Here is a 114,210-nt window from a genome sequence, read left to right as displayed (position 1 = left end):
TTTTCCTTGTTGCTCCCAGAAATCCAGAATAATTTGTGTAAATTTCGTACATAAATTTCAAGTAAAAAAAATTAATTGAATAAAAGCGGAAATTTTGAAACATTGCAAGGGAATACTTGCTTTTCAAACACCATCCAGTAGATGCCGTTATTTGAAATCTTGTTTTCGTGTACTTCATCATGCAGATATTAGTTGCATGGTTATATGCGCCTTCAGAATTGTGTGAAGCCACAAACGTTACGCTAGTGGTTGGTTCTGAGTGCCCAGGAGGCAGAAAGACTCGAGAGCACTGAACCCTCTTGCATGGAAAACCTCCTGCACTGGATGAAGTTGCCTCTTCCAGTTAAACAAACAATAGTTGATGAATGGTGATTTGAAATCTGAATGACAAGTCTGTTCTAAGTGAGATTTTGTTATTGTTTTATTTAGAATTTCAAAAATAAAAGAAAAAATGACAGGTTGATGAAATGCTAGGATAAAAGAACAATTCACTGGTATGATATCAACTAAAAGGAAGGAAACTATCATTTGAGCCCATACCTATTTTTCGAAAAGAAACTTGATCATACCTGCAAAGGAGGAGACCCAAGATATGTTGGGATTCACATACTGCAGGCCTTTTCGAAATCTTCAAATTTTCTTTTGAAAAAAAAAATGGGCCCCTCTGAGCGATTGGTTTATTTGCCACAATACAATTCAAATAATTAAAACATAATGACGGAATTGATGTATCTGCTGGGGTAAGTAAACTTACAACCACGGTGTGCGTCTCGCGTGTGTGTTCGTGTCTTGCCCAAAAAGTTCTTAAAACAAAAAATAAAATACTAATTTTTTTTTTTTTGTGAAACAAATTGAAACATTGCTTTTAAGAAGTTTCACACCGGGCTGGACGCTTGATAAGAGGACACTGTGGCTGAAATATTGGCTAACCCACTGCATAGATCCTTGAGATATTGCACAAAAGTTAAAGGGGGAAAATAAAGTAAAAAACACACATTCATTTTCTACGTCAGAGACGAAAATCGCATATTTACAAAAATAATTTTCTATTTGACTTTTCGAGGGAAAATCGAAAATTTCAATATCAAGATCAAGGTTAAAACTAGTACTTTCATTAGATTACCTTAACCTACATTACTGTGTTAGTTTGGCACATTAGGTTTATCAAATTTAAGAATGATTATCAAATATTTTAAAATATTGCTGTGAGCGTATCTTACAACTAGGGAACGGCGCGGCAGTTCCGATGGCAACAGATTTCTCTTTTTGAATTGCTGACAAACTTGCCTGGGTATTGATGAGAATTGAACCATGGATAAGTAACAGTGCAATCGATATCACCAGTTAGGTGCGACGTGAGATTAAGAAACGGCAGTACTTCGAAAGAAAGCTTATATCTACGTGATATCGTTCTCAAGCATCATGGAAATACAGTTAACGTAAGCAAATCCAATGATTTCGGCAGTAGGTATGCTACGAGGAGATCAAACAATAAATCACTATTTTTGAGACATTTAACCATAAGCTTGCATCATTCTCTTCGTTTTAGCGGACGGACTTTGTGGCGTTGAAATCGAGTAGGAAAAACGGTTGCTAAAAAATATGTTGTTCCCAAGGATGAGTGCTCTAAAATTGTTGATGAGACAATAGACATGCAATGACTTTCGATACGTGATAAGCACTAGCACTGTTATAATTAGTCCTTTCTCTATTGTTGCAACTATTGAAGGGACTCATCTGAGTGTACCTTTTCGATTCCTAATATTTCAAACAATTCATGGATTAAACATAAATAATTCAGTCTCGATCAAAACTGCTATTTCCTACTTAATGGTAAAAAATGATCACCGGCAATTTCTTAAATTAGAACATGGAACAGTGTCAATTCTATTTCTCTATCTATTTTTCTATCTTTCGCCATCGGGAGCAGCAAAGTGAAAACAATCTTAAAATACCATTTAGAATGACTGCATATAAGTGAAAAATTGAGAGAGGCGATTTTGAGGGGAAAACCTCTAATTTTTTTGAACCGACACTTAGTTATGCTTGCTTACACTAAAAAAACAATCTTGAGGGTTGATATTCAAATAATTTTCCACATAGTAGCACCGAGAAAAATTTAACCTGCAAATTTAACCTAACTGGTCCGTAAAATAGTGAGCCTTGTACAACCACTTCACTTCTTATGTAAGTCGTACCAAGAGATTATGACCACATGGGATGGGTTTTTTTTCATTCTTCACTGTGTTATTTTAGGTATGCACAATCCTCTGAATTACACCCTAGTTCAAAACATGTTTAAAAATAAGATCATTTAAAATGTTTTAAATTTTAAACCATGTCGCACAAGAGCGAGATACTCTAGAGAAAGCTCTGTATCATGCACTGCGGGCTGATTATTGAAATTAATAGACAACGTGATAGACATAGGAGACAGTGGAAAAATGAAGCTAACCTATTGGTTAAAATGGGTGGTTGGATTAGACAAAGGAGGTAAGTAATAGACCAAGTAACGGCTACCGACGAGGGACCCGACAGTTAGTCCGTCATTTCCCCCCTAAGTCTATGAGAAGCACCCGTCTCAACCAATAGGATCACTCCATGATCTCTATGTCTTCTTTGTCTATCGTTTTGTCGATCAATTTCAATAACCAGCCTCCTGTTTACAAATTCATTTGTAAAGTTAAAATTAGAAAAAGCACGCTCGTCGTACTGAGGTAGCTGAAAATCATCGACAAGGTGCAGACTGCAAGTTTACAGAGGTCCTCCTTTAAAAGTATTTCCTCACTTCTAGAAAGTCCTAAAAATGATAAATCACTCTATCACAAAATCAGAAATGTTAATCTGCAAACTCTTATAATCGATGTTCATCTGCTGTTCTCAACTTCGCGCTGCCTTACATACTCAATTAAGTAAACTTGTACGATGCTGTTTTATTTCAAGGATAATCTTTCTTCTGATCCTTTAAAATTAAAAAGAGGAAAGAAAAACAAAAAATATATTTTGATTTGAGCATATGGACCCATACCTTGGATTTCCCTCTCAAGGCTGGATATTTATCTATCCTTATTTTCGCTGAATCAAAAATCCTTCGAGATTGATCAGATATGCTCCAAAAGCGTCTAATACAATTCGCAGGTGGATTCAGCGTCACTGTTCATGGATGATTTTGAAAATTCACCAACGATAGACTTATCATTCAAGGAATATGGTTTTGACTCTAAGTCTATGAGAAAGTCCCTTACCCTTTATTAATCTTTCGAAACCTATTTACAATCAGACCTACCCTTAGTGCCTGTTGCTTTTTAATTCATTTTCTTTTTCCAGAAACTCGCACAAGAAGATAAGGGAAAATTAATTTTTTGATCCCCCTTCATGATGAATTTTGAACTAAAGAGGTATCTTAGAGGATATTAACAGATACATTATCACGTTATTAGCACAGGGCATTTCTTTCAGCAACAGACTTGGAAAAACATGATAAAAGGTGATAGTCCTTAAAGTTTTAAGAACGGGCACATCTTCGATACGTGTCATTTTGTGCGAGGAAAGAGTCGCTTTCAAAAAATTTATCCTGGAAGAAACATTTGAATTTTTCAGAGATTCCCTTTGATTTTTGAAATAATATGCTATCGCCTGATTTTGGATGGAATACTGCTTAGAGAAGTTGTCGTAATTAAGATTTACATACTTAAAACATAACTCTGTTAGTACCCGCCAAAAGGGAAATTTTTATTTAAAATTTTCTGCTCATGTAATTTTCACCGAAACTCATTAAGCGCGGACATTCGAAAAATTTTCCCCACCTCGTCCATAATATCAGTAGTTAAAATATTGTAAAGTGCGAATTAAAAAATGCATGGCTCGGGGCACTGTTTTGAGGGCGACTCTATCGCGATAATCTATCGTGGTGAAGTTTAAAATCATGACGCGAATCTACCAGACTTGATCGCGGGGGCGGTCTCACTTGTACCTGGGCTCGGGCACACTGTCGAACCATCCCCTCTGCTGTTGGTGTTGGTAGGAGGACTCGACGCGGGTGTGTCGATCCCTGGAGGACCTCGTCGACGACCGGGGCGAGTGTCCGGGGCTATCGACGTCCCAGCTCCGGCGGAGGCCCCAGTGCTCGGTGAACTCGGAGGCAGAGCGCGCCAGGGAGGGCTGACTAGCAGATCGCACGAGGCTTCCTTCCTCGTCGTCGCCGACGGCGTCGTCGTAGAACCGCCGCGGCCGGTAATAGGAGCTCCCATCGCTCATCGAGTCGATGTGCTCCGGCTTGGCGAAGTCCACCGTCATCTCGCTCATGGAGCGCACGTCGATGACGTCCGACCGGAGGCTAGACCTGGAGGTTCTTCGGGATCGACCCGAGGGATCTCCATGCCGGAGATCGGCCATCAGGGTCCGTATGGAGGAGCCACCGTCGGAGTCGTATTCGTACAACGTCGGCAGGGAGCTCCGCCTGCTGCGCGTGTCCCAGTCCTGCTTCCGGCGGTACCGGTTCGAGGCCCCGTTGCCCTTCTGGTCGTACGACGGCTTCTCCGGCGCCAAGACCCGGATGATGATGTCCCACTTCTCCGGCTCGAATAGCCTCTCGTATTTCTGGTCTTTGCGGATCCGCTCGTAGTCCTCCCTCACCGTGGCCTCGGTCAGGAGGGTCCGGAGCGTGGATTCGGTCGTGATGATCTCGCGCCACTTCTTCCTGTCCTCCAGCGTGAGGTTCTGCTCGACCCTGTAGGTGCGCTCCTCGCTGGTGGACGGTTCCATGGTCGGCGGCGGTTCAAGAACTCGGACCAAGACGTCCCAGTTGGTGGGCGGCGGTTGCGGCATGGGGATGTCGAGGGTGCTCAAGTAGTGGCGGTCGATCTCGATCTCGGAGCGGTGGTGCTTGGAGGTGTAGGGCGCGAGATGGCGCTCGGTTTTCGGGGTGGTCGGGAACCCGGCGGCGGAGGAGGTTTCGGAGTAGGAGTCCCAGTCGGTGGTGGTGTCGTCGACGGAGGGCGGGCGGGCGTTCGGGTCGGGGTAGTTGCGGATGGTGACGTCCCAGTTGATGGGAGGCGGGGCGGGGCGCGTGTGGTACTCGGTCACCTGCCGGCGATGACGCTCGATGTCCTCGATCGTCTTCTTCTCGGTGATGGTCCGCAGGAAGACGTCGTCCACGACGTGCGACGTTATCTCCGGTTTCCGCGTCGGGATGACCGGGGCTTCGATCAGCTCGGTGGACTGGATGTCGAGCTCGCTGCGGTACGTCTCGCTGGTCACCGGCGGAGGCGGCGGAGATCGCTTCTTCTGGATCCTCTCCATGATCTCCGACGTGTACCTCGAGTCGGTGATCTCTGTCACTGGGCGCGCGTCGCTCGATGTCGATGTGCTCCTCCGTCCGGTAGTGGGAGGTCGTTTCCGGGAGCGGCACTACTTTCTGACCGGGCGGCCGGCGTAGTATTTTCGAGTAGATGGGCTGCGGCTCGGGGGTGGCGATACGCGGAGGCGGATGGAGCTCTGGGACGAAGGTGAAAGTCGTCTTCATGTCTTGGGCGGCTTCCGAACGGAAGCTCTCCTCGCGCTCCAAGATGGTGGTGAGGTTCCTCTCGAGGCGGACGCTTGCCTCCGAGTCTGAGGGTGGCGGGGTAGGGGTGGGCGGTGGAGGCGGCGCCCGCTTGACGCGGAGCTGGACGTCGAACTTGGGCTCGGCGGGCGGGATCATGGCCACCTCCGTCTCGCTGAACTGACCGTAGTTCTCCGAGTAGAAGCTCGAGACCTCCTGGACGTAGCCTTTGTTATCGTAGGAGCCTCCGGAGCTGACCGAGCGGCGGAAGCTTCTGGTGTCGACGTCTTCGACCTCCGAGTGGGCGGAGCTGGGGGACTCGGAGGGGTAGTCCGAGGGGATGGTGTCCGGGCCGGAGATGAGGGCTGCCTCCGAGCCGGAGGTGCTTCCGGCGGTGGCTGCGGCGTGGGCCCTGGGGATCTTGAGTCCCTCGAACATGGAGATGTTGCCGATGCTGGAGCCGGAGAGTTTGGTGATATCCGAGCCGGTGCCCATGGAGAGCGGGTGACGGCGCACGACTCGCACGCGCTGGTTCTTCAGGCAGTAGTAAGACATGCCTAGTCCTAGCAGCACCAGCGAGAGGAACAAGATCCCGCAGATTATGAGTAGAATTTGGAAGCCCTTCAGAGGCGGCCCCAGAGGGATTGACGGTGGTGTCTCGATACTGCAACAGAGGAAAACCGAAGGGGAGGAAAATTAGTACATTATCGAAAAATTATAAGATCTATGATTTCGCGCAAAATTGGCAAGAGAGGACACTGCTATCTTTTAAAGAAACATCATTACTTGGACGTGTTTCTGTTAAACGGAACTAAGCGCTTAGCAACACCCGCCAATCTAAGCCCCCCCTCTCCCTTCCTCTCCATATGGCGCTTACAATTAGTTCCGTTTGATAGAGATACGCCCAATTAAGATCCAATTTGACTACAAAATGGACGTATTTCTGCCAAACGGAACTATAGACGAGTGGAAAAGATGGGGTGTGCTCTAGGAGAATGTATAAGAAACAATGTTAACGTGGGCGCAATTTCTTTTGGAGCAATGAAAAAGCGGGATTTTACATTCTGTCAAACAGAACCATACTGGAATGCGGCCAACTGAATGCGGCACTTATGAGTCATAGGCATGTGACAAGAGCGTCGTGGACAGGGCTCATGAGTTAAGAATTCTAAATCTCGGCCAGTATTTTTACCTTTTCAGAGTTCAATTATATCCATCAAAATCAAGAGTTATTTTGACTTACATTGGAGCTGGAACTCCTGCAGGAGGGGGCGCTATCGGAGGAGGGTAGCGACAGACGATCGTGATTACTTCATCTCCATCCATTTCCAAGCCTGGATGGAATCGAACCACGATGTTGTTCGTGAAAACTCTTTGCGGATCCTGAAAAAATATCATTATTGAATGTTACTGAACGTGGTTACTCTTCAAAAAGCGGTTTCAAACTGGCTGTTTTGCATTTTAATAACAATTTAGATTGATTTGATGCCAATTATGATTTCTAGTCAAGTATCCTGGTCGATTATAAAAGAGATGAAGGATTTTGAACTATTTTATCCTATTGCGACTGATTATTTGTGAACTTTTTTGTTTGTTTCCTATATAGAACAGTGAAGGTAATTAGACGGAGATACTTGAATGTGAATGATCGCGAGAGCTTAAAAGGTTTTAATGAAATATTGGCCAAAAATAAGAAGAATTACCTGTTTTGTACCACATCCTTTGAGCGGGAGTTCGATCCGCGTTGAGTTTGTTCCTCTACCAGCGGTTTTGCACGCGCTGGCTCGATCGAAATCGGCGTATACGATACCATAAAATGGTTCGTCGAACCTCAACTCGACCTGAAATAATTAATTTATTTAAATTACATGATTTATTAAATATCATTAAATAAAAATAATTTAAAATTTCGAGTGCGATAACAGCAACTGATAAATTAGACCAAGTCTTTTTGCGAGAAGGGGTGCCTTGATTATTGTTATTATTATTATTATTATTATTTTTTTTTTTTTTTTTTTTTTTTTTTTTTTTTTTTTTTTTTTTTTTTTTTTTTGAAGTTTCAAATTAAAAAAATAAAAAAAACACTCGTTTGCTCTCTTGTCCCTTAATGAGAAATGAAGGATCGAGAATGAATAATGAATCCTTCCGGCTGCAAAGATATTCTGAACATGAAACGCCTTCAATTATTGTGGTAAGCAACACAGCATACGTAGCGATGCTGTCGTACAAACAGGCGTTTTAAAACGAACGCCGATACAACCGGTGTTCGTTTCAATGGGTATTCAAAGAGCTTACTTTCTGAATTCATTTTTGACATTTTAATAAATGAATAAATTGACTATTTGACTATTTAATAAATTAGCATACATAGGTTTAATATTAAGATTAATAAAATAAGAAAAAGAGCTATTCCAGTAAACACTGATTTGAAAATGAGCTATAAAATGATTTTACCTGCATGAATCCTGCGGCGCAGTTGAGGGCAGCTTTGGTCCTGTTGAGGGCGATGATTGGCGAGAGGTCATCGAGTCGGGTGACCCTGCCATCGAGAACAGTCGAATCGGGGAGTCCATCGGCCGGCGAGGGAAATTCAATGCTGTTGCCCAGGTCCGCGTAGTTGCTCTGTCCTCCGCTTCCGGCTATCCCGCAGCACAGCACTCCAAGCCAAATCCATTTCCCCATCCCCCGGTTCAACATCTGAAACCAGAGAATAAACATGAGAATAATATTAATCCATTCATTCACAACGCATCTTGGTCACAGTCAATGCTGCCTTGCTAAAGCCCAATTCACACCATCAAAATTTTCATCCAACTGTTAGATGCATCTTGCCGAATGAAAAGTTGGATAGTGTGATACTGACGAGAGAAAACGACAATTTGATGAAAAATTGGACGAAAACTTGAATGTGACGTCGCAAATCGTATGGAAAGTTGATCGAAAAGTTGGAACGAAATATTTTGACCGTCATGAGCCGAGGCTGTATCTTCGCGAACCGCAGGCTAATGACGATATCACACTGCAACGGTAACTGCATAAATTTTTTTTGCGACCAACTTTTCATCCAACTTTTCGTTCAATGATGTCGGATGAAAAGTTTGATAGTGTGAATTGGGCTTAAGGAACAGAAACAGAGAGAGACCCTCAGACCCTCGCAGACGATATAGAGCCTGCAGAATGGACCACTACACAAGGTGCGAATTTAAACATGCTGATACTTGTTTCATAACCATAATTTCACGTTGGACACGATTCTTGCATAAAAAATTACCGAAATCAACTCCTAACTAAGATATTGACGTTTTATTTGAACATTGGTTACGGGAAATATGAGTTGCCCGGTCACACAGAAACACAATACGATCTAAGTGAGTCAAATCGAGCACTAAAACAGTGTTGGCAGGCTTCTCAATCAAACATTGGTCATTTTCCACCCTTTATTGTTCAAAGTGTAGACCGCAATTTGCTATAGCTGAGCCAAAGCGTCAAGATTGAGATTGCCATATTTTTGTATCGCAGATACTGCCACGGTAACGGGACATTGTGGATATAAAGCGCCAAGTAGCATGGCTCCATGCAACAACACCATTAAAATATGATACTATTTAATGAGGATTCCACAGTCAAAGAGATTTCGTGGACAAGATTTATTCATATAAAATGGATGATGCATCATTGATCACTTTATTCAACCTTACGATTGACCGACGGCCGACAAGCTAGCATAATTGCGTCGTGGCTTTTTGAAGGCGTTTTTCTTGTCACTCATTTTCGCTGCCGCCTTGGCCTTACCACCTAACTTGAAGAGTGCTATACCATAAATCCAGTCCATTAGTGCGTTAGCGCGCAATACGAAATCAGCATAAAATTTAAATTGCGAAGACCCAATTTCTTAGCTTTACCATGTATTGAATGACACTTTAAAAGGCAACTGACCTCTAAAAATTCAATTGAAATAGTGCTTGTAGCCTATAAATTTACGTTTTATGAAGTTTTGTTTTCTTTTGCCGACAAGGCAAAAACAATTCAGGATTAGGAAATATTTAGAGCAGCTTATAGCAATATTTTAGGCGAATTAACATGACCGTGGTTTGTTCCCTTCATGCACCGTTTTCCTGGAAAATTGAACTATCCGAAAACTTCGAGTTTCCGGATAAAATACCTGAGTGATGGAAGGAAACGGATGTCAAATTCTAATTTAGAGCTAAATCCTAATGTTCATCAGAAATAACAATTTTAAATCCTTACTTCTTAACTTTTTGCCTATCTGTGGAATTTAATGCAAATTTTACAATCAATCGACACGCATTTTCTTATATACAAAGTTGCGAAAAAAATACCTAAAGAAACATTCAAAACTTCTGCAGCATTAAATAATGTAAAATAGGAGTGTTTTTTTTTAAAATTCATAATAACACGAAAGAGATCCTGAATCACTCTTGTTATGCGTCTTATGAGATCGCATTCGATACATCAAACAGGTGAGATTGTATCGATATCGATTGGCTCAACATGTAAACATAGCCTGGAAAGTCAATTTAGAAATCTAAAGGAACTGGTTTTTTGTGATAGATTTTTGATTCTTGTGAGTACAATATGGCTATGAAAAGTTAAACTATTAGGCATTTTCTCATTTTCAGCTTTCCCTACTTAAATCCTAACATTGTTGTGCGAGGTTATGTTCTATTGTTTTGAACCAAACGATAACTCGAACCACTATCGAATACGATCTTTTAATGTATACGCCCACGCAATCTAACTGCATTCTTTAGCGGTCTCGCGCTTGAATTCAAACGTATTCGACCTCAAATTACACTCCGTGAACTTACATTCAAGGTTTCGAAAACCGGTTCGAGATTGTGAGGAAAACTCAAACTCTAGTTGAACCTACTTGTGCAAAGTACTTACACTCACAATCGGAATCATGCTGACATTCTGAGATTAAATTCTGCAACAATGGTAACGTGTTCTTATTTTACTGTTTTCTTTCCTCTTTTTTTTTGAAAAAAAAAAGAATGTAAAGGAGGGGGAAAACTCGTTGTATGGATCTGTTAATCCCCCACGCATGACTCATATGTCTAAATGAGCAGGCGATTGGAGGCATTGTTTTCTCATGAAAATGTTGCGTTCAAGGTTTAGCCCGAATCTTTAACCGTTGTACGAGTCGAAGAAAGAAAAGAAGGTATAAATAAAACAGAACGAAGGCTTGCATCAAATATTTGCAAGGTATCTGTTCATTTAGCCACGCTTGCGATGCTTTTTTTTTTATGAAAAAGCCAAATGCAATCTTTGGGGTTTACCCTTAATTTATCACAGGTGTAAAACTGTTTCTTTTTTAGAAGACTGTAGATCAGTCATAATTAGTTTTTTCGTCATGGATCATCGAAGAGAAGAAATTCTCAGCGGCTCGAGTACAAAATGGGGGTCTTCGAGTGCTTTCAAATATGTAGAAAAGTGTTTGTATCCATCAAGACGTTTTTTCCTTTTCGACCTGGCAAATATGTTTACTCAGACTCCACAAACAAGAGAAGTAAAATTGCCGTCAGTTTTCCAAGCCTAAGTAAATTCAATGCAATAAATGAAATGCGCCGGCAGAAAGAAGGCGTTGTCTATTGCGTTAGAATGTAGCATTGTGACAGGACAGAATTTGCACTACGACTACATGAACATGAGTGGAATTCCCAGAAATAGAAAAACCGGGATACCTACCTCGCAGAACTGTGGCGGCATTTTCAACTTTTCACTTTGACATACTCGATGTTTTTGTTTTTTAAACTTGTGCTTAATTTATTCCCTATTTTAAGTCATCTATACTATAAGCTCTCAGGCCACCTAAATATTTCTCTGTCCTCATGCACGTAACGGTGGAAAACGTTTGAGCAAGGTCTCACGGTATAGGCACCATGAGAGATCACGAGATTTGTGATTGAAAATTTTGAAGTACAATATTCAAAATCGCCAATGTACCTGGGAAAATTTGATGAGAAACATCATGGAATATTTTGACTCCTCCCAATTGCATTCATGATCCTTTTACTAATCATTTTTGATTAGTTTTCTCCCGAGAATGTAAAATAATATAGGACATAGTTTTAATTATCGCATTTGAGATACGCTTTTCTTTAATTTAGTCATCGATATAATTAGTCCTATAAACATTTGAACTTTTCAGGATAAAATATTCATACAACTTTCCGTAAAAATAAAATTATCTCTACCAAATTTTTCGCAATGTTCAAGTGTTCTTACGAGTTTTTTTTCTCTCTCTCTCAGCATGGTATGGTCTAGGCATGTTTGCCTTGCTAAGCAAAAACCACGTAAGTCTATTAAAATGTGTGAGCAAATCCGAACTTTTTGCGCTACACGTAAGTACCGTCAAGATGTTTTGCTCTACTATAAAATGGAAAAATTTGCAGAGATTTGGAGTTATTTGAGCAGTCCTCTTACCGCACCGAACTCACGAATCTGCAATAAAACCATAGCAATTATATACTGCCGTGCTATAGAAAAACGCCGTATGAGCAAACCAGACGTTGCCAAATTGCCCGCAGTACGGTATTTTTGCCTCCGCTGTGGTTGCAACATGCGCATTTCGGTGCGGCCAATAAAGCCGGCGCCTTCAATTTGTGTTTATGCAACACGCGCATCCATCGAACACGAATAGTTGCATCCAGGCGCTTTGATAGACTTTGTCTCTTTCCTCGGATCCATTGGCTGTAAAACGAGGGGTTGCCACGTTTCTCGATTTGCGACGTTGCAATTATCCAAGAATATAAATGTCCTGGAGGACATTGACGATTTTCTTCAAATTTTTCGGACAAAATTTGCAATATGGTGTAGGGTATCGGAAATGTTCGAAGAGGGAATGCTTAAAATGTTTCTCATAAATTAAAGAACATTTTATCAGAGGAGCCTTGGCAACATCCAAATACTCAAATGACGTTATTCCTTGTAATGCAGAGAAGCAGGTCTATGTTCCAATACGCAAGCCTTCTGTTCGTGCCACTCCCCGACATAAAACCTGCGGTGATAAGGTATATTGGTAAGCATAATGATACTCTTTAAGGTTCGCGGCGTTGCAAATTTTCAACGCTGGAAAAGAGTATAAATAATCATTAGTCCGTAAATTTTCATTCGATTCCTCTCTGCTCTATCATTTTCTTTGATAATCTATCCTAGCGGGGTGTTCAAATAAATTGATCCTCAGTGACCTCAGCGCCGGGGCGCGCTGTAGAAGCGACTTGAATGTATGTACGTACATTTTTTTTTTTTTAAATGCAAGAAGGGCCATTTTCCATTGTAGAGAGGGGTGGGGTGATGGGGGAATCTCACGGCTCAAGAAACAACGAATGTTTACCATCATCAGTTTCTCAAAAAAGACAGGTGTCTTTGTGGGCTGTCAGGGACATGAAAAAAACGCAAAACAATGCTAAAAATACAACACTGAAACCCAGGACGTTCCGACTCAAAAGTGAGTAATTTTCAGACGGAGAATCAATTGAAAATTAAAAAATATTGAAGAAAAACCTGAGACGTACATGTTGAACATGAACGTGTGGGTCTCAGGTTTTTTTTTTGATATTTTTTAATTTGTAATATATTTTTCGATGGAAAACTACTCATTCATTCTCAGTTTTGAGTTAAAACGTCTCGGGTTTTTAATGTTGTATTTTTAGCCTAGTTTCCCGTTTTCTTGTTTTTTCATGTTACCATTGTCTCGAGCTGCTTCGTAAAAATTTGGATCTATCTTGGTCAGAAATAGTAATTTCATATTTGCAAGATATGGCCCATACTGCCGTGATAAGGAAAAACGCCGTATGACCCTTTAAGCGTTGCCAAATGTCTTTTCACAAAGCGCAAATTTCTTGGTGAGCTTATGAATATTTGTCTTCTAATTTTATAGTAAATTTTGTTCGCAATATCACATAAATTTCCTGAAAATTCCAAGGAAAATTATTAATATCATGCCTCAAAAATAAACATTTTATCAAAGGAAATTTGGCAACTCCCGAACGCTCATACGGCGTTTCTCCTTAGCATGGCAGCACATGAATTCTCCGACACTATTTGACAACCTCGTCGAGAGATGAGCACAGCGATCGCGTTGGGAGAAAAGCGAACTGGCTCTAAGTTCAATAACCGTTGCGTTGTTTCCGCGTGTCCCAGGTCTACGCGGTCTCCGTGCAGGGAGAGGGGGGGGGGGGTGAATTTCGGGTCATTCAGGAGCCGAGGAGAGAGGAGAGCGGAGGCCCCCCCTCGGAATGCGAAAAAGTAATTGTACCGAGCCCATGCGCGGATGCGCTCGCTCAGAAGATGAAACGGCGCCGTTGGTGGCGGAAAATCGAGGCTTTCATTCTGATATTCCACGATGCCGGGCCGACCCCGGAAGTCCTCTAATTTTTGGAAGCTATACACAGCGGGCCGCTTATTGAAACTGATAGACAAAGCTATAGACAAAGACGACCAAAGGGATTTAGAGGGATCCTATTGGTGGAAGCGGGTGGTGGCAATGGACATAGGAGGTAGGTAATGGACTAACTAACGGCAACTCACGAGAAACCTGACAGCTAGTCCATCATTTTCTTCCTTAGTCTATAAGAACCAATCATGTCAACCAATAGGATCGCTCTATACTCCCTATGTCTTTTTTGTCTATCGCTTTTTCTATCAGTTTCAATAATCGGCCCGCAGACCGGATTTGAGACCATATATTTTAGAAACCTCGCGGGGCTATTTTTCCTAAAGAGAATGTACATAGGCATAGCTGAGTCATTTTGCTAGGGAGGGGGCGGCTGGCCCCCCTACCACATGGGGGTTATAGAATACCCCCGGTATAGAGGGCTTGCGGGGCCTCCCCCGGATAATTTTTGAAATTTTAAATCGATTTGGACGCACTTTAAGGCTTCCATGGCGCAGATTTCCCACCAATTACTGCAGAATAATTGCGGTTTTTTCCCCTTTTAGCACAACATACTATCGAATTGATGCATTTAATAGGTACATCCGGACATTTTTTGGAATTTTAACTCTATTTGGTGGGCGTTTGGAGGCTTCCATGATCGATTCTTTGGAGAATCTTCATGAAAGAATCCATCGATTCTTTACCATAGCTTCAAATGGGGAAATATCGATAGTCTACCTTTCACGCCTCGTCATTGCTGAAAACTTTGTTAGGGGAGAAGAGAAGACCTAGAGGCCTAGAAGGAGGATATAGAGTCCTCTTCTGTGACCCAATCTGGCGGTGATCTGCAGAGGATGCGCAGCACGGGCTCAACGATGGGCCACGGTGGGTCCGATGGAGACGATGAGTGGTGATGACGGGCGATGAAGATTATTAGATGGGTGTTGCACTGTTTTGTTCCCCGTTCCTTGGTCCCGATTTCATTGTTCCCGCGACAAACAACGTGGCGAGCAGTCGATTAGCGGCCCGTTCTTCCACTTGACGTTGCCACTTGTGCGTGGAAAATCGTCATAATGTCATTGAAAAATCCGGCGCAGCCCTACAAATTTCGATTCATAAGGAACATCAAAGATGAGGTTAGAGGTCTCTTTAGGAAAACTCTGGGCAACCGGAGTTTTCAATCGCAGGTTTTCCCAGGATTCTCTAGGTATAAATGCAATCAGCGCGGGAAAATTTGGCAACGTTGCAATGTAGTTACGTTCTTTCGTGAAAAACGACTAATTTCATAAAAAAAATCAATGTTAAAAAAGTTAAAAGAATCATATCTGCGGGCAGAGAAAGCTTTCAAAAGACGACCGATCAACAGCGCGATCAAAAGACGTAACTTCAGTTCGGACGATGTCTGAGGCTGTGTTCAGCCAATCAGGAAACGCCGTTTCCCACGTCTTGTTACATCTAAGCCCGCCAAAAATATCTTTGAAAACCGGTCCCATTTTTGGCATTTTCAAAACGGGGATAAATTTGCCGTTTAGGATGAAATAAATCTGAAAAAAATCTTAGAAGCTCGGCTCGCTCTGAAATTTCAGAATATGAGCTAAAAAAGCGGTCTACTGATCCATTGCATAGGCACAGGTCTTAAGTCAAAACTTTTTTCAACAGCTAAGACAATAGTAAGCGAACGATGATATTGCCCCAGGTGCAGAGAGGTTTTCCGATAGCATTTCATCGACTTTACTGCTATAATTCCCGAACTTTTTTGCTATACTTTTCATTTTAGTTAACGATTCAGACTACAAATGGACCGATTTTTCATTCAGGAACTTTGTTTTAGGCTCATATTAGAATCGTATAGTGGATACCTTTAGTTTCCCTATGCAGAAATGTGATTTTGCGAGTGAGCCAAAAAAATAATTCTTCATTGCAAAATGTAGTTTCATTCGATCAGTAAGTAAGCTGTTTTAACTCTTCTTTACGTTATTATTTGTAGCTTGTGCGTACTTATAAGAGTATGATCAATTCGGAAATTGAGTTGGTAAGTAGTATCGGATTCTTCGAACTTATCGATACCCGACATCCCTGATCGCCATGAACCGTCCGATTATCGCAGGACAACGGTGCTCTTATCCGAGTCCATCCGTGAAATGTCATACTCGAAGGGGGTCTGACAACACCATTGAATCTAGTCCAAGAGGGCGTTGTCGTCCTTGCCATTGGCGGATCCAGCAAGTTGGCACCATTGCTTCCTCTCCATTTAAACCTGTAGAAATGAATCGATTCTCGGCGGGGTCAGGTGTTCCGGCATGAATCGATTATTCTCCACAGGTTAAATGGAGAAAAGCCATTGTTGCCAACCTGCTGGATCCGCCTCTGCCAGAGAATCGTGAATCCCCAGAGATGAGTGTCCCGCTCCGACACGTTTGACGCAGACGTTGAGTCACACCGAAATCCGCCATTTTTAAATGAACGGCAAAGAAGCTCACCGGCATGGGCGTCCTACGCACCGAGGTACCGAGGTTATTTGGCGAACAGCAAGGTATTAGAGTATTAGTCACGGTGTGCGTCCAGGAATGTTGCGGCGAGGCGCCCTGAATGGAAGTGATCACGCTCACGGTGTGGTGGAGGCTTGAAGAGGAGGCACTGCCCGCTGTGGAAAAACATCGTATGCGCCCTCCACTCCAATGCTGCTTTTCTTTGAGAAAATGCCAATTCCCGGGAGAACTTGAAAATATTTTCCATCTACTTTTTCAGCAATTTTTGTTCGCGAAAAAATTTGAGGGGCTTGGAGGATAAAGCTTCCTTAATTTTCCCTACTTTTTCATTCATACACCCTGGTTCATCTCGGTCCTAGACACCACGGACTTCTTTTTTAAAACATTATAAATGGACCACATTCTGTATTAAGCAACCAATATCCCTGGCTCATCCATGAGAGCACGTATCTGCATTGGGAAACCGAACGGTACGTACGTTGCTTTTAAAATGAGCCAGGAATTGTAGTTCTTCATGGCAAAATGTAGCCCAAATGAGGGGCTTGGACAAGGCGCATAGGTCTGTGCAGTTTTTGAAAAAATTGAGATTTTAATCATTTCAAGTAAAACTATTGCAAACTATGCATTTCATGCATATTTTGTGAATAATTCGCACCGAAATTCCAATTTTAAGCATCAAAATGTCAGTTTGAAACTTTCTTTCCGCCTTAAGAATCCATAAAATTTCGGAACGTCAAACACGGATTTCCCGAAATAGCAAAAACTGCACTTATGCGCATTGTCCTCCGAGCTCCTCATTTAAAGTATTTGAAAATTTAAAAGGAAAGCTACCTAAAACTGTTGTCAAAACTAAATATTTTGTCTCGGGCAATTTGGCAACATTCAAATGCTCAAATGGCGTTCTTCCGTACTGTGGCAGAGAAGTGAAGATCTCTGATGCTGATGCAGAACACGAATTCTGCGTGAGTAGCGTTTGACACGAGTAAGCGAATTTTAAATCGAAGTTCGGCATTTCTTTGGATCCTCTATCCAATTCTATCACATTTATAATCGATTCCGATTTTGCCGTAAAATGAATTTTCGATGATCATCCGCAGTATCCTGCAAAATGAATCCAGAATAATCCATCGGGAACTTGAGAAGCATCGGCGGATCCAGCAAATTGGCAACATTATTTTTCTCCATTTAAACCTATGGAATAGTATCGATTCTTAGAGGGACTAGGTGCTCCGACAAGAATCGATTGTTTAGTATAGGTTTAAATGGAGGGAATCCGGTGTTGCCAAATTGCCGGATCCGCCTCTGTTGAGAAGGTGCTATCGAACGTCACCGAAGGTGTAGGCTGTATCGGACCTTCTGCAGTTTCATCGTCGATATGTCGCAATTGCCGAGTGATATTTTAAAAGCTGTGCAGAAAAATTGGATGGTGGTATTCTGCACTCTAAAAAATACGTGACTGTGAAGTTCAGCTACACAGGGCCGGATTTACCTACTTGCCGCCCATGGGCCACCTGTATTTTGCCGCTCCCTTCTCTCATTCGTTTTGAAACATCAATTAAAACCATCAAGTGAAGTACTGGATGGGGAGGGCAGGGATGCATAAGACGCGTTCACTCGTGTTGGACACGTTTTTTTGCGAAAACCCAGTCAACACTATTAGCAAAAGTTCACGGAACTTTGCGCGAAAGTTAAGTTCCGTAAACCTATCTCTGTGTGAACAAGGCCTTTCATTTGTAAGAGATGAACGTAAAAATTATGCAAGAACAAACATAAATGTGGTTTAATAATTTTAACCTCCGCCGCCGCGCCGCGCTGACTACACTGTTTTTGACGCAATGCGTGAAGTATTCCTTCAGTCTTGAAGGCGCTATGCGTTTCACGCCGACCGCTGCTGAGCGCATTGTGTTCGACGCAATGCGTGAAGTATTCATAAAGTCTAGTAGGCGCTATGCGTTTCACGCTGACCGCGCTGTTTTTGACGCAATGCGTGAAGTATTCATGCAGTCTTGCAGGTGCTTATATGTGTTACATGCCGACCGCAGCGCGGCGTGCCGCGCTGAGGGCTTCTCCTTTTCATTTCAAGTTCTATTTCATCATCAAGTCCTATTCATCATCAATGCTCTCTGCGCCGCGTCGCGCCATACCAAATTGTATGTTTGGTTTCTCTCTTCACTCGACTAATTAAAGGTCGACTTTTGTGTCACCGAAAGACGCTTTTCTCGTTTGTAATTTTTTTTTCTGAATCCGATTTTTTTTACACCTATATTTAAAAAAATTGCAAAATATGCCGCCCCCTAAATTTGCCGCCATGGGCCGCGCCCCATGTGGCCACCCCCTTAAGGTGATTCAATGGACGCCATATTTTGTGTTAGAACGACATGCGATATATCGCATCAGTTGGTTCTATTTTTTCAGCTGCTCGTCATTTTTCTCCAATTTTGAGATCGCAATTCTGTTGTCAGGAGACTAAAGCACTCACTTACCAATTTTAACAAAGCAATTCAACGTAATAAAGGCGTGGTTTTTTGAGAGAGAAAATATCGCACTCGAGTTATCGAATACGATAATAACATACTAAACGTAACCTTGATACCTTTTATTTACAATGAATTACACAAGCATGACATACGCAAGCTTAGCACTAGAATGTACCTAATTCAATGTAAATAAAAGGCTATATACGTTTACTATTTTATTATATTACTGTTTTAGAGGGTTAAAGATCCCAGCTTAATTAGTGTCATCTTACCGATGGACTTCCGTCATTACGATCGGATGGTGTCGATTATCACATGTTATGTGAATCTTCTGAGGAACGTTATGTCATAATTCCATACCGCTCTTTCTCGGTCGTGCGCTGAGAGGCTGCGCGGTGGTGTTGTAGTTGCAGATGGCCGGCGCGGCGCGGCACACAGTGGATCGAGTCAATTAGAGAGGCTGGACATGAAATTTTTGACTAAAACTGCGAATTTAGGTGTTCATTTTGTCACATTTTATATTTCAAGAGGTGTTTCAAGTAGAAAATTTCACGAGGAAACCAATGAAACCACTTTTGGAACCTCAAAATTTTGTATGAACAGAGTTAGAAGCGTTTAAAGTTTTTAAATTCTGTCCGACTTCTCCTATTGACTCGATCCACTGTGCGGCACAGAGCGGCAGGTTCAGCCGGAGCGTAGCAGGTTATGCAATCCGCGGGGATCTTGGCCGAACGTTCACATCGTGTTGGAGCATCGCTCCCGCGCCGCAGCACTCGCTCATCACGAGCGGTAAGTGCACGCTCGGATGAGCCTCAAGACACATGAAAGCATGTGATAACCATGGCTCATACAGCGATCCTCTTACTCTGCTCTCTCCGCTATCACGGCAGTGTGGAACTTGCAGTGGGATGCTCCGGATTTGAGTCAGTTTGACGCTTTGACCCTTAACCGCAGAGACAAAATAGAGACCCTAACTGCCGTGCTATAGAAAAACGCCGTATGAGCCTTCAGGCGATGCCATATTTCCTTTAAGGTGATTCGATGGACGCCATATTTTGTGTCAGAACGGCATGCGATATATCGCATCAATTGGTTCCATTTTTTTAGCTACTCGTCATTTTTCTTGAATTTTGAGATCGCAATTCTGTTGTCAGGAGACTAAAGCACTCAGTTACCAATTTTAAAAAAGAAATTCAACGTAATAAAGGCGTGGTTTTTTCAGAGAGAAAATATAGCATTCGAGTGCAGTTTCGATATCAGTATCGAATCAATTGATGCGGTAAATCGCATGTCGTTCTGACACAAAATATGGCGTCCATTGAATCACCTTAATAACCAACAAATTTACTGGGAAAATTCCGAATATTTTTCTTCCAATTTTTCAGACAATTTTGTTCTCAATTTAATCTAAAATATTGGAAAATTTCGAGGAAAAATACGCGTAACTTTCTTCAAAAATGCATGTTTTACACGGGGAAATTTGGCAACTCTCGAATGTTCATACGGCGTTCTTCCTTAGTATGACAGTTTCGCTCTACTGCCGTTTTAAGGAAGAACGCCGTATGGACATTCGAGAGTTGCCAAGTTGCCCTTGATAAATCATGTATTTTTGACATCATTCATGCATATTGTCCCTTGAAATTTTCAGATACTTTGGATTAAATTGCTTACAAAATTGTTTGAAAATTTCGGAAAATAATAATCACAATGTTCCAAGTAAATTCGGTTTTTATCGGAGGGAACTTGGTGACGTCTGAAGGCTCATACGGCGTTATTCCTTAGCACGGCAGTCTACCACTGTGGATTCTCGTGTCAAATATAGACTTATTCGTTGGAAACGCCATACTCGCTAGGAATTTGTATTTTCGATAAAAATATTAGTGCCTCCGCAGGACAAGTGAACGTATTTTTGCCAAGCGGAACTATGTGTATTATGACGTGAGCCCTGTTATGCATTTATTCTTATGAATCTCAAGGCTCATGTCTTAATGCACGTAGTTCGGTTCGGCAGAGATGCGTTCAAGTGTGATTTTTGGCTACACGGATAATCAAACTTCGTGCATGCAGGGCCGAATTTAGGGGGTGGCCACATGGGCCGCGGCCCACGGCGGCAAATTTTGCAATTTTTTCAAATGTAGGTATTAAAAAAACCGGATTAAGAAAAAAATTACAAACGAAAAAAGGCGACAAAATCCCTCTTTCCTGAGGATATAGTAATTTCTAATTTTGTCGTCTTTCGGTGATGAAAGAAACAGCACCTTTAATTAGTCGAGTTAAGAGAGAAATCAAACATGCAATTTGGCCTGGCATGGCGCGGCGCAGCGCGAAGAGCGATGATGACGAGGACTTGAGTTGGAAAGGAGAAGCCCTCGGCGCGGCGGTCGGCATGTGACACATAATAGCGCCTACAAGACTGCATGAATACTTCACGCATTGCGTCAAACGCAGTGCGGCGCAGTGGCGGAAGTTAAAATTATTTAGTCTCATTTACGTTTGTTCTTTCATAATTTTTTCGTTCATTCCTACAAATGGAAGGATGTCCTTACAGAGATAGGTTTACCGAACTTAACTTTCGCGCAAAGTTCCGTGAACTTTTGATTGAATTTGTAAAACCGTTCATCATTTCTGGAATTAGAGTTGTTTATATTGTATCGTAAAGGTTTCATGAAAGTAGCAGAAACCTCATTTTATTAGTCGACCTTTTGAATTTCTTGCTGGAAGAAAGAAGAGCAGGAGGGGTATGTGCACTTATCAGATTATCTCACTTTTTTGAACTGTACGTTGGGAATTTATCTAGATAACTTAAAGAACCGTCCCATCATTAAAATTGATGGAGGAAAAAATAATTTCCATCGTTTTTTCTATGAATCGATTAACCACAATTATACGCAGTTGGTGGATCTTATAGAAATGCAAAAAAAGAGAGAATCTCTTAGTTTCAAAATGGGAGTTTTTTTGTTTCTTTTATCGCAAACACTAACCCGATGTATCAATAATCACCAATCAAAGCATTCTTGGTAGAGAAACTTGGAAAATATCGAATAGTCAATTACAGACCACTTGTTGACTCAACGTTTGCATATCCTGGCTACTTTTCAAGGTGCTCAAGGTAATTAGATCGATGAAGATAGTGGCTGTTGGGTTCTGAGAAAAGGCTGTACTGGACATTCAAAAAGGGAATCTCCGCATCTTTGCCATGCAGCGTTGCTAAGATCGTGCAAATATTATAGTAATTAGCGGTGAATAAAATACCTACATTGGAGGAAGTCTTATCAATTCATATTCTGTAAATTGTTGCAAGTTTTGGGGGAGGAAAACATTTTGGGAGTGAACTGTGGCGTTTAAATCATTCGCGAGGCAAAATTGGACGGATCTAGATGGGACTGCCTGGTGACACTACTTCGGTTGATGTCTAGGATTTAAATGCTAGTTCAGATTTTATATGCAAGTCTCGATGACTGATAGTATATGCAATCTTAAAATAATAATATTCATTACTCAGTGCCTTTGATAAAGCGGTGCTCTCTTACAACTTAATGCAGAAAATGACATAGATGTGCGTCTTAGTCTAATGAATATATATGCAAATTGGTTTAAGCTTGTCAACGCTGTGTGACAGGAAAGCCAGTTTTGGATAAAGTATTTTAATTCTGGCAAACTTGAGAAAAACACAGCTTGATCTTCGAGCGTTGCTAAATTTCCTCCGATGAAATAAAAATTATTCAGAAAACTTACGAGGGTGCTCTTCCGACTTTGCTTAAGGGACTCGCAGTTCATCTGGTGAATCTGAGAATTTCGAGGGAATGATTTCTTAAGAAAAATATTTACATCGTGGAAATTTGACGACATTCAAACGCCTAGACTGAGTTTTTCCGTAGAATTTGTAGGACCGCGCGTCATATACATCGAAAAAGGAAACTTCCAATGCATCTGTCACATCCTTCTCGTTGTTAATTCGCATGAATCCTGATATATTTACGATTTATTTAAAGAATCTTTTGACACGATGCCAACGGGATTTTAAAGAGATCATAGGGAAACTGTCGACCTATAACAGTGATGATTTCTGACACATATGTAAAGAGAACTGCCCCCACCCTTTACAACTGGAATGTGGATAAGTCGAATATTTATTATTTGTCCGATGGCGGTATGTATTGCCTGCAATAAGAATTACGACCGTGAGTATGATTGGTGCATGTGGCTAGGTGATGTCGAGGTTTATTTTTATAATGCTCTTTTCCTTCCATCTGGGACTGGAAGCCATAGGCCTTTTTGAAGGAAGTCCGATAAAATCCATCGGTATAATATGCTGATACGTTCGGACCGAGGCTCCAGCGTTTTTTCCTTTTTTTTTCTTTCTTTCGGAATATGCGGTCCTACGGAGCACTGGAGAAAATGTTTGATCATTCGACCCTTAGCACGATTTTCCATATCTTTTCTGGTATAGTATTTGATTCAAGTAACTGACACCCTGGATAAATGTTACTTTTTTCATAGTTCGCCATTTGTGCAACCGGATTCTTCCTGTGGCTCGATGTAGTTCGCAAGTTTGCTCACATTAATCAATTATACGGGAGCTGATACATGAACCATTGTTCCAAAGATCATTATGAGCTAACTTTTTCTCTCAGAGCAGACTGTTGAAAAACTGCTGCTTTAATCGACTGAGTTGATTGAGTGACTCATTTTTATTGAGATAGGAAATCGAGCGAAGCAATGAGGCTGGCGTGGAAAGGGACTAAAAATGAAGAACTTACCACTGGTCAAAATTGGGAAGCTGCATGAGAAATCCTACTGATTAATATGCTGATAAGCTCTTCACCCACCTGAAAAAAAGGAAACAATTTATTAACCGATCTTAGAGAAATGGATAAAATACCAACCACCATGTTTGTGAAGAAAAAATGGTGCGATAAACTACATTTCATGGTTAAAAACTCGATGTGATGGATATATTTCAAAGCTGAAAGTCTCAAACCATGTATCTCATTTGCGATGTTTTAAAATCTCCGCTTTTATTTTATTTTTTTGAAGGAGAAAAAGCAATATCATTTCTTGAATATTCACAGAAATTTCTTCGCACCGAGAAGAAAGTTCACGGTAGTTCTACAGAATTGACGTTAGGTGGTTTTCCGAAAAAAATAAAATAAAATAAGACAGTAAGTCGGCAACGTTGCAAAGCGAGATAAGGGGCTTGGGAGTTTCACAATCGATTAAATCGCATCATGTTAAATTAAACAAACCAGGCTTCACAAAACCAAGGATATTTCCATTATTTGGTTTCATTTCATTAGGATCGGTGAATAATGAAGGGAGGTTTATTAATAATTAATATCATAATTCTGTTAGTATAAAGGAAAGTAAATTTTATAATTATAATAACTAGACCACTATCGCACGGGCATCATGTCGGTTATACCATCGAAAACGATTAGATCATTCACTGAGATCGTTCGACAAATCTTTCCATATTTTGTGTTTCGCTAACGTACTATGTGAGAAATAAATATAGTTTAAGGAGGGGAAAGAACATAATAAAAACTTCAACATCCACACTTACAGAACTGAAATAAATTGAATATTAACCTGACTAGATATGGGGCAGTTGCTACAAATGAAAAAAAGAACACTATGAATTATATTGGCAATGATCGAAAGAAGTTAAATGCGAATGGAACTAAATATATTTTTGTCAGTCCGATTCAAAGCTGGAATATTTCCAGTTAAGAAGAGGACATGATCACCGTTTGCAGAGAGGTCTTTGTAGCTTTTAGTTGTCTCTTCCCATTCCCCTCCAACTCCTGAAGCGCTCCGCCTATGTCAGCTTTGCGGTCTACCTCTACCCACACTTGATGAGTACAACGGACCTGCGGCCAGCACGGCGCGTCAAATACTTGGATATCGATTAATATCGAATCGGTGCTGGAACGACATTTCCATTGGGTAATGAAGAGAGATATGACGTATCAACTGTAGTTGATCATATCCGGCACTATAAAGGGTGATCCAACTTTAAGACCCTATCTTCAGACTGAACGAGAGCTGTGATTCGACGGTGAGACTGCAAAAATGCTTAAATCGGTTCTTTCGTGCTAAGGAAAAAACGCGTATGAACATTCAAGAGTTGCCAAATTTCCTTCGATAAAATGTTTCATTTCAGAGGATAGATACAATGTCACTGAGGAAGCTCCAAGGAGCCTGAGAGATCCTTAGTTGCTCTCAAAACGTGATGACTCCTTTGTTCCACCGCTACCTTTCTAACGCAGCGTTTAAGTCTTTCGAGTTACGAGAGATCACAGCTGCGCTGCATATTCTGCCGCCCAAAGCAAAAAGGCCGTAACTCAAATCAAGATTTTGTATTTTTCCCCCGACACATACTGTTCTATTACGAGATATCCTGATCACCAATATGCTCCATTTTGACTGTTTGAATTCTTATAGTGGTAAGCCGCAATTATTCTAAAATTATGAGGTTTGAACGTTATATCTCTTTCCGTAATCACAATTTATAAGAATAAAAATTTGAAAAATCTAATATGGAGTTACAGTGCTCTTGCTTTGGACGTTAGTGTCAAGGTATTTTCTTATTGCAAAATGCAATGCAACTATTTTTGATCCTAAGATTATTGCCTTTCATATAACCCGTTGAGCCATGGTCACGGATTAAAAGAAAAATACTTAATCTAGTTTTCTGGGACTTAGCAATTTCTGAGTGGGGGAATGAGGAGGGATTTGATTTAATGAGGGGAAAATGTCATTTCTAATTTTTCTAAACATAATACGTAAGAGAGGGGGGGGGGGGGGTTCTGTACCACTTGACATGTAACTGACATGAGGAGGAGGTCAGAAAATCTAAAAAAAAAGGCCTGCATTGAAAAAATAGTTCTGTTCTTTTCAGAGGGTTCCTGAACTTCTTTCGTAACAGTCACAGAAACTTCCATTATGAGGACAGATTACTCTGTTCCCACGACCGAAGTTCTGTTCTCACAACAAAAAAAGAATGCTGTAAGTGTAACAAAGAAACTGCAGGAGCCCTGTGAACAGAAGGCTCTGTCGTCAGCACCATCTATTTTTTTCTGTGTGACGTCATTCATACGGACGGCTCCTGATGCGATCTCGCTAATACCTTAGGACATGTGGGGCCCCAAAACTGAGGGGCCTATGACGTGGGTCCAGCATCACGCCCCCCCCCCCCCCCCCCCCCCCCGCGTGGTGGCCGTCTGGTCGTGGTAGGTGTATGAGTCCCGAGCAATTGAACTGATCGCCGGCTGGACGTGTTCATGGAAATCCTACGAGATTTGACTGAAAACACAGGGGCGGGGCTAGATGGGGGTAGGGGAGGGGGGGGGGGGAGAAATTTGGCTTCGCGCTGGTGAACTTGCGTTGGCTCACGCTCACGGACTTGCGATCGGCCCGACTGGCAGCTGCTTTGCCTTTTTAAGTCAAGCGACCACGACGCGACGCGACGTCCGACGCGATCGTCGGAACGGGGGGGGGGGGGCTCTGGGGGGGCTTGGGGGTCCGAGGGGGGAGGCCGTGGCCTTCGCGAAGTTGGTTCGTTGAGCGACGCAAGCGACAAGGTCCGACCGTGTCACACCCAGAGCTTGATTCATTTTCTCCCAGCACGGGGCCGTAAACGCTGTTAGTGGTAGGAACGTCACAGGAAAGCGATTTATATCGATCAGAGACAATTGGGCGCATTTATGCTTAAAGGAACTATGTCTCACGCAAACCCTATGCATATAGTTCTTTTTAGCACAACTCGTCCGATTGTAATTTTGAGACCCCGCACTGCTGCCTCCTCTGTGTAAAAGTCGTTTTCGGAAGTCAACGCTCAGATTCGGCTAATGATGACTGATGGCCAAACAGCTGAACAATCCCCACTTAAGTTGCAAAAACATCCGCCTTATAACGTGCACACCCCGACGTTCATCAGGCATCATTTGGCGAGTTTTGTTTCGATGCGAAAAGGAGGGTTGACTTCTGACTTTGACTTTTGCCTGATCCGCTCTTATGCTTAGATTGTTAGCGCGGAAAATGCACTGTCGCCATAGGTTTGCATGAAGACAATGGGAAAACCCTTTATCGGCTCCATGCCGAGTCGACATTTCGCCACTTGCACAGAAAAAAAAACTCCGGCCGTGGAAGCCGTACTTACGGGCTAGTATCCGCGTTCCGGGCTCAGATGCCGAAAATTCCGGGTGTAGCACCAGGAGTAATCGAAACTCCGGCTCCAGCACCCGGAACTTTTGGCCTCTTAGCCCGGAACGAACAGTATGTCTATATAGCCAGTAACTTTTTTTCAGTGTAATCGTCTATTCACCGCGCTTAAGCGTCAAATTCTGCCCCGACCAACCACCGCGCTTTACTTCTGAGGTCTGGTCCATCACCCGAGTGAATAAATTCTTTATTTCATTTTTCCATGCAGTTAGACTCCGTCCAAATGATCTAGTCAATTTCATCTTTAATTTGATCTTGAATGTGATATATGTGAGCGAAAATAGATGCCAACGTTAAGAGTGAGTGTAAAATTTTGCTCATAATCTTCGAGCCAACGCTGACAGGGATTTTATTCACCCGGAAAGATTTGAGAGCCTTGGTAACTCGGAAATGTCACGAGTGACGACCTTTGAAATGCAAATGGAATAACAGCTTTTCGAATGAGTATCGTAGTTCAGTGATGACTCATTGGCGACAGTTTTTGAAGACGCAAGCATTGAAGTAATATCGATAGGCTTCTTACACGAAGATGTGAAAAACGTCATGGGAGAGGCATTGGCCTGGAAGAATAATCACTCATCGGTCTTTAGAGGATTATCCTCGTATCTACCGTGCTTTTCCATCCACCCTATCCAGAGAGCCGTTCATGAAATACGTTACGCTGAAAATCATATTATTTACTTCCCCTCCTTCTGCGCGCAACGCATCCATAACACAGTCTACATCCCCTAAAAAAATTACGTAGCGTTTTGCTCAATCCTCCACTCCGCGAATTAGCAGTTTGTGTTAATTTATGGATAAAAATTCCCAACTTGCTTCGAATTGCACGTTGGACTTTGAAAAATCGGCGCTCCTTTCCAATTCCAGCATTACTTTACGCATGGAGATCCAAACGTCCCCTCCCCACCGTAAAGCAGGCTCAGAAACTCCCTCCCTCCTCAGAGCGCTTCGTATTTTATGAATGACCCCAAGAGGTAGGGGAATCGGAACTATTCACCATCGCGACGACACAAGTACAATGAGTACATGATTCTCGGTATCTAGGGGCCGTCCATAAATTACGTCACCCGATTAGGAGGGGGGGGGGGGGTCCGGCGGTGGATGACGGTTGTTGACGAAGACGAAGGGGGTATCAAGCCAAGGATGTCGTAAGCTTTTCTGAAAGCGAAAATATTTAAAATGCTTGCTTGAAATTTAACTGTGTCTACTGATTTTTATCGATTTGCTGCGTTTTTCCCCAAGAAGGGGGGTGGGAGAAGAACATATGTTTAATACTCAATTACAGACATTAATCATGTTTTTAACACTGCAGACTATACCTACTAATTTTTATTGATTTTTTGCGTCCCCCCCCCCCCAAGGGGGGGTTGCGATAAGGATGACGCGATTTTTACCGTGGGGGGGGGGGATCTAGCAGTGGATGGCGGTTGAATACGGCAAGGGAGGCCAAGGTAAAAAAATTTGAAAAAAAAAATGGTTGCCGTAATTTATTGACAGCCCCCTATCTGACCTGTTACGGTTCAAAAGGAGTAAAAATGAGCCTTGAATCTCTACGTTCAAATGGTTGTTTTACCTCTCACCGTGCTTTTCTTATTGCGAGTGTAAAGTAGTTGTATCCAATGGATAGGATTTCTGCAAAGAAGAGTAAGTTGTCGGCCTGCCATTGGACGACAGGTGACATTGAGCGAGTCACAGCACAGCCCCATGCGCCATGCCATGCCGCCGAGTTCCGAGTAAGCGGTTAGTCACTCGCATTACATCTCGTCCGCTGTCTTCATGCGTCACGGCACCGAGACGGAAGTGGTGAACGCATTCGACAAAAAAGGCTCGTCTGCGATCGGTAGCAAACTCACTTTTTCTTACCATCCACTTTGGGATCACTCTCAAAATCACGACCTTTTCTCCATTGGTGGATTCAGACATCTCGAACGGGGGGAGGGGGCGTATGGGGGGTCCGGGAGCCTCTTCCGGAAAATTATAAATTTTAAAAGCATCTAATATGCAGTTTGAGTCAATTTAGCATGATTAATTACCAAATGTAAAAGTCTTTCATTCTTCTTTCCTCCGTTCCTTCCATCTCTCCACCTTCTCTTTTTCTTTCTCCTTTTTTCGGGCAAACGGGGGGGGGGGGGGGCGGCGCTCTCCCGGATCCGCCTATGCTTTTCTCCGCGGTCTTTTTCTTCGTCCATATTTAAATGGGGATGTTGCAGAGATTTTTTTGAAAATTCATTTTCGGAAAATACGTAAAACATATAATACCTGCATTTTTCCGTGCTTTTTGGCTAAAATTTTAGCCAAAAAAAATTTCTTTCAAGGCTGTCAAATATCCGACCTCCCTCCAAGAGGACGAAATTGCGCCAATAGATTTCATGACGTCACAAGAATAATTGAACGTCATGGATCCAGTTACCCGTGCTTGTCTATCTACTTTCTGGTCACAATGTTATTGCGACTAGAGGTTGGTTATGTATTTTGATCGTGCGCGTGACATCGTCGCTGTTTTAAGTGAAAATTTTGCCGTATTTTCTAAACTAAATCGTTTGATCGTGATTTGAATCGTTTGGCAGCCGTGTTACATACATAGTGTTCATGAAAGTTGAGATCGTGGGCCGTCGTCTTGCATGACGTCATCAGCCTTAGGCCAATAAGAGCCGTCCTGTTCGTTAATAGAATTAAACTTCGGTTTTCTGGTCAAAAAAGTTGTGTCAAAATTTACTTTACCTATTTTTTGAGCCAGTTCCTGGATTTTGCAACAGTCCTACTGCTTGTTTGGAAAAGAGCTATTACTCCTCCTCCCTCCCTCCCCCCAAAAATATCCAGATAACTCAAAAAAACTGATTCAAGAAAGTGAAGAAATTAAGAAAGTAAAAGGATTGACATCAAAAGCAGTGATCGTAATCCTGGGCTCTATGATCTCCTATAGTTTACCGACATATCCGATACTCTGGGGCAGTCAAGTTCGGATATCATGAAGACACTAGCAACTTTTACATTATTGGAATATGACACTCGGACAATACCTGCCGCACCTTCGTTTCCTTCTCTTCAAACTATTACTTTCTCACTGACAGAGATGCATACTCATTTCATTCTTCCTCCAACAGACTGAATTTTGATGGTTTTATTGCGGATGTTTCTGATCACTTGTGACTCATGACTGATTTAATATAATAGGTCTCATCGTACTTTTTAGAGTAGGTATGAGCTTATTTAACAGAAGTATCGGTATTAGTATTGGTGCTATATCTTGAGCAACCTAAATTAATTCCTGAGCAAGACTTAAAACAGATAAAGACATTTTGAAACCATTTTATTAACACGGGATGCTTCATTTTGAGGAATCTCCGTACTTAATATGCAACATTGCAGGTAAAGCTAATCCTCCTATGAAATAATTAAAAAATTAAAAGAGACAAATGTCTAAAATTGTGGAAGGTTGACTTTTGAGTAAGGGCGGAGCTCTTACACACACGGCTCTTTGAAGCACAATACCCAAGTAACGAAATATCGATTGCTATCAAAAGCAACATAACTTTAAAACGTGTTTTAACTATTTCATCGATGATTAATGAGAGCTCAATATCCTGGTTTGTGCATTATCCCAATCGATCATTACGTTCAGGATATACATGATTTGAAATTTTCCGTATTATGCTTGAAAGAAATTAAAAATTATAATTTCTCCCTTTCAAATAAATTCAGAAAATACAAGGACTCAGAAAACCAGACGAAGACTTTTCTTTAAATCGGAGAGCATTCCTCGACGGATTATGAATGTCATAATCCCAAGATTGAAAAAACTTGCATTGCATCTATGAAATATTCTATCGTCCGAAGCAAAAACGCTGGATCTCCATTCCAGACTCTTTCTATTTTCGTTTTAAAAATTGTTGTATTACAGAAAAACCAAAGTGGCATTCATCCCTCATAATTTTAGAAAGATTGTGGCAAACCAATAAGAACTCAAACAGTCAAATTGAAGCATTAAGATGATCGTGATATCTCGTAATAGAGCAGTATGTGAGGGAAAAAATGTAAAATCTTGATTGGAGTATCGGCCTTTTTGATGTGGACGACAGAATATGCAGCGCTCCGGTGATCTCTTGAGAGACTTAAACGCTGCGTTAGAAAGGTAGCGATGGAACAAAGCGTCCTTACGTTTCGAGAGCAACTAAGGATCTCTCAGAATCCTTGGAGCCTTCTCAGTGGCACTGTCACTGTCTTCTGAAATGCAACTGTCTGCTTGCGTCATTGTCTTTTATAGAGCTATTTTCGACTGTCCAGCTGAGAGCTTTCTTAAATCAATGAAGAGCATTGATGTCGCGTTTCTATTACGTAACAGCAGGGTGTCTACGAACACAGATTGAGCAGAAATCAGCACTTCTTCAGTACTTTTTCAGTACATTACCAAGAAATCCAGTACCTCCTCAACAGAAAAATTCAGTAAGTTTTCAGTATCTCCCACAAACAAAATTCGAAAAATTTCAATTTCTCGCTCAAATTGCGACAAAAATGATAAAAAATGAAACAAATTCCGGAATTTCCGCACTTTTTCAGTGCTTCCGGATCACCCTTAAAAACTGTACTATTTCCGGACTTTCCGGAAATTCCGGACTTGTAGACACCCTGAACAGAACGAAAATCTAGGGGAAAATTGTAAAAAAAATTCAAGGAATCATGGTATTTAATACATACATTCTTATAAGTCGCTTTACAGCACTCCCTCACGCTCGACGACTCCTAACCTCCACTGCTCTCTTTCAAACCACAAATCTTGGGGCATCGAGCGCGTTAACATTTCCGCTTCAATCCCCTCCATCCAACCTTTCATTGGGCGCCCTCTGCGTCTTCTCCCAGGAGGAACCCAATCAAGGACCTTCTTCGGCAAACTGTCTCCTGCCATTCTCTGGACATGACCATACCAAATGAGTTGTTTTGTCATAATGTCATGCACGATGGTATGCTTGGCATCCATGATCTCCCGTACCGTTTCATTCCTGCCGCGATCCTTTCTGGAAATACCAGCGGATCTATGCCAGAAGACGCCATGTTATTTAATTATTTGTTTAAAAAATAGAGCACAGGAGTAAATTATTCAATGAGAAATGTAGTTCGGTTGATTTTAATTAAACTCGTCTGAATCTCACCATTTCCAATCCTCTCTTTCTATTCCAATCCTCTCTTTCTAGTTTGGCAATGCAGCTGGCGCGGCGCGCGTGGTGGACGAACTCCGGTTATAAATCACCGACGGAGAGTTACTATCAGCTCCAAAAAAACGCGGAGGAAGCTCCGAGCTGGATCAGCGTTCAGCCGCGCTAAGTAAAATCCGCACATCTGCAAGGAATTCCCGCAGGAGTTACGTCGTTCTCGCCCAGCAGGGCAGCATCCTCCTGCTGGGTTCGCGTCTTCGTCTTGCCCATAGCTCAGAGCGTGAGCGTACGGTGTTCCGTTAGCCTGATCTAGGCTAAAACCGCATATTCCGCTCAATTTCTGTTGGGTTTGCGCGGTTTTAGCTCGGCAGCGATGCCAATTGCTCTGCCATGACGATTGCCGATGCCATACTATGCCGCGCGCCGCGCTCCCGACGATGCCAGATCGTGTAATGAAATTTGCATACTTTACGTGGCGTTGTATAGGAAAAATTGCTGATTTTTTAGGTGTAATCTGGCAAGCGTGTGCATGCCGCATGCCATGCGGCCGCCAGCCACCGTCATAGTCGTCCTCCGCGTAATTACCCGCCCGCGCTATATTCCAACGTTGCCGCTTTGCTTTAAAATCCTCCGATTTACCTGTAAGGCAGTAGTGTAAATTGGGTTCATTTTTTCGGAGATTTGGCACCGATGATACGGCGTCGAGCGGCCGGGCAATGATGTATCGCTTAAATTCGCGTATAAATTGCACTCTCTGAAAAGTTTTTGCCCTTTAAATTGAAGTCATTTTTTTAAACTTTGAATTTTTCTTCGACATTCTTTTTGCACGGAAAACTATTCTAAATCCATTATACATAGATGCAAATAACTCGAGTTGAGCATTTTAGCACTAAAATTATTTTTAATCATCTAAATCATTCATTTAAATCATTAATTTTTTATAATTATCACATATCATGAGTCCAAAGCTGTCTCAAACATCGTTCCCCAGACGAGGGAACCTGCTTCTTTTGCAAGATTGCAAAAAAACGATTCAATCTATTATTTTATCGTGCGATTCCTGTTCAAAAATATACCAATTTTTGTCTAGATTCGGCAGAAATATTAGTGAAATTCTCCGCCAAAAGCAGTTTTCCAGCGAAAGTACCATTGGCAAGTGCAAATTCTGTCATTTAGAAATATAATTAAAAGCTCTATCGTCTAAGGAAAGATGTTGAGCGATTGTTAAGCAGACCAGATTATAAGTAGGTATCAATATGTATTCCATTTTCGTCTTAACGGTCTATTTTGCTTGAGTGACCATCAGGGCCGGATTTACCTACTTGCCGCCCATGGACCGCTAGTATTTTACCGCCCCCTTCTCATTCGTTTTGAAACATCAATAAAAACCATCAAATGAACGTGCCAGCGGGGGAGGGGTGCATAAGACGCGTTTACTCGTGTTGAACACATTTTTTGGGAAAGCCCTGTCAACTTTACTAGCAAAAGATCACGGAACTTTGCGCGAAAGTTAAGTTTCGTAAACCTATCTCTGTGTAGACAAGGCCTTCCATTCATAAGAAATGAAAAAAAATCATGAAAGAACAAACATAAATATGGATTAATGATTTTAAGTTCCGCTGCTGAGCCTCGCAGACCGCACTGTGTTTGACGCAATGCGTGAAGTATTCACGTAGTCTTGTAGGCGCTATGCGTCTTACGCTGATCGCACTGTGTTTGCTGCAATGATATTCATGCATTCTTGTAGGCGCTATCCGTTTCACGCTGTCCGCAATGACCGCACTGTGTTTGATGCAATGCGTGAAGTATTCGTGCAGTCTTGTAGGCGCTATTATGTGTTACATGCCGATCGCCGCACTGAGGGCTTCTCCTTTTCATCTCAAGTCCTCGTCATCATTTCTCTCCAGGCCACATTGCGTGTTTGGTTTCTCTCTTAACTCGACTAATTATAGGTGCTGTCTCTTGTATCACTGAAAGACGACAAAAGTAGAAATTACTATACTCTCAGAAAATCAGAGATTTTGTCGCCTTTTCTCGTTTGTCATTTTTTTTTCTAAAACCGAATTTTTTTTATACCTACATTTAAAAAAATTGCAAAATTTGCCGCCATCTATAGATTTTCCGCCATGGGCACCGGCCCATATGGTCATCCCCTTAATCCGGCCCTGGTGACCATACTCCTTTTTCTGTCGACGAGTGCGTGACAAAAGGAGAAATAAAACTGTGATACAGAGTGGAGAGTATAGAAAATATTTAAGTAGCTAGCATACTCACGTGAGCATACCGCAGACTCATTTATTGGGTGAGTTTGGGTCGGATAGGCAACTAAACTAACTGCTTAGGAATGCATAGAGTATCACATGTAAATGAAGGCGATCCGAGCCGAGATAACAAAAGTGTCATCTAAAAATTTGTAACCGATGTAAGAATTTCTAGAATTTGCGAAGACAATTTCCATCATCCCAATGGCAATTAATACGAATTGCCGAGACTTAAGTACACTGAACTATTCATAATTATGATCAAGATCGCAACAGAAAAATTGAGATGATTCTAAAATTCCGAGTTCCAGCTAGACTGAATGAATACTTTTAATGGAAAAAGACCCAACCACGATAAGTGATTTGACCAAGCGCGTAATATTGCAAAATTGCTTTGATGTGGAGGTATTACATTCATCAAGTTTCTGAATATGGATAGATTACTTCAGCTGAGTGATGCCCGAACGGCAACCATCACCTTTGATGAGTGACAACGTAAAACCGGTGAAAAGAAAACACAGGCTCAGTAATTTCCCAGACTTATCTTACAAAATGAACGATTCGCGTGATTCACAGCGTGTGAGGTACGACGGATGCGGCCACTTTTCTAGTCGTTCGCACTTTACAGACAGGAAAAAAGGAGGAAAAGAAGGGAGAGAGGGCGAGTCCCAAGAAAATTAAATCCTTTCCCCCAGACAAACCGAGATTACTTACGTTCATCCGTTTTTTCTTGCAAGTACACAGTGACAAAAAAAACCATAATAATTACGCTGTGCCCACCGAAGCCTGGAATCCTGGAGGATGAGTAGTTTAACAACTGTTTAGGTAGTGGCTCATCTGGTGGCGTCCGGAACTAATTGGCAGCAAGGAGAATTGGTTTCGGGGGAAAAAATGGATATTAAATCCGTGCACAGGAGGTTCCGACCTCGCATCCCGACTGGGGTGGCAAAGTTTAATGATCTCGAATTGTTATTATCTCGGTTTCCACACAGATGCCCACCTCGGCAGATGGTGGCTCCGGTGTTCATCATTTGCCATTTTAATTTCGCGATCAGTTTACCTTGCCGGAAAAGCAATATGTCCTTGACTCCTGAGTTACCTACCAATTTCAGGATGATGTTGAGCATTCTTTGAGACGTTCTCCACGTTTTGAGTTGTGCGGGGAATAGACACGGCCGTCGACTGTGCCGAAACCTTATTCTTGCAGAAGTATCAATAGTACTGCGAAGAGGAGCTTTCAGTAAATGCTTCAGGCAGAAAACAAACTACACATGTTGGACCACACTGGAAAAAAAATCACATTGGATCTAGAGTCCAGACTATTAAAAACATCGACAAGAAAAAGTACAAGTAAAAGTAAAAGTATACAAAAGTAAAGATTGAATCAAGAGTATTTTTTCTTGTCAATGTTTTCAAGAGGCTGGAATCTAGATCCAATGTGGTTCTTTTTCCAGTGCATTGGAGTGCATACTAACAATAAAGGAGGTAGTTTTGATAAAAAGACCTTTGGAAAGCTGTGCACTCCCTCGATTCTCCGATAAAATCCTCCGTCATCACCCTTTCACGCGTTCCCCTTCATCCTCACCCTGCGGGCTGATTGTTGAAATTGGTAGACAAAGCGATAGACAAAGCGATAGCCAAAGCGATAGACAAAGGAGATAAAAGGGATATGGAGGGATCCTATAGGTGGAAGCGGGTGATTGTAACGAACAAAAGAGGTAGGTAACAGACTAACTAAGCCATGTCGAGAGATCCTATAGTTAGTTCATCATTTTCTCCTTAGTCCACAGGAACCACCCATTTCGACAAATAGAATCGCTCCATACTCCCCTATGCCGTCTTTGTCTATCGCTTTGTCTATCAATTCAACAATCAGCACGCAGGAAGAACGCAATCAACCATCTTTCTTACAGCACCCTCTCTCTTAGTTGGTATTTCTAGAAAGATCGAGTCCGTATTGATAGAGTGCGCCGATCATATAAGATAAAAATGACATTATATTCACGTCTCTGTCGCCATGACCGAGCAGTAATACCGGTATGGACATGCTAACCGTATGAATCCCATGCGAATATACCTTTCAAAATAACTATGCTTTTGACATTAAACGTCCGGCAAAATCAAAGGCCCACCAATCGGATCTCTCCATAGAGTACATAGAGTCGTAATGTAAATGGGAGGGCTAGCGCCATGTTCTGCTCGACGAGTTCCGAGCCCGGTGTGCGGGACACTTTTTCGATACTTATTCGATCCAAAATGGCGGTGTAGAATACGCAGTAATTCCATGGCCGGGTCCCCGCGTATCGCAAACAATCGATTATGTATCGAAAAACTGACCCGGTGCCGCACAGGAGTCTCGAAATTCGGGACCTGGAAATTGCTTAAAAGTGGCGCCAGCTCTCCCACTTACATTACGACTCTATGTACTCTATGATCTCTATCTATATTCGCAGAACAAGGCTACAGTTCTTTCGAACTTCAACATACTTCGCCTGTATATTTAACATGCGGATTCTCGTCATCCCATAAACACAGCTTCTTCCAATAGTAAACACAGAGTACATATGCATGGGTTGCGAACTTGTAGAGCAAAGCACATTCGAGGAGGAGGATACGAGTGGATGGTCAGGTGGCCTTGGGGCTCGAAGTGAAATAGATAATAAGAGTGAACAATAGGTGAGTTAAAAGATATGCGGACTATCGAGGTGAGCTCTGGCATGGCACACTACTTGAGTTACATTGTTGCCATCAGCTGCCGTTATGCATTGAGCTTTCCGTAATTTTGCTTTTCTACTTTTTATTCTATCCTTAAAAAAGAAAAAAAAAAACCGAAGTGTTGATGCAGAAGTGACGCAGATCGGCTGTGAGCCACTAATTATAAAAATAATCTAATAAAAACGATGGATTATTACACTATTTAGATCTGAAACACCGCAGAACCTTGGCAGGATGATATACTTCAAGTTTGATCGATTCTGGCAGACAGGACTTACTACCTCACGTTATGGGTTGATGTTCCTTTTGTTCTTTCTATTACAGGGTATGTCCGAAGTCTCGAGACGCAAGATGGCTGAGTATCGTTTGAAACTTTGACGAATTTTCCTTTTTTGGAGGGGTAAGGATGGGTGCGAAAAATTTCCTCTTCATTGTAGAGACTCGAACCATCTCTTCTGCATTTGAAGACAAAATATTTTATCAATAACTCATTCAGTACTATTTCTTGGGGGTAGCGGAGCCTCCCTTGTATTAGCGCAGAAAACGCCACTAGCTTCCTCGGATCTGCAGTAATATACATTATTATTGGATGCGGAAAGAACGGTTTTTCCTCAATTGCTGAATTTATTACGTTTTCCTCGTTTCTCTATGTTTTGGAAAAGAAACTGTGCTTACTGCTGCTCAAACTGAGAATATTTGAGTACCATCGTTCTAGTGGTGTCTGATAGAGATTATGAAAAGCTTTAATCAACCAAGCCTTGCGGGCGTACGAAGGCAGAAGCCAGGGGGACCTGCTCCCCCTAGAATTGAAAATAGTATCATCTGCCCCCCCCCCCCCAGACATTCTGGATGGTAGGAAAAGATCTTCGTCGAGGATGATTATCTCTCCTTAGGTAAAGACTAAATTGGTGTTTTTTTTTTTCATCTTTTTTCATAATGGAAGCCTCAAATTCTTCCAAATAGAGTTTGAACTTCAAGAAATTTCCGGATCCATTCAATGCAACAATTCGGAAGTATTCACAAAATTTTTCCGCAGAAAGTAGTGGAAAATCTGCGTCATGGAAGCCTCAAAATGCGTCCAAATGGAGTTTTCAGTCTCAATAGAGAATTTCAAGAATTGACCGGGAGAAGCCCCCCGACCCCCTCTTCACAGAGGAATATTCCATACCCCCCCCCCAGGACCCCCCTAGAAATATGACTTAGGTATGCCTATGAACCAAGCCTCCATTTTGTTGCGTTCGCGACAGGAATCGAGAGTGCAAGCTTTTGACACTTTTGAACTGGCAACACAAAGAGGGAAGAGATGAAGTCCCGGTCTAGTGACCCACATATTTTGCAAATTCGTCTCCCTGAATAGCCCTCGTTTCCCGGCCACATGTAGTATTGTGCTTAACTAGCCACCGTATCAAATGACTCTGCACGCTCTCACACCGTTGTTGCCATTGGGATTATTGCTGTGCTAAAACCAGAGGAAAGATACGATTTCACCTGCGGTTTCAATACGAAAAGTTTGGAGCATTGTTATCACAGGATATGAAGAGTATCTGAATGTGTGACTGTTATTACTGTTGTTGTCTGTATGATCGTTTTGACTGATTCTGGCTACGTCACCGTTCTGACTGTTATTGATTATGTGATCGCAATGAAAAAAGTTTTTTTTTTTGAGATATTATTTCGACTTTAAGCGTCATTTTTTGTCGAAAAAATCGGGTTTCTTTGAATTGAATGAAACGTTTTTCTATCAAATTTTAACTTGAACTCAACGATATCAAAATGACGCTTTTTTAACTTGAAAAAACTGATGTTGAGTTGAATCCGCACGGAAACAACAAAAGAAGCAGATAAAGAAGAAGAAGAATAAGAAAAAAAAACAAATTTCGTTGACAAAAAACGATGCTTTAAGTCAAAATAATATCAGAAGAAATTTCTTTTTCAGCCGCGTTTTAAATGTTGCAACTGTCCAATGTTCCATTGTCAATGAGGCCGTTTTGATTTTTGATAAAATTTAGACCAAATTGTCCGTTTCAACCATTTTTCCTCGTTTCCAATTCTTCTACTGTTCCGCAGTCGTGTCGTGCTGCTTTAACCGTTTCGTACTTCGACCGTCGAGTTAAGTTATGAAAGAATAGGCTCCCAATCTGGACTCTCAAGAGACGTTACAATTCAAATCTTATCTTCAGGTTGTTCAAGTCAATACGTCTAAAAATCTAAAGCCCTCGCAAAATGCAGCAAGGGCAATGAGAAACACCTTTTTCTCGTCTATCCAATCATTCTATCTCTATAATCTGTTTTTCGGAGAAGGAGTTGGCGCACACCCCGAGCAATCGTGATGCAAAGTGCCTCGCGAGCGGAATGGCTGGGCGGCACGGTTTGAGCCACGGTGCGCTACGGTGCGGCAGCGCGGCGCACAACGGGATAGGTCCATTCAAGAAGTCGGACAAGAAGAAACTGTCGAAGCTTATACGTCTTCGTTGATACAAAATGCAGAAGTTTAAAATCGATGCCATAGGTTATTTTAGAATTCCCTGCAAAAAGCACTCTCTAAATTTGTAATGTGTCGTAATAAACATCAAAATTTGCAGTCTTAGTCAAATATGTAGACGTATTTCTGCCAAACGGAAGTATAGACGAGTGGGAAATATTGAATGTGCTCTAAAAAGCTGCATAAGGAACAATGTTAAAGTGCACTTGATTCCCTTTAGGGAAATGGGAGATTGGGATTTTACATTCTGTCGAACGGAACTGAATGCGGCAACTGAATGCCAACTGAATGCGGCACTCATGATACGATCCATGCATGGGTACGTGACAAGAGCGCCATGGACAGGACTCATGAGTTACAGACTCCGAACGTCGATCCCGATCCCGAATCTGTCACCGCTGACGTCACTGGCGCTTTATAATTCCCATTCATTCTTACAGTCCTCAACTAACGAGCACACCCCTTCTTTCCCACCTGTCTCCAGTTCCGTTCAGCGGAAATACGTCCATTTCATATCCGGTTCTCCTATTGACTGGCTCCCCTGTGCGGCGAGCAAGGCAGGACGGACGCGGGCGGGGCGGGCGACGAAGAAGAAAATGAACGGGCAAGGACATCTTTGAGCCGTGTTTAAGCCGACTCTGCTCTGATCTGCTCTCCACTCGCGACTTTTCCCGGGAACGTTGCCGTCCTGCTCTACGCAGGATCACCATCCACCATACCGCGGCCAAGGACTTCACTTCGTCGGTCTCAACTCCCAAGGTAACCTCCTGGAGTAAGTAGGTATCTATACTCTAGGTCCTAGAGCCGGGTACCTCCATAGGGAAATGCCAAGTCCCAGGAGGTAGAAGTTTTCACCTGTCGCTAAGCGGTTGGTGGAAGGTCGATCCATCTATTCGCCTCAGGAGACAGATCACTCAACACAATGGTCGTTGTTATCGTTGAGCGGACCTGAGCGGGTGCTTTCAAAAATAATTTTCACACTATAGTGAGGATAGAGTTGAGGATGTTGTCTCTAAGTTCATGTAATATGTAGCTCCGCATGCTGTACAATGACTGTATAGAAAAAGCGACAGACACAGAGGACACAAGGAGTACGAAGCTATCCTATTGATTGAAATGGGTGGTTACTAAAGACGAATGGAGAAAATGACGGGCTAACTATGGGATCTCTCATGGTTTGCCGTTCGCTAGTTAGATTGTAAAAAAAAAGAAAAGAAATATTCAAGGCCAAGCTTAGTAATCAGTACTTCCTATTTCGTTTCTTTATTTCTAATTTTTTTTTGGTATCGGAAATTGTAGAAAACATAGATTTTGCAAATTGCTAGTGGATTGCTGATTCCCTGCGACGTATCGATCAAGGTTATTCGATAATACATTCAGTCATATTTCGACTACATTTGTTCATTTCGCGAAAGCTCTGGCACAATCAGGCTGAAACAATTCGAAAACATATCCGTTTTGAAAATGCGCACGACCAGATGCAGGGGTTAAATTTTACAACAGAGTCCTCGTGAGCACTTTACCATTAACCAATCGATAAAGGGGCGGATCTGAACATTTTCAGCTTGACCGATCAAGCGACTAGACTGAACTCCATGAACCACCGCAGTCACCGGTGGAGTTAGCTTCGGGGCTTTCTTGCCAGATCGTGGATTAATCGGAAAAATTACGGTCGTGGGCTACGGAGCAATTTTCATAATGCACCACTAGACAAGGTATGACATAAAGCATGTTACATTATGTAGCCGTCCGCGGAGAAAAATGGCCTCAGTCTGTAGAGGAAAAATGCTAAGTGGCGTTATTATATGTATTTTTGTCGGGTTGAATGAAAAATCGGATTTTGAGGTTTCTGCGGGACACTTCCTCTGCTGCGAGCTAATCATTGAAATTAATAGACAAAGCTTCAGACGAAGAAGACAAAAGGGATAAGGATGGATCCAATTGGTGGAAGTGGTTGGTTGCAATGGAGAAATGAGGTTGGTAATAGATGCTAACTATAATGGCAACCCACGAGAAACCCTACTGTTAGTACATAATTTTCTCCCTTAGTCAATAGGAACCACTCATTTCAACCAATAGGATCGCTTTATACTCCGTATGTCTTCTGTGTCTACTGTCATTTCTATAAGTTTCAATAATCGGCCCGCAGGCTGATGATTGAAATTAATAGACGAGGGAATAGTCAAAAAAACCAAAGGAAAAATTGAGCGATCGAATGAGCTGAAATGGGTAATTGTCATAGACTTATTGTTAAACTTGCCGGTAGGTATAGTTTCCCCTCTTAAAAATAAACTACGAGAAATCTGCAACCTCCCGAACTTCCACAGGAATAAAGCGTGGTTCGGGAATTGCATCGTCGAAATTTAATGGAGAATTTGCACACAAAAATTTTATTGCTTCATCTGAGAGTGCTTAATGAGCTGAATTCGCAGTAGGTATTTTTCACAATTTTGTTCTGACATGGGAAATTGGAGAAAAATAGATTTAAAAATAAGGAAATTTGCCGCCTTTGTGGCGTCATCTGGCAGCATTTTCCATTGAAACACATGTATTTTAGCAGATTAGCTTATTTTGTCATATTTCCTCCAATAATTGTCCAATTTGAAAACCTAAGGTTATCCCCGTACTCAGTTTTCCTAGCGGTATCATTTTAAAGTGGAAATTCACACAATTTAAGACACCTGCAAATTCTCTGTAGGAGGCTTTGAAACGCTGGACAAGATATACGTATTTTCCGACTTGAGCCATCGATTCGCTTCATTAGAAGGATGGGTGAATAGATTAATTTTTCCACCGACAGGCTGCAGGGACCGCACGCAAGTTCATCCACGCAGTTTCCAACTTGACAAGAGCAATAAACTGTGTCAGTGCATACTGCAGTGCCGTTCCAATCCACGTGTATGCACTTTTCCACCATCTGCTCACTCATAACCTCCCCCGCCCCGCCTTTCCGCCGCGCCGCCTCCACTATCCCGTCTCTTACTAATGGACAAAACCGCATAACTGCAATTGCGAGTCCACCGTAAATACGCGGTTTTCGCCCGAGTGCGGCGGTATATTCCTTCCTCATCACTCATTCCCTTGCTCTACTCCTGCCGCTCCCGCCCGTCTTGCATAATCTTCGGGCTCTGGTTTGTCGTTCCAGTTCTCAGCCTATCCTCATTTCGCCCGTACCCGTTACGTCGGATTTGAATTCAAATGAGCCGCATTAGAATATACTGCCCTTTAACTGAGCATCATAAGCCGGGTACTGCGAACCGAACGGGACCGTTTAACTCGATCAATTTAATTGAAATCGATTGTTGCACCGGTCCGGAGAAACTTCTCTGTGACGCCAACCGGACGAATTTCTGTCGAACGGAACTGTGTACATTGTAACGTGAGCCCTGTTATGGATATATTCTTATGGGCCTCGGGGCTCATGTCTTAATGCACATAGTTCCGTTTGGCAGAAATACGTCCAACTAATGGAAGCGCCCTCTGGCCACCCGCGAGGGTGTTCCCAAGGATACACCTATCGTCAAGTGATTGTAAGAAAAAGGGGGGAAACCTGAATTTTTATTTACAAAATAATCTTGAAAAAGCCGAAAAGAAAAAAGAAGAATTGAGGGGCGTCATGAGGACAAGGCGCATAAATGCAGTTTTTGAAAAAATTGAGATATCAATTATTTCAAATGAAGCTAGTCTAGTGCATTTACTGCGAATTCGCTCTCAAATTCCAATTTTTAAGCATCAAAAAGTCAGTTTGAACTTTCTTTCCGCCGTAAGGATACATGTAATTTCGAAACTTTCAACATTTATTTTTCGAAACAGCAAGAACTGCCCTGGTAAAAATTGGCAGTAGAATCTGTGTTCCAAAATACCATAGACCTATAGCCGGCTGTAAGATTTCCAATAGCTTTTATAGCCGGTTATACAATTTCTTATAGCCTTTTATAGCCGATGGCGATTAAGCAACATCCAGGCGATAAAGTGTATGCTAAACGTTACTAATTACGGATGCTAGGACCTAGTGAGTTTTTGGTCTACTGCTCTCTTTTTGGGCTGTAGTATCTTGATTTATTTTGCGAGGAAAGCTCCGCACTTTTAAAGGATGCCTGCCATTCCTAATGTGTTGGAGGGCCTTCAATTTCGTATGATACTGTGCAATACCTCTGGTGTGAAATAGTTGCTTCAAGCGCCGTGGCACGCTGCGGCGCGGCAGGCGGGCAGCCAGCGCGAAACACGCATCGGCGCGGCGCCTACAAACCTAACAGGGATACTTCACGCGTTGCGCAATGCGTGAAGTATCCCAGTTAGGTTTGTAGGCGCCGATGCGTCGCCGTTCCGCTTTGTGTTAGGCTCTCATATTTAATCTGGCGGAGTCAGCGTTATTCAACTCATGATTTTGAAATGTTTGCACATCCTGTGAGGATTATTCTCATTTTAATTCATGAAAAAAATATATTAAAGGAAAATATAATGAGTGTTTTGTAAATATTAAGGTGGTTTCGTATCAAACTTAATGATTTCCAAAGCACACGAATTTCTACACAATTTCTTATAGCCTTTTATAATCGATGGCGAAAAAGCAACAGCCAGGCGATAAAGTGTAAAGCCCAGCGACAGGAACTTTAGCCCGGCCGCATAATTTTTTATCACTTCGTATAGCTCGGCCGTATGATTTTCTCCGCATTCTAAAGCCAGCTATATGATTTTCTGTAGCCTTCTTTAGCCGGCTATAAGAATTCCTATAGTATTTTGAAACGCAGCTCTTATCGCCAATTTTTACCAGGGTGCACTAATGCGTTTTGTCCTCCATGCCCCTCAATTAACTTCATCTTGAAATACCCTTATCTTATACTGATTTCATAAAGTAGGATTGATCCGCCAATCTCTGTAGTCGTAAAATTTTTCATCTTACAAGCTTCCGAACGAGTCAAAATACGCTAGTCACAGAGTTTTGCTGGTTTTAGCTTTCATATCAGCAAAAAACGTGAGATTCCTACGTCTTGTAGTGACAGAGATATCACCCATCGTAAAACACGACAAATGACGTCATCCACCGCTGTAATGCATATATCGTAGTCTCTTCCACCTTGATTTCCCCTTATTGTACGTCAAGCTGCCAATGCAAATGTGTGTGTCGCTGGATTGATGAAACCACGGTGGAAGAAACCATGGTGTGCAAAACCTCGATGGATGACGTCATATATCGTGTTTTCCGCGTTCAGCAATTACTCCGTTAAAAAGTATTGAATTCAGAAACTTGACGTTCGAACAGGTCTGTAATTTCTTGCTATTCTACGGGCTTAAACCATCAAAATATGATTCTGTGACCTGCGCATGTAGCTGACCACCGCAAGGAATTCCAACATAGACTGATGTAGTGGCTACGACATTCTAACGATATTCAAATTATCGATTTACGATAGTTGAGATATTCGATACATGCATTGGTTCCGACCACACACCAATAAGCACAGTCGAATTAAGCTATGCTGAAGTAGCCTTTGACGTGAAAACGACGGGTGCATAATGAAAATGAAATTTTCCAACGTCCGATGCTTACTCCTAATTCCTGCTTATACCTATGACACGGCTGTGAATCTTTTAAGAAGTTGAACTTTGGGGTGGGTCGGGATTTGATTTATGATATTTGTCGTCCAGGTGGCAGACGCTACTAGTTTAAACCGCACCGCACTGAGAAGCAATCAGACGGCATCAAGGAAAATCAGCTTAACTACAAGTTGCCGCATTCCTAAGTAATACATATTTTTTTACAAGAAAACCAAGCGGAACTGAAAGAGCCGTATGCAAAAACAACATTTTTCGCCCCCCCCACTAAAACTTATTCAAACTTCGTCTATCAGTTACTAATACTGGAGCGCTTCTTTCCCCAAATTTTCAGACCCCCAAAAAATTTTTGGGGGGCGCTAGGGGGGGCGGAAGTCAAAACCTGTGACCCTCGATATCTTTCGAACGAAACAAGATATTGAGGCCCGGTTTGGACGAAAAATCGTCTAAAATTGCATATTTTAAGATTCTAAAGGTCAAAATCCCAAAATTAAATTTTTAACTTAACTTATGTGCTTTTTTCAGTTTTTGAGGAAAAACAATTTCTTTTAAACAGATTAAACTGAAATTTCACATTTTTTGATTTGAACCAAAACCAGTTTTTTAAATTGTTCGTCTTTTTCCGCATCCAACGAGTGGTCGTATAAGCTGGGGAACCGAACGGTTCCGGAGTTATGATCGATTGAAGTTTCCGCTCAACGCGCGCCGACCGATTTTCGCGCGCAAAAAAGTCGGATTTGACTGTTATTAAATCAGATTTAATGTTCAAACTGAGCAAAATGCATTATAAGGGACTCTTGAGGGTCGCTGAGTCCAGAAATTACAGATACTTCCAAAAAATTCACGTTTTTAAAATTACAGCTCCGTAGCGCTATTTTAGAGGCCCACTGAGCGCCGACCGGCCGCTCAGTGGTCCTGTACGGAGCTGTAATTTTAAAAACGTGAATTTTTTGGAAGTATCTGTAATTTCTGGACTCAGCGACCCTCAAGAGTCCCTTATAATGCATTTTGCTCAGTTTGAACATTAAATCTGATTTAATAACAGTCAAATCCGACTTTTTTGCGCGCGAAAATCGGTCGGCGCGCGTTGAGCGGAAACTTCAATCGATCATAACTCCGGAACCGTTCGGTTCCCCAGCTTATACGACCACTCGTTGGATGCGGAAAAAGACGAACAATTTAAAAAACTGGTTTTGGTTCAAATCAAAAAATGTGAAATTTCAGTTTAATCTGTTTAAAAGAAATTGTTTTTCCTCAAAAACTGAAAAAAGCACATAAGTTAAGTTAAAAATTTAATTTTGGGATTTTGACCTTTAGAATCTTAAAATATGCAATTTTAGACGATTTTTCGTCCAAACCGGGCCTCAATATCTTGTTTCGTTCGAAAGATATCGAGGGTCACAGGTTTTGACTTCCGCCCCCCCTAGCGCCCCCCCAAAATTTTTTGGGGGTCTGAAAATTTGGGGAAAGAAGCGCTCCAGTATTAGTAACTGATAGACGAAGTTTGAATAGGTTTTAGTGGGGGGGCGAAAAATGTCGTTTTTGCATACGGCTCTTTGAAATTCTACGAATATATCCTTCATAATGCCAGGAAAATTTACAGAAAGTCTTAAGGGATCGTGCGATTTGGTTTTCATGTAAAAAAATATAATATGCGAAGAAATTAGACAGTAAGAAACGCAGTTAGGCTGGTTCTATACTGCCGTGCTAAGGAAGAATGCCGTATGAACATCCGAGGGTTGCCAAATTTCCCTTGATAAAATATGTATTTGTGACAACATTCATGCATATTTTTCCTCGAAATTTTCAGATATTTTAGATTAAATTAAGTTCAAAATTTTCAGAAAATTTTAGAAAATAATATTCGCAATTTTCCTAGTAAATTCGGTTTTTATCGGAGGAAACTTGGCAATGTCTGAAGGCTCATACGGCGTTCTTCCTTAGTATGGCAGTATAGTCAAATCCGTCTGATTAACGGCGAGACGGTCACTCGACCATGACCACCCGCACTAAACACTCCGGTACGGTGCCCCCAACCCAATTGAGAATCGTTCCATTCATCGGTGCTGTCAGTTACTGTTCTCGCCTCGGAGAGGGTATCATCGCACCGGTAGCAAAGGTCATTGAACAAAGTTATTCTTCCAAAAAAAGGGGAAAAAACAATTTCCTGTCAAGTAAACGGGCGAGTATTACAGTCTTTGAAAAGAGAGAACAGGGTAGAAAAATAAGTTCCGGAAGGTATTTCCGAAGAAATTAGTCTCGGAAAAGGAGGTAGAAAAGAGCTTCATTGACATTGGCTTCGTAGGTGAGGGTCATTCAAAGTTCAAAAATATTCAACCAGCAGCTAAGTTCCTCCGCTTTGGGGGAGATAATTTCTAGATTTTTAATTATAATTATTGACTATATAATAATTAATAGATTTTTGATTATATATAATTTTCATATCCGACCTCCCTGATTGGCTCGATCCACTGTGCGGCGAGTCAACCCTACGCGGCCCTGAACCCCCCCCCCCCCCCACTGGTAACGCACCATAACGCTGGCTCGACCCCCCCCCCCCCTCCACCTTAAGTGCGTTACGTTATACCTGAACGGCTCCTAAGAGCGTCTATTAAAACCATCGGTTCGTTTAACCAAGGCTTTTTCCCGTGAGGAAGGACGGTGTGTGCATTCCGAAGAAACTGATCCACACTGCGTCCTGCGAGAAATTCGAAATGCGCGGCTTAAGTGTCGGCTGCTGCGGGAGCTTTCGTGCACCTTGTGACCATGTGCATTGTATCGTCCACTGCCACGATGCCCATAAACTTGGATCTACAGGTATTCCGTAAGTCATTCCGAGTTGTGGACAATGAGGAAACTCCGGTGAGTATCGCACGCAGGGCTTACCAGTACGGTAAATTTATTTCTGGAGCCACCGCTTGAGTCATAATCCAACGAGTAGAATAGATGCACGGCTCAAACAAAACTTGCTCAGAACTTGCTCAGAACTTATGTACCGGTCACTGTAAACTATTAATGTATCTCATTGTACTCTGAGAAAAAAAGCTCGATCTCACCGAAAGCTCGATCGGTGCAAAGACCGAAGTTTCGGTGTTTCACTGAAAAAAAAAGTTCCATCGCACGAACTAAAAATCGGCGTACCATGTCATCCCAACCGCAATTCGGTTTGTCAAACCAAATTTTTGGTTCGTCAAACTGAACTTCCGGTTCGTGTAACCGAACTTAAATGATAAATCGAACTGACGAACAAAGTTCGGTCTTATGAGCCGAATGTTTGGTTACACGAACCGAAAGGTTAGTTTGACGTACCGAATAATTGGGATGATATGGAACACCGAACGTTCGGTTTATAAGACGGAACATTTTTTTCGTGGTATTTATTTCGATCGAACAATACAGTTCGTGAAACCTAATGTTGGGCTCGAGTGGTTCAACTTTTGGCTTGAACCGAAATGGAAAGAGACGTTAGGTTCAGGGCCGGATCAAGGGAATGGCCACATGGGCCGCGGCCCATGGCGGCAAATCTAGGGGGCGGCGAATTTTGCAATTTTTTTAAATGTAGGTATTAAAAAAATCGGATTTAGAAAAAAAATTACAAACAAAATATCTCATTTCCTGAGAGTATAGTAATTTCTAATTTTGTCGTCTATTAGTGATACAAGAGACAGCACCTTTTATTAGTCGAGTTAAGAGAGAAACCAAACACACAATTTGGCCTGGAACGGCGCGACTTACGGAGAAATGATGACGAGGACTTAAGATGAGAAGGAGAAGCCCTGGGCGCGGCAATCGGCATGTAACACATATTAGCGCCTATAAGACTGCACGAATACTTCACGCATTGCATCAAACATACAGTGCGGTTATTGTGGTCAGCGTGAAACGGATAGCGCCTACAAGACTGCGTGAATACTTCACGCATTGCGCCAAACACAGTGCGGTCGGCGCGGCGCGGCGGCGGACGTTACATTAAACCACATTCATGTTTGTTCTTTCATAATTTTTTCGTTCATTTCTTATGAATGGAAAGCCTTGTCCATTAGAGATAGGTTTACAAAACTTGACTTTCGCGCAAAGTTTCGTGACCTTTTGCTAGTAGTGTTGACAGGGCTCTCCTAAAAAATGTGTTCAACACGAATGAACGCGTCTTATGCACCCCTGCCCCGCTGGCACGTCCACTTGATGGTTTTTATTGATGTTTCCAAACGAATGAGAAGGGGGCAGCAAAACACAGGCGGTCCATGGGCGGCATGTAGGAAAATCCGGCCCTGGTTCGGTTACGTTAAACACACAATTACGTTTGTAACTATACTTTTGTACGTTTTTTGTACTCTCAATCCATAACGACTGTCGTTGTTACGAGAACCTCGATGACGAGGAACTCGGTCGGTTATACCAATATGAAATACATACTATCGGGAACCTCTCTATAGCGAGGAAATTGGCCGGTCTATAGAGTTATAGTGATTAGTCACAGAGAGAGATAGAGTACTGCGCTTTTAGTGTGAAAATGCCTCATAAGAAAATATGATCTTCTGTTCTCCTCCGTTTCCTCCTTTTTTCCTTGTTTCCCTTTTTCTCACTCCTTTTTTCGAGCGAACGGGAGAATGGGGGATGGCGTACGCACCCTATTCCCCCCCGTATTCACCTTAGCCTATAACAACTACCCGTTTCAACCGATAGGCTCCAGAGGCGGATCCAGAAATTTGGCAACACCGGATTTCGTTCATTTAAACCTATGCTGAATAATCGATTCTTGTCGAAGCACCTAGCCCCTCCAAAAATCGATACATTTCTATTGGCTCAAATGAAGAAAAAGAATGTTGCCGATTTGCTGGATCCGCCAATGATAGGCTCGCCCCACTTTAGCGCTTAATTTCAATGATCAGCCCCCCAGGCACTCGAGATTGACTTCACAGGTTCAATCTATTGAAAAGGTCATAGAACGGAGCCTAAAAGGTACGCGAGGAGTCCTGGAAGGGCGCGCACAGGCATGGTTATGATGTCGACCGGAGGCCGGTTTCCCCGGCGCGGGGCCCTCGGCCTGCGGAGGCTGCGCCTTGGCACGGGGCATGTACGTACGTGGGTATACCTAATTTATCTGTTGCTTCATTTGCGGCGGTCAACGAACTTCCAGGAAAAACCGCGCCGGAGCCGCGGCCGGAGCCGGGGCACTTGCGCCCGAGCCAAGACTCGAAAAATGCGCCGCATTTTTTTGTTTATTGAAATTAAAAGATCTGATGCACGCAGTTGCAGTTGCAGTCGGGCTCGCTGCAGCCCGTCTCCCGCGGCGCGGAATCCAAAGCGGATCGCCGCGCCGGCACCGGGCACCGCGCGAAGCCCAGGCGAATTCTCCCGTGCTAATGAACAACCTCGTATGAACCTTCAGGCGTTGCCACATTTCCTCCGATAATACTCAAATTTCCTATTGTATTATGAATATTTTCCTTCCAATTTTTCAGAAAATTTTTAGAGAATTTGCAGGTGTCTAAAATGTGAATTTCATCTTTAAAATGATACGGCTGGAAAAAGTGAGTAGGAGGATATCCTTGATTTCTAAATTGGACAATTATTGGAGAAAATATGACAAAATAACCATATCTGCTAACAGACATGTGTTTAAAGGAAACAAGCAGGAAGCTCCAACGCATTCGCGTCGGAGAGCGGCTCTGGCGACAGTAGTTGTAGTCAAGAATGAGGGCCTAGACACATTTTGTCACTGATGTACAATCCGACAACTGTCGATTCATGTTTTGTAACTTAGCAGATTTACGTAGCCGGTGTATAAATGTGTATTGGCCCTTGATATGCAGAATGCATGGCACTATCACTTGTTGTATACTTTTAATTTTGAAGGCTCTTTGGAGGTCCGCATCCTAAAAAATTTCTCCCACAGTATTTTTTTTAACTTGTCGTTGTGATTGGGCGCCAATTTCTTTCAATTGAGTGATCATCTTCTTTTTTTGTCAAATAACTAGTTTGTGCAACAATAAGACTGAAACTGACTGTAACTGAAATTTTGTCTTTTTAGATATTTGGTTATTTTGTATTTATTAGATTGTATATTTTCACAGCCCTGTGATAAGAAACTTTGGAATGCATGGTTGATAAGTCGTTTAGCGAGGCTGCAAAAAATTTGCATTTTTATATCTGAAATTGTAGGTAATGGTTTTGAATATCGAATTGCGATATATTACACGGTTAAGATAGGGCTATATGTCTTGTCGTAAGCGGCGACATAGAGTCGATGTCATTTCAATAATCGCCCCGATGGCCACGGTAGTTGTGTGCCGTCTGCCCACGTAGCAAATGGGAGGCGAAAATGGAAGTCATCAGTGCATCGGTGAGTGTTGAACGTGAAAATTGCGCGGGCCGCGCAAATTTCGCGATCATCGATGTGTCGGGGCTGAGCATCCATCATTTTCTATCTTGTTTTGAAGCTATGTGAGTTGTGATAAAGTACATAATTTTTTTGTATTATATTACTGTATAAATAGTGTAAAATTTGTACAGAACTTTGTACAAAATAGTTTCTTGTAAAAAGTGTGGACTACTGCCACGTCGTTTCCATACAAACTCCCAATACGCCGCAAGTACCACAAATGCCCATGTTAACCAAATCACCTCATCATCCATTTTTTAAGGACACAATTTTTAATTCAAATCAACTTACTTTATCAAAACTCCAATCGTTTATCAAATAACATATATCGAGTCATTTTAACAAAATCAAAGACGGCATAATATCATTTATCACACAGCCAAAAACCTAACCTAGAAACCACGATGTTTACAAACTCAAATTGGAGAACACTCATTGGTCCAATAATAAAAATTGATTTGCCGCCTTTTTTCTTTGCAAGCAAAACGTGTGAACATGTCTGAAAATGGGATCGGGCGTCAACACTCAACGATGCACTGATGACTTCCATTTTCGCCTCCCATTTGCTACGTGGGCAGACGGCATTAGACGTTTACGGTTTCCTTGGTAACCTTTGTTTGCTATCAGCTGATATCGAGTAATATGACTAGGAAGCTCCAACCCAGTGGTTGGAGCTTCCTTAACCGCGAAAACTTTAAAATTCAAATTTTCAAATTTTGAACGTAAAGTACATTTTTTCCATCACGAGATTAAAGCACAGACAAGTTTTGAATTATTGACTGTATCACCATGATTCCAAAAATACACTACACAACATAGCATTGGCTAACAATAAAACAATATGCAATAAAATAAAGTCATGACAAGGAACATAGCCGAAAATGGCGCCGATTCCCATTAACCAACGCGCGGTCTCTCCAATGTAACATGGTCCAATGATACTCCCCAGCTGGGACCGTCCGGAATAGCAGCTCTAGTGCAAGCACCAGAGCCGCTAAAATGCCGCCAGATGACGTCACAAGGAGGCATATTTTCTCCAATATCCCATGTCCGAAATTTTTTTTGAAAAATACTGCGAACTCAGCTCATTAGGCACTCTCAGATGAAGCAATACAATGTTTGTGTGCAAATTCTCCATTTTACCTAAAGCTCCTGAAAATTTCAAAAAGAAACATTCATAACTATCCTCAAGAATGATCATCTTACTGGAGGAAATTTGGCAACTGGCGATTGTTGATACGGCGTTCTTTCTGAGCACAGGAGAATTCCTCCTTATTAGAATAAGTGATAATTCGTGGCGGGGCGCGGCTAATTCCCGCTCGGATCTCGGCTGACAATGAGGCTGTGTGCAGAGGCCTCTGATATACATACATTGACAAGAGGATGCACTCATGCGTGGTGGAATGACCTCGCGAAGACTCTCAACGACATGCGCCCCTGCGCCCTGCGCTGCACCTCTTCGCCCCTTGCGCCGAGATAGCTACCTCTGCCACTCGGCCTCCGACTGAAATGCAACCCGCCTTCAGGCCTGCGGTCGTCGCGTCGGCTGTGGCTTCCTCCCATCAGAACCACGGTAACGCGAACTCGTGCAAAACTAATAAAAACATCTGTAAATGCGACTACTGGTGAGAGGTTTATCCGCTCAGCTCAGCTCAGAAGGCGCACCTTCCGGTGTAGTGAAATATGGATCTTTCCATGATACAGTCCGATGCAAAAAGACGTGAAAGAGACTAGCAGGATGGTTTTTGAAATGGACCACTAGACAGGGTACGAATTTTAGCATTCTAATACATGTTTCTGAACCAAAATTTCACGTAGAACACGATTCGCGCAACAAAAGTTACTGAGACCAACTCTTAGCGAAGATATTAACGTTTTTATTTCACACCAGTTACGAGGAATTTGAACTGGCCGCTCACAAGAAACTCAAAGCTCTACGTGAGTCAAATCGCGCACTACAATGGTTTCAGCAAGCTTCTCAATTGAGCAATGTTCATTTCCCACCATGTGTTTGTTCAAACTATTAGCAATTTGCTATAGCTGAGCCAAAGCGTCAAGATTGGGGTTGCCAGATTTTTATATCGCTGAGACGTTTATGATAATGTTTAGCGCGTGATGTGAATCACGTAGAGCATTGAGTTTTCATGAGCGGGTGGTTTCAATTCACGCATCAAGAATCATTAAATATCTTCGTAAGGAGTTAATTTCGGTAATTTTCGTTGTGCGTATCGTGTTCTACGTGAAATTTTGGTTAGGAAACATGTTTCAGAATGCTGAAATTCGTACCTTGTCTAGTGGTCCGTTGAGAGACAAAGCTATAGACAAAGAAGAAGTAAAGAAAGGCCCTGATAAAAAACTTTGGCTTATAAACCGATTAGTGGTTCATTTGAAACATGAAACAGAGCCAATCGTCATTTGGGTCTTCCGCAACTGGCATGAAATAATTTAATTATTTTTTTAACCATCGTGGAGAGACCTCCTTATAATGAATACGACGCTAATATTGGTTTCCCATCCATATTTAAAAGTCTTAACCCTGCATGTGGCTCGTTAAAATTACAGTTTCACAGGCACAGAGATTTTCTCTATTAGAATGAGTGTGGAGCTCTGCCAACCGCTATCAACGAACAGATAGTTTATCTTCTAAAAAGGATGATTCCCTTTTACCGTACACGCGATTCAAAAAGAAGTTCATAACGTTAAGATATCAAACGGTCTTGCGGGATACTTACTACCGTGCTAAGAAAGAACGTCGCGAAAGCCCTCGCACGTTGCCAAATCTCTTTTTATAAAACGCGAATTCGGGAAACTCGAGGATACTTTTCTTCCATTCTTTCAGAGAACTCCATTCGTACCTAATTTGATCGAACGTATCTAAAATTTTCAAGGAAAATTATTCATAACTTTCTTCAAAAATACACTTTGTCTCTGAGACAACAACATTCAAATGTCATATGGAGTTTTTACTCAACATGGTAGAACTTAAGAAGAAGGCGTCTTAGGAGGAACGCCGCATGAACATTCGAACGTTGCCAATTTCCCCTCCATAAAAAGTTCGTTTTGGAAGAAAATTAAGACTTACAAATACTTAAGATCAAGCTGTGAACATAATTTTCTGAAAAATTAGAAATAAATGTGTGAAACTTTCCTAGAAAATTCTTGTTTTATCATTTTAGAGGATTGAAGGACAAGGCGAATAAGTACAGTTTTTGAAAAAATAGAGATATTTATGAACTCAACTAAAACTAGTTTGAAAGTATAGTCTGAAAAATTCACTACTAAAATGCAAACTTGAGGCATCAAAAAGTGGGTTTAAACCTCCTTTCTGCCATAAGTCTCCATGTAGTTTTAAAACTTTAATCACGAATTTCTTGAAACAGAAAAAACTACACGTATGCGCCTCATCCTCCAAGCCTCTTATCAGAGATTTGACAACATCTGAAGGTTCTTACGACGTTTTTTTCTTACAACGAAAGAATACACAAGCGGCCACGGACTCAGCAAGACACCGCGCCGCGCCGCGTCGCCAAGAACTATCCAGCGGAATTTATTAATACTGCTTCCTCAACGACCGTCGCCAGTGGCCCTGGGGAGTAGTTGACACCTTCTCGTTATGCTACAACTTCCCAGCGGCCTATCCGAGTCACCATTAAGTCGAGCTTGTGTGCCATTACATAATACTCCGCGAGGGAGTGGACGGGCAGGGATTGACCCCTCGCTTTGCGATTGCGCCCGTTACAATTCGTAGAAAGTGCAGATGATTATGTTAACAAGTTCTTTTGCGAAAGGTTACTGGCCGCGCGCCGAGATAAATCTCATGCAAAAGACCAGCATCCAAGTCGGCAAAACATCCATGTTTTTCTTCAGCCTTAGCTTCCGCCTCTTTATTCCTATTCTTATTACCGTGGGCCGTACTCATATTTGCTCCTTTATCAGCTTCTTTCCCTAGAAGGCCCCATTACGCTGCAGGCCGATTATTAAAATTGATAGACAAAGCTGTAGACAAAGATGACAAATAGGATATGGAGGGAACCTATTGGTGGAAGCTGGTGATTGCAATGGACAAAGGAGCCAGGTAATAGACTGATTAACAGCAATCCACGAGGAACCCGATGGTTAGTTCATCATTTTCTCCCTTAGTCTATGAGAACCACACATTTCAACCAATAGGATCGTTCCATACCCCCTATGTCCTCTTAATCTATAGCTTTGTCTATCGATTTCAATAATCAGCCCGCTGCCGTTATAGGGAAGAGAGCAGTAAGTGCAAAAATGAAGTTTTGAGAAAACGGACTTAGAAGCTTCTGACCGGAAAATTGTATTGAAAGAATCATCCGTTCCTTGTCAAATTGTTACTAATCGTTCGAGATAGACTCCTAAAAATCGTTTGGATGATTAATAATCGACCGATTTTATTTCAATGGTGTTTTTCATTTTCATACTAGGCTACTGTTATACTCAAGACAGACGTCAGTACCATTTTCTGCATGCTTTCGTGGTTGCGTTTTTGACACACAACAAACAGGGCCGGATTCTTACTTGCTGCCCGTGGGCCGCCTATATTTTGCCGCCCCCTTCTCATTCGTTTTGAAACTCGATAAAAACCATCAAATGAACGTGTCATCGGGGGAGGGGTGCATAAGACGCACTTACTCGTGTTGAACACATTTTTTAGGAAAGCCTTGTCAACACTACAAGTAAAAGTTCACGGAACTTGGCGCGAAAGTTAAGTTCCGTAAACTTATCTCTATGTGGACCAGGCCTTCCATTTATATGAAATGAACGAAAAAATTATGAAAGAACAAACTTAACCCAGATAAGACAGGAATATTTAGCCAATATTTAAACAATATTGTTTTGGTATTTATGCAAACATTGGGCCAATATTGGTTAAATATTGAGCCAATGTTAAAATCGTACACCATCTTTCCTTTTGGCATAAATACTGTGCCAATACTTTGGCTGAGAATACTGTGCCAGTACTTCAAAGGGAAAGTATTTGGATATCAATATTGAGACAATACTACACCAATATTGAATCAATTTAGGGGTTCGCAGCTAGGGGATGGTGGAAAAGGGTTAATTGTGGAAATAATTTTAGAAACCATGAAAAATAAAAATAATGAAACCACTGGGATGTTATTGAATCGATTTTGCAGATTAGAAATTTTTCATCCACCTTGGGGATTGAACCCGGGACCTACCTAACACTAACCGACGACCCTACCGATTGAGCTTCACTAGACGATGTATTTTAGTGACTTAAAACCGGTATTTAACGTCGAGTTGGACGGGCAACTAGGATATTTTCCATCTGCCTGGATTTGTCCGTGTATTTATTTTACTTTTTACTTTACTATATTTTTTAAATTTATTTTATCGTTTTACTTTGTTTTATTTCCTTGCTGACTCTATTTTTTTCTTCACTCTATTTTTTTTTTTTTCAAGCACTTCATTTTTTTTCTTTAATTATTTACTTCTTATTCCTTTACTTTGTTTTGTTTTACTGTAATTTATTTTAATACTTCATCATAATTTTTTTGACTTCAGTTAATTCTTTAAATTCATTCTATTCTTTAACCTCATTTAGTTTTTTCCCTTATACTTTATTTTTTTCTTCATCTCAGTTTTTTTACTTCATCTCCTTGCTCCCTCTAATGTTTTACTTCAGTTTAGTCTTTGACTTCATTTTATCATTAATTTGATTTACTTCATTTTATTTCTCTTCTTTTGTCTCTGTTATTCTATTATTTCCACCATTCTATTATTTTATTTATTTTTTTCTCTTTAAATTTTTCATCGACATTCTGAGATGCATTTTGCATTTGATTGCAGTTTGATGTCTTCCTCATAAAGACTATGCAGGTGCGATTGCCATAATCTCACAGCTGCACAGCTACTAAGTGCAAGTTCTACAGGAGACCAATAAGCACACGAGATCAAGAATTTCTTCTTCAGTTGAATTTAAATGTTTCATTTGAAATTTGAAAAATAAAAAATAAACAACCAGATGTGAATGAATGATAACATTCTCATTCAATGATAATATTCACAACAGTACATGAACTACAAACGAAACAAAAAAAGAAATAAACTGAGATCACGCGCAAATACATTGAAAATGACCTCAAGGAGGTGGAAATTCAACAATTTCTTGGGAGGCAAAAAAATATATATTATATTATATTATATTAAATTTGACAACAACTGCAATAACCTTTATGAATAATAAGGTTGAAAATAATGGATAATTGTTCAGAAAGAACACATTTGAGCTACGTCTTAAATCTAAGCCTTATTATGTTTAATACTTTTCGTTATGGGCAGGCATTTAGTATGATGACTTATACCGATTAGGATATCGAAAATATTTTAAAAATATTTTGAATAGCAGTATTATTGTTTAAAATATTTTCAAAATATTTTGAAAATACTTACCAATGCATTACTGTCTTTTAAAATGTTTTTAAAATATATAATAAATATTTTGAATATAAATATTATATGTACTGATATTTTAAAAATACTCTCACGATATAAATTTTTACAGTATTGAAATACAAATATTTTGAAAATATTTTTATGATGTTTTGGGTAAACATATTATTTTTAAAAATACTAAATGATGATTCTTTAAATATTTTCTAAAAAAATAATTTTGATTATAATATTATCAAAATATTGTCAGTATTGTGTAAATATTGCGACAGTACTGACAATATTTGCCCAATATTGTAAAAATATTATGTCTTATCTGGGAAATGTGGTGCAATAATTTTAACTTCTGTCTCGTGGTCTTGTAGGCGCTAATACGCTTTCCGCATCGGCCAGCGACCGCACTGTGTTTGGCGCAATGCGGGAAGTTTTCATGCAGTCTTGTAGGCGCTATGAATTTCACGCCGCCGCCCGCTGCAGCTGACCGCAGCGACCGCATGTCTTTGACGCAATGCGTGAAGTATTCATGCAGTCTTGTAGGCGCTAAAATGCCGACCGCCGCGCCGCGTCGAGGTTTTCTCCTTTTCATTTCAAGTTTTCGTCATTATTGCTCTCTGCGCCGCGCCGTTCCAGGCCAAATTCCGTGTTCGGTTTCTCTCTTAGTCTTAACTCGATTAATTAAAGGTGCGGTCTATTGTATCACAGTAAGAAGACAAAATTAGATATATACTTTCAGGAAATGAGAGTTTTTGTCACCTTTCCTAGAGTTTGTAATTTTTTTCTGAATCTGACTTTTCTTTATAGCTACATTTAAAAAAATTGCAGAACTTGCCGCTTCCTAAATTTGCCGCCATGGGCCGCGGCCAAAGTGTCCACCCCCCAAAATCCTGCCCTGACAACAAATACATTTTCTGGTCAGAGATTGGCAGGAGAGGGCGGCGCTTTACTTGAAAGCACTGTTTTCGTTGGCTCTGTGGAGGAATATTGTCACTGACTGCTGACTTGCCTAAAATTTCGTCATACTTTGAGCGCACTTACAAACAGAGTTTAGACGAATTTTGAGGAAAATTCGATTTCGAAAATTTGACACTTACTACTCTCTTGGCTATCACGGCAGTACGGTTTACATTTACTAAGCATGGGCGGACTAGTTCCTTTTCTGATGGGTTGACCATGCCGAAAAGAGGATTGAGGACCTCGTCTGATGAAGTAATGATTTAAAATGGGCCCCATAGACTTTGAAGGATATCCCTCAAAAATTTTCGGATATTGCCCTAAAATTTTGCCAGGTGGGGTCCTTGCAGGGTCTTTGTGGTCTTAGTTTAAGGAGCTATCGCGTGATCGCCCTACAGCCACCTAAGGAAAAACTGAGACAAAACTGGAAGTCTACAACGTCGCAAAAGCGGAGGTTCGTATGGTCTCGCCCTTTAATTAATACAATACTACAAGATGTTAAAAACAATCACCAGTCTGGGGGTTTTTTTTCCCGTTAAAACTGATGCGTTTCGGACTATCCGGCCATCACCTGGAACACGACCCCGCGATTTGGGTATATAGCATCCCAGATGATGGCCAGATAGGCCGAAACGCGTCGGTTTTAACGAAAAAATTAGACTACTGAGTGTTTTTAATCTTTTTTAGTATATATCAATTGACCTGTATTTCTAGTCTGGTACTTTCAAAATGTTAAAAATATCGCAATTCAAATATCGATATTTGTAAAGAACCATCCAAAAGTCCTGCGCCACCAGGACCAGGCATCACCCCTATAACTTTTGAACGAACTAGGGTAGAGACTTGACATTTAGTGAGGTGCTCTTACTGCTCTTGGGTCAAAAGCGACGACTTTTAGGACTTCCCACAATTTTATAGGGGCCTTCTTGAAAAGGGGCAAGAGCCCGAGGGGTTATGTAGATGATGCGGAACTTTTTGGATCACTTCGTATAAAATATTAAGAAGATTGCTTAAATTGAGCGTTCCTCGAAAAAATTAAAACATAATCGGAGATTTTTTAACAGTGTGAAGGAGACACGCATTTCTCGACTTATTCCATCGATGTTTACCATCAGCATCAAAACTTAAGAAATTACAACGATGCCTCAGTGCGGTCTGTGAATGCGCGAAGTGACAGTTTTATTCATCTTGCATTCGCGCAAATATCAACTCGTTCCTCGAATGCGGTCTGCTTCCCCTCTGCCCCTACCTGATCCTTTAAACTCTATATCGAAAACCCGCGCGTTACTTCGCCGCATGCTGCATGACGCAGTTAGCATTCAAGCACATGCACGAGATTGCTTATGTTCATGGTCGGGTTTATGCGCACAGCGTGCGTGGAAATTGCTCTTCGCTCGACCCATTCTTCTGGATCGCCAAATGTCTCCGCAAATCATGAACATCGACGGATTCGTGCGAAAAGAAACTATGTACAACTGAATTAGATCAAAAGAAATTATGTGTGTAGGATTTGTATGCTTCAGGTATAGCTACTCTTGATTCCTAGGTGGATCGAAGGGGGCGTAAGGGGCGTAAGGGGCGTATGCTCCCCCTTCGTTGGCCCGAAAAAAAAGAGGAGGGAAAACAAAGTCGGATCCAGACCTTTCGAATGAGGGTAGCGTGTATAGGGGGTCCGGGGGGCTGCCCCCAGAAATTTTTCGAAATTTTAAAGCACCTAACATGCAGTTTGAGTCAATTTTGTCAATAAAAAATTGCCAAATATACGGAGGGGGCGGGTAATAACGTTCAACGTTCAAAGTTCAAAGCTAACGAAACGATCAACGTTCAAAATTATTGTATATTCAACAAGTTCATCATCAATCATCCTAGGCAAAAAATAGCGTTGATTTGGAAATTAACTTTTGCCTCACCCAGTCACACTGTTTAAACTGCACCACATTAAGCAGAAAGGAACCAGGCCACACAAATACTGTCAAATTAAATCGGGCAATTCAATTTTTCACATGAAAACGGTCGTGCGGAGATGTGCAAACAGTGACTTTTCTGCAAGGTACGAGGCAAATGCCTTAAAATTTTCAAAGGAATCCGCACAACCGTTCTCTTGAAAAAAATTAAATCGCCCGGTTACATTTGGCAAAAGCTGATGTGGCTTGGTTCCTTTCTACTAAAAACGCGATCCAATTGTCAGTGCGAGGCCTCAAAATATACTGTCTCTGAGTAAGTACCTACAACGTTCATTCGTCTGCGCAACAGATTCCATATAAACCCGAATCCGGCCCGCGGTTCAAGTTCAAGTTCTTGCAAGCAACTTGGAGACGCCACGTAAGTACTTATGTCATTACAAGGCATGTCTTTACAAACAGAGCTCCGGCTCGGACCGCTAATTAAATTCAAACGTGCGGTCATGAGTCAAACATGGCCCGACGTGATGTCGCGCTGACGTCACCTCGCCGAAGGTGGCAGCTTCTTCTTCCCCGGGCCCGGAATGGAATCGGCTGTACGTGGACAAGTACTTGTTTTACGATAACTAGGGGGCACGCCCCCTGGCCGCTACGCGCGGTCCAACTTCCAACAGGCCCCGGTGACTTCAGAGAATGGTCCGCTTTAGACAAAATCATAAAACTCAAAGAAACCACTCGCAACTTATAATAAACACGTTTTCTGTTTAGAATTCTACATTTCTGGCGGAAAAGAATTGATTTCGTATCGTACATTGGCTCCAGCATGGGAGCCCTTTCCTCCACCCCACAGACCGGCTCAAATGTCAAATACTACGAGTTTCTCGTTATAATTCTAATGGAAAGTTGGGTGCGGCGTCAAAGAACATTCCTTTTCATGATCAAAGAAAAATATGCTGAACTTGATTATTTTATACTCACTGACTTCGCTGCATTGTGCAATAACATGTCACCTATGAGGAGTATATATTCCGAATTCCCGATGACATACCTGCAACACAAGAATTAATAAAGATGAATATATGCGAATACGAGAGAGGCAAGCCATGCCGCAGAATAATCTCTGATGAATACATAATTCGTCAGATTTTTCTTTTTTTTAGGAAGAACTTTTCCTGCTTTGAATCCTGCTCCATTTGGTCCGCTTAGGACAGGATTTTTGCCTAAGAGACGAGAAAAAAAACATTTTTGATTTTATACTTAGTCATGTAATGATAATTGACATCTCAACGTGGACAGTACTACCACGCTAAGGAGGAACGCCGTATGAGCCTTCTGACGTCGCCGAATTTCCTTTGGTATCACACGAATTTTTAGGGTATTCTGTGAACATTTTCTTTTCAATTTTTCAGAGAAAAATATTCACGACCAGATCTACATTAACTGAAAATTTAAAGAGAAAAGGTCCATAACTCTCCTCGAAAATGAACATTTTATCGGAGAAAATTTGGTAACTCTCGAATGTTCATACGGTGTTTTTCTTAGCACGGCAGTGTAGAATCGTGCCGAGGAATAAGGTCGCATGCTAATTCGAAAGTTGTGAAATTTCTCCTGATAAAATATTCATTTATGAAAATATTCTTGAAAATTTTCCCTTGAACTTCTCTCTCACATACTAGGTTAAAATACGAGAAAAATTCCTTGATCAATTCAAAGAAAAATTACCAGATGAAATCTAAAAATTTTGTATGTTTTCAGCGGAAACTTGGCACCGTCCGAATAATCATACAATACTGTGTTCTTTACTATCCCGGTGAAGTAGACCACCGCTTTTCAACTGAAAGAAGGGCACGCGAGAGTAAATCCCATACTGTCAAGCGTGTAAGCTGATTATGAAAATAGGTGGACATTTTTATAGTGGAAATCTCGAGGGAATTGAACACAACGTCGAACTGAACAGAATTTTGGGAGCTGAACTCTGCTCCTCGTTTGCTCCACCTGACAAACTCGGGAGATTTGTTGAAAGTAAATCATAATAAAGGTCATATTTTCAGCTTTGAACCTTCAGGAATCCTCAAAGGAATCTTCGGAAATGGATTGGAGGCATGACCTGACGACAGGGATCGAATGAAATATGATCAGATCAGCTCCGCCAGATTGTATGTAGAAACAATTGAAAAACCAAAACTGTGTACCTATAGTGAGAGCTTTTATTAGCTTTTTTCGTTTTTAATCAATAGTGCGGGACACCATGACGATGGTCAACACGCCAAAAAATCTTTAGGAAGTAATAGTTTTCTCTATACATGTTTATACCTCTGGTCTTTTGAGTTTTCATTCTTACTTCCAAATTGACGTTTATGCGTATACTTCGATCCAGGGTCGGATTTACCTACTTGCCACCCATGGGCCGCCTGTATTTTTCCGCCCCCTTCTCATTCGTTTTGAAACATCAATAGATCGTATTCGACTGTGGTTCGATGCTTCGTTTGGTTCAAAACAATAGAACATAACCTCAAACAAAAATTTTAGGATTTAATTCGGAAAAGCTGAAAATGATAAAATTCCTAATAATTTCACTTATCATTGCCATTTGGTACTCGAGAGAATAAAAATTCGATCACATAAGACCCGTTACCTCAGGTTTCTAAATTGACTTATGAGGCTGGGGTTACATATTGGACCAATCGATATCAATATAATCTCACCTGTGTGATCTGTCGAATACGATCTATAAAAACCATCAAGTGAGCGTGCCGGTGGAGGAGGGGTGTATGAGACGCGTTTACTCGTGTTGGGCACATTTTTTGTGAAAGCCCTGTCAACACTAACAAAAGTTCAGTTCCGTAAATCCATCCCTGTTTGGACAAGGCCTTCCATTTATAAAAAATGAACGAAAAAATTATGAAAGAACGAACATAAATGCTGTTAATAATTTTAACTTCCGCCGCTGCCCGACCGCACTGTGTTGGCGCAATGCGTGAAGTATTCATGCAGTCTTGTAGGCGCTATGCGTTTCACGCCGACCGCTGCTGACCAGATTGATCACACTGTTTGGCGCAATGCGTGAAGTATTCATGCAGTCGTGTAGGCGTTATGCGTTTCATGCCGACGCGACCACCGCACCGCACCGCTCCGTTCCAGGACTTCCAGGTCAAATTGCGTGTTTGGTTTCTCTCTTAACTCGACTAATTAAAGGTGTTGTCTCTTGTATCATCGAAAGACGACAAAATTAGAAATTACTATACTTACACTCTCAGGAAATGAGAGATTTTGTCGCCTTTTCTGGTTTGTAATTTATTTTCTGAATCCGATTTCTCTCTCTCTTTTTTTGATACCTACATTTGCCGCAATTTGCTGTCCCCTACATTTTGCCGCCATAGGCCGCGGTCCATGTGGCCACCCCCTTAATCCGGCCCTGCTTCGATCAGTGTAAATATACCTATTTTCCTCCGATATAGGTACTTGCTTTTGGCGCCGGTTCTGTCACCGTGCCGATTAAGATTTGATCTCTAAGTTGACGAAATCTCTGCTGCTTTTTTTTTGGAAAATCTTAGACTCATACATCTATTCTCAAGAAAAAAGCTTTCTTGAACTCATTGAAGCGGAAGAAAACCGAACGACGCGAGGTTAAACGTTAACAGCCACTCAGAGCACCTGTTAACTTTTCAACCGTAGATAATAGAACTGGCCTCTAGGAGGGCCGTATATTGTCTCTGGGCAGCCTGTCAGAGCCGGAGAAGTGATAACTTGCAAAATGTACCATCATTACGTAATTACGGCCGCAGTCTGGTCTCGTATTAACGAGGAAGCTCGGTTCACACTTGCGCGCAAGGTCATGAACTAATAGATTCGCGTTATTCTTTGAGCGCAGGCCGCGCCGCGCCGCGCCTCCGCCATGCCGTGTAGCACCTTCGGATATTGGTTATTCAGGTGCTCCCATAATCACAGACATTAAATTACAATGGCCGCGCCCGCCAGCCCGGGGAGACGCAGACGGCCCCAAAGAGATCGCTCCGTTCGACTCGAAACTAATGAGTAATCTGCGCCCGGCGCGTCGCACAGTGTTTTGCGCCCGTGTTCTCTGTACAGGGTGATTCGGGATTAGGTGCGAACATTCCTGCTCATTAGAAACGGGCCTAATGGGTCGTTTGTACCCAACAGCTGACTGAGCATAGTGAGTAGGGCCGTTGCGAAGGTATAAACTGTCATCCACGCGAACGACTTTGGTACAGAAGAAAAAGGAAAAGGAGAAAGAAAGAGAGAAAGAGAGAAAGAAAGAGAGCAAGAAAAAGAGAAATAAGTAGAATTACGAGGAGAGGAGAAAGCAGGAACAGGAGAGGAAGAAGAAGAAGAAGAAGAAGAAGAAGAAGAAGAAGAAGAAGAAGAAGAAGAGGAAGAGGAAGAACGAGAGGAAGAAGAAGAGAAAGAGGAAGAGGAAGAAGAAGAGGAAGAAGAAGAGGAAGGAGAAGAGGAAGAAGAAGAAGAAGAGGAAGGAGAAGAGGAAGAAGAAGAAGAAGAAGAAGAGGAAGAGGAAAAAGAGGAAGAAGAAGAAAAGGAAGAGGAAGAAGAATAAGAAGAAGAAGAAGAAGAATAAGAGGAAGAAGAATAAGCGGAAGAAGAGGAAGAAGAAGAAACAGAAGAAAACGCAGCAGAGCATGAAGCAGTATAGGAAGAGGGGAAAAAGAAGGAAGAGGAAGAAGAAGAGTTAGAAGAAGAAGCAGAAGAAGAAAAAAGTACGGAAAATGCGCAACACAGACGGCACAAAAGCTCTTTAAAACATTTGCGTCAAAGTTTGAAGCAAAAATTCGCAATATTAGTGATGTAACGAGTGTCAAAACGAATCGTTTTAAAGGGTGTCCACAGTGCTGCTAAACTTATACGGCGTTTCAATGGGATGCCCCAGTTTTCGTTTTTTTAAATATTGTTCCTGGAAATGAATTTTTGAATTGATTGATTGTTTTTTACACCGAATGATATAAAATTAATCTCTGTAAGTTTTAACATGGTTGTATTATAAACATGCCAATAGGCCAGTAGGATCGCTCCATATTCCCTATGTCTCTTATGTCTATCAATTTCAATAATCAGCCCGCTGGCGGGGTTTTGCTGGAACACTGTCTAGTCCGTGGTGCTGCAAATTTTTGCACGAAAACCAGGTCGGAGCCTGGAGGAAACCGCGAGGAGGCTGGAGTGACTTTCATGACTGTGCTCCGACTACGACGGCTGGTGATGGGAGGCCGAGATAGCGAGTCAGATTCACTTTTATGCAACTGCATACGTCGGGTCGTGGGGCTCGGGCGGACGCAGCGGTGCAGCGGTGCGTTGGCCGGAGCCAGGAGGAAGAAAACCGAGAGTAATGGAAGCAAGTTGCCCCGGCTGAAATGTGAGAACCCGCGCCCCGGCCGCTCGAAATTGGACGTATTTCTATCAAACGGAACTATGTGAATTAAGACATGAGCCCTGCGACCCATAAGAATACGCGCATAGCAGGGCTCGCGTCATGATGCACATAGTTCCGTTTGATAGAAATACGTCCAATTGCATTCGGCTCGCATCCTCATGCACGGTGCAACACCAAGTTAACTTAACACAGACGTGAAGGAGATCGTGAATGGAGGAGTGGGGTGACATATTTGAGGAGAAGGAGTTATAAGCGGAGACAAGAGACCCTCCACTTGTATCTTGGCAATGGTGGAAGCTTTTACTTTCGGGACTTCAGCATTCTACTGTTGACTTACCTGCACGGTTGATGTTTAACAACGTGTTGGCAGTTTCGTTTTGAAAACTAGCCGAAGTTTGGGAAACTTGTTCGGCTCATGACATCACCCGAAGCTCATCATCCACCATGTGGGTAGGTCAACAGCCGAAATTAGGGTGATGACTGATGCTCCCTTATAATTGTTCATAAGGAAGTGCTGCATCCCCGAAAGTAAGAGGTTCCCTTTTGTCGCCAAGAGGTCAGTGGAGGGTCTCTTCTTTCTGGATATAAATGTTCGGAACTCCGGGCAAATGTCTCCAGGCATATTTGAGGACATACTTGGAAAGTAGGGCTTGCCATGCCGCTAAGATTTCTTCCCTTTCGTTTTCGAAAAAAGACGTGAGGGGCTTGGAGGACAAAGCGCATAAATGCAGTTTTTTAGAAAAAATTAAGATATGAATGAATTCAAGTAAAACTAGTGGTGATGGGAGTTCTGTGAAAAAGTCGCTCCAAAATTCCAATTTTTATCTTTATCTATATTTTATCTATCTTAACTTTCTATCCGCCCTAAGAATCCATATAATTTCGAAACTTCTCACACATATTTCTCGAAATAGCAAAAACTGCACTTATGCGCCTTGTCCTCAAAAGCCTCTCTCCCTTCCTTTTCCTTTTATTTAATTGTTTATTGATGCCGGCAACTCTAAAATATCTCACTAAAATATCTTGGACTTTTTGTTTTTCGAAATAGCAAAAATCTGCAATACTATGCGCCTTATCCTCCAAGCCCCTCATCTTCATCACTAAAATTTTCCCTCTAAATTAAAATTTTTGCGGCTTTTCTTTTTTCGAAATTGAACTCTATTTTTCACAACAGGTGGCTGCATGCCCACAACTACACCGCGTTAAGCAGAAAAAACCGGGTCACTTTTAGCCATCTCCACATTTCATCTAAAAATATAATTTTTACAGTAGAACGTTTGAATGGACTATTTTTAAAATTGCATGAGGGAATTCGCTCCATACCACGAAGGGAATCCTCTGAATTTTTCAAAACAATTCACAAATTTAGCGAAGGATAATGTGTCAACTAACTTGGTTCCTTCCTATTTCATGCAGTCCAAACCAATCTTAAAAATAAGTACTTTATCGGTAGTAATTTGGCAACACTTGAATGCGCATACGGCTTTTTTCCGCGGCACGACATAGTGCAAGGCCCCAGGTGAGCATTGACTGTGAGCCGAGGAGGTGCACGCGGTCCAAACCGTGTTGAGACAAAACAACGTATATCCATCATATTACAATTAGGGGTACGTGGTTCCAGCCCAGGACGGTATCCAGGCTGCAATCGTGTTGAGACAAAACCACGTATGTCCATCATATTTCAATCAGAGATACGTGGTTCCAGCCCGGGACGGCATCCAGGCTGCAATATTGCAAGCTCATCACTCACATAAATTGCCGGGTTCACCAGTCTCTCCGATTCTCCTCTGTGCGCTTGACCGCAGCTTCATGCCACGGTCAGATGTAGTCGACATCAATGTAAAGTTATTGGATAAAAATATATGGTTGTGCGGCCGGTGAAACAATCTAACCATACGTTTACAGATATAAACCGTGGTGCGCTTAGCACCCTTGCTGTCTAGGGCTCATGGGACATAGGAGTTAAGTTTTTACTCTGATAGAGCGACGACGTTATGGTATGCCGATTCGCTTTCCGTGCGACTACATTGTCAGCAGAAGTATCTTCGAGATATAGCGCTCTACAAGAAGGTACTCTACCTGCTCGACAAAGAACTTCATCCTTCGGCAGGGACGTTATTTCAGGCGAAACTTTGGAGGAACGAGACGAACAAAAAACTTTAAAAGAACGCAATCTTGACTGAACCGGAACTATTCTCGAAGTATATCACAAAATTGAGGCTAAAAAAGATTGACAGTAAAATGGTGAAGTGGGGGGGGGGGGGGGCAATTTCCTTTCCCTCCTCTCATCAAAGATGCCCCGTTTCTTCGAATATTATCACAAATTGGACTACACATTTTGCAACTAAGAACTAATATTTTACCATGTGCTACTAATTTTATTACACAGAAAATGTTACCTCATCCTCTGCTTCTCTTCCTTATCTCCATTACTTTCCTTCCTCTTATTTTTCTTTCTATTCTTCCTTGTTCTACTTTTTTTTCTCTATCTTTCTATTTCCCTCTTTTTTCTTTCCTACTGTTTCTTATTTTTTCTAATTTATTTTGCCTCTTCTTCTTTCTCTCTTTCAACCTCCTCTTCTTCATCTTCATTTCCGTATTTCTCTTCCTCATCTTCCTTCTTTTCTCCCTCCTATCTATCTCTCTCATCCTCTATATCTTTCTCATATTTTTCTTTTCCTCCCTCTGCCTCCTGTTCTGCCTCCTCCTCTCTCATGTTCGTGATGACCGATGAGTGACACATAGACCAATCGGTGCGGTTAAGTTTCAAATGAATGATTGCACCCAACAGCTTAACAAAATTTTTAATTGGACGTATTTATGTTAAAAAGAACTTTGTGCATAGGATTTGCGCGTAACGAACCCTGGTAAAAATTGGCAGTAGAATGTGTGTTCCAAAATACTATAGACCTAAAGCCGGCGCTGTACGATTTCCAATAGCTTCTGTAGCCGGCTGTACAATTTCTTATAGCCTTTTATAGCCGATGGCAATTAAGCAACAGCCATACGATTAAGTTTATGCTAAACGTCACTAAATACGGATACTAGGACTTAGTTAGTTTTTGGACTACCGCTCTCTTTTTGCATGTGCCGTAGTATCTTGATTTATTTTGCGAGGAAAGCTCCGTACTTTTGAAGGATGCCTATCATTCTTAATATGTTGGAGCGCCTTCAATTTCTTATGATACTGTGCAATACATCTGGTATGAAATAGTTGCTTCAGACGCCGTGGCACGCTGCGGCGCGGCGGGCGGGCAGAGAGCGCGCAACGCGCATTGGCGCCTACAAACCTAACACGGATACTTCACGCATTGCGCAATGCGAGAAGTATCCCTGTTAGGTTTGTAGGCGCCAGTGCGTCGCAGCTCCGCTTTGTGTTAGGCTCTAATATTTAATGTCGCGGAGTCAACGTTTTTCAACTCATGATTTTGAAATGTTTGCACACTCTGTATGGCTCATTTTAAATGATGAAAAAAAATATGTTTTAAAGGAAAATATAATGTGTGTTTTGTAAATATTAAGGTAGTTCCGTATCAAACTTAATGATTTTCAAAGCACACGAATTTCTACAAAAGTTCTTATAGCCTTTTATAGCCAATGGCAATAAAGTGTAGAGCCCGGCGATAGGAACTATAGCCCGACTGTATACTTTGTTATAGCTTCGTATAGCCCGGCTATATGATTTGCTCCGCTTTCTACAGCCAGCTATATGATTTTCAATAGCCTTCTTCAGTCGGCTTTAAGAACTCCTATGGTATTTTGAAACGCAGGTCCTACCACCAATTTTTACCAGGGAAGTTCCTTCTTTAGAAATACGTCCAATTTGAGTACGGCAATGTCTCTTATCACACACTGAAAAAAAATTCTCGGCGTTTTTACCAAGGTCTGTTGGTACCTTTATCATCTCACTTTTTTAACCAATTATTGGTAATTTTACCAAGAGAGACTGGTAATCTTACCTAAACACCGGTATTTTTACTGGTTTTTTTTCAGGTAAGAATACCACTTTTATTGGTAATCAATTCCCGGTAACATTGCCATTTTATCTCGGTAATTCTACCACAGTCGATAAAAAATATTGGCGTTTTTACCAAGGTCCAGTAAAATTACCGAGAAAGTTCAATAATTTTACCGAGATTTCTCAGTAAGATTACCATTTCACACGGAGAAAAAAAAACTCGTGCGTGGGACCCGAAGTTTAGGTCATATGGATCTCTGAAGTTTTCAGATTGAGCATCTGAACACTTTAGATCTAGCTGCCGAAGTTCGGATCATACATCTGAAACTTCAGTTCTTACATATCTGAAGTACTTCAGATGTGAGAACCGAAGTACTTCGGATGTGAGAACCGAAGTACTTCAGATGTGAGAACCGAAGTACTTCAGATGTAAGAACTGAAGTTTCAGATGTATGATCCGAACTTCGGCAGCTAGACCTAAAGTGTTCAGATGCTCAATCTGAAAACTTCAGACATCCATATGACCTAAACTTCGGGTCCCACGCACGAGTTTTTTTTCTCCGTGCATAAATGGTAATTTTACCAAGAAAAAACTGGGATCAAATAGAACCCTGAATTCTTGGTAATTTTACCCATTTCTTAGTAAATACACCGAGATTTTTCTTCAGTTCAGATTTGGTGACTTCCTAATGGCCGACCGAAACGGGGGATTTTCATCTAAATCTGGCGGCCGCAATGATAATTCGCCCGATGAGGCCACCTCCACGCAGCGTGACGGGAAAATGTTTCGCTCCAGAAGAATTTCATTGTGGCATTAAAATTTTATGGTCTTGGAAACGCCATTATTTGATGGAGCCACGGGAGTGTCCACGCAAATGCTTCGAGGGGATCTCGTTCGTTGCCGCTGCCGCATCTCAACCACAGTCGTCCAGAGTCAGAGCGACAACCACCTCCCTCCAATAGAGAAGTTTGTGTGGGTCTGAGGTTTTTGACTAAACGCGGCATGCCTCTTCCCTGCTGTGCAATGCCATCACTGCTTCCACCAGAAAACTCGGTGCTTCTATTTACTCTGTAGATATTCTCGTCCAGTGTATACACTATACCTCCTCAATTTCAAGGTTCTCCGTTTTCTTCGTCAACCAGCCGCCAAGGTCGCAAATGTTGTGGAGGGGGGGGGAGGGCATGGGTTGTTGAGATGATGCAATTTGGCAATATTTACCAGTGAAGAGGAGGAGGTCGGCTGCAGGTGCTTGACACAAAACAATTAGACAACAGAAAAAAAAAGAGGAGGAGAAAGGTAACTTTTTTTGGTGCCACTGGTTTTCTCTAAAATCAACTCCCAAGCTCAAAAAAAGCTCTCAAGTTGAGGCCAAAATGGAGGGGATATCCCACGCTATCCTGAGAGTCCACCTCTACATCAAGACAAACTCTCCATGCAAAGATAGGGAGCAAATACATTGACAGGGTTGCCGTGATTTCAGTTTAAGAGTCCCCAAATAAGGTGGCAGCCCTGTCAATGTATTTGCTCCCTATCTTTGCATGGAGAGTTTGTCTTGATGTAGAGGTGGACTCTCAGGATAGCGTGGGATATCCCCTCCATTTTGGCCTCAACTTGAGAGCTTTTTTTGAGCTTGGGAGTTGATTTCAGAGAAAACCAGTGGCACCATCGTGTTTCTCGCGAACTTTTACATAAGTATCAACAGTCAAATCGCAAATTCCTCACATATGCAACATCTCCATTATGTTAAATTCGCACCAATTTTAAGACCAAATTTTTTCTGAAATAGACTAATGAGAGCACTGAGAGAGCATTCGTTTTATTAATGCTGCGGACGAGCGGTCATCTCGAGCGACCATCAAACGCATAAAAATCCCGTAAATATTTTACCACGCTCCGGACGGGGCAAGTAGTTCAAAGGAGAAGGAGCGACGGCGTGGCGTCTGCTCTACCGTGCTAAGGGAAAACGTCGTATGAACATTTGAGAGTTGCCAATTTCCTCATTGAAATGTTATTTCTGAGGAAATTTATCAATATTTTTCCTTGAAAATTTCAGGAACTTTAGGTGGAATTGCGAACAAAATTATCCGAAAAATCGGAGGAAAAATATCCATAAGTTTACCGGGGAAGTCGTGTTTTAGTCGAAGGAAATTTGGCAACGCCTGAAGGTTCATACGGCGTTTTTCCTCGGCACGGCAGTGCTGAGAAAAGTATTTTTGCTTTTTACGACTTTCCAGAGCGGTGCGGCGGCGGCTGACAGCGGGGAACAAACTTCAGTGGCAAGTTGACTGGCAAGGTGAAGGTTACGGGAAGAATAATAGGGATGCTGCATTATACGCTCGCCACCTTCCGACGGCATGCATCTCGCAAATCACGCTTCTGTCAAAACACAGGGACGAGACCGACAACGGCGAAAATGATGAACGAGCACAAGCGCCATTTCAGGCGAATCGTAAAAAGGGTCAGATTTGTTTGGAGGAGATAAAATTTGGACGCGACGTTAAACTTCATAGAAATTTAGAGAACTGCGGCCTGATTTTTTTAATTGATATACACAGCAATGGACAAAGATGACAAAGGGAGCGATCCTTTTGGTTGAAACGGGTGGCTATTGGAAACTCTGAGGGAAAATGATGCACTAAGTAAAGGGTCTATTGTGTGATGCCGTTAGTTCTGCCGTGCTAAATAAAAACGCCGTAGAAGCATTCAAATGTTGCCAAATTTCTTCTCAGAAAATAATTAATTTTTTAAAAGGTAGTGAATATTTTTCTGTGAAAATTTCTGACTTTTTAAATCAAATAACGTACGAACTCCTCCGAGAAATCAGAAGAGAAATATTCACAAATTTTCCTGAAAATTCGTGATTGGTCGAAATAAATTTGGCGACGCCTGATGTTTCATACTTAGCACTGCAGTATGGTCTATTCCTAGGCTCCTTTGTCTATTGCAACGACCCGCTTGACAAGATCACTCCATTTTCTCTTGGTTTCCCTTGTCTACTGCTGTAAATGCTACCAGATGGATGGTTATCTTTACCTTGCTACCGTATCACTGCGTCAAAAATCAAGTAACTTCATGATAGAAATAACCATACTCCTTGTACAATTCTCTAGAAATAACCATACTCCTTGTACAATTCTCTATACTATTTTTCAGTAATAAATGTGCGCTCCCAGAATGAAATCGGTATGTCCCTAAAAATTATCGCAATTACGAAAAAATTCACTGGCGTCACCGGCAATTATTTCTTGGTTTAGCGTGATGTTCCTAGTTGAAAATTGCTCGCATATTGTATAATTTATTACCTGAGCGATCGTTTAAATCAGGAATGTAGGATACCCTGCAGGTCATAAAATTGAAATTTTGAACATAATAATGTTCTATTCAAAATTAAAGTGGAACTGCATGAGACCAGCAGCCTATAAAAGCGTCTCCCCTTTCGCTTAATGGAACCCATACGACTGTGGTGGGTATCGCAGGGTTTCCAAAGTTTGGAATGCGAAGCCAGACCGCACCCGCCAGAACTATGCTTTATAGACCTTGGTTCAGTTTATGCTTGCAAGACCGCAAATTTATGTACACCGTCACAACCTACGACATCCAGTAGGATTAACTACGCTGTTGCCATGAGCCGCAAAAATTGATTTATTTGCGTAGGTCATGACACGATGCTACACGTAAAGAACGCGCTGGGGTTCCCGTGTGCACATTGTTCAGGAAAGCAACTTTTTCAAGGCGGAGGAGGAAAATTTGATGTTCAATTTTTCAAGAAAAACACTTTCAGACATCCGCGGGTGCTAATACATATCGATTTAACTTCATGAATGTGTTTACAATGTTGAGAGTACAGAATCATTTTAGTTGCTCCAAACCTAGAACACTTTGTATTGAAGGACAACTTGAAAGCCCTCTTCTTTATTGCCGTTTTTGCTTAAAAAGCTAAAAAAGCCTCCGCATCATTTTACACCCCTCCCATCAGTGGCGTAGCTAAGAATTCTTTAAATGGAAGGAGGGGGTTCATTAAAAAACGTGACTGTAAATTTTTTTTTTTTTTTTTTTTTTTTTTTTTTTTTTTTTTTTTTTGAGAGCTTGCGCACTCTAGGTATAGTTCATTGGCCTTAGTCGTGTAGACAAACAGCCACCGCTAAGACTGTAAATTTACATTGTTTTGTGTATACCTCTCTGATAATATTTTGTCTGCCCTCCAAAAGTAAAAAGAGGTACAATAACCGAGACCCCCTAAACCCCCCTCCCCCTTGTCTATGTCCACGCCACTGCCTTCCATGGCAGTGACCCGCTCTACTTGCGCCAATCCTGGGAGTACCAACCTCAGTTTTGATTTTTAGGGGCACCGGACCCCCTTTAAAATGTTGCAACTCCCCGCGGCATGGCACAAGCACAGCGGCCAAAGCTCGGGATACCAATACGTTATGCGTGGTGGTGTTGATGTAACTGTTTCCTGGCGCAGCCATCGACAGACGGGCGGAGTCGGCGAGTTAATGACAAAAGGGAAACGAACTTGGCCGTAGGAGCTCGCGCCTTGCCCCCCCCCCCCCCCCCCGGTCCCGCCTACCAGGGTGCGAAGGAGGAGGAGGGTCTGGCCTTGCGAATTTCGCCCACCGCTTGGCAAGAGAACGGATCTCGCCGTGATAATGCCAACGCATCCGAGAAGGTTACTCAACCGACCGGGCGAGGGGATTGCCAACTATCGTAAAGGCGGATAACAGACGAGGCACCTTCTTCCACACTGCGCATCTGGGCAGAAATGTGGTGGATTAACACTTTTAACCCAGAGACGGGTGTCTTGAAGATGTGCACTGGATGGCCTCTTACGAAGCCTGTTTTATTAGCCCTCGGTCGGGGGACTCTGAGCCAGCGTGACCTGTGAGCCACGCACTTAGTATGTATGCTATGTGTAAGTTACGGGCGAATACCGAAACCTGGGCACATCGCGATCTGCCCAGGTTGATCGCGAGGTGTCCGCGGAATGGGCCGATCCCAAATGAACTTGGACTCTGAGGTTCGCCGGGCAGATCGCGATGTGACCAAATTCGGCGGCAAATATTGCAACAACCACCATTTTTTCGGATTTGCCTGGGCAGATCGCGATTTGACACCCGTGCATAGAGTCACTTCTAAAAGCAAAAGGTGCCCCGGACATTGACATTTCTGAGGGCACCGTTAGTCTTAAAGTTAGTCTCTCTGCGAGGCCAGCTGTTCTTTTTCTATAACGACAAAACAATGTGTGTAATGAACTGGTGTTCATTCCAGGATCGGCTAAAAATTTCGAGGACACTTCGCAATGTGCCCACGTCTCGGTATTTGGCCGTGCATGCATTAAAATTTCGTAGAAATTGCAAAAAAAACGAACAAAAAAAAAAAAAACCTTTTCACTATGAATTTTCCCTTTCTCTGCCTAATTTTCATCCCGTGGACTACCAACTGTTCCCGAAAGTTTTTCCCGCGGACCCCTTGTTAAATCTCCATGGGTTCTCACAGGCTCATGGGAAACGCTCTTCTCTGGAGAAGAATGTGGCTTCAGTATTACAGATGATATCCTGTTTATAGCCCAGCACCTTCATGCATTCGTTCACAATAAGTTGCCAGAGTTCTTAGATTTTTCAGCACAAAACAAACATCTTGGGAATTTCTATACGATGGAAGATAGCAAACCGACAACAGCCTTTTCATTAACGGTGAAAAATTACCTTCGTCCCCAGCATGCGGTTTGGAGAAGCGCAGCTCTGCATTTTTCACGCGCCACCTGTCAATTTAGGGCCTTTCTTGAATCCGGAGTTAAAGTGGCCCCTCCATTAAAAATTGTGCCTGTTGATAAATGGGGTCCTCGTGATTAAGATTTGGTCGTTACACCAAGAGAGGTAAACCGATCTTAAGGAGCTCCAACATTTCAATCACAACGTTCGCTGAGGGAATGCAATTATAATGCAACGGGAGATATGAAGATGTGCCATCAAGAGGAAACTTATTTATCACAACGAGACTGCGTGCTGCAATAATGAGAAACACAATTTATGGACAACATGAGAACGAGATCCACCCGTTGGTCAATCGAGGAACACTCTCTAAGGCTCCATGTGCATAGACTTAAACACGATCAGAATTAGGTTTAAGACATTTCCAGATATACTTTTCCAATTTCTGTCGAGCTTTCTCTAAAATACGATGATTTTAAGTTCTATTCAGGAATATTTTTTATCTAATTTTGAGGTCAAAGCACCCGAGTATAAGGACGATAAAAACAGCATTTAAATTATAGAGAGAAGCCAGGAGGAAAGCCTCTATGTTATGTCTAATGAGATATGTAACATGGTATAAGTTCGAAGTCATTTGAAAGAGACGGATCCAGAAGAGCTTAGGTAAGTGTACTGAAGCATTGCACAGTTTTTTTTTTTTTTTTTTTTTTTTTTTTTTTTTTTCCCACAAATTACTCATGTTTTCAAGAGGCAACCCAAGTTTGATGATCTCAAGTTAGGGTCCTCTCGGGATAGTCTTTGGATAGGGTCGTTAAGAACAAGATAGGCCTCGGAGGGCTACTTGAAAAAAGTAAACGTCATTCCTTGAAAATTTTGGTAATCTCTCTTCGATATGGAAAGAATATTCTGTAAAAATTTCAAGAATACGAGCTCTTTCTTCCTCCTCTTTCCTGTTCCTCCTTGTTATCGAGCGAACGAGCGAGGAGGTGTACGCCCCCTACACGCCCAGATTTGCTTATGAGCCATGTAATTTATTACCCGGTGGTAATTAGTGTATTGTAAAGTGTTTTGGTCGATATGTCTAAAAAACGGTAAGAATTTTAATCATAAAATCGTAAAGAATACCTATGTAGTTTACTTTTCTAACCTTGCGTTTAAGTCTCCAAAGCCATGGATTTTATCACTCAATGATACTTAGTGTAATATAGAGTGTTTCATCCAGTATGCCTATTGACGGTTAGCATTTTTTTCTTAAGGGAATACGTCTCTTATACGCCCCCTCCCCCCTTGGAGATGCCTATGCGACCGTTCCGATCTAAGGATAAAATTTCCGGTCGTAGCAATCGAAACTACTGCTCCAGAATCCGGGACTTCCGTCCCCTGAGCCCGGAACGAACGGCACACAGTAGATCGAGTCAATAGGAGAAGTCGGACACAATTGGGAAATTTTAAACGCTTGTAAGTCCGTTTATACAAAACTTTGAGGTTCTAAACGTGGCTCCATTGGTTTCCTCGGGAAATTCTCTTCTAGTTGTACTCTCTTTATTTTAGGATGTGACGAAATGAGCATCAAAATATCATGTCCGACCTCTCTAATTGAATCGATCCACTGTGCGGCAGTTCTATACAGCCCGTAAGTGCGGCTTCCACGGTCGGAGTTTTTTTCAGTGTAAGATCCACCGGACAAAATTTTTACATCTTACATATTGAGGTGGCACACACTGGAAAAAAAAAAACACATTGGATCTCGAGTCCAGACTCTTAAAAACATCGACAAGAAAAAGTACACTTGGTTCAATCAGAATCTAGCTTAAATCAAGAACCAAGCCTCTTAATTTAAGCGGATTTCGTTTTGATTCAAGCAAAAATCAGATTGAATCAAGAGTATTTTTTCTTGTCAATGTTTTCAAGAGTCTGGACTCTAGATCCAATGTGATTTTTTCCAGTGTTGCTTATGAGCCATGTAATTCATTATCCGGTGGTAATTAGTGTATTATAAAGTGTTTTGGTCGATATGTCTAAAAAACTGTTCGAATTTCAATCATAAAATCGTATAAAGCACGTGTGGTATACTTTTCTAACCTTGCGTTTAAGTCTCCAAAGCCATGTATTTTATCACTCAATGGTAATATTAGTGTAATTTAGAGTGGTTGTAGCCAGTATGCACGTTGACAGCAAGCATTTTAAATATAAGAATCGTAAATGTGTTTAAGTTCCCAAAGTCATGGCAGAGACCTAACACATGTTTTGAATGTCTTACATAGCATTGACAGTAAGCATTTATTTTCTTCTCCCTTCTATCGGCAAATGGTGGGAGAGAGGGCACGTCTCTTACCCCTCCCCTTGATGAGATGCAAGCGTCGTTTCGGCTCATATAAGATAAAGTTCCGGTCGTAGCAACCGTCGCTACGGCTCTGAATCCGAAGCAATGAAAACTACAGCTCCAGAATCCGGAACTTCCGATCTCTGAGCCCGGAACGAACGGCATCAGCTCTTTACAGCCCGTAAGTACACGGCCGGAGGTTTTTTCAGTGTAAGATCACTGGACAACATACTGAGGTGGCATTCATTATTTTTTTTCGGAAAACTGGATTTTGAAGAGGTCATTCCAGCTATCCTGGATTAACACGTCGGTGCGATATACGGACTAATCACGACTAGTAGAGCGGAAACTCGCCGTTGGATGTGGGATTAAAAGCGCGAATTGGAGTGTGAGCTCACGATCAGCGCCCACGCGGATCCGACCGCGGCGCGACTGAGGCTCGGGCGCGCATTTGCATATGAATCCGAGCTTGCACGCGCGACCGAGACACCGGCCTCGGAGAAAACACCAATTAATTATATTTTCACAGGAGCCGAGCTCGGCTATTACACCCTCCGCGTAAAACCGCGGATCCACACACGGTCCCTGCCGGACATACGCGGTTCCTGCTCGCGGGGGCGGCGTATCCATGAGCCGTGCGCGCGCCGAGACGGAAAAGAGAGCACACAGCCCATTTCCGCGCTTGCACGACTCCGGCGCGACGCATCTTCGCGGAGGTGAAATCGGAAGTAGCGGCCAGGAAAAGCGGATCGCTTTCCCGACGACGTGAGGGACGTCATTAAGTCCTCGTTAAGCCACCCGACGCTGATGAGGGATCTTCCTCATGCGAGGAAAACTCTAGCGTCTTGTGCTTAATGTTCGACACGTTGCCAGAGACAAGGTATATGGGGTCGTTCATAATGACGTCACACGCCAAGGAAGGCAGTGAATCTGACATTTTGTGACGTCATACGTTGATAAGTTTTCGGAAGTTTTGGTAGAGGAGCATGATATGTATGCTTTTTTACGTAAAGAAAGAACGGTCGGTGAAGTATACAGTGGGCTGATTATTGAATTTTTACGTAAAGAAACAACGGTCGGTAAATTATACAGATAGACTGATTATTGAATTTGACAGAAAAAGCGATGGACAAACAAGACATAGGGAGTATGGAGCGATACAATTGGTCGAAGGGAGTGGTTCCTATAGACTTAGGGAGAAAATGATGGACTGACTGTATAGGGTCTCTCGTGGGTTGCCGTTAGTTAGTCTACTGTTTACCTCCTTTTTCCATTGCAACCACCCACATCCATAAATAGGATCCCTCCATACCCTTTTTGTCCTCTTTGTCTATATGTACCTTTGTCGATCAATTTCAATAAGCAGCCCGCAGGAGGTCTCAAAAGTTTGAGCCATTTTTAATGCATAGATGTTGCCTGAACATTTTTCAACGGAATAAGCGTTGGCTTTTAGCCCAGCGTTTGGCTTTAGCGTTCGGCAATTGAGCCCAATATTTATTATTCAATCAGTAACGAGGCGTGAATGGTCGATTATCAATATTTTCAAATTTGAAGCTATCATAAAGAATAGATTATTAAGGTGTTCATTGCGAACACTACGTTTATCGATCCTATTTCATATGACAGATTTATCGATATATCGAAAGCACTCCACCCATTGGACTTAATTCATGCGCACATAGTTACTTTCATCAACGGTAAGTTCGTCCCCTTGAGCGTCGTATGATGAAGCTCTCCGACTTATTTGCTCAGGAGAGCTCAAAGATGCTATTATTTGAGAACAGTTTGACAAGTATGGCACCGAGAAACATTGCGTTTTCAGTCACGTTCTACTTGTCATCGGCGCGAAGTTTCTTTAACCTGCGCTGCGCTGCTCTGGTATGGGTGCGAGAGGCGACTCAGGCCCAGGTGGGTGTTATTCAGTGACGTGGCGTGCTTTGCGATACATCGATTGATCTGCCATTTAAACCAATGGAAAAGTATCGATAAACAGGGTGTTCGCAACGACCATCTTAATAATCGATTCTTTACCACAGCTTCAAAGGGGAAATATCGATAATCGATCATTTACGCCTCGCTCCTGGTGTTATTGGTTTGTAGAGCTTCTTTTCCATCCAGTTCGGTGGGTGCACTTTCCAGCGGAGTTTCTGTTGGTCTCCTTTTCATGTGTCAGCTGTCTCTTCAGATGATAATACCACTGCGCACGTGACTTTTTCCAGCGCAGGGTTTGGGAAGAGGCGGGGGAGAAGAAAGTTGTAAAGGAAATGACAAGAATGAAAAAATAAGATAGACAAAATAGAGAAGCAGGAAAAATCTGAGGCAAAAATAAAGAACGACTACGGCCCACGGAAGGTTTGTTGAATTGACACATTTTTTCAGAAGTTGAGTTTGGGAGGAAGAAAGTAAGCACAGGACAACCCAGCTTTTGGTATATATCAAATGAGAAATGGTGGTAAACCTTGTGCAGTCGATTTGTATGATTTGATCAAGTAAAAAATCATTTCTTTTCAGGTATCCTAAGAGTCCAGACTCTTAAACAACATCGACAAGAAAAATACTCTTGATTCAATCAGATTTAAGCTTAAATCAAGAACCAAGCCTATTAATTTGAGCGGATTTCCTTTTGATTTAAGGTTAAATCTGATTGAATCAAGAGTCCTTTTTCTTGTCAATGTTTTCAAGAGTGTGGACTCTGGATCCAATGTGTTTTTTTTTTGTTTTTTTTTTCCAGTGCGGGCAATTTAATTTTATACCTGAAAATGATTGTGCGCGAGGATTTTTGCGAAAATTAAATTGCCAACCAAAAACCCTCTCCCCCTCCAGCGTTACGTAATAAGCGCACGTTCCTAGGCCTCCAGGGAAAATACATTCCCTAATTTCAAAGCTGCATTTCATTTAAAATTCTTTCGGAAAACTAAAACACGAAAGGGAACTATAAGCAGTGGCAAATCGTCGTCCCCCGAACGGAGGAACGTAACTCAATTCCAAGATTGCCGAACTGGCTCAAGCAATTATTCGATTTTGCGAAAAAACCTCATACCGAAATCGAAGTTCCATTTATTCGAATTCCAAGGCGGAGCGGCGGAGTCCTGACATCGGTCGGTCACGACGGTGGCGGCGGCGGCGCAACCGAATACGGCGATGCAGGTCACAGGCGCGGCGGCGGGGCCCCCGCCGCCCCCCCCCCCTTCGCCGGGATAAAATGGAAAGTTGTGCGATTGTGAATAATGCCGTAATGGCGCTGCTGTGACGAGCGTGGTCCCTCCGAAGCTCGCGCTCGCTCCCACCCGCTCCGACGAGGTAAAGCTGTCTCACCCCCCCCCCCCCCGCTTCACCCCCGCCCTCCCCTGCCTGGATCGGGATCGAGGAGGGGGCACGGCCCTCCAGTTCGACCGCAAAATTACGTAATTCTGGTCAACGTGACGTACGCTGCCGTTCCTACCAAGAGCCGCGTATCTGAATGCGGTTTTCGTTGGGAGTTACGCTGTTCTTGCTTAGCATGACGGTAAGGCACTGCGGCCGGCTCGATGCGTTTTCAGCGCGGTCGCGGCCGTTGGATCCTCCGCGGTATTTCTGGAGACAATATGGCGACGACGTCCCAACTCGGGAACCAGGTATTTCGTCTGCGGCGTTTCAGAATTCCTGCACCGACACTGGAAAAAAAAACGCATTGGATCTAGAGTCCAGACTCTTGAAAACATCGACAAGAAAAAATACTCTTGATTGAATCAGATTTAAGCTTAAATCAAAAGAACCAAGCTTCTAATTTGAGCGGATTTCCTTTGATTTAAGCTTAAATCTGATTGAATCAAGAGTCCTTTTTCTTGTCAATGTTTTCAAAAGTCTGGACTCTAGATCCAATGTGTTTTTTTTTTTCCAGTTGATTTCGTTTTCGGAGAGAAAAGCGGTTTAGTGTTAGTGCCTACAGAGGTGGGTCAAATTAGAGTAACTATATTGATAGAGAATGGACACTGGGCTTTGTGAAGACTGTAGGATAAAGAAAAATAAAAATAAAAAAATTGTGGCGACTTTAGGCCGGAGCAGGTGAAAAGGGGATGTTGCGGTTGCCAACCTTTGACGGTTATCACTTGTTGCAGTTGTTGCATTTGTTCCCAACCTTGTCATAGTGGAGGATGAAGTTGAGAATTTTAATTCAAATGAAATACACAAAATCCGTTCTAAAAAATGAGAGAATAAGCCTAACTGAGTAAAATCACGGCGATGAAAGTATATAAAACCTAATTTGTACTTGTGAATCATTTGTATGCAACGCCGCGCCGCAACGTACTGGGAGTTCTTAGGTCTAATTGTAAGATGACTGGACCAATGGATATGTCGGCAAGGTAAGACAAGACATAGTCCTATATCCATTTTTCATTCTTGTAGTGCCGACATAAATTTTACCGATCAGACTGCTGGAAAGAATGGACAACCTAGTCGGTTGTATGTCCCTTATACTTATACCCCGTTTTCATCTATTATGAGACCGACAGTGATAGTACGTTGAGTTATTAAAAATGAAAATATGATGAACCGGCATTGACTCGAATGCAGGATTTCCTGTGCCACTTTCCCACCGCGAATCTTAGATGACATTGGTTTTTCACACTCAGCACGAGAGAAAACACAAATAGAAATCGGGAAGAAATAAGTTGAGTGAACTAACATCCGATCGTCGGATTGAAGCAATGCTGAACCGCCGTTTAATCAACCTGTCAAATGAACTTAAAACTCGGAAGTTTGTTAACTTGTGCAGTATAAAGAATAGCAAACATGTAAAGTAAGCACGCTATTCTTACAATCAGTTCATTCGCAGCATGCCCCCCCCCCTCTCAACACCTGGCAGACTCCTGCACATGGTAATGTAAAAGAAACCTAGGTGCTCGGGACACCTTTCGAGAAGGCTGAGATGAATCGTTCAGCGTGGTTTATGCATTTTATGATAGAAAAAAAGGAAATCATGTCAGGTATGAGCAAAACTCGAAATTTTCATGGTAAACTTATTGGAATCACTTTTTCAAGTAAGTCTGTTCGGCCCTTTAAAAGTTTCAAATTCCTTTGAAATTGTCGGAAAATTCCATTTTCATAAGAAATGGGAGGGAATTACCAATAATCACCAGGCCACGCAAAGAGGATTTAACTTTTTGCATATTTTATGGGCATTCGTGCAAGATCCAGCTGTGAAATCATTCATGTAGAGATGAAGTCTAATTATATAGTCTTTCATCTTTTCCTGATTCGAGAAAAATTTGATAAGGTGTCTAGTTTTACCCTGAAAATTTTCTTGATCAACTTTTTTCGGATAAGTGGGTTGGTTCTCTTCCAGGTATCTCCGTGTGATTAGTTTCCACCTTCCAAACCTATTAAAACTCAGAAAATTTTACTGCATCCTGCAGACATTACTGACAAACCGCGGATGACTTTTAATCTTTCAAACCGAAGAAAGTAGGTATTCCAAGTAAACTGCGTGTAATCTGACATATTTATTCTTAGATTAGGTACGTGAGCTGTTGACTCGAAACCGACCTATATTTACTTGGAATAAGATTCTGATGACTTCAATAACTGTACTACGAGAAAGGGGGAAAAGGTTTACCTATTACCCCTCCAATGAAAGGGATACCTATACCTACCCGTACCTAACACTATCACTCTAAACGAAGGTCAAGATAGATGGAATCTATGGCTTTCTTACGATGGCCTGGCGTACGCTCATGGGTAAAGGAAGACTTCCGTCAGAGATTATACGCCTTGATGATGATAATGATAGGATTGAAAGCAGAGGCTGTGGATTATGGTGTTGAGAAGTTCTCATAATCTTAAATTATTAACTTTTGATGGGGATTCCGGGGTTATACACCTACGGAGTGCTCTAATGTAGTAAATTCTTCACAGAATTAGATGCTTGCTGTATCATTGAACCGCTCAAGCTAAAGGCTTCCATAAAATTTCACTCACTACATAATATTTAAGAGGTGTAATTTCTAAAATCATCGTACTCCGATTTGAAAAAATATACATTGATGGTTGATATTTCAAGTATTAAAAAAATGCGCGGCGCTTCGCGCCGCGTACCGGCGCTACGCGCCGGCATTTGGGGGGCTTCGCCCCCCCATCCGCTTAGCGGATTGGTGCGGGGACCGCACGGGACTTTCTCGCTCGAGCCGGCGCTTCGCGCCGGCATAGACACTTTTACTGGAATATTTAGAAAAATACTGCCAATTTTACAAAATCATAAAGTTTGATTGGAATTTTGATCACAGGATAATAGTTATGAAATTTTTATTCAAACCATTGAACTTCATTGTAAATGTCTTCGCGATATGTGGTGAATTCATATATTCGGACTCGACTTGTTGATTTTATGAGGCATCTTCAATTAAATATGTAATTGATTAACTAAGTCTCCTGTCAAAGATGGCGATCCGTAAAAATCTTAGCTTTTCTACGATTCATTAGGATCCATTAGATTCATTGACATCATACTTCAGATACGATTTTATATTATAATCTCTCCTTAAGCACGGTCAAAAGCCATCAAATATCTACTTGAATGGGTAGAATGACTATTCGATGTTCAAATAGTCTTAAAACTAAACGGTTTTCGCTTAGCATCTCCCAAATTTTAAATTTGGCGGGCGAATCTACCTGCTGGAAGGTTCACGACACGCCCGCCAGGAGCGCCATCTCCTTACCGCGTATCCCCGTAACTCAAAGCGAAAACAATAGAGAGCGCCATCGACAAACGTCAACGAGAGACAAGTCAACAAACGTCACGTTATAACAATTATAACCTCCTTCATTAACAAGCATTAAATCAGTCATATTTGTGCCGAATTATTACATTATATTTGTGCTTAGTACCTCGTAAAAAGGAACCGCAAAAGATGGAATCTGCCGGGATTCTAAATTCATTAACAACAAACATATTAGTTTTTAATAAAGATCTAAGTGTCAGTTCTTGGCGTTAGCTTGATGATTCATAGTACCTTTGTAATGTGAGTATGTATCTAATTAGTTGTCTAATTTTGCTTTGTGATTACCTACGGAGTAATTTTGGAAATAGTATATGATGCATTATATAATGCATTTGAATTCCTAGGTTTCACCTGACTCAAAGCGTTTGCTGCTATTATCTAGAAGCGCTCCGACTCATTTATCAGAGAATTGAGCGTTTCCTATCGGCCCCTCTGCAATTATGAGATTAGTCCATGAATCCTTTAGGAACTTAAATTAATGACTCAGATGGTGCTTTTGAGCCAACTTTCAAAGAATTAAAGGCATTTTTTCAAAATCTACAGTCCATGAGCTCTCCGTGTGACCGAAGTGCTCTCCTCGCTATATGACGCGTAACCCTTCAATTTTTAGTTTAGTCCAAAGACCTCGTAGGAACTTAAATTAATGAACCAGGTGGTGCTCTGATGCCAACTTTCGAAGAATTGAAGGCATTTTATTTTATTTTTTTTCAAATTTACAGTCCTTGAAAATGAGCTGTTTCGCGGAGCAAAGTGCCCTACTTTTGGGCCTCGTATCTCTTGAATTTTGAGTTTAGTCCAAAGATCTTTTTGGAACTTAAATTAATGACCCAGGTGATGTGCTTGATGCCCATTGTTAAAGAATTAAAGACATTTTTCAAAATTTACAGTCTTTCAAAATGAGCTTTCCGTGTGATTTTGCTAAAAATGGACAATTGAGCGTAGCCCCCCCAAATTTTAGCGTACCTCAAAATCGTTGAACGTGCATAAGGAGACCATAGATATGGTGTCCTGTGCCAATTTTGAATGAAATCGAACAGATAGATTCTGAGATATCGCTGTAGACAGATTTGGGGGACGCCACACGGACGGACACACATTTTTTCAAGTATGGTTATTTTTACTCCTGGGACCTTAAAACGTCTAGAAATGATGAAATTTCAACTTTTTTTTTTTTTTTTTTTTTGGAGGATGACAATACTTCCTCTCTACCCTATGGGAGAAATTATGTTTATAATAACTATCATTCTCTGCTTGACCCTGATTCGAGAATATGCTTCTCCTCAGGAAAAATCTCTTACGTTTATACACTAGAGGTTGACAAGTTTTTATTTTTCATTTCATTTTTCCATTTCGATTTAACAATCCCCGTCATTGAAGTTTCAATTAAAAAAGCCTTACTTCATGCGCAAGAAAATTAAGCAAAGCAAAAAAAAAAAAAAAAAAAAAATCCACTCGGTCGAAGATAAGCGCTAGGCAAATCGATGAGGCAAGTATGAAAGCGTTTAAATGTACCAAATTGTGGATCTCCGAGATAGATGTATTTTGAAATCAATTCTTTTGGTCTCGTTCCAGTTACCGATACAGGATTTCTAAATTCAATTGGGCCTAAAAAGTAACTGAATGTAATAATCAATGAAAGGCCCCTCTGGCTGGAGTTTTCTCCACAACAAAAGTAGAGACCGGTCCTCCTACGATGCTTCAATCCTTTCAACGTATCTCGGTATCAAAATCTTCGCACCCGAATCATTATAAAGTCGTTAGACGGCGGACAATGACTTTCTTCGACGGAATGAAAAGGACCGCATGACGATTTTCTCGGAAATGCGAGAGAGAAAATTGCTGCTACTAAATAAAACTGTTACGGAGTTACTCGTCGACCATGCTCACTTTTGGCGTTGCCGCACTATCACTTACAAAAAAAAAAAAAAAAAAAAAAAAAAAAAAAGATAAGTAGGGCAAAGAGATCTTGATGAAAATAAAATACTCAATTACTGGTACTTTTTGTACGTCACAGAAAATTTTCGAAATACTTGTGAGCATTTTGGCGCAAGAATACCGCAATATAGGTATTAACCCATGGTATAAAATTATCATCAATTTTCAAAATGTGACGGCTAAAAAATCTTCATAAAAATTCATTACTTTAAAGTGAAAAGTTCTATAAAAAATGTTAAAATATATGTTTCGAGGAAACCCTTTTTGGGTTTTTTTTTTTAAAGTAAAACTCACTAGAAGTATATTAGTTAAGACAGTAAATGTATTAAAAAAAACTCTTAAAAATCTTTGTTTCATTTTTGATCACTTAAAATGTTATAAAAATGTTACAAAGCTCTGAGAGAGTAAGAGTTTTTTTTTTTTTTTTAACCAGATATACATAATTATTAAAACACACTCCAAAAAAGGTTAACAAAAAAAATCATCAGTTTTTTTTAGAGTTTTCGGGAGGAGCAATTTTCATATGCCATTGTTGTTCGGATTGTGATGCAATTAGGATAAAATTTCGGTAACATTCTCATGGAAATGACAATCGAGCGAGAAATGGGAAGTGAAACACCGATATTTCCCTGTGTTGGAGGCCAGGAAGTTTTCATGGTTGAGGAACCGCATGTGCGTCGCACTTTAACGATATGCGTGTGTACGTGAAATCGCGATTCCTTCTCGTGTGATGAAATCCGACGGAACTTTCTTTTAATGAAAATGATTGCGCGGGCGGCTGTGTGCTGTGTATTCTGCGACAATAGATAATTACCCCCGGCGGATTCGGCTCGTGGATCATGGTAATGATCGCACCCCGCACACCTAGCACGACGCTTAACTTCCTACAGATCCATTGTCGGTATCATTCCGTTCCAGTCGTTCCATCTCCGAGATGAGGGAATGAGAAAATCGACGGTGAAACTTAAAACTCTGCGTATCATATCGCAATATCCAAGCCCATCATGGGGAGGGGGAGGAAGGGGGAGGAGGGTTACAAGAAATATGCACTCAAAAGGTACTGTACAGGAGTGCCAATATTTTCGGCACACTGGTAAAAAAAAAAAAAAAACACATTGGATCTAGAGTCCAGACTCTTGAAAACATTGACAAGAAAAAGGACTCTTGATTCAATCAGATTTAAGCTTAAATCAAAAGGAAATCCGCTCAAATTAAGGGGCTTGGTTGAATCAAGGGTCCTTTTCCTTGTCAATATTTTCAAGAGTCTGGACTCTAGATCCAATGTGTTTTTTTACCAGTGCGTTTTTTTTTTTAATTTTATAGTGCTCGAGAGATTCTCTTGCATATTTTCCGGATTCTTCTTCTTTCTTTACTTCTTCTTTCTTTTCCTTTTCTATCATCACCTCCTCCCTCTTTCCTTTTCCCTCCTTATCTTCTTTTTTTCTTCTCGTTCTTTAACGTAAATGGATGCTGAGGCACGGCTTTAAAATTAACGTATATTACTAGCACTACTGTATTACTATACATCTTCTTCTTCATACTCTTCTTCTTCTTTTCTTATTTCTTTTTCTTCCTTCTCCGCCTTTCTCTCCTACTCCTCTTTCATCTTCTCCTACTCCTCTTTCATCCTCTTCTACTTCTCATTTTCTCTTCTTCTTTTTAACTTCTTTATTCCTTATTGTTTTTCTTTTCCTCTTCCTTTTAATTTGAAGAACTCTTCGTCATGACATCATCTGCTTAAAATTCTGAGAGCAAGTCTTTGCTCACCCAAGCCGCAGTTTTCGACTCAAAATTAGCAACCGCACGGGACGGCAGATCCTAGAAAACTGCAATTCAGCTAGAGCAGTTCGTCCTTTTTTCGAGTGTAGCTGCCTTGAATCAAGCCGAATGGGTATTTTTTTTATTATTTCTGTTTTAACCATCCTACTATCGTTTTCACGCTGACCAATATGCAGGGCGCATGTGTTTATTTGCCCGGTGCAAACCATCTGCTTGTAAAACGATGCTCACATATACGCTCGGCAAATATGTGGTCAGGACTCGGTAGGCAAGAAGTGAGTAGGTATGATCGTAATGTCGTTGCGTGTTCTTGACACAGATCGCTCCAGCACTTTTCGGCTAAACGAATCCACTCGGACCAGATTCAAGCACCACTCGGCCCAGTGGCGCACAGTGGATCGAGTCAATTAGAGAGGTCGGACATGATATTTTTGACGAAAACTGCATATTATGATGTTCATTTCGTCACATTTTAAATTTCATGGGATGCTCTCAGAAGGAAATTTCACGAAGAAACCAATGAATTCACTTTCAGAGCCGTTAAATTTTGTATAAACGGAGTTATAAGCGTTTAAAGTTTCCAAATTTTGTCCGACCTCTCCGATTGACTCGATCCACTGTTTGGTGTGGCGTGCTTTGCGATACATCGTTTGATGTGTCATTCAAACCTATTTAAATGGATCGAAAAACAAGGTGTTCGCAGCGAACACCTTAATAATCGATCCTTCACTATACTTTTAAACGTGAGTGCGAAGTCTCTAAAATATTTGGTCCCTGAAGTCCTGAAGATAGCGAAGATTGATCAGTGAAGCGCCGGAACGTCAATCCATTTTCTTAACAGTGTGTCATTGTGCAACCGCGGAAGCGTTTGAAACTCACTCATTGAGATGATTTGTGAGAGCGGGAGCTGAGAGGCTCGAAGATTTGAAAGATTTGTGTCAGTGACAAGATGAGACAAGACAATGGGAGAGGTAGTGAACAGAGGTGTGATGACCGCTGGCCATCTCTCAGATTGGGCTTTGATGGAGACTTCAACGAGCGGCTAGGAAAGTGGCGGCTCGCTCTTCCTACGTTGCCGCCTCAAATGAGGGTTTTACCAACGAGTTAGATAGCTCGAAATGAAGAAGCTCTTATTGTTACTTGCAAGTCATTGTTGGAGCAGACTTTGAGAAGATAATTATTTGGGATTTAGCTAAAAGGAACCAATTTTGTTATAGAACAAGGGGATGCTACACTCGTTGGTTCGTTGCTAGGACTCTCAGATAGACGGTAACATGTTAAAATTTATGCCCAGTTATTTTCTGTAAGGTATTTTTTATGGCATGAAAAGGAACTAATATCAATTTATACAATTTTTTTGTTTTCTCTACAGTATAATTAAAGATTCTTATTTCCGATCAACGGGATGGGACCATTTACATATGTATATGCATATACGTTGAAAAAAAGTTCAGTGAAAAATACCCGGTTCAATATTACATCGGTTCATATTAATAACCGAATTTTTTTGTTTCGGGTAATGGAAGTTTCTGACTCAGAGAAAACCTGAGACTTGCGGAGCCAATCGGAGAGCAGAGTCCAAAGGCGAATTCAAGGGGCAGCGTAAGGGATGTACGCCTCTCCCCCCGTTCGCCTAAAAAGAAAAGGAGGAAGAAAAAGAGAGAAGAAAGAAAGGAAGGAACGGAGGAAAGAGGAAAGAACGGAGGAAAGAGGAAGGAAGGACGCTTATATTTGGTTATTATTCATGATGATGATAATATTGACTCAAACTGCATGTTAGATCCTTTAAAATTTCGAAAATTTTCGGGGGGAGGCCCCCGAATCTCCCTCTCTTACGCCCCCGTTCGAAGTGTCTGGATCCGCTTATGCCAGCATCGCATAGTAACTTTCATCATAAGAAGATACTCTAGTGATCTTTGATTATTGTTGCCTTCTCAGACAAAACTGGCGGCCCAGGATCATTAAAAGCGGGCGTGGAACATCAACGCTGGGAGAACTCAACTGTATTATATTGTAACCGCCGCACAGTGGATCGAGTCAATGAGAGAGGCTGGACAAAATTTGGAAACTTTAAACTCTTATGACTCCGTTTATACAAAACTTTGAGGTTCTATAAGTGGTTCGACTGGTTTCCCCGTGAAACTTTCTTCTAAAAGTACCCCTTAAAATTTAAAACGTGACGAGATAAACATAAAAATTTGCAGTTTTAGTCAAAAATATCATTTCCGACCTCTCTATCTAACCTCGATCCACTGTGCGCCGCACGCGACGCTACGCACGGTCCGCACGGTCCGGCGGAGAGTGATGGCACGCATGAGGACTAACGTTGTTGTTTCCGTCATGTTGCATTTGACGTCTTTGAGGTTCTTTACACCCACTCTGACAAACAGCACCCAATCAGACCAACTGATTGAGTTTTCAAATAAAATATTGTAAGAGTCGAGAAAGTGACTGACTATCTTAAATGCAGCAAGGATTTTAGAGGTGATCTCCCGCACGATCTTTGCAGAATCTTAAACTCCTGAAAAGTTTCGCGAGATACCAGATATCACCACTAGTTTTTTCCACCCCTCTGCTCAGAAAGTACACACTGGAAAAAAAACACATTGGATCTAGAGTCCAGACTCTTGAAAACATTGACAAGAGAAAGGACTCTTGATTCAATCAGATTTAAGCTTAAATCAAGAACCAAAAGCCTCTGAATTTGAGCGGATTTCGTTTTGATTCAAGCAAAAATCCGATTGAATCAAGAGTCCTTTTTCTTGTAAATGTTTTCAAGAGTCTGGACTCTAGATCCAATGTGTTTTTTTTCCAGTGCATGATAGGCCGTGAAGAAAAATGTAACCTTACGCCTATGGGAGATTTCATTGGGCTGACCTCTACAGGATGAAATCAAACCGTCTGAGCAGAGGTGGATTCAAATACATCGGCTGGATTTTATAATCGTGGGCTTAAAATTACCATTCAGAACTAGAAAGTAGTATATTTTTCAAATTAGGGACAGGAGATACAGGGCTGCCTGTAAGTTTCCACAAGGAGCGAAACCGTTCCATTTTAGCTTCATTATAGAAAAGAAAACCAGTGTGTAAGCAAAAGTTGTTCAATATTTTTATGCATGCATACTTCCGGTTTAAATTAATCTCCAGCGACCGGCATTGGCAGATCCAGAAAATTGGCAACATTGTTCTCCTCCATTTAAACCTATGGAAATGTATCGATTCTTGCAGGGACCAGGTGCTCCGACAAGAATCTATTATTTAACATAGGCTTAAATGGAGGGAATCCGGTGTTGCCAAATTTCTGGATCCTCCCTGGCGTGAATGCGAGATATTTGCAGGAGTGAATCATCCGATTGTTAAGCGTTAACTCTTTTTCTATGAGTAACTAAACGTTAATCACGGAGCCTCATTAGGGTGTTAGACAGCGCAAAGAATTATTACGGTATGTCGAAAGCACAGTGACCTGTTTATTTAACCATACTTCGGAGCACGCTGCTCTAAGCTCTGGGTAATTACGGCGAGCTCGTGATTACCGGAAATTGATGTCGGCTGACTTGCACCTCGGCGGACTCATCTACACCAAAGCTGTCCGAGATCGCCAGCATAACATGCGGAATCCTGAGCTTTCGCTCTTACCTGCGAATAAATAAATGAACTCAATTATACTATGCACAAACGTCAAACGCTGCAGAGACATTATTACATAACGGAGCGTCTTCCATTCAAATCAATGGGTTTATTTACTTAACGCATCGGGTCATCTCTCATCCGTGAAGCAAGGCGAATGATACAAATCGATGGCTAGGTATATGCGAAAAATGTGTATCTCTATTGAAAATCTCTATTTCGACAATGTACCAACTCTGGAAAACAAAACTTTTCATGAGACGAGAAAAACTACTGAGGCAGAAAAGGATTACTTTATTGTAAAAAATTCAATGTCGAGAAAAAAATCCGACTTGGCGCCTTTTTGAAATGAACACTCTAATAAAAAAAATGTTTAAAAATCTGTGATTATTTTTTACTTATTTCAAGAAAAATTAATAAAGATGCCTTCGTGCAATTTTTTTCATTTTTCAGAACGTGTGAAGAAAATTCACGAAAAATATTCACCAGAAATTGTTGGTTGCTTTTCCTCTGACAAATGAAAACTTGGGTGCAGACACATTGCGTCGCAATTCGAGATACACAGTTCTCGACACCTGCCATCGATATAGGTTGCACGATTGATTCCAAATTAGAAATCCTGTAGATGAAATCAATATTGGGTAAGGAACTAACTGCAAAACGATGCTTAAAAAACGCAAAAAAAACTTCGAACTTCAATCGTAAAAAACGCAACTTAATTTTAGAATATCGCGATTTTTCCGTTGAAAAATGCTACTTGGGTCCTCGATTCCACGCAATCGAGCTTTCAAACCAAACCGTACTATAGAACATTCTTGATTATATGATCCGGGAATAAAGTTTCTGAACCGAACGGTACGGCCGATATGCGTCACCGTAATTACTGTTCATACGACCGAACTTTTCATCCCAATGCATTGAACTCGATCCGATTACTTAACCTATAGTGTACCGTTAGTTCTAAAGTATACCTGAGCAGCTCCGAAAACCGACTCGAGATCCGAGCAAGATTCAAATTTAAGTAATACATTCGGACGTATTTATGCTAAAAGGAACTATGTTGCACGCAATCCCTATGTACATAGGTCCTTTTGGCATGAATGCGTCCATTTCGAGAGCAGCGATCGTTTCAAACGGCGTAATTAACCGAGAAAACACGAAACTCTCCGTGCCCTGTATCGTTGGACGAAATTACCGATGCGAGGAACTCGGGTGGCGTCACCGGTGGAATGATAAGCCGAGTCTACACCGTTCATCACCAATCGAAAGAGTCGATGGCCGGAGTGGCTCCAGGAAATTGATGGTTATTGATATTTGCCCAGCGGCACCGTTGAGCGAGCAAATAGAGACGTGAATGATGTTGATTGCTGTTATTCCCGACCGATTGCCAACCGCCGAGGCGCGGGTGCCGACCCGGAGCAGGCGGAACGGGGAGCGCCCCCGCCCCCCCCCATCTCCCCGTGTCGATACTAAGCAAAAACGCCGTATAAGCATTCAAATGCGGCGCCAAATTTTTTTAGATATATATTAATTTTTGAGGAACTTCATGAATGAGATTTGATGGATGAACTTGCATTTCTTCGCTCGTAGGCGCACTAGGTTTACTAAAGATCACCATGAGTAACATAGAGTCTCAATGTGAGTGGAGAGATACCGACCTGAGCGTCCATGTCTACATCAGAACGAACTTCCGAGCACGGATAGTGCGCCAAGAGTTGCAGGATCGCGTTTTTCGATACATTTTCGATCCAAAAATGAGGCAGCCTGTGCAATGTATATTCCCTATCTTGCATGCGTTTGTTGATGTAAGTGACTCAGGATGGCGGGGATACCCGTGTATCGCTCAACTGAAGCTTTGAGCTTGGATGTATCGAGAAAGTGACCAGGCGCACACAGGAGTCTCGGAATTTGGACATGAGAATAATGGTCAAAGTGGCGCAAGCTCTCACAGCACTTACATTTGGACGAACTCATTTATCACTCTATGTACAAAGATACACGAATGAGAACTTTGAAGAAACATAATGTGTGCAAGACCATCCATACTGCCGTGCTAGGGAAGAACGCCGAGAGAACATTCGAGAGTTGTCCAATGTTCCTTCGATGAAATGTTTCTTTTTGAGGAAAGTTAGGAATATTTTTCTTGAAATTTTCAGGAAATATAGGTGTAATTGCAAACAAAACTATCTAAAAAAATTGGGGAAAAAATATTCACAAGTTTACCGGAAAATTTGTTTTTCATAGAGGGAAAATTGGCATACGGCGTTTTTCCTCAGTACGGCAGCATAGGTAGAGGCAGAATACACATATTTAAGACAGTGGAAACTCAAGTTGTCCAGTAGTGTGAAAGAACCAATTCAAGGGGGAAAACATCGACCTTTAATTCTAGATGCTAAACGCTTTTAATAATTTTGAGTCATCTTTTCTCGACATAATTATAGCATTATCGATGATGTTATGAGCGTTTGAATCACAAAATCACCGGATTAAAATGCAACTTAGGGTTTCTCATTGAGAGAAGGAATGAACTAATCGTCGCGATTTGGGAATTCTGTCGAAATTTCAAAAACCAATTTCTTTACCCAACTCAACGTAAAGTCCTGTACTAATTTGTCTGCCTCCGCACTCTAGGATCCCTTTCCAGGACGATTAAAAATTAGGTCAATCGGGATTTTTTGAGGCAGGTAATGCACTCGTATATGAGCACAGGTATCATATAGTGGATGCTCCTGCTCCAAACAATGAGCTCCCATGCTGTGAGGGTCTATTGGTTTGCTTTCTAATCAGCTAAACTGGGGCAAGGGGCCCGTTAATTAATACTGCTGCCGACCACCAGATCCGATGCGCTGCGCCGGGCAACTACCGTAACGGCAAAAGTCGGGGTCTATCCGCGGGGGTACCCAAAGGCGAGTCGTGCAAGCCGAAATGCGGTAGCGGAAGTTCCGGTGGGCAAAACTTGTTGATTTTTAAGAGTATTTAATCGGGATGTTGGAGTTTTTTAGCCAACGTGCGTAAAAAGTTCAGCTTAAAGCTGAAATCTCACTGCACTGACGCACTGCACTGCACTGCACTGAGGATTGGCCCAACAAGGCCGAAACGCGTCTGCAGTTGCCTTCCTGAATGGACGTAACTAGTGTTGCTCCAAACAGCATATCTCTTTGAGGGAAAATTGTGCTTGTGTGTGAGCTTTTTCCCTCTCTAGTGAGATTTCAGCTTGAAGCTGAACTTTTTACGCACGTTGGCTAAAAAAACTCCAACATCCCGTCTTACGACCCGTGCGTTCACCGCAATCGGTTGGAGTATTTAATCGTTGTTCAAGAAAGAAAAAATCAAAATCGCAGTGAGTAGAATTCCCCGAAATTTCAAGAAAAATTGCTACCTACCTCTGTTAAAAAAAACGGGACGGCCATCATTTAAGTGATTTTTGTGGCAGTTAGGGGCGTAACGTTGGGCGTACTAAAATGCCCCTATTTTGCACCCTGAATAAGGCCGCAATTGGACGTAATCCTGCCAAACGGGTACCTATAAGCATTATGAAGTGAACCCTGTTATGCATGTATTCGTGTATGGGTCTGAGGACTCACGTCTTGATGCACTTAGTTCCGTTTGGCAGAAACACGTCCAATTAGCTTACCAAGTAACTTTTTCTCGTGCGTAAATTTTTAACCATCATAACTCCTGTTAAGTTTGGCATTTGCCACCGTCAAAATACGTTTCTAAGAATAATTTCCGAATTTTTGAGGTGGAGAAAAATGGCATGGTTTTAATATTCAAGCCTATCAGGACTTGCCATTCAAGGATTGTCGAACGACAATCATTGTGTCACATTACTATATTTAGAAAACCTGTCTTAAAAAGATGCGGTACTTCTGACGTCCTCCAGTATCATTAAAATTGATCTGGAAGGTTGACTCGCGTTGATTTCACAGACAAAATAACCCGATCAAAATCGAACCACTATCTTCATTCCGCGGCTTCCTCATTTCATAACCAGGTAGCGACTTGAAAAAATTGAGCTGTAATGTACATTATGTATCGGATGTATAGGATGTTTCAGATCACCCATACCAGGCTTTTTCCTCGGTTTTTTGAGGTCGGATGAAACCGGAGTCAATGGGGTTGAATAGGGAATGCACCTCAATGAATGAAACGATTCTGGTGCACGAAATCTAAAGCAAATCTCCAAATTCCCCCCTCCCCCCAGGCCTAATTTCCTTAATAATGATGGTTCGTCCGGGAAAGTTGGAACATCTTCCACGTACGTCAACGATGTTATTCTTTATGTAATATAAAAACAAAAACAACAACAATTGACGGAAACATGGGAGACGGACACGTGGCAGCAGCGGATGAGATAATCTAGGACCGGTATCCATCGAAAATAGGTCGCGAGAAAACAATAAGAGGAGGAAGAGGGAGGGAGAGTTCATTGTTTTTTGAGCAGTATTAATTTGAATAAAACAAACAGTTGTGAAGGATGGCCCGTGGAGCAGGTATAATATTCGAGAGCATAGGTTAGGCCCCGCGTTGCGTTTACGTTCACGCTTGCGTAGTTATTTACATTTTCTTGTGCTGTATCGCGCCCCTTTCGGTTTCATCTCAGCGCAGACTGCCCGGCTCCTATCCAGGCTCAAATGGTGGCTTAATTGAGTTGTTAAGTGTTACAACTGAATAATTATTAATGAACGAACATTAGTCAAATGATGAAGTCTCCTTCAAATGCGTTATTTTTACACACGCAAAGGTACACCCTGGCTTTCACACTTGGGGTTGGCACACTGGTGGCAGAATGGAAAGGTGGGGGTGTCGTTCTAGCGGCAAAACCAGTCGATCGATGATAAAACTTTTAAAGTTATGTAAAGAACGCTGTGAACAACAGTTAAGCAAATAATGCGATTGCGAAATCGGCGATGGTAAAGAAGGCAAAAGTAGCTCCCAGGAGCATCAATAATGGTATTTGAGTGATAGAAATGTATCGTTACAATCAATTCATCCATGCCATAGCTCAGCGAGTTGTTTGGTACCACTGTTTTGACTTGGATGCATGACCGACTTCTTGCCTATTCTGTCGATTGAAGGCGGATGTATTGACTTTGAAACGTCAAAAAATTGCAATAATTGCTGAGCGATTTTTTTATTCTTTCCTCGCCCCCCTCTCTCGTTGTTAATTGTTTATCGATGTAGGCAACTCTGAAATATCTCACTAAAATACGCGATCTTGGACTTAATCCACGGATATGTGCAGCAGCTTTCATCGTCCACTTTTTTACACACACCTGCCTCTCCTCCGGCCCTGGACCTTACTAAGTGGTCAGCGGCGTGGGCGTGGCGAATCTTGAGATAGCGTTTCAAATTAAATCACCAGAGCGGTTTTGTTTACTTTACGAATGTTACGCAATACCATACTTATTTTTTTATCGTCGTTCACTGCATCTTCGTTCTGCGCACGCTTCAATTAATTCACTCCAGTGGCGTGGCGTGGCATGCTTTGCGATATATCGAGAAATCTGCCATTTATACCTATGGAAAAGGATCGATAAACAGGGTGTTCGCAACGAGCACCTTAATAATCGATTCTTTACCATAGCTTCAAATGGGGAAACATCGATAGTCGATTATCGATTATCCACGCTTGGCCACTGATTCACTCTACATATTGACATGTGGCGGGTCGATCAAGGACCCAGAAAATTGAGCAATGCGCGGAGAAAGAGGGCTACTCGATCGCGTGGGTGGATATCGGATGGTAGGAGGGGGCTGGTGGGGGCATTGTCGGCTGCTTTGTTTTTTTTATGGGAGGTGACCCTCATCGATCGATCGAGCGCAAGATGTCAAGCCTTCCCTCTCTACGCTGATAAAAAAATAGAAGCTCACGCAAGGAATCATGATGGGAGCTCATTTAGTCATTATTTTACAAGGGCTAAAGTTTGGTGGCACTTTTGAACGAAAATGTAATACCTGACGATGAGCTGAAACTGCACCGCCACTCGATGAGAATTCTTGGGAGAAACAGACTTAAGTGCAGTCATGACTCATTCGAGCACTGAAAGAAAAATCTCGGTGTATTTACTAAGAAAGGGTAAAATTACCAAGAATTCAGGGTTCTATTTGATCCAGTTTTTTCTTGGTAAAATTACCATTTATTAAATTGGTAATTTTACCGAGAAATCTCGGTAAATGACTTTCTCGGTAATTTTACTGGACCCCGGTAAAAACGCCAATATTTTTTATCGACTGTGGTACAATCACCGAGATAAAATGGCAAAGTTACCGGGAATTGATTACAAATAAAAGTGGTATTCTTACCTGAGAAAAACAGTAAAAATACCTGTATTTAGGTAAACTTACCAGTCTGTCTTGGTAAAATTACCAATAATTGGTAAAAAAGTGAGATGGTAAAGGTACCAACGGATCTTGGTAAAAACGCCGAGAATTTTTTTTCAGTGAGGTATATTCAAAGGCGCTCGCGACTTTTCCAACAAAAGACCCCTGGGAAAGTCTGTTCAGCAATACATTGCGTTCCTAGGGCATTTTGGCGAAGGAGATATTCATGGATTACACTTCGATTCATACGGTTGGTGGAGTGGCGATCGCGTCTCTAAGCCATAAGGCAGATATAAGCCATAAGCCATAAGCCATAAATATCTCGCCAAAAATTAGAAGAACAAGGTGAAGGCACTGCTTTACGCAAAACATTTTAGTTGTGCGTATGGGAAATTATTCCTCCTTCTTCTTCGAGCAATCATGACATCTAAGATTGATACCACTATTCGGCCACGTGAGAACTCGGGTGGCCTACACTGAAAATTGAAGGCAAATTGGCAGTGAGGTGAAGTCACCGATCCACGCCACGCTCGGTGAATTATTCCTGTCATCTCCCTCGAGCACGAAACAGAAAATGAGGAAAAAGATGTGGGAGAAGGAGAGAGAGACCAGGTGAAAAATAAAATAATTAAGTTTTGTTTTGGTATGTTTACAGATTTTGAAGTCTTAATAGACTATTTCGATTCAAAATCAACACCGACAACTTTTCTCAATCCTCGCCCCTATCCTATTCCTCCACCTCCTTCTCATTTGAGAAGCGATCAGCAATCTAAACTATGATCCGTAAATACATCGTCACCTTCCGGCAAAAGTATCAAAAGCGCCCGGTGATTCAAAATTTCCGCCGCCATCTTATTATTTTTTACATAGTAATCGTTGGTTGCATCTGTTAGAAAATTCCACTGAATTTAATCGGCAGCACAAAGAAAATTCAGTGAAATTTTCGGACAGCTTCGTTGAACAATTCCTCTGTAAAAAAGTGAAATAGCGGCGGAAAATTTTTAATCGTCACATGGCGCTTGTAATTCTTTGATTAATTTGCCAAGTTTGTCTGTGTGTTTGTTTATTGTTCGTTCGTATCATAGAGAAAAAAGGAGGTGTTTGCATTTCGGGCATCTGGACTTCTTTAATAACGTAGGTCGGTACAGACGACTTTTATCATCGATTTTCTTGGGAATGGTGTAATTTATGGAAAAAAGTCAAAAGATAGAAAGTGTTTGACATTATATCATGAGTTGATTTAGGCAAAAAATCGGACGTTATGGTCCGTTTTACATCGAATTCCGAATTTTGCTAGCCTGGTTGTACTGACCTATACGTCACAGGGTGAACAATCCTCAAGAAGCAAACACCTCCTTTTTTCTCTCTATGCTTTCGAATAACTATTTAAATTCTATCGAAAGAAGAGTCAAACTAATTTCCAACAATTTACTCCTACGCACTCTCGAAGATTCGGGCGACGTTGTGGAGTGGTTTTCGGGCGATATCGATCAACCGGAGGAATCGTGAGTTCATCGATCAATGTCGGGATCCCATCCGGAGTAATTTCTCGGGGAAAAAGACGGGAATGAAGCGATGAAAAAGACAGGAGTTAATTCAAGGACGGTGGCTCGTGAGTGATTAGAATAGAAATAAAACTGAGGCGAATCAGTTGCGGGGGATTGGATCTCTTTCCTTCCTCCCCGTCCGCGCCCCCAAGTTCGATCGATTTAAGTGCTAATTCGCTCGGCGTGTCGATCGTTTCATTCCGCCGGTCACGGGGTGGGTCTCCTGCCATCTGATGAATCACCCGCGTTTCCTTTTCTGGAATCCTTCTCTTGCCACAACAATATTATTCCCATCCAAGTGTGGGCAATCTACGATCTTCCGCTCGTTTCTATCCTCCATGTCTTTTTTCCTGAATGACTCTCGACCTACGAAATTCAGTGCTGCCGTTTTATTCTATCAAAAGATTCCGAAATAATTCCGATTTCCGGTAACAAATTCCGATTTGCTAAAGTTCCGAGAAGAATTCCAATTTTTTCAAAAATTCTGGGGGAAAATTCCGAAATATGCCCGGATTTAGTTCCGAAGATCCTCAAATTTGAACAAAAAGTCCCTAAATTTGATCAAATGAATGGTCAAACTGGCGAAAACTCTTAAATTTCGAGGAAATTCCAAAATTAGCTGAAAATTCCGGGGATTCAGACGATTCCGGGAAAAGTTCCGAATATCGGAATTGATTCCGGGAAATGGCAGCACTGCTACGAATATGTCTTGGTGGACTACGTGCTTTGAAGAGAAAATGAAAAAAAGGGTAAAAAAGATGTAATAAAGAGTTCTCACTTTAACAGTGGTCAGACATCCCTTCAAAAGAGAAAAACACGCCGGCAAATCTGCAACGTCGCGGACCGAGATACGTGTTTTTCTGGTTTCATCATCGATTTATGAGCGATAGTGGGTTATGTAGAGCGATAAGAAAATACTGTAACAGTGACTTATAGGAATCGATGGTTCGATAGGATATGAAAGAACAGACTGTCCCCCTCGGCAAAACGACGGACCTCCGTGGTGATTTCATCGAAGATAAGCTGTTCTTGGTTAGCACGGCAAAGGACGGAACCGGCGAACGAATACAATGTGTAAGCGAGTTAATTTATTCATGACCGACTTAGAGGTTATGCAACAAGCTAAAACTTGCAGTTCGCGGTGCCGCGGCGTGGCACTTTGGCTGCGCCGGCAATGTGTGGCTGTGGTGTCCTTGGTCGCGTTAAAGCCGCTCAAAGCCCCCACAGATTTATTGGTGCTCAATTATATTTTGTTGCTCCTCGATTTATTTCCAGATCAAGTGTTACATAGGGCGTGGCCAAATATCAACCCCTCAGATAACGCGTCCGAAAGAAACTTGCCGGTTTGCATTTATCTTTCTATCGCACAGCCATGCTGAGGGAAAATGCAGTTAGAGTATTTGAATGTTGCCAAATAACCCTGGTAAAATATTCATTTTTGGGTAGTTATCATTTTATACTACGAGGAACTGCATGAAAATGAATTAAATCAAAAGGAAGTATGCGCATGAGATTTGTGGGTTACAAGCTCTCTTATTAATCCATTGGCGCGCACATAATATTTCTGATCAGCATAAATACGTCCAATTGATACATCGATGAGCATTTGGTATTAAAAACTCTCAACATGATAAATGAGAGTTGGAAATCACATGTTTTTTGGAATATTTGTATATCGGGGGTCTCTCTTTCGTCGCTGAGTGACTCAGCCCCTAGCCCCCTATTGCGCGCTCCAAACCTAAAGAGCCACTTATTGGCAGCGATAAAATGCAGCGGTTTTAATTTGAAAATTTGGAAACAGTGGGCTAATCTAGAGATTATTGCCTACCGATAGCTGCAAAACCGCTGAAATAAGTTCGGGAGATATTTAAGTATGATCGGGATAAATAATGAAAAAGAAATAGGAAAATTCATGGTAATAATTTACAAGTGACATTCAAAATGATACGGACCTAAAAGATGCTGAGATGTCAAAGTCAAATCGCTCCTTTTCAAAAGTAGGAAGATTTTTATTAGAAGGGCCAGTAATGTCGTGCCCCTCTCTGGCGGCCACCTTTCTTACCTGCATGTCCTATAAAAAATGGGTACCCGCAGCGATTTTGACTGTATTAATGCTCAAAAAGATGTATGAATCTTCGTTTCAATCGGAAGTTCTATTCTTCTGTGTAAGATTTTTTTCATTAAGACATTTTTCGTCTGCACGATGAACAATTTTCTGGCGATATCCGCATCCCGGAAAACTTGAAGGCTGGGCCGTTTGCGGCTATGGCTGCCGTAATTTGATGAAACTGCCGAAAGCTCAAAAAACTTCACAGAAAGGAAGAAGCCAGAGCTGAGTCGCCGAGTTTTACGCGGTGCGGATACTGCCGAAAAATTGCTGGGAAGTTTCAGCTTCCTCCTCTGCCCTTTTTTGAGCTCTCAAAGAGCCTGGTATTTTCTGATAGGGTTCTTTAACATAATAAGCGGACATGTACATCTTCATCGGTTATGGGTAAGGTTTACGATAAAACGCCTAAAAACTATTTATAAAAAAAGGGAGAAATAGGTTTTCAATGTGATGTGATGCAGTAGAATCAATAGCGATCGCAATTATGATGCTTTATGCTGGAGAAGAGAAAAAAAGGAAAAGGGATATCTCAAAATGGAGAAAAATCTGTTCTAAAACCACTCTGAGCAACATAAAGTGTTTTAAAAAGAGCGAAAAATAGCCTTTAAAAATAGATTTCACGAAGGTTTGCGATCGAAGTTTACGAAAATTCTATGAAATTCTACACTGATATTAATTAGAAGGAACAAACCCTCCATCGAGAATATTAAATTATTAGTGAATAGAACTGTTTTTTTTATCATTAAATCATTTGTAGTGCTAAGAATTTTGTGACCATTTGGCCTATGGTGACTTTCAAAACGGATCTTGACATTTTTTTGCGGGGGCGGGGGCCCGATTTCAATTTGAGTTTGGATCTGGAGACTGATTGTAGACTGTTACGTTTACAATAATTTTACCTCGTTCAGTCGTGTGATTTTTTTATCAGAGCAAAATAATGGGAGGGAAGACGCAATGACAAACGTCAAAAATGTCCTTTGGAAGTTTCAAAGGTTAAAAAATCTGAAACTGAAAAAAATGGCTATATTTTAGTGACAATTTCGGATCGAAGGATAAAGGGTCCGAAATTTCAGAAATCTTGGATCATCTGCCCTCTTCCTTTCACCGCCCTCGTTGTTAGATTTGATGATTCGCAGAGATATACCTACAGAGAGCCCTATATGAAATGTGCAGGACCTGCAAGGGGTGTTTTGTGTTAACCCTCAGTGACAGTGTGTTTACTTCTTTATCTTCCTTTTTTTTCTCCTGATAGGAGCATTTCCGGTTTGAAAGGTAAGATAAGATATCGGACACCCCGCCCCGCCCTCTTCATCCAGAGGGCCTTTAAAAATATCGCACTAAAAAAAGACATCCTTTGAAATTAAACGACGCATATTTTTGGCATTATGTCAATGTCCATCGGTATCATACAGAAAAAAGCGGAGTCCAAGGAGTTTCCCTGATAGATGATAATAAATAGGTATTATTTTATGTATTTTATATTTTTAGATCAATTAAAAATTCAATCAAACTGGTTTTCCTACCTGTCCCAAGGGCGACGTCTTTGAGGACTTTCTCTATTCTGGGGACTTTTCACCCCTATAGCTTAGAATCAGAGGGATTAGAATTTTACACCCATATTCAAGAGACAAAAAAGTCTTATTATGACCTCTGAAACTGCTCCTCATATTATTTGACGTTAACCCTTGGACACCTGTGGTCCCGTGCGTGGACAGTGGACACCCTGCTTGGACAATCGTGTAGAATGAGTGCTATTTAAGTACACTGGAAAAAAAAGTCGCTTGGATCTAGAGTCCAGACTCTTTAAAACATTGACAAGAAAAAATAATCTTGATTCAATCGGATTTAGCTTAAAACAAGAACCTAGCCTCTTAATTTAAGCGGATTTTGCTTTGATTCGCAAGCAAAATTCCGATTGAATCAAGATTATTTTTTCTTGTCGTTGTTTTCAAGAATCTGGACGCTATAGATCCAAGCGACTTCTTTTTCCAGTGTATTATTTATTATTTATCATAAGATGACACTCGATCTTACCTTTTACTTTTGTCGATACGCTCGGGATAAATCCAATAGTCCGGGGAAAATCACGTTCTCATGATCCAACAATTTCAGTGCACACAACACAAACAGTTCACATGCTTCAAACTCCCCGCGCAAACAGAGAAGCAACTAAAACAGACGTGTCAACGCGAAATTTTGAAAAACCAAACTTTCCACACCAAAAATAAACGGAATCACATGAATTTCCTCTCGCGGGAGGGTCGGAAATACGAACGCTAAAACGTAAACAAAACGCCCGTCACTTCGCTGGCAGGCTGGACGGACCGCAGGACTCCACGCCTGTTCGAGCACTGATCTCGTCGCGCGTCGCGTCGCCGCGGCCAGCGCCCGCTCCCGCGCGCTCTGACGTTTTACTCTCGGCTTCTGACGTCATCGATGCACCATGCAATGAACTGTCGGTCCAGTAGTGCATCCATCACCGCGAATGAAATGTCCAACAGCAACTGACACAACTAAATCACTCTCTGAAGGGGATGTGAGTCTTCCACTTCAGCGAAGATTGCGCAAGTGCACCGATCGGACTACATTTTGCAATTAGGAACCACAATTTTGGGCTTAGTTTAGAAACAACGAATGTTCCATCAGGTGCTCTATGCACATAAGTGGATTCACAGATGAGCCGAAATGAAAAAAATGTTCCGAATTGCAAAATAAAGTTCAATTTATTGTGATCGGGGTTTCAGGTCGCACCAAGTTTGAACCGAGAAAAAGAAGTTGGAGGTTTTAATTCCTCACAAATCTCAATTTTACAGACAAATTTTAACGATACATTTTACGTTGAAGAAAAGAAAATCACATAATTTTAGCAATGTTGAAAATCCTGTAGATTCTACACTTACTGAAACTATGTTTGCTAACTTGGACTTTTTTAATTAGTTTACCGTTAAAAAAAAAAAGAAAAAAAAAGAAAAAAAAAAAGATTTTAAGTTGGTTTCCCTCCAAAAAACTAAAATAGCAGAAAATATTGTGAAACGCTTGGATAAAAATGTGATTGTTTTGTTTAACTCTATCAAAATGTCTGGCAATATATTGACACTAAATGTCACGGAGATAACTCTCTACTTTTCTCACCCGGCGTTTAAGTCTCCCAGTGTACATACTAAACCATCAATTTAGAGCCCCGGAGCAAGTAGGTAACTAACTGAAATTGTCGGAATATTGAAGAATTGTCATATTGGAGGTCTTCAATAATAGTTACGTGTGTGTCAGACCTAAAGTTAATTTTTATTACGGTTATGAGATGTAGAGTTCCAAAATTGCGATTAACATTAGAATGAACAGGGCTATCCCGCAGTTTTCTACAAATATTTCGTCACCATCCAGCCAAAGTATCACGCACAAACGCCATGCGACGTTGAACAATTTTCACCACCATTTTATTTTTTACAGAGAAATTGTTCAACAAAGCTGTCCGAAAATTTCACTGAATTTTCTTTGTGCTGCCGATAAAATTTTGGCCGTCTTTTTAATTTTTCAAAGAAAATATGAATATTTTCGACTCCGACAACCTCTAATAATTTCAATCGCGCAAAACTAAAAAAACACTTTTAACAGGTGACTCCCCTTAGAAATTTGTGCGCAAAGACGATGAAATTGTTTCTTTACTGTCATTAGAGTCCCTTTATACTGAGAGTCAAGACAACACCACCTCCTGGAATCACGAACGGGAATGAAGATTTCAGAAATTGAACGTTTTTGGTAATCTTTGATCGGCTCATTCTCAAATTCTTTTCGCCGTTCCTTCTCTCATTCAGTTTGTTCCTTGCAGAACCCGTAATTCCCTGGTCCATTCCAGATTATAATCTTTGCAATTGGTAAAAATGTAATCTTTATTCCCGTTTGTGACACTGTGAAAGCTTAAAATACGGAAACCAATCAGAAATGGATTCACATTGGCTTGACTCTCAGTGAAAAGGGACTCTAACTGTCATCAATTTCACACGAAATCAACAACGTTGTATACAAAGATACATGGTTTTTAAGATCTCCATCGATACGTTTTCTATGGCCGTTCATATTAATATTTGAGGAGTGAAAGAAAGCTAGAATTTTTTGCCAGATTCCGAGAGCGCCCTAACTTAGAGACATAATTTTCAACGAGGAAGGTTGCACACCCGATGATCGCACCGCTCAACAGAATGTAGAAAGCGATGGATGCGTTCTCCAAATCAACCGGTACAAGGTTGGTCGTGCCGGAGCACTGGGGTTTTGGGTACCTCCACAGATTGTTCAACCGCTTCAGAAGCCCGCGCTCGTTCAGCACCATCACCCTGAAAATTGGACAATGGAGTGTTGCATGTGTGAGGAATTTGCGATTTGACTACAGATTCTTCTGTGGAAGTTCGCGAGAAACACGGTGGTGCCACTGGTTTTCTCTGAAATCAACTCCCAAGCTCAAAAAAGCTCTCAAGTTGAGACCAAAATGGAGGGAATATCCTACGCTACCCTGAGAGTCCACCTCTACATCAAGACAAACTCTCCATGCAAAGATAGGGAGCAAATACGTTGACAGGGTTGCCGTGATTTCAATTTTAGAGTCCCCAAATAAGGTGGCACCCCTGTCAATGTATTTGCTCCCTATCTTTGCATGGAGAGTTCGTTTTGATGTAGATGTGGACTCTCAGGATAGCGTGGCCCTGGTAAACATTGGCAGTAGAATGTGTGTTCAAAAATACTATAGACCTAAAGCCGGCTGTAAGGTTTCCAATAGCTTCTGTAGCCGGCTGTACAATTTCTTATAGCCTTTTATAGCCGATGGCGATTAAGCGACAGCCAGACGATAAAGTTTATGCTAAACTTTACTAGATAAGGATATTAGGACTTACTTAGTTTTTGGACTACCGCTCTCTTTTTGTGCCGTAGTATCTTGATTTATTTTGCGAAGAAAGCTCCGTACTTTTGAAGGATGCCTGTCATTCTTAATATGTTGGAGCGCCTTCAATTTCTTATGATACTGTGCAATACCTCTGGTGTGAAATAGTTGATTCAGAATTTCAAACGCCGCGTGGTACGCTGCGGCGCGGCGGGCGGGCAGAGAGCGCGAAACGCGCATTGGCTCCTACAAACCTAACAGGGATATTTCACGCATTGCGCAATGCGTGAAGTATCCTTGTTAGGTTTGCAGGCGCCAGTGCGTCGCCGCGCAATGCGTGAAGTATCCCTGTTAGGTTTGTAGGCGCCAATGCGTCGCCGCTCCGCTTTGTGTTAGGCTCTAATATTTAATCTCGCGGAGTCAGCGTTTTTCAACTTATGATTTTGAAATGTTTGCACTTTCTGTATGGACCATCTCATTTTAATTGATGAAAAAACAACAAGTTTTAAAGGAAAATATAATGTGTGTTTTGTAAATATTAAGGTGATTCCGTATCAAACTTAATGATTTCCAAAGCACACGAATTTCTACACAATTTCTTATAGCCTTTTATAGCCAATGGCGATAAAGAGTAAAGCCCGGCGATAGGAACTATAGCCCGATTGTATACTTTTTTATAGCTTCGTATAGCCCGGCCATATGATTTGCTCCGCTTTCTGCAGCCAGCTATATGATTTTCAATAGCCTTCTTTAGTCGGCTATAAGTACTCCTATGGTTTTTTGAAACGCAGCTCGTATCGCCAATTTTTACCAGGGGGATATCCCCTCCATTTTGGCCTCAACTTAAGAGCTTTTTTTGAGCTCGGGAGTTGATTTCAGAGCAAACCAGTGGCATTTTACATAAGAATCTACAGTCAAATCGCAAATTCCTCACACATGCAACATCTCCATTATGGTAACCGCAAGTGAAATGTAAGGATAGGCTCCTAGACAAGGTGTGAATTAAAACAGGATGCAATTTTTCCCTTCAAAACTCTACAAGGAAAGCGAATCGTACAGAGTTTGGAAATCAACTTCTAGACAAGACTTACTTAAGTCTTTAAGTCGAGGTATCCTCTCTCCTACAAAAACCGGAGGGGGGGGGGGATCAATAAGCTTTCCTTATTCCATTCTGAAAGCGCAGACATTGAATGATAATTTGAAACTGAGTTGTGGATCAAAATTACCATTTGAAAGAGTTTGATTACTCTAACAATTCCCTTAAATAAAAAAATCGTTCATTTTTCTGTTGCATAAATCACTGGAGAAAAGAACACATATTGGATCTAGAGTCCAGACTCTTGAAAACATTGACAAGAAAAAATACTCTTGATTCAATCGGAGTTTTGCTTGAATCAAAACGAAATCCGCTTAAATTAAGAGGCTTGGTTCTTGATTTAAGCTAGACTCTGATTGAATCAAGAGTACTTTTTCTTGTCGATGTTTTTAAGAGTCTGGACTCTAGATCCAATGTGCTTTTATTCCAGTGATGATTTGATACGAGCTTTCATAGCTGTTGTCACTTTTTTTATACCGCAATCTCTCTGTTCATTTTAAAAAGGTCCAGTTACACGACCAAATTGAGCCATCAAATTGGGCCTCTCATTGGTCGCATCCTCACCTCAGGTCTTTTTCCACCAATCAGAGCTTCAGTTTGATAGCTCACTTTGATCGTGTAACTGAACCTTATTGGACACGCGTAAGTTTCCTACTTACGTTGTGGATATGGGCTGCTTGAAGGGTGATTGGTACTTGAGAGCAATGAAGGACTCGACTGTAGGCATGCTGATCTCTCCTACGGAGCATATCTCCGCTTGAGTGTACGTCTTGTCGATAAGGTAATAGCCTCTGCTCGCCTCCGTCTCAAAGGCGTACAGAGAGCCTCTCACGACTTCCATTCCTTCCTCCACGTTCAAATACCCGCCGGTTTTCTCAACTTTGACTCCGATTTCCGGAATGTGATGTGACCGCTGCGTCTGTGGATTGGAAATACTTCCATAAAAAGTAATGTGCGATTTTCTCCCTCTGGAATAATGGGTGGAGCCAAAGGAGGGAGGGGGGAGGGGGGGAGCGTGCGCCCCTAGTTGCCAGTTTGCCCGAAGAAAAGGAGCGAAGAAAAAGGGGTGGAAAAAAGAAAGGAACTGAGGAAAGAAGAAAGGTGGACGCTTGTATTTGGTAATATTTCATAACGAAATCAGAGGCGGATCCAGCAATTTAACAACACTGACGCTCCTCCATTTAAACCCGTGTTGAATAATCGATTCTTCTCGGAGCACCTGGCCCCTCCGAGAATCGATCCATTTCCATAGGTTTAAATGCAGAAGAAGCAATGTTGCCAATTTGCTGGATCCGCCGATGAACGAAATTGACTCAAACATGTTCAATGTTTTAAAATTTCGAAAATTTTTTGTGGGAAGCCCCCCAAACCCCCTTACGCCCCCTTCCATTCGAAGTGTAGGGATCCGCCTATGTCTTTAATTTATCAAAATTCGACGGAGAAATTGCACAAACTCGTGTGAGTACAACACATATTTCTCATGATCATGAGCCTAAGTGACCCATCAGTGAAGAGATAATACCTGAATTTTTACCAGATATTAGCACGTTTATGATACTAATTATTGTTCTAGCTGGATGAACCTAATGTAGCTCTATCTAAATGTATTCCAATTAAATGTTGCTTTTCGTGTTGCACGTAAAAGTATCAGAATACGCTTATCTATAATTTACATATATTTCTGTATGTGACTATTCGTTTTCCTTTTGTAATTTAAATTATATTAACTCCTGCCCCCAAACCTGGAAAGATGGATTTTAGATAAAAACAATTTTTCAATATCTTGTCATTCAATTAATTGATTTATCAAAAATTATTTTCTGAGCTGATTAATTTAGATTTTCATCGTAAACAATTTAAATCTTTAAAAGTTAAGTACTAAAAATAAATAATTTTAATTACTTATGAGCCTTGAAATTATTCAATAAGATAAAAAATTGAAGAAATATACAAATAAAGGAATTAAAAATATAAAAATTAAAAAAAAAATGTGAAATTAAATGTGAAATTAAATGTGAAAATTAAATTAAAAATGTATCACCTTGTAGCGAACTTTGAGATAAGGAGGCACTTTATCGGCTGCTAGGAGAAGAGGCGAGCTTAGAAGCTGACTGAAGGTGTTGATTGTAGATGGGGATCTCGATAAAACCTCGCTAACGATTTGACCCGAATAATAATTGAGCAGGATGTATCCGAAAATCAACGAAATCAACAACACCAATCGTCCGCTCACCCATTGGCTGGTTAGCACTGCACCTGCCGATCAAGATGTCATTGTCTCTATCAGCAGCGATTTTGCAAGTTGGCAACGTTCTTCTTCCATTTAACTCCATTAACAATATCGATTTTAGGTGAGGCAAGCTGCCTCTGCGTTACTGTTAAACTCGGTCCATTTTAACATTACATGACTGTGCTTTGCGATATATCGATTGATCTGCCGTTCAAACCTACGGCAAAGGATCGATAGAGAGGGTGTTCGCAACTAACACCTCAATGATCGATTCTTCACCATAGCCTCAAATGGAAAAATATCGACAATCGATCATTCACGCCTCGCCACTGTATTTGTGGGCTTACCTTGTTGGCTGAAAATGGCACTGAAGTACAACAGGGCCGACCCAATTGACATTCGCATACTCTTGTCGAACACAGCAACGACTGAAACGAAGATCAAGGACATGAGCATCACCAAGAAGCTTGTCAACCAGACGATCCCTCGGAATGGATAGACGAGCAAAGTCGAGCGCTCCAAGAATCGAGGTTGCAGAAAGAAAAAACAGCTCCTGATTGAAAAGCAAATCGAACTTAACATTATAAAATCGTATGAGTAACGCGTAAAGCATAACATCCAAGGCGCGAAGCGCTTGGAGGAGAGGGGGGGGGGTGGACCACGATGCGGCCAGATGCAGTGGCGTGGCGTGCTTTGCGATCTATCGATATTTCACTATTTGAAGCTGTCGTAAATAATCGATTATTAAGGTGTTCGCTGCGAACACCCTGTCTTTCGATACTTTTTCATAGGTTTAAATGGTCGATCAATCGATATATCGCAAAGCACGCCACGCCACTGGTCAGATGGCGTACCCGTAGTCGTGAAAAAATTGAAGTCTGGCTTGATTCAGATCGAAAATTCAGTATCCCTCGCCGCACAGTGGATCGAGTCAATGGAAGAAGTCGGATATGAAATTTTTGACAAAAATGTTAAAATTTTACGTTATCTCGTCACAGTTTCAATATTAAGGGGTGCTTCAAACAGGAAATTTTACGAGAAAACCAATGAAACTACTTTTAAAACATAAAAATGGCATATTAATGAAGATATACGCTTTGAAAGTTTCTAAATCATGTCCGTCCTCACCCATGGACTCGATACACTGTGCGCCGATGCATCGTCATGAAAGTTGCCAACGCTTTGGAGGTCGAAACTTCAGATAAATAGAGCTCCTGCGACGGGTCAGGATTTGCAATTTGACTATCTAGCTAATTCCGAGAAAACTAGTTTAATTATGTCTAAATTCAACTTGTAATATCACCAGCAGCCCTCGACTTTAAGGCTGTGCTTAATGGTGGTAGCAATAAGGAGAAAAACAGGAAGCTCCAACGCATTGGCGTCGGAGAGCGGCTCTGGGGGCAGTAGTTGTAGTCAAGAATGAGGGCCTAGACACATTTTGTCATTGATGTACAATCCGACAACTGTCGATTCAATCAACGAAAACGATTCAAACTGTCGAATCGCCCCAATGGCCACGATAGTTGTTAGACGTTTACGGTTTCCCTGGTAACCTTTGTTTGCTATCAGCTGATATCAAGTAATATGACTAGGAAGCTCCAACCCAGTGGTTAAAGCTTCCTTAACCGCGAAAACTTTAAAATTCAAATTTTCAAATTTTGAACGTAAAGTACATTTTTTCCATCACGAGATAAAAGCACAAACAAGTTTTGAATTGTTGACTGTATCACCATGATTCCAAAAATACAATACACAACATAGCATTGACTAACAATAAAACAGTATGCAATAAAATAAAGTCATGACAAGGAACATAGCCGAAAATGGCGCCGATTCCCATCAACCAACGCGCGGTCTCTACAATGTAACATGCTGCATTGATACTCCCCAGCTGGGACCGTCCGGAATAGCAGCTCTAGTGCAAGCACCAGAGCCGCAACATGATCACTTTTGCTGCCGTCCTAAAAGGGTGCAACCTGAGTTTAGTCCAACGATGTACGATTTCTTCCACCATGGATCGAGGGGCTTGGAGGACAAGGCGCATAAATACAGTTTTTGCTATTTCGAGAAATGCAGGGAGAAAGATGGTTTATAGCAGATTCACGATCCTTGCAGGAAATCCATTTTTTAAATGTATACTAGGTAGTATATTTTTTGTGTGGTTTTTACATCAGAAATGCGCACTTGTGTGTTTAAAAGTTATTATAGTCTATTTCAAATATGTCTATGGCAACGCCCAGAAGCCCATTGTAAATATGAAAATATTTAGTTTTACACTTCATGAATTGCAAAATTATTTTCAATCTGTATTACTTAATAAGATTTATTTTCTAAATCAAACGAATATCGTCAACTTTTGTGTGGCTACTTCCCATCGACTTATGTAAGTTTTACCTAATAATCGTAAAATCCGAAAAAAAAAACTACCTAAAATTCCAAATGGGAAGGTTATTGTAGTCTATAATTCCAATTCGAAAATCGAGCATTCCAAGTCCTGAAATAGCGAAATCTATTCTGCCAGTTTGAAGGAGGCCGATAAGACCATCATAATTTCCATCAATTTTTTTCGTGTAACCGACGTTTGGTATTACGGTGATGTTTAAGCTGAAAAATAGAATCAAAATTAAACGAGTCCCTCATTAGAAAGCACTGTTACAATCCATTGTGACTCAGGGACTGCATTAAATGTATATTTTATACACATGTCGAAAAAGCTCAAAAAGACCGTATTCGATAGTGGTTCGATGCATCGCTTAGTTCAAAGCAGTAGAACATGACCTCAAACAAATATGTTAAGATTTAAATTGGAAAATCAGAAAAAAGAGAAAATTCCTGACAATTTCACTTTTCATTGCCATTCGGTACTCAAAAGAATAGAAAATCTAATACCGAGGACCCGTTCCCTCAGATTTCTGAATTGACTTGAGGCTATGCTCACATGTTGAACCAATCGATATCCATACAATCTCACCAGTTTGATGTATCGAATACGATCTATAACCGATGGAAATATACGCGAGGACCTTTTGTAAAATAATGTTCCGTATTTTTTTGTATCTTCCAAACGGAAAGAGCTAAATAAAATCACCACAAATGTACGTGTTGGCTTTTTCTGAGACTGAGAGTGTATGTAACATGTACATGTGATTCATATCTTTTTGGGCTGCTTTCAGCTTTAAAGATAAGCCAAAGCCTGGGCCTATGATAATCGGTCGAGAAAATCATGCACGAATAAACTCAATTTTCCTGACAAGACTCCCGTGACCACGTGCCCATCTCTCGGTGTAAAAAGGATGACGTTCGTTGAATTGAGCCCCGATTAATATCTGTAAATTTTCATGGAACATTATTCATCAAAAAGAAAAATCAGTCAATGTTTGATTAATTACATACCATAAAAATAATTAATTAAGAATTAAGGACAATCTACAACAGCGCAAACCAAGATGCATGGTCCCTGAGTTTAACCTGATTCAATACATTAGCCCAATACTATAACACTGGAATAAATTGTGGCGAAAATCAAATAATTTAAACCTGAAATTGTGTATCTCTTGCACTAAATCCCACGCG

At 41.5% G+C, this 114,210-nt stretch overlaps 1 protein-coding gene across 1 annotated transcript; it reads right to left on the bottom strand.

Annotated features, from left to right (window-relative positions):
- Window positions 1-403: 403 nt before the first annotated feature.
- pot (zona pellucida domain protein papillote) lies at window positions 404-104,928 on the bottom strand. Its single transcript, XM_019044660.2, is given in 6 exon segments — window positions 404-5,350; window positions 5,352-6,206; window positions 6,786-6,925; window positions 7,246-7,383; window positions 7,997-8,239; window positions 104,473-104,928. Coding segments are annotated over 5 exon segments (2,763 nt in total). The 5' UTR covers window positions 104,473-104,928; the 3' UTR covers window positions 404-3,963.
- Window positions 104,929-114,210: the final 9,282 nt, after the last annotated feature.

The sequence above is a fragment of the Bemisia tabaci genome, chromosome 2 (genome assembly GCF_918797505.1).
Source record: "Bemisia tabaci chromosome 2, PGI_BMITA_v3".
In the NCBI taxonomy this organism is placed as follows: Eukaryota; Metazoa; Arthropoda; class Insecta; order Hemiptera; family Aleyrodidae; genus Bemisia; species Bemisia tabaci.
Note: the sequence above shows the minus strand (reverse complement) of the source record. Positions and strands in the feature narration are given on the sequence as shown.